At 35.6% G+C, this 144179-nt stretch overlaps 3 protein-coding genes and 2 long non-coding RNA genes across 11 annotated transcripts; 3 read left to right on the top strand and 2 right to left on the bottom strand.

Annotated features, from left to right (window-relative positions):
- The first annotated feature begins 1202 nt into the window (after window positions 1-1202).
- pear1 (platelet endothelial aggregation receptor 1) lies at window positions 1203-56847 on the top strand. Of its 4 annotated transcripts, none has more exons than XM_079625130.1 (24): window positions 1203-1457; window positions 38181-38288; window positions 40434-40535; window positions 41055-41155; window positions 41254-41346; window positions 45300-45424; window positions 45672-45793; window positions 46704-46812; window positions 46899-47035; window positions 48311-48523; window positions 49088-49262; window positions 49363-49483; window positions 49973-50136; window positions 50478-50580; window positions 51430-51576; window positions 51662-51793; window positions 52217-52345; window positions 52953-53078; window positions 53179-53388; window positions 54083-54192; window positions 54725-54851; window positions 54962-55024; window positions 55097-55294; window positions 55991-56847. In XM_079625130.1, exons 2-24 carry the CDS (start codon window positions 38182-38184, stop codon window positions 56131-56133), a joined length of 3057 nt encoding a protein of 1018 aa, XP_079481256.1. In that variant the 5' UTR covers window positions 1203-1457; window position 38181; the 3' UTR covers window positions 56134-56847. The 4 variants fall into 4 exon arrangements, with proteins under 4 accessions (XP_079481256.1, XP_079481254.1, XP_079481255.1 ...); XM_079625128.1 differs by having other exon boundaries at window positions 1323-1450; window positions 38179-38288; window positions 55088-55294; window positions 55991-56845; XM_079625129.1 differs by having other exon boundaries at window positions 1336-1457; window positions 55088-55294; window positions 55991-56845.
- Window positions 22451-23695, bottom strand: LOC307005225. Of its 3 annotated transcripts, none has more exons than XR_013799237.1 (4): window positions 23562-23695; window positions 23347-23358; window positions 22925-23033; window positions 22451-22585 (listed from the first exon to the last, which is right to left on the bottom strand). It is a non-coding gene; the product is annotated as an uncharacterized lncRNA (long non-coding RNA). The 3 variants fall into 3 exon arrangements; XR_013799238.1 differs by having other exon boundaries at window positions 23294-23358; XR_013799239.1 differs by lacking the exon at window positions 23347-23358 and having other exon boundaries at window positions 23562-23669.
- Window positions 56848-64855: 8008 nt separating the features above from the next.
- Window positions 64856-89676, bottom strand: lmna (lamin A). Of its 2 annotated transcripts, XM_079625132.1 has the most exons (14): window positions 89534-89676; window positions 87191-87297; window positions 86156-86528; window positions 72431-72587; window positions 71271-71396; window positions 70929-71099; window positions 70589-70714; window positions 69671-69891; window positions 68507-68786; window positions 68317-68424; window positions 68115-68234; window positions 67966-68025; window positions 67272-67487; window positions 64856-66808 (listed from the first exon to the last, which is right to left on the bottom strand). In XM_079625132.1, exons 3-14 carry the CDS (start codon window positions 86500-86502, stop codon window positions 66773-66775), a joined length of 1968 nt encoding a protein of 655 aa, XP_079481258.1. In that variant the 5' UTR covers window positions 86503-86528; window positions 87191-87297; window positions 89534-89676; the 3' UTR covers window positions 64856-66772. The 2 variants fall into 2 exon arrangements, with proteins under 2 accessions (XP_079481258.1, XP_079481259.1); XM_079625133.1 differs by lacking the exon at window positions 87191-87297 and having other exon boundaries at window positions 89534-89637.
- Window positions 89677-133290: 43614 nt separating this feature from the next.
- LOC307005226 lies at window positions 133291-135532 on the top strand. Its single transcript, XR_013799240.1, has 4 exons — window positions 133291-133404; window positions 133927-133992; window positions 134184-134272; window positions 135413-135532. It is a non-coding gene; the product is annotated as an uncharacterized lncRNA (long non-coding RNA).
- Window positions 135533-139445: 3913 nt separating this feature from the next.
- mc2r (melanocortin 2 receptor) lies at window positions 139446-140493 on the top strand. The gene has a single exon (XM_079625139.1). The coding sequence runs from the start codon at window positions 139475-139477 to the stop codon at window positions 140387-140389; it is 915 nt and encodes a 304-aa protein (XP_079481265.1). The 5' UTR covers window positions 139446-139474; the 3' UTR covers window positions 140390-140493.
- Window positions 140494-144179: the final 3686 nt, after the last annotated feature.

Here is a 144179-nt window from a genome sequence, read left to right on the forward strand (position 1 = left end):
AACTGGCCTATCATCACTGTCAAGAACTGTGATTAACTGCTGTAAAATATAGTAGTATAATATATTTGGGATGCATTAGACCTTTTTAAAAATGCAATAAATCTTACATATGAAAAAAATTTTTATATAGCCTACTTATTCAAATATTTTCAACAATAGAAACAGATCACCTGGGGAATTTCAAGAAGACCCACAATGTGCAAGTGAAGTTCCTGTCTTCAGATGATATGCTGATGCCAAAACTGACTCAGCCTATCTTTTGCTGATGTCTTAATAAAACGGAAACTCTGTTTTCCTTCATTCTCTATTATTTCCTAAATTACAGAGTGTTATCTGTTCATACAATGCCAGATGGGGAAATACATCCCGGAGCATCACTTATCATTAAGGCAGCAGGAAGTGATTCTCACGGACCCCTCATAAAGCCAGCAGGAAGTGATTCTCACGGACTCTTCAGTGCAGTAGCTTACCAATCATTTTTGTTAGCCTTCTTTTGGCCAGCTATTTTTGAACAGACATTCTGAATAGTAATTTAGAAAGATGGCTGCTTTGTTGATGTTCCAGATCCTACATTTTCCATTTTACACCCCCATTTATATCCCTAATTGAACTTTCCAGACCATGCTAAAACAATCATGCCATGACATTGAGTCAACTATAACTATAATACACTCCTGCCAGTTTCTTCTTTTGATTTCTTTTATTGTAAAGTTCAACATTGTTTGACCCCAAGCAACTAGAATGGATACTAGTCACATTTCTGAAAAGTGCATGAATACTGTGTGGTAAAAAAAGAGGGGGAATTTGATATTTGCCTGCTGCTTTTTATTATAGGTCAAAGTAAAGTACTGTATTCAAATAATTTGAAAGAAAAATATGAATTTAGTCAAACTAGGCTACTCCCATCATTTTAACACGACATTGGGGTCTCTGGGATCCCAAACATAAAAACCGTGAGTACATCTCAGCAAAACATGAGGGTTAACACATTAGTGTTAAATACCATGTGTAGTGCATGGAATGACATACAAAACATGAAATATGTTCATCCATTTATTTCATTAATTGTATAATGTTTTGTAGCTAATGGCTTTTAATGGAAATTCTTCACCATTCTAAATAGACATTAAAATACTTAGAATCGATAACTAAACAGTGGGAGGGAGGGACAGAATACAGTAGGCGTAAGCGCGTGCACTCCTCGCGCACTAGCGACTCAATTGTCTTGCAGTTGTCCCTGTCGCGCGCTCTCCAGCGCATAGGATAGAGATATAGCGAATGGTTACGCGAACACCGGTTTAGCGATCATTTTGGGAGCAAGACTCAGCTCCAAAACTTATTTACAGGTTTATAAAGTATACAAAAGGACGTTCGTTTCTAAGAGAGTCTTCGTTGTCCTCGGAACGCTGAACCTCTTCCATTAATAAAGTCCAATGCCACTTCTCCAGTAGCCTAAGGTAAGAAAGTTTACTACGCTACTCAAAATACAACTGCAATGCAATTTAATACCTTTCATCAATTTTGTAAAGCCTACTTTTATTCGTATCTTTGTGTATACGTTTCCATCTTCTGTCCTGACCTAGCCTACTTCTTGAAGTAGGCTAGATGCTTTTGATGTGATTGCTTTTTCTTAGGGTTCACTTTTAAATTGATTACAGTTCAAACAATCCGTATAATTCATACAAACTAAAGTTGTATAATCAGTGTGTATTGTAAATGCACACTTCAAAACAGGATAAACATATATTGGTAGTTTTCGTTAGCTCACACATTGTTTTTATTGTTAAAAACATCTGAAAAATAGTGGCTTTCTTGTAATTAGGCTGTTGAAACAAAAATGTCCATTGACTTCTTTCAGAACAAATCTGAGACAGATGTCATTTGGAGCAGGTGGAGAAAGACTGATTGTGTTTATCCATCATGTGTTTTTGTCCTAAAAAAAATATTTAAAAAAATAAACGATTTGCTTAGGCTAATACAATAGCATACATTTGTTAAACATTGCACTCAATTTGTATTTAGAGAGTGAATTGAGCTTGTCATAATACAAATATCTGAATCATGGCTGTGTAATGTGAAGGACAGTATGGATTGACACCCTATCCTAAACACATTTTATCTTTTTTGTCTCTGAGTCATATCAGAGTTTTTTTGTCTTTGCCAACAGCATTGCATTATTTGAGTGTTGATTTCCCACCTGAAATTGTGGAGTGTTAATAGCTTGCAGATACAAGCAACAAGCAAACCCCAGCATCGCCAAACCGTAACTGGTCAAAAAAAATCACATTAACCCAAGAGATGTTGACCTTGACCTTAGTTCTAGAGGATTCCAGACAATTAAAATGAGTCCACTACTTGTTTCGCCATCTTTTTGTTCCAGACCACAATCCCCTATAAACGGGTCAAACTTATGAATAGGAGCACAGGAAGAATTACTAGTACCTGCCAATGGTTCCACATCTGGAGAGCATGAGACTCTAATTGATTTCCACAGGAGAAACTTTTCACCTTGACAGCAGCATACTGAGGTGCTCATAAAAACACATCTGCTGTTGATATGATTTCTCTGTTGGGCCATGTGCACTGGGTTGGCACTGACATTTTAACTGAAATTCTTCGGATTAGCCTCTTGGTTCAGTAGCTGCTTGTGTTATTAGGTAATTTATGTCATGAAATTAATTATAAATTAGCAGCTAATAAACTAAAATGTTTTCTGTAAAGCAATTAAAAAAAGATAATTTAATATTTGGGTTGAAGTTTTGTAAATCTCTAAAGTGTCTTTAAAGTGACTTTATATGTTCAGTTCAGGGCAAAATAAAAAAGCATGGAGAAAAGAACATACGGAGGTCAGTGGTGATGAGATGGGGGTGTTGTGTTAACGGATGAAGACGGTGGGTAATATTTCCACCACATGCTTACATAAGCCTCTCTAACTCATGCTTTTTGCAGACAGAGGCCAGAGGAGGGCTTTGGATCTGCAGGGTTCTGCTTAAAGCTGTTGCCATCCCTTTATACAGTACACTTTTAAAAATAAAGGTTCTTTATTGGCATCGATGGTTCCATGAAGAACCTTCAATATCCATGGAACCTTTTCATTAAACAATAGGTTCTTTAAATATTTAAAAGGTTCTTCATACTAAGAAATTGGTTTGTTTAAGAACTGTTTACTGCATCACTGCAAAAACCTTCATTTGGAACCTTTATTTTTAAGAGTGCTATTTAAAGTGTTGTTATTTTTCTAATGGATAGAGACGTTTTTGTTAACTCATTTCATTTATTTTCACTGCAGAACCACCACAGAGTTGTAGAGTCAGTGAGAAGATCTCTGATGTGAAAGTCTGTCGATCTTGGAGAGGCTTGAAGCAGAGCCGCAGTGCTGGCTGCTGGTAGTCATTAGGAGAGGGGAAAGTGATGTTGTTTTGCAGGGCCCGTTTGCACGGAAGAAAAGACAAACAATCTAGGGTGAAATATAAAAACATAGCTGTGTTTGTAAATCTTATACAAGTGTATAAGTGGAGAACTCTTGAAAAATGATAATGACACAACCAGCTGTAAAGCTTGTCTTGTGTTTGTTGTGATTCAGAACAAGGTTATGAAGTTAAATCATTATATAAGTCGTTCCGAAGTCATAGTTTCTCATTATATCAGTCGGAGCAAAGTCATTGTTACCTAAAAATCCACTCATTCATATTTGCGACTGACATTTGAACCGATCAATTATACCGCTGTCCTCCTGGCGTACCAGAGTTGTATTTTAAATCAGGTAGACGACAGGGGGAAAATAATAACCCTCCTCATCTTTTCCTTCAGCATTATGGAAAAGGCATATTGGCACTGTGCTGAAGTTTGTCCCATGAGATCCAATCGGAAAATTCATTGTGGTAAAATATGAGGTCAGGACACACTGTCTTTTATATGTGTGTAAGAGACAGAAAGAGATAGATTTGACAATACATGTGTATTGTGAGAGAGAGAGAGAGAGAGAGTGTGTGTGTGTGTGTGTGTAGTGTCTACCGAATGGAAATGGTCACGGGGTGACAGACCTGTATTTTCTCTCAAGATGTTTCCTTTTGTTTGTTTCTGGTAAACTCCCTGGAGTTCTGCTAAATGAGAGGAGTAGAGACCTGAGGACTCGGATATTGTTATTTATCTTACAGACAATGAATTGTAAACACAATGCACATTAAATCATGGATCCACAAGCACATCCGATCCAAATGGAAGAAATATTTAGATGGAAAAAAGCTTTAATTTAGTTTTGACGCAGATTTTGTTGGCAGCACAGGAAATTACCCCTCTGTTTCCTCTTTTCTTCTCTTGTGCCCAGGACATCCTGAGTCCAGCATTTGGCAAATACCTGCCCTCTTTCTCTGTCTCTCCTTCTAACTCTCATCCTGTTATTTCTGCCTTGTTGTCAAATACACACACAACCTACACATATCAATAAGCTCATAGTCTTCAGATGCGTTTAAATGCATTATTACTTTTATTCAGCAAGGACGCGTTGAACTTATCAAAAGTGACATCAAAGACGTTTATGATGTTACTAAATATTTCTGTTTCAAATAAATCAAAGAATCCTTTAAATGTGCATCACTGTTTTCAACATTGACAATAATAATGTGTCTTTTTGAGCACCAAATCACAATGATTTCTGAAGGATCATGTGACTGGAGTAATGTGACAATGATGCTGAAAATTCAGCTTTGCCATCAGAGGAACAAATTAGATTTTAAAATATATTAAAATAATAATAAAAAGCAGATATTTGAATATTTAATAATATTTCACAATATTTTATTTTTTACTGTTTGATGGCCTGCATTTCTAAGCGCACCTTTAAAGTTGACATCCTATTCAGAGTTTTGAAAATGCATTTGGCCAATATGGCAAGGGACTATTTAACATTTGAGAAACCCAGATTGGGGTTAAAATATTGTCTTCATTGTGATGGGAATGAGAGGAGGAGAATCTAGAAGCATTTCCATGGAGTCATTTTAGGGGCAGACAGAGACGGATGCGTTTCTTTTCCTCTGGTGAAAACCTTTTTTACTCTCAAATGCTCAGATTCAGAAACATCTGGTTATTTTTTTCAGCTGTAAAAAAGGCGATAAAAAGGGAGCAGGCTTCCTCCTCACTCTGCAGAAGGGCTCTGCAGCGATGGCCAGTTGAGTAAATCAGAAAGCTTTAGGAGGAATGTACTGGCAGCGAGTGGACTTCCTCTAGGGAGATGAGTGATGGCAAATGGGTGATGCAGTGATATTGCGTGGTACCAAATCCCTGAATTCCCTCATTCAAACATTATCCCAGCATTATCCCCATACATTCTGTCAAAAGCTGAGAGAGAAACAGCAGATCTTTAAGCTGGCAAACAGAAAAATATTTTAGCATTGCTTTGCAAAGATACTTTGTTGGAAAAATGCGAGGGCTTTGGTTTCATCACACACCTGGATTCTGTCCTAATGCTTTTTGCTGTACTCCTCTTTGCACTTAGGGGAGGCTTGGCGTTGTGTGTCACACTCGATTGAATGGACCCGGGCCTGGTCCAAATCTCTGAAAATGCAATAAATGAAATTGGGAAAAAATATTAATAAATATAAATGTAAAAATAAGGACATGCATCCATTCATCACAGCATCATGATAGCTTTATCATCAGTACAACCTGCTGCAGTTTGTCCATCTGTCTGCTCAGGCATATAGCGGCCACCTCATTCTGATCCAAATGTTTGCTATTCTGTCTCATAAATAAATGGGCCTCTTAAGGTAAATTCCTGTGTGGGACAGCTTTACTATACCCAGGACATGCAGTACTGCCCAGACCCGTACAATAAAACAACACGGAGAAGGGGAAAAAGCACACATATGAAAAGTTTCTTAACCGCGCAGAATGAGCTTGAGTCCATATTAGTGTTTGCAAATAAATTTGCCAGCCAACAGCGTGTTGATTTAGACCAGATGCAGGGGAGGTTGGAGTCTGTTATCTCACTTCACTCTTGTGGCAGTTCATTAACCAAACCAAGGCAAACGAAATGGTGATCCTCGAAACATAGTGAGAGGACTTTAGTGATACTGCTGTTACATGATGCCTCCTCTCTCACGGAGATGACAAAGACGGTCTGAGCAGCTGTTAACAGAGCAGCGGACAGCTAATTGTAATTAAATAAATGAAACGAACTGCACTTAAATAAGCTACTTTTTTCTGAATAGTGAAGCTGTGTTCTGTCTGTTCTGACCTGTTCTGTCTAAAGACTAATTATGTTCACAGTAAAAAAAAAAGTGTAATCAATAAGTCATGGCAACATATGTTTTTGCATTAACTCATCAAAATAATTAAAGCAATTTCAACTTTTTTATAAGTTATACAAAATTCAGTTAAACTAAAAAGTCAGTTTAATATAATTTAAGTTGAAATTACTTGTACAGCTAATTTGATTATACTTAATTTAAGGCAGCAACTCATCTGGTAACACTTTACACTAAAATGAGTAATGCTAACACTCAAGTAACTACTAACAAAAGGGTCCTATTATGCCCTTTTACGAAGTCTTGATTTTGTTTTTATGGTGTACTAGAATATGCTTTTATGCTTGATTTAAAAAATAAAAAATAACATTATTTTTCAAATATTTTACATTTGAGCACCTCTCTGCGCGCCGAACAGTTCCTGTTTCGATGAAGCCCTTCCTTCTAAAATACGAGATGTGCTGTGATTGGTTAGCTGATTCAGTGTGTTGTGATTGGCACCTCTTAGCGAAGAAGCGCATTTGGGAAATGTCACGCGACTCACTCCCCTTACCATAACCGCGAGTTTCATCTGCTCAGGTGTAAATATTAAGGATGGCATCAATTTCAAACCAATTCAAGCTCGATTGAGACTTAAAAATGTTAACAAACAATATGATCACACAGAAGATTATTCATGCACGGACTGTGCAAGCACGAATTTCACAGGATGTTTCAGAGTGGTATGTTTTTTTCTTATTTTTTTCTTATACATTTTAGATACGATGTTGTCGGAAAACTATACAAACAGTAATCGATCACAAAACCAAGGTTAATTTTCCTGAGGGGCGGTGAACAGTCTTACAAAAGCAAGAGCTTACAAACGATACAGTAAACACTATTTAACACCAATGTTGGCTAGAAGGCGAGCAGAGGCAAAGCTTTGCCCTTTGTTTACATTGATCAACAGCGTAAAATAAATTTGAATTATAATAAATTATAATTGGATCTTTTAATAGAAAGTGCAACCATAAATAATAAGACATGCTTACAAGTTGTGATCCACAAACCACAGTGCAGAACAGCTCCGTTTCAGGAGAAGCTTTTGTGTTTGTGCAGCACGTTGGGGTTATAATGTTCAGGAGCAGTTTAAAATATATTTAACCGCTCTTAAGTTTGTCAGCCAAAACAAATGAGTTTTGGAAACAGAGTCTTTTTGCCATAGCAGCAGCTTACCCAGTCCTCATCCCCTTTTTTGCATATTCTATGGGCGGAGACTATTTAAATTAGTAACATTGTGACTTCATAAAGCCCGGGAAAAAATCATTGTAATCCAAACGAGTCGTTTGTTGTAGTTCTTGTAAAGTGAATTCCGTTAAATAAAATATCACCCTTTGGAGTGGACTTTGTTTGAGCTTTGTTTGTGAAAAGTGAAAAAGCATAATAGGATCCCTTTAACTAACAAGAAACTCTGATTAACGATTAATAAGTAATAGTGCTTAGTCGAATGTGGTAGTTCACTATTAGCTAATCAATAACTAAAAAAATGTTGGACTACTAAAGCCCAAAGTATAGGCTACTTTAGTCATCTGCATCCGCACACTGTCTGCATTCGTGCACCGTCCGTGTGATGTCAGGAGGGTCCTTGGGTGTACACACACCTTGTCCGCGTGCAGTCCAATTTTTGTGACTGCGAGGACAGTGCGCGTACAACAGTGGTGTGCGAGTAACAGTTTTCTAAAGTGTTTCCTCTGAAGTAGAGTTTTAAAATTGAAATAGGAGGATTTTTTTACAGTGTAGTAGTTAGATGGACCATACTGCTTTTTTATTGTAAACAAATAATATAATTTATTTCTTCAGTTTAAACAACCAGATTTTGAAAAAAAAAAAAAAAAATTAAAGCTGCAAGCAGCATTTATCGGTGTTCAAGCCTTTAAGGCCTTTGAGCACATTAAAGCATTTAAGACATTAAGTTGTATTTAGCAAGCTTTTACCACTGACATAATAGATAGAAAAGTCCATTTACCATGATTTACAATTTACCATACATTTAGCATGATTTACCATAGTTTACCATGATTTATCAAAGTTATGATTTACCATGTTCTAGGATGATTCATAATGATTTACTATGTTCTAGTATGATTCACCATGATTTACCATGTTCTAGGATGATTCACCATGATTTACTATGTTCTAGTATGATTCACCATGATTTACCATGTTCTAGGATGATTTATAATGATTTACTATGTTCCAGTATGATTCACCATGATTTACCATGACTTACCATGTTCCAGTATGATTTACCATAGTTTTCCATGATATACCAAGTTCTAGTATGATTCACCATGATTTACCTTGTCCTAGCATGATTTACAACAATTGAATACATTCTAGTTTGATTTAATTCTAGCATGATTTACCATAGTTTACCATGATTTATCTTTGTTTACCATGATTTATCTTTGTTTACCTTGATTTACCATGTTACAGGATGATTAACCATGATACACCACATTCTAGCATGATTTACCCTATTTACTGTGATTTGCCATGTTTCTAGCGTTATTTACCATGATTTACCATGTTGCTAGCAATAATGTGAAGCATCAGAACAAATGAAGTGATAAACTCTGACAAAATATGATTGTGTTATAATAGTAGGCTAATCGTTATGTAAGGGATTTTTTAGTGTCTAAATATATACATGTAAAATGAAAGTGAGCCAATAAGTGGTCTTCTACTGCCCTCTGCTGGACATTCTACTTATTAATAGTCTTTTAACATTTACTTTTACAAGTCTTGATTTTTACCAGTATTTTGCACTAAACCAAGTGCCTGAGCTCCGCGACAATAGATTTCAATTAAGAGCCTGGAGAGGACCTTACCATCCAAATTTGAGCGCGCAACGACTTTCCGTTTTCGAGTTATGAGTGAATTTGTACTGCGGGGGGCGTGGCCTAAATGGCGGCCTCCGTTTCACTTTCACTTCCACAATTCCCATTTCTCAATGTGACACAGTTGTCAATAGTAATACTCCAATAGATGAATTTTGTCAAAATGTGATTGTAAATGTTAAAATAGTGATTTTATAAAGTCTAAATATGAATTATAGAACAATATTAGTGAGTAGTATGACCAAGTGACCAGAAGGGGGCAGTATTAAACCACTTATGTCAATATGACTAGTTTGCAAAAGTAGCTTTTTAACATAATAGCAAATATTTAATGAAAAATTTTATTGACAGTAGTGGTTCTTGAGGCAAAGTTGTTCAGTATGAGGACATCTATCAAAATATATGCATATTATGTGGATGTTTTTAACACCACGTGATTACAGAGATGGAAAATACCATTTACAGCCAATACCGGCAAGTCACCATAGGGAATACATGGTTTTCAAAGCTTTTTAACAGTTGTAGCGCCACATATGGTCCGATCTCCATAAAACTCGGCGTGCTTCTTCAGCATGTTATGACACATATGCCTACCAATTTCTGTGAAGTTTCGAGTTTTTGTTTAGGATTTATAGGCTTTTGAGTGTAATTTGCCACGCCCATTTTTTAAAATGACCCTGTTACAGCCACCCAAAGGAAAAAGTTCAACTTTTTTTCAATAACTATTGATCTAGAGAGTCCAGAGAATTGTCTTAGACTTGTTTGGTTCTGATTGGGCGAAAAACCAGGGACTAGTTCGCAAAAGTAGGTTTTTAACATATTCGTGAATATTTAATAAACGGTTTGATTGACAGCAGTGGTTCTTGAGGCAAATATGTTCACCATGAGGAGATCTATCAAATGATATGCATATTGTGACGATATTTGTAACACCACGTGATTACAGAGCCTTAAAACTCGTTAGCGCCAACTAGTGTCCGATTTCTTTCAAAACTCTTACAGACCTCTGGGGCCATGAGTTGAACACGCCCACCGAGTTTCGTTCTGATTGGCCTCCGTTAACCTTGTCTAATAGGTGATTCAACTTAATTGGCCAATGGCGGCCATGTTTTTTGAGATACGCCAATATCCTTTTACACATACATGGGGCCTTGGGCCAAGACACTGCATACCAAATTTTAAGTCAATCGGACAAACGGTCAGGTGTTTATATGTTTTTTCTGTGTTATAGCGCCACCATGTGGCCAATCGACGCGTTTTTTTTATCGTGACCTCAGATTGACCTCCTACACATGTGTACCAAGTTTGGTGAAGCTATCTCATTTACTTCTTGAGTTATAGGCATTTTAGTCAAATAGCCTCCTCCCACAACGTTCATTTTGCGCCCCCTAGCGAGCCCGATTTGAAAATTCAACTTTTTTTCGATCATTATTGATCTTCAGACTCCAGAGAACATTTCTGCACTGGTTTGGTTCCGATCGGGCAAAAAAACAGGGACTAGTTTGCAAAAGTAGATTTTTGACAAAATTCAAAATGGCGGAAAAATTTGCATACCGGAAATGAAATCGGAGATATACATTTTTTACGTCAGGTGGTCAGCTTTCCAATGATATAAGACACTTGAGTCTACGACATACGGTCTAGGAGTTATGAGCAGTTTCGCGCAATTGATTGCTATAGCGCCACCTACAGGCCAATCGGGCTCATAATTTGATAACCTCTCCTCGATTTTTGTACTACCTTGTGGCAAAGTTTCAAGTCTCTAGCACTTACGGTTTGGGCTGCACGATGCGTTTTACAGGAGAATAATAATAATTAAAGCTGCAAGCAGCATTTATCGGTGTTCAAGCCTTTAAGGCCTTTGAGCACATTAAAGCATTTAAGACATTAAGTTGTATTTAGCAAGCTTTTAACCACTGACATAATAGATAGAAAAGTCCATTTACCATGATTTACAATTGACCATACATTTAGCATGATTTACCATAGTTTACCATGATTTATCAAAGTTTACCACAATTTACCATGTTCTAGGATGATTTATAATGATTTACTATGTTCTAGTATGATTCACCATGATTTACCATGACTTACCATGTTCCAGTATGATTTACCATAGTTTTCCATGATATACCAAGTTCTAGTATGATTCACCATGATTTACCCTGTTCTAGCATGATTTACAACAATTGAATACATTCTAGTTTGATTTAATATGATTCTAGCGTGATTTACCATAGTTTACCATGATTTATCTTTGTTTACCTTGATTTACCATGTTACAGGATGATTTACCATGTTACAGGATGATTAACCATGATACACCACATTCTAGCATGATTTACCCTATTTACTATGATTTACCATGTTTCTAGCGTTATTTACCACGATTTACCACGTTGCTAGCAATAATGTGAAGCATCAGAACAAATGAAGTGATAAACTCTGACAAAATATGATTGTGTTATAATAGTAGGCTAATCGTTATGTAAGGGATTTTTTAGTGTCTAAATATATACATGTAAAATGAAAGTGAGCCAATAAGTGGTCTTCTACTGCCCTCTGCTGGACATTCTACTTATTAATAGTCTTTTAACATGTACTTTTACAAGTCTTGATTTTTACCAGTATTTTGCACTAAACCAAACCAGTTTATCCATGTTAACTCCATTATGCATGCTTACACACATTACACGTCCATCAAAATAACAAAGATATAGCTTTAAGCATTTGTTTGTTAGTCAATGCTGAAAGCTGATAAAAAGATTACAAATATAATCCTGCTGCTCTCTCTAGTGGACAACACTGGTATTGCAGCCTCTATCTTACAGTTGAAGTGAATGAATGAATGGAAATTTGGTTTTTCACTTATATTTCGGGAACGAGAAGGCGAAAAAATCTGAAAATCGGAGCTTAGATAGTGCTCGAGGTGCCCTGTGTAATGAGACCATCCTGGTGTTGGTGGGCGATTGGGGCCGGGAGTTATTCCCGTTCAAATGCAATCCTTTTTTGGCTTATATCTCGGGAATGCCCGGGCCAAATCGCACGAAAATCGAATCGAAGCTAGGCGGGGACGGGCCCTTTCCAACAAGCTATTCCACAAGGATCGGGGTGGTCTGGTTCGGGAGTTACAGCCGTTCAAATTTGGAGGTCTCGCGAATTCGACATTCGCGGGGGGGGGGGGGGGGGGGGGGCGTTCCTGAGCTCCGCGACAATAGATTTCGATTAAGAGCCTGGAGAGGACCTTACCATCAAAATTTGAGCGCGCAACGACTTTCCGTTTTCGAGTTATGAGTGAATTTGTACTGCGGGGGGCGTGGCCTAAATGGCGGCCTCCGTTTCACTTTCACTTCCACAATTCCCATTTCTCAGTGTGATACAATTGTCAATAGTAATACTCCAATAGATGAATTTTGTCAAAATGTGATTGTAAATGTTAAAATAGTGATTTTATAAAGTCTAAATATGAATTATAGAACAATATTAGTGAGTAGTATGACCAAGTGACCAGAAGGGGGCAGTATTAAACCACTTATGTCAATATAGTTTGCAAAAGTAGCTTTTTAACATAATAGCAAATATTTAATGAACAATTTTATTGACAGTAGTGGTTCTTGAGGCAAAGTTGTTCAGTATGAGGAGATCTATCAAAATATATGCATATTATGTGGATGTTTTTAACACCACGTGATTACAGAGATGGAAAATACCATTTACAGCCAATACAGGCAAGTCACCATAGGGAATACATGGTTTTCAAAGCTTTTTAACAGTTATAGCGCCACATATGGTCCGATCTCCATGAAACTCGTTGTGCTTCTTCAGCATGTTATGACACATATGCCTACCAATTTCTGTGAAGTTTTGAGTTTTTGTTTAGGATTTATAGGCTTTTGAGTGTAATTTGCCACGCCCATTTTTTTAAATGACCCTGTTACAGCCACCCAAAGGAAAAAGTTCAACTTTTTTTCAATAACTATTGATCTAGAGAGTCCAGAGAATTGTCTTAGACTTGTTTGGTTCTGATTGGGAGAAAAACCAGGGACTAGTTCGCAAAAGTAGGTTTTTAACATATTCGTGAATATTTAATAAACGGTTTGATTGACAGCAGTGGTTCTTGAGGCAAATATGTTCACCATGAGGAGATCTATCAAATGATATGCATATTGTGACGATATTTGTAACACCACGTGATTACAGAGCCTTAAAACTCGTTAGCGCCAACTAGTGTCCGATTTCTTTCAAAACTCTTACAGACCTTTGGGGCCATGAGTTGAACACGCCCACCGAGTTTCGTTCTGATTGGCCTCCGTTAACCTTGTCTAATAGGTGATTCAACTTAATTGGCCAATGGCGGCCATGTTTTTTGAGATACGCCAATATCCTTTTACACATACATGGGGCCTTGGGCCAAGACACTGCATACCAAATTTCAAGTCAATCGGACAAACGGTCAGGTGTTTATATGTTTTTTTCTTGGTTACAGCGCCACCATGTGGCCAATCGACGCGGTTTTTTTTATCGTGACCTCAGATTGACCTCCTTCACATGTGTACCAAGTTTGGTGAAGCTACCTCGTTTACTTCTCGAGTTATAGGCATTTTAGTAAAATAGGCTCCTCCCACAACGTTTATTTTGCGCCCCCTAGCGAGCCCGATTTGAAAATTCAACTTTTTTTCGATCATTATTTATCTGCAGACTCCAGAGAACATTTCTGCACTGGTTTGGTTCCGATTGGGCAAAAAACCAGGGACTAGTACACAAAAGTATGTTTACAACAAAATTCAAAATGGCGGAAAATTTTCCCTACCGGAAATAAAATCGGAGATATACGTTTTTTTCTTCAGGAGTCCAGCTTTCCAATGATATAAGACACTTGAGGCTGGGACATACGGTCTAGGAGATATGACCAGTTTCGCGTATTTGCTGCTATAGCGCCACCTATGGGCCAATCGGGCTCATATTTTGATAACCTCTCCTCGATTTTTGTACTACCATTGGCAAAGTTTCAAGTCTCTAGGACTTACGGTTTGGGCTGCACGATGCGTTTTACAGGAGAATAATAATAATAAAAATCGGTACAATTACAATAGGTTTTCAGCACTTCGTGCTTGAACACCTAATAATAAAAATCGGTACAATTACAATAGGTTTTCAGCACTTCGTGCTTGAACACCTAAAAAAAAAAAAAAAAAAAGATTTTACATCAAAATAAATGTTTCACTCATAGGGTTCCCACAGTCATGAAAAACGTGGAAATATCATTTAATTTTAAAGGGTTCAAGATGAAATTCAAATAAAATTATAGAGATGACTAAAATAGTGTCATCTTTAAATCTTAAAATAATAATTAGGCTATAACAAAATCTACAAAATAATTATCAAGAATGAGTCATTTCTGGGAACTCTTTCTGAATCACCTGTATTCATGTTTTCTATTGTAAATTTCACGTTTTAATGTTTGATGTCACTTTAAAGTCTAGATTTGAGCTCATATTTCTTATGGTCTTTATATTTCACTGCACAATTCCACAGTTGTTACGTTGATGGTGCTGACAGAAGTTGTTTCAGGAAAATGTCCCTCACTGAGAGGTTGCTCAGCTGACTCCACAGCTGTGATTCTGGGTCTCCAGCCTGGAGTGATGTTCCTTTGGGTCCTATTGGGACCGCGGCACTCTTTTTCTCCTCCTTTCTCTCTCTCACATGTGTTCTGACAGTACGCCCAGACTCCTGAGGGCCTCACACACATACACAAGCCAGCTCTGCACTCATGGAAATCTGTAATCAATTTAGCCAGCAGAGGAGGGGGCGTCACAGTAAAGACCCCCCATTTTAAGAGAGCTGTGTATATAGGCGTACGTGCACGTGGAGATCGAGTATGCTCGACGATTGCCGTGGCTGTTTCTTTACACACATACACATTTGTTCAGCATTTCCTCTCTGTGGATGACATACTGCATGCTTTGTTGTACTGACAGGAGAAACGCAGCTCATCTCTGTCCTGCAGTCTACTGGCCAATCATTCACGAAGATGTGATTGACATGTCTGCAGCACGGCTGGAGCTAAAATTAAATTCAATCTTCTTCCTATCAGTCTTTCGGCCTAACAATCTTTGTGACAGAAATTTCAGAGAGCAATTAACTAAACTGGGCCACAGTCCCAAGTGCAATAAGCAAAAGATTATGAGATTTTAGAGTATCCAGTTTTCCTTTTATCTCTGTAATGGAAGAATATTGTCCATGCTTGTTTATGCTGTGTGTTTTTGGAGAAACAAGGAAGATAAATCCTGTTGAAGCAATGGTCATGATGTCATGTTTGGTTATGTGGGCTGAAATTAAGAGGGTAACCTCATCTGTCCCTTAGGAGAAACAAAAACTGAAAAACATGCTTGCAATTTATCTCAAAGCCTCTACAGAACTTACATCCTCTGTAATCTCATTTAATATATGAGTTTCTCATGCCCTGAGTTTGTTTAGATTGAGAATTGCTCACATATCTACTAATACCTTTGAGTTCATGGTGGTTTGATGGAGAACTAATAAGCCCTTGTATATTTTACAGTACATTTTGCATTGATTTTAGTTGAGGGATTATATGTGAACGGAGAATATTTACATTTATGCATTTCAGAAACTGTTATCCAATTCGACTTACAATAGGGTAAAATAAAATAAAAATCACAGTGTCAACAATATCCATAGTGTACCATGTCAGGTTTAAAGCTAGACTAGGAAGCAAATAAAATGAAAATAATTATCTTTTTCTAAAGTTCAAATCATACTGTCTAAACCTACTCTTGGTTTTAAAGGTTGAACATTTCCTCTAGTTTCAAAACCATCTTTTGAAACTAATGTCAAGTAATTATGAGCTCCTGAAGTGGCTCTGGAACAATGATTCTGCAGTTATGAACAGGTTAAATGACTCACTCATAGTGGGGCAGATTTTGATATTTGTGGGTAGACATCTCTGACCACATGGAGGCAGAGGGGAAGAGGAGGAGTAGAGGAAGAAGTGAGTAGGAGGAAGAGGTAAGCTAGGAAACATTTCCGGCGAGATAAGGATGTAAAGAGTCATGCTGCAGTGAAAATGTAACATGCCAATGAAATGATTGTCAAATTCCTGTTCAGATGAAGCATTCATAACAGGAGTAAATAGTCTAGATGTCATAGTTTTGAGTCATGGAGGTGGATGTTTCACTTTACACCTTTCTTTTTTTCTCTTTTTTTATAAGATATCTACAGGCAATAATAACAGTTATAGTTAATTAAATTACTTTCAAATACGAAATTAAAATAAAATTTAAAACAAAAAGAGTTTTTTTTTCTGCTTTGGTTTTTGCCTCTACATGTTCTGGGCCATATAAATTGTGGCCCATATAATTATGGTGGTGCTTGGTCATGTCTTTTTAAAGAGTGCAAACCTCAGAAGTGCCTATCTCTGCTTCTGAGGGTTTGGTTTAGCATTGCGACACTCACCATGGTTTGTGAACGCGAGTGTGTGCTTTTATGTGAATATAATTTGATTTTGTGTGGTTGGGTTGTGTGCACCTACACGTGAAAAAAAAATATGTGCATATATATAAAAACCCTTTATTTTTATTCAAATGTGTTTTGTTTGTTTGGCCAACACGTGTCTTAGGCCCCAGCTGAGCCACAGTCATGTATTCTGTGGTTATATGGTCTACAATGTCTAGAAGGAACCAGCTGTCAAACTGTGAGGTCCCCCACAAGGCCTCAGGAGCTCTCAGCTCCATGCCTTTAAATGGCAGAAAACTTAACACCACTTAAAACACTCAGGCTGATATATCACAACAGACAAAGCCAAAAATAAAGCTTCATCTGTCCATTTTTGGTTGTACTGACCGGGCTCGGCTTTTATCACAAAACACACCCTGATGAGAAACTTTTTTCTGTTTATAGAGGACTGTCGTCTTTTTTCCTGACTCTTAAAAACATACATCAGCATGAACACAACACAACTGTTGGGATGACAGCAGGCGTATCGTAGTGTCTGTGGGACTAGTCCAGGCGTGCGTGAGGTCATACAGATATAGCGGGTATGACATAAGCCAGCTGGGCATTACCCTCAGGACTAGAATCAGTTACCACTCACCAACACAAACGCACAAGGTCAAGTTTGCCCCGGAGCTGCATGAAGCGGATGTAGGGGTGTTGTCTCCGATGGATATCTGGAATTAGGATCTTTGATGTGTGCCAGGCGGTCAGGTCGGTCTTTGCGATTGTGGAAGAGTGGTGTCTGACCCCAGAGAGATGGCAAGTGTTAAGAGAGAGTGCGATAAAGAAGGAAGGGCCCCCACATATCCTGTTTTTCCCTTTTTAGAGAAGCTACAGACCGGCCACAGAGCAGAGCATGACATAAGCTTCTGTTTCATAGCCAAACCCAACGAGTGCAGACACTGTCAGTCTCGCTAAATCCTAAAGCTAGAGCTGAAGCAGAGTATTAACTGAACGGGTGCTCATTTACTCACTCCATTCCATTTAAACCTGTTTGACTTTCTTCTGTGAAGCAGAAAAGGAGGAAATTTGCGCTTTTCCAATTACATTGGGACTGGAGCTTTCTAAAAGAACATAAAAACACCATAAAAGCGTATCCAACGTATCCAAAGTGTAATTTATTAACAAATCATTCAGATTGATTGACCAGTATTCATTTCATTTGAAATAGAAATACACAAATATACCCAACTTAGAATAGTCTTACAAAGAGACTTGCTGGTTATTTTAGGAGGCATGATTGTCTTTCTCATGCAGTTCTCTCCATGAGTGTTTATATGGTTTCCATCACAATTACTTGTGCAACAGCATGTGAGAGCTGGGTATAGGGGTGTTTTAGCTTAAGGGTTGGCAGACAGCAGCCAACATGTCACTTCATCTGCTAAGAGTGTTTGGGTTTGAGACCTCTGTTACTCATACTGTAAAGAACAGTATTACAAATCCATCTGTGCTGTGAACGGCCATTCCCCTCAAAGCTCTGTGTTTTGTCTTTCTGTTAAATGTAAAAACAGAAAGGTGTTGCTGTTTGCAGAATTTTATATTATTATTATTATTATTTAACAGCTTCTAATAAGGCCTCAAAGGTTGAGAGTAGAGTTCAACATTTCAGATATTACTGTACATCATATGTGGAGATTCTTCTGTTGTTCCCTTTCTATGGATGTTAGGGGGTATTTACTGCTAAATTGTAACATTTAAAACACATTTTTGTTTTAAAGGACATACGTAATGTTAAATTAAATAATTATTAAATAATTTATTTCATAATGTAAATCAAATTTTAAATTTACATGTATGTGCTTTGAGAATTTATAAACAGACAAATACAACAACAGAATCCCAGGCAAAGAGATACATTTGAATTACTCTATGTAATTCTATGAATTATACACAGGCTTACGTATATATAAAATAAATAAAAGGATGTCATTATAACACTGACCTATGAATTCAAATTTAATAGTTTAACTCAACTGGTCTGTAGGTTATGGTGAATAATGAAGATACTAGAAATTTACATAATTCAGAAATAATTATAATAGTTCATAAAAAACACTTTTCAATTTTTTTAACCTACAAATTGCTGTCTTCACAAAGTCACATTCCAACTGAAACTTATCCATTGTCACTTGAGATGCATCAGAACAGCCTCTAGCTGCCAGTTTATGTATTTTTCCAGTGTAATTATGGCTTGAATGGCTCGTAAGTGGATATTCTGGCGGTTCAGCCCCAGACCCTATATGACGCCTTCCCACAATCCCAGCAAACCCCTCTGCTCCTGTGTGGCTGCAATGATTTTTATGAGGTAGGTAATGTACGTAAACAAAATTGCACCAAGCTGCATAAAACCAGCCAGCAAAAATCGTGAAGCGTTTGGCATGATAATTATTTTTCTAGTAGAGACATAAACAATTATTTTACAGTAAGAATCAACAATACAAAAAAGACAGTGGGTTTGCCAAACCCAAGCCTTTACCGTAGAAATACACATCTCCACAGTCTTTGAGATTGCTGAAGCATTAAACATGGAAAAATGGGTGGGGTGCAGTATTGCACTGACTCACTAACCTCTGGTTTATTGATGAGGGGTTCACTACCCCCCACCCCCACACTTAAAGACACACACTATGTGGTGCCACACTGAACCCATCAGACCACAGCCAGCTAAACACTCTGTGGTGCGGAGGCTGAGAGAGTGTTTTGAAATTCAGCCCCAGATGTTTTATATTATGGGGCTTTTACGCCAGTTTACCGTAACTGAGATTTACCAGTTTAACTGGAGTTAGTGCGTCTGAGCCAGGACTGGGGTTTTGGTCAAATGACAGTCAGCTCTGCATTATTCCTTGACCTCATCTCTCTGTCTGTTTCTGGCAAGGTAAACAACAGTGTGGCAAATAACTTACAAGCTTATTGCCAGAACAGGAGCTGGTCAGCGGCAGACCATCATTATAATAGTCTGTTGTAATCCTTCGCTCACTCACTCTCAGTCTGTTGAGATGTTCTGATGAGGTTGTTTTTGCTGAGGTTGAATGTGGACGAAACTGAGTTTGACTTTGGTTTGAGTGGTTACTCATGATCTCTGTCTCTTTCTGGCTTTGAATATTAATGCAATGTTTAGCTCGTACAGTCTGGCGATTATGTAAAGGATAATTCACAGCTAACAATTTTAATGCACACATGGAGGCAAAGAACCACCTGACGCGAAGTTAGGTGTGTATTAAAGTTGATTATCATGCCTATATGGTCACTTGCCAGCATAGACAAGTTTAATTGATGTTTGCAGCACAAAATAAGACCGATTAGAATAACAGTTTATTTTCAACATTTATTTTATTTACAGGTTGTTAGATTTTGGATTATGCAGTAAAACACAGTTGGTTTACTTCAAAAACACTTTGTGCTCAGAAATATAAGCTTATTGGTGGAGAAGCAATTTTATTTATTTTAACATGTTTATGTGCCCCTGTATGTTTCTTCTCATTCATAATTGTCCATGTGTGTGCATGAGATTGTGATTTGTAACACATTCATTTAGAACAGTGATTTAGCTGACTGGAAATCCGTCTGCATTAAATTATGTTAAGGCGCACCTTCCAGCCAATCAGAATCGAGTATTCAGACAGATCATGGTATTATGCAAAATAAACTCACACTGTAAAAAATAATTCCGTAAAAAAACGGATAATGTACTGGCAGAAAATTACCAGGACATTTTCCGTTAAATTACGGACAGTTCCTTCACCTCTAAAACGGAAAATTCTGTATATTAACAGTACATTTTCTGTACTATTAACGGATAATCCTTATACAGAAATTTCTATATTTATAGAAATTTTATACCATATATTTTGGTGGCAAATAATTCAAGAACCATATATACAAATTTAACATGGTTTATTTTTGTACAAATATTCATGCAAACATTCTTAAATGCATTTAATGAGTAAAGATATATACATATAAATATATATGACAAATTAAACAATGTACAAAGACCCATTAAAAAGTGCTTGTATTGTGGAATAAGTTTAGACATTAAACAAACAAGAGACAGAATTAAAAAAAGAAAACATGAGCAGGTACTTGCACAATATTGGTGTTGCACCAAATAGCTCACAAAATTCTTTGAAAAAAAACTTAACTGTGAAAGTCAAGATTCAAAACATTTTCAAATGCAATACAATACAAATACAATACAGAAAGAAACAAAAACAAATGCAATACGAATACAGGTCTGCTGCTTTTATCATTAAAAATAGCTTTAGACTTAGTCAATAGTAGAGTGAAATGTTAGTGTTAATGCCATTTTTCTGTAAGAGAACACCATATTCCTTAAAGTGTTAGTTCACCAAAAAATTTAAATTGCCATTAATTACTCACGCTCATGTTGTTCCACACCCCACAAGACTTCCATTCGTCTCCATAACAAAAATTAAGATATTTTTGAGGAAATCGGAGAGATTTCTGTCCCTCCATTGACATCTTACGCAACTACCAATTTCAAGGTTCAGAAAGGTATACAGACATAAATGTAATCCATGTGACTCCAGTGGTTTAACCTCAAATTTATGAAATAAATGTGCACAAATGTTTTGTGTGAAGAAAAAAAACATCTTTTCTCACAAAATATAGATCGCTAAAAAACAGCTTGTTGCTAGAATCTTATCGCATCTGGTTAGGACACCATGTTACTTTAATGATGTCTTTACTACCTTTCTGGAGCTTGAAAGTGGTAGTTGCGTAAGCTGTCAACAGAGGAAGAGAAAGCTCTCAGATTTCATTAAAAAAAATCGTCATTTTTGTTCTGAAGATGAACTAAAGTCTTGCAGGGTTGGAACATCAGGAGGGCGAGTAATAAATTACATTATTTTAATTTTGGAGTGAACAACTTCCGTGAAAAAATTTCCTTCTTCGGTATGTTCAGTTAAAGGTCCATTTTGAGATTTGACAAAAGCTTAAAGTGATAGTTCACTTTGAAATTAAATTTTGGTATGTTTTATCTTACCTCAAGGGCATCCAAGATGTAGGTGTCTTTGTCTCCGCAGTAGTTTCAATTTTGATATTTTTAGGTCAAACCGTTCTTGTCAGTCATATAATGCAGGTATATAGGCACTGTCTCCAAAAGCATGCAGAGAAAAGTCCAAATTAAAAAATGCCCCATCGTAAGTGCACATTGATGGCCTAAGACACGAAACAAGCGGTTTGTGTGATAAAACGAACAGTATTTATATCGTTTTTATCTCCTTTACACAACGACGTCCAAGTGATCTGTTTACTTAGTCTGCGTAAGCGCCGGAAGGCGAAGTGATCTCTTGCGTGTGGACGTCACTCATTGTTTACACCAGAACCTATGCACAGAACAGAGATTGTAGGTAGGATGGCTAATATAAATGGTACTAGTTTGCACTTATCCGGGATGTTTAAACCGATGTAAAAAAATACATTTACGCAAGCTCGCGCGAACTCATCCGGGAGACCACTTCCGGAGCTTTACGGCGCTTACGCAGACTACGTAAACAGATCAGATGGACGTGGTTGTGTAAAAGAGATAAAAACGATATAAATACTGTTCGTTTTCTCACACAAACCGCTTGTTTCGTGTCTTAGGCCATCAATGTGCACTTACGATGGGGCATTTTTTAATTTGGACTTTTCTCTGCATGGTTTTGGAGACAGTACCTATATACCTGCATTATATGACTGACAGACAAGAATGGTTTGACCTAAAAATATCAAAATTGAAACTACTGCGGAGACAAAGACACCTACATCTTGGATGCACTTCAGGTAAGCTAAAACACACCAAAATGTAATTTCAAAGTGAACTATCCCTTTAAACTTTACATGGATTTTCAGTTGTTCATACAGGAACTTCAGCAGTCTTGGAGGAATGTGTAGACGTTTGGTTTCCTTCATCTCAGCCTTTTCGACCTTCATTCAGGATTTCTGCACAGGAAAGTTGCATAAGAAAAAAAATATATGTTTTTAGCTACACACGAAATTAAATGAAGGAAATTGAACTACAAAGTATCATGCAGACCAGGTTGAGGTTGAAAAATAATCGTACAGTATTTTACGTTCGTTAAATTATCAACTGCCATCCCTAATTCTTTCAAATTCAAACACTGTATTAAATGCTAAGACTTCTGTTTCCAGTGGACTCCAATTGCATGTTATGTTAGCTTGTCTGCTCAACTATACCTTATACGTTTCATTATTTTCAATTATAAACAGTAACACAACAACATGCTCTATAAATAAATTCATTAAAAATGTGTTGCTTACCTTTATGAACTCCAGGATAAGTGCCATTTTGTAGCTCACTGCCTCAATAGGGTAGGAGATGTGGTCAATAATAACTTATTGAATGACAGCAATCCTGAAAGCCCATCACCTTAAACAAATAAGATATTACAAAATGAAAAACATTACACGACCACTTCAGAAAACCGCTCCAAAAACAGTTGTTTAAATCTTCCTTATAAAATGCTTTTCTACTGACCTATAAGCGTAAAAATCTTTGAAGGGGCTATTCAGCAACCAACTTTTTCTATAAACATTTTTCCTCAGACTTTAAATTTAAATGTGTTTTGCCAATATTGAGAACTCATAATGATTAATAATAATAAAATACTAATAAAACAAAATACAAACCCATAAGGAGCATGCAGGGTAGTGCTTGGGATGCACAGTAACTTAACTGTTACATAAGGAAAGTCCTGTCAATAGATAAGAAAACAACAGAAACTATGAAACAAACTATAATAAAGTATAATAGCAGTCATGTTAAATTATTCTTTCAAGGTCATTATTAAGGGTTTAAAGTCATATGTGTCGTGTGTGTATAATGTCTGTGTGTCGTCTAAAACAAAAACAAGACAATAAAAAGTCTAACGTAAACATAACATTAACGTAACGTTACCTCATTTGGAAGAAAACGTGGTGTTTTCCTTTATCCAGCTGTACTGCATCTTCACACACAGTCTTCACGTTGTATCTTCATGCCTTTTAAATCAAGTCTTAAATGGCCTTTACTTTTCTCGACGATTTTATCTGGTGGCTTTTGTTTGAAGCCATTAAACTGCTCCAAAAACACGAGTAGCGCTAACGTTACTGCACTTCATCCTGGTTAACGGGTGCGCTCGGCACGAAATAAACCGCATCACCGACCAAATAAAAGCCAATAAACCAGTTACAACGAGGACACTATAACACATACAACCAGGGGAACTTCCACGAGTGTGAAATAAATATTTCAATGTGTGACGATAAGCATAAAATGATAAACGCGACGGCTCCGACATTCATTTGCCTAACAAGCCGGGTGGCAACCAAATAACATTACGTAAACAGCTTATTTGACTCTTAGCTAAATATAATTTTCGGTTTTTACCACAGAAGTGTCAGAATAACTTCCACACATCCGAAATCCGACTTTATAAAGCAACTTTGGCCGCGGTCATCTGCGTGTGTAATGGCGGTTGCGTCTCAAACTTTTCGCGCCGATCAGGTTCTAGTTCCCACAATGCAACGCGTAATTCAAAATACGGGTAAAAGTCCTGTAAAAGACAAATATGGAAAATTCCTTCAAATTAATATGGTACATTGTACCGTATTTTTACGGAATTTTTTTACAGTGCAGGGTTAATCAGGCTTTATGTTTAATGACAGACTGACTAAACATTATTCTTTATTAAATAACTTATTAAAATGATTAAAAATTATTTTGCCATGGACAATGAAGAAGTTTCATTATTATACAAAAATTAGTTGACTACTCAATGCTGCAATTGACCAATCATAATCAAGCACAGAGGGCAGTAAACTGTTCTCTTGTGTGTGCAACAAACTATTAAGATCGAACGAAATCTAAAAAAAATTCATATGAACTGCAACAACAAATTGTGTGTTTTAACAGACAATTTGAGGAGCAGACGCATGACCTCACTCAGAGATAAGCACCCTTGGCCGAAGATCTGGTTACTGTTGTGTTCCCACCACTATATTTCTTAAAACAGAAGGGCTGAATACACCAGCTTTCCAGCTTTCCAGTTGTAGTTCGCTCATTTTCCGATGTGAATGGTCATGAATTTGTGTTCAGTCCTCAAGTCCTGATGTCAGCTTTGGATGCTCTCTGGAGGGGCAAAGAGGTTTATGTGTTATTTTAACAAAAATACATAAATCTCATTCTTTGTTGAAGTGGACTTCTACAACAGTCGATTTAGAAAGACAAGTTGAATGTTTAAGAGCTTATTTTTCTCATTTTCCAGTCTTTCCCCAATATTCTTCATTGCAGGTTTGGCAGTTTCAGTATATGTGTTTCTTTGCTTGAATGAGCGCGTGTTCGTTGGATCCTGCCAGGATATCTGCTCTTTGCTACATTTGTCAGTGGTCTGTGGAATTGGAGGAGAACTGGAATGATTATTATGAGTTGTTATATGAAAGACTATTTATGCATTTGGGTCCATAGGGTCCAGAGCTATTATGCAACCTTTCTCTCTCTCTCTCTCTCTCTCTCTCTCTCTCTCTCTCTCTCTCTCTCTCTCTCTCTCTCTCTCTCTCTCTCTCTCTCTCTCTCTCTCTCTCTCTCTCTCTCTCCCTCTCCCTCTTTTTGTTTCCCTCTATTTCTGGCTGTCTTTTATGATGGCTCATTTTTCTTTTTTCATTTTCTTTTTCTTTTTCTTTCCCTGTGTCCCTCCGTTCCAAATAATGACTAATATTTTCTCCTTAAATTAGCATGCGGCCCCAAGCAGTTGTGGAGAAGGACAGGAAAGGAAAGAAGGAAATCTGATCAATGCCATGTGTCCTGTGTGTATGATACCCCTATGTGCCAGCATTAAAACCGAAAGTAGCGATTCTTTTTGGAAAAAGTAGCGATTCTTTTCGAAAATGTGGCGATTCTTTTTCATAAATGTAGCGATTCATTTTGAAATTGTAGCGATTCTTTTCGAGAAATGTTTATATCTTTGTTAGTGTAATTATAATTAATTTACAGTGCAATTATACATTTATTACAGTGTAGTTTTACATTTATTACAATGTAATTATACATTTATTACAATGTAATTATACAATTTTTACAATATAATTTTACATTTATTACAATGTAATTATACATTTATTACAGTGTGAATATGTTTGTTACACTATAATAACAGAAGAAAAGTAGCAATTCGTTTTGAAAAAGTAGCGATTCTTTGCGAAAATATAGCGATTCTTTTCGAAAATGTAGCGATTCTTTTTCATAAATGTAGCGATTCATTTTGAAAATGTAGCGATTATTTTCGAGAAATGTTTAAATTCTTTAATTATATCTTATGTTATTGTAATTATATATTTTTTACAGTGTAGTTCTACATTTATTACAATATAATTATACATTTATTAAAGTGTAAATAAATTTTGTTACAGTATAATAACAGAAGAAATGTAGCGATTCTTTTTGGAAAAAGTAGCGATTCTTTTTGGAAAAAGTAGCGATTCTTTTCAAAAAAGTAGAGATTCTTTTCTGAAAAAGTAGCGATTCTTTTTGGGAAAAGTAGCGATTCTTTTCGAAAAAGTAGCGATTCTTTTCGAAAAAGTAGCGATTCTTTTCGAAAAAGTAGCGATTCTTTTTGGAAAAAAGAGCGATTCTTTTTGGAAAAAAGAGCGATTCTTTTTCATAAATGTAGCGATTCATTTTGAAATTGTAGCGATTTTTTCAGAGAAATGTTTAAATTGTTTAATTATATCTTTGTTAGTGTAATTATAATTTTTTTACAGTGTAGTTCTACATTTATTACAATGTAATTACACATTTATTAAAATGTTATTATACATTTATTACAATGTAATTATACATTTATTAAAATGTTATTATACATTTATTACAATGTAATTATACAGTTATTAAAATATTATTATACATTTATTAAAATGTAATTATACATATTAATAAATGTTATTATACATTTATTACAATGTAATTATACATTTATTAAAATGTTATTATACATTTATTACAATGTAATTTTACAGTTATTAAAATATTATTATACATTTATTACAATGTAATTATACATTTATTAAAATGTTATTATACATTTATTACAGTGTAGTTATACATTTATTACAATGTAATTATACATATATTACAATGTTATTATACATTTATTACAGTGTAAATATGTTTGTTACAGTGTAATAACAGAATGTAGCGATTCTTTTCGAAAAAAGTAGCGATTCTTTTCGGAAAAAGTAGCAATTCTTTTTGGAAAAGTTGCGATTCTTATTGGAAAAAGTAGCGATTCTTTTTGAAAAAGTAGCGATTCTTTTTGGAAAAAGTAGCGATTCTTTTTCGGAAAAGTAGCTATTCTTTTTGGAAAAAGTAGCGATTCTTTTTGAAAAAGTAGCGATTCTTTTTGGAAAAAGTAGCGATTCTTTTTCGGAAAAGTAGCTATTCTTTTTGGAAAAAGTAGCGATTCTTTTTCGTAAAAGTAGCGATTCTTCTTGGAAAAGGTAGCAATTCTTTTTCATAAATATAGCGATTCATTTTGTAATTGTAGCGATTTTTCCGAGAAATGTTTAAATTCTTAAATTATATCTTTGTTAGTGTAATTATAATTTTTTTTTACAGTGTAGTTCTACATTTATTACAATCCAATTATACAATTATTACAATGTATTATACAATTATTACAATGTAATATTACAATTTAATTAAACATTTATTACAATGCAATTATACAATTATTACAATGTTATTATACATTTATTACAGTGTAGTTATACATTTATTACAATGTTATTATACATTTATTACAGTGTTAATATCTTTTTTACAGTGTATGTAGCGATTCTTTTCGGAAAAGTAGCGATTCTTTTTGGAAAAAGTAGCGATTCTTTTTCGTAAAAGTAGCGATTCTTTTTGGGAAAAGTAGCGATTCTTTTTGGAAAAAGTAGCGATTCTTTTTGGAAAAAGTAGCGATTCTTTTTGGGAAAAAGTAGCGATTCTTTTTGGGAAAAGTAGCGATTCTTTTTGGAAAAAGTAGCGATTCTTTTTGGAAAAAGTAGCGATTCTTTTTGGGAAAAGTAGCGATTCTTTTTGGGAAAAGTAGCGATTCTTTTTGGGAAAAGTAGCGATTTTTTCGAGAAATATTTAAATTCTTAAATTATATTTTTGTTAGTGTAATTATAATTTTTTTTGGATTGTAGTTTACATTTATTACAATACAATTATACATTCTTTACAATGTATCATACATTTATTACAATGTAATTATACATTTATTACAATGTTATTTTACATTTATTACAGTATAGTTATACATTTATAACAATGTAATTATATATTTTTTACATTGTTATTATTTATTTATTACAATGTTATTATACATTTATTACAGTGTAAATATCTTTGTTACACTGTAATAACAGAACGTAGCGATTCTTTTTTGAAAAAGTAGCGATTCTTTTCGACAAATTAGCGATTATTTTTGGAAAAAGTAGCGATTCTTTTCGAAAAAGTAGCGATTCTTTTCGACAAAGTAGCGATTCTTTTTGGAAAAAGTAGCGATTCTTTTTGGAAAAAGTAGCGATTCTTTTTCGGAAAAGTAGCGATTCTTTTTGGAAAAGTAGCAATTCTTTTTCATAAATGTAGAGATTCATTTTGAAATTGTAGCGATTTTTCCGAGAAATGTTTAAATTCTTAAATTATATATATCTTTGTTAGTGTAATTGTACATTTTTTTACAGTGTAGTTCTACATTTATTACAATCCAATTATACAATTATTACACTGTATTATACAATTATTACAATGTAATACAATTTAATTTTACATTTATTACAATGCAATTATACAATTATTACAATGTTATTATACATTTATTACAATGTTATTATAAATTTATTACAATGTAATTATACATATATTAAAATATTATTATACATTTATTACAATATAATTATACATTTATTACAATGTTGTTATTATACATTTATTACAATGTTGTTATACATTTATTACAGTGTAGTTATAAATTTTTTACAATGTAATTATACATTTATTACATTGTTATTATACATGTATTACAATGTTATTATACATTTATTACAGTGTTAATATCTTTTTTACAGTGTATGTAGCGATTCTTTTTCGGAGAAGTAGCGATTCTTTTTGGAAAAAGTAGCGATTCTTTTTGGAAAAAGTAGCGATTCTTTTTGGAAAAAGTAGCGATTCTTTTTCGGAAATGTAGCGATTCTTTTTGGAAAAAGTAGCGTTTCTTTTTGGAAAAAGTAGCGATTCTTTTTGGAAAAAGTAGCGATTCTTTTTGGAAAAAGTAGCAATTCTTTTTCGGAAATGTAGCGATTCTTTTTGGAATAAGTAGCGATTCTTTTTGGAAAATGTAGCGATTCATTTTGAAACTGTAGCGATTTTTTCGAGAAATATTTAAATTCTTAAATTATATTTTTGTTAGTGTAATTATATTTTTTTTACATTGTAGTTTACATTGTTATTATCCATTCATTACAATGTTATTATACATTTATTACAGTGTAAATATCTTTGTTACACTGTAATAACAGAATGTAGCGATTCTTTTTGGAAAAAGTAGCGATTCTTTTCGACAAAGTAGCGATTCTTTTTGGAAAAAGTAGCAATTCTTTTTCATAAATGTAGAGATTCATTTTGAAATTGTAGCGATTTTTCCGAGAAATGTTTAAATTCTTAAATTATATCTTTGTTAGTGTAATTGTACATTTTTTTACAGTGTAGTTCTACATTTATTACAATCCAATTATACAATTATTACAATGTAATATTACAATTTACTTATACATTTATTACAATGCAATTATACAATTATTACAATGTTATTATACATTTATTACAATGTAATTATAAATTTATTACAATGTAATTACACATTTATTAAAATATTATTATACATTTATTACAATATAATAATACATTTATTACAATGTTATTATACATTTATTATAATGTTGTTATACATTTATTACAGTGTAGTTATACATTTAGTACAATGTAATTATACATTTATTACATTGTTATTATACATTTATTACAATGTTATTATACATTTATTACAATGTAATTACACATTTATTAAAATATTATTATACATTTATTACAATATAATAATACATTTATTACAATGTTATTATACATTTATTATAATGTTGTTATACATTTATTACAGTGTAGTTATACATTTAGTACAATGTAATTATACATTTATTACATTGTTATTATACATTTATTACAATGTTATTATACATTTATTACAGTGTTAATATCTTTTTTACAGTGTATGGAAAAAGTAGCGATTCTTTTTCGGAAATGTAGCGATTCTTTTTGGAATAAGTAGCGATTCTTTTTGGAAAAAGTAGCGATTCTTTTTGGAAAAAGTAGCGATTCTTTTTGGAAAAAGTAGCGATTCTTTTTCGGAAATGTAGTGATTCTTTTTGGAATAAGTAGCGATTCTTTTTCGGAAAAGTAGCGATTCTTTTTGGAAAAAGTAGCGATTCTTTTTGGAAAAAGTAGTGATTCTTTTTCGGAAAAGTAGCGATTCTTTTTGGAATAAGTAGCGATTCTTTTTCGGAAAAGTAGCGATTCTTTTTGGAAAAAGTAGCGATTCTTTTTGGAAAAAGTAGTGATTCTTTTTCGGAAATGTAGCGATTCTTTTTGGAAAAAGTAGCGATTCTTTTTGGAATAAGTAGCGATTCTTTTTCGGAAAAGTAGCGATTCTTTTTGGAAAAAGTAGCGATTCTTTTTGGAAAAAGTAGCGATTCTTTTTGGAAAAAGTAGCGATTCTTTTTGGAAAATGTAGCGATTTTTTCGAGAAATATTTAAATTCTTAAATTATATTTTTGTTAGTGTAATTATAAATTTTTTTACATTGTAGTTTACATTGTTATTATGCATTTATTACAATGTTATTATACATTTATTACATTGTTATTATACATTTATTACATTGGTATTATACATTTATTACAATGTTATTATACATTTATTACAGTGTAAATATCTTTGTTACATTGTAATAACAGAATGTAGCGATTCTTTTCGGAAAAAGTAGCGATTCTTTTTGGGAAAAGTAGCGCTTCTTTTTGGAAAAAGAAGCGATTCTTTTCGAAAAAGTAGAGATTCTTTTCTAAAAAAGTAGCGATTATTTTCGAAAAAGTAGCGATTCTTCGAGAAATGTTTAAATTCTTTAATTATATCTTTGTCAGTGTAATTATACATTTTTTACAGTGTAGTTCTACATTTATTACAATGCAATTATACAATTATCACAATTTATTATACAATTATTACAATGTAATTTTTACAATGTAATAAAACATTTATTACAATGTAATTAAACATTTATTACAATGTAATTATCATTTATTAAAATGTAGTTATACATTTATTACAATGTTATTATACATTTATTACAATGTAATTATACATTTATTACAATGTTATTATACTTTTATTACAATGTTGTTATACATTTACTAGTGTAGTTATACATTTATTACAATGTAATTATACATTTATTACAATATAATTATAATTTTTTTACATTGTTATTATACATTTATTATAATGTTATTATACATTTATTACAGTGTAAATATCTTTCTTACATTGTAATAACAGAATGTAGCGATTCTTTTTGGAAAAAGTAGCGATTCTTTTTGGGTAAAGTAGCGATTCTTTTTGGAAAAAGTAGCGATTCTTTTCTAAAAAGTAGCGATTCTTTTTCATAAGTGTAGCGATTCTTTTTGGGTAAAGTAGCGATTCTTTTTGTAAAGAGTAGCGATTCTTTTCGAAAAAGTAGCGATTCTTTTTCATAAATGTAGCGATTCTTTTCGGAAAAAGTAGCTATTCTTTTTGGGAAAAGTAGCGATTCATTTTGAAATTGAAGCGATTTTTTTCGAGAAATGTTTAAATTCTTAAATTATTTGTTAGTGTAATTATAATTTTTTTACATTGTAGTTCTACATTTATTACAATGCAATTATACATTTATTACAATGTATTATACAATTATTACATTGTATTATACATTTATTACAATGTAATTATACATTTATTACAATGTAATTATACAATTTTTACAATGTAGTAATACATTTATTACAATGTAATTATACATTTATTAAAATGTAATTATACATTTGTTACAATGTAATTATACATTTATTACAATATACATATACATTTTTTACAATATAAATATACATTTTTTACAATGTAATTATACATTTATTACAACGTAATTATTCATTTATTAAAATGTAGTTATACATTTATTACAATGTAATTATACATTTATTACAATGCAATTATACATTTATTACAATGTTATTATACTTTTATTACAATGTTGTTATACATTTACTAGTGTAGTTATACATTTATTACAATGTAATTATACATTTATTACAATATAATTATAATTTTTTTTACATAGTTATTATACATTTATTACAATGTTATTATACATTTATTACAGTGTAAATATCTTTGTTACATTGTAATAACAGAATGTAGCGATTCTTTTTGGAAAAAGTAGCGATTCTTTTTGGGTAAAGTAGCGATTCTTTTTGGAAAAAGTAGCGATTCTTTTTGGAAAAAGTAGCGATTCTTTTCGAAAAAGTAGCGATTCTTTTTCATAAATACATTATACATTTATTACAATGTAATTATTCATTTAATTATACACTTATTACAATGTAATTATACATTTATTACAATGTAGTTATACATTTATTACAATGTTATTATACATTTATTACAAAGTTATTATACAATTTATAAAAATTTTATTAAACCATTATTACAATGTTATTATACATTTATTACAGTGTAAATATGTTTGTCACAGTCTAATAGAAGAAAAATAGCGATTCTTTTTGGAAAAAGTAACGATTCTTTTTCGTAAATGTAGCGATTCTTTTGAAGAAATGTTTAAAATCTTTAATTATAAATTTGTTACAGTGTAATTATACATATTTTACAGTGTAGTTTTACATTTATTATAATGTAATTATAAATTTATTACAGTGTAAATATGTTTGTTATAGTATAATAACAGAATGTAGAGATTCTTTTCGAAAAAGTAGAGATTATTTTTGACAATGTAGCGATTCTTTTTTTAAGTAGCGATTCTTTTTGGAAAAAGTAGCGATTCTTTTCGAAAAAGTAGCCATTCTTTTTGGAAAAAGTAGCGATTCTTTTTGGAAAAAGTAGCAGTTTCTTTTTGAAAAAGTAGCGATTCTTTTCGAGGAAAGTAGCTATTCTTTTTCAGAAATGTAGCGATTCTTTTCGAGGAAAGTAGCTATTCTTTTTCAGAAATGTAGCGATTCTTTTCGAGAAAAGTAGCTATTCTTTTTCAGAAATGTAGCGATTCTTTTCGAGAAAAGTAGCTATTCTTTTTCAGAAATGTAGCGATTCTTTTCGAGAAAAGTAGCTATTCTTTTTCAGAAATGTAGCGATTCTTTTTGAAAATGTAGCGATTCTTTTAGAGAAAAGTAGCCAGTAGGGCAGAGAGCTCTTTTCCCTCATTTTAAACATGAAGTTTTCATAAGGTGGAGGGACAAAATTGGCTTTTGCAAAAGACTGCAATGGTTCCTGGCGTCTCTGAAACGGTCTCAATGCCGATATAGCAAAAATAAATGAAGGTAAAAAGTTAGAAAATGAAAAATGCCCAAGGCACTCAATATCCTGTTGTAAAAAACAGTATGGTTTCTATGTATGTGTGTTTCTTTTACTGAGGAGGTGTGAAAAATAGATATTTTGAATCTATCTACTGAATTATAGCAATTATATGGCATGATTTCTAAATGTCTAAGTTATACAGGATTTTTTTTTTTTTAATTATACAGGAAAAGCCTGAGGTGAACAATACATACTATAGAAAGCATGCCAACGGGAAAGATACAGGGCCAGGGAGAAAAGCAGCAAGATGCATTCGATATGAAGGAATTGTGAACTGGCAGAACAGCAGGCTCTCGAACAAACCTTTTGCTCTGCCTCAGACTGTCGCGACAGCCAGATGGTGACTGTACATACAATTATATATCTGCCTATCAGCAAGAGCATATATGCACAGAGACCATCTCTCCGCTCCCTAAGTTTGTCAGCATACATGGATTTCAACGTCAGCTTCACTCGAGCTGCGCAAATTTAAACAATGTGGATGAGGGAAATAGACTGGGAGATATAATGTGTTATTTCCTTTGTTGTCACAAGCAGATCTTTATTCCTTGGTTCTAATGGGCTGGGAAAATCATGTTGAATTTTAGCAGGCAAAACGAGAAAGGTCATAGAAGGCACACCTATAAATAGAAACGACTGTCGGCTTCTATCCTTCATTAAACAAACATTAAAGGGATAGTTCAACCAAAAATGAAAATTCTGTCATTAATTACTCACTCTCATGTCGTTCCAAACCTGTAAGACTTTGATGTGAATAAAAGACTAAATGAAATATGTTCATAAAGTGATCGAGTCTCTTCAGAAAATTTGGACTAAACCGCTCAACTCATATGGATTATTTTCACAATCTCTTTATGAACTTTTTGAAGCGTCAAAGTGTCAGTTTTTGGGTGAACTATTCCTTTAATAATCCAGATGAACAATGAAACAATCATAAATCATTACAATATTTTGTAAATGATGTATCACAATTTAGCATGTAATTTCCATCGTAATTTTTGTCTCAATCAGTTTCGAGAAACTGTGCTGCATGTTCGTTTCTTTTTATTTTTTTTACATTTCTTTGTGTTCCAAATGTAGTATGAAAAAAATGTGCAATGTAATGTAGTTTAAGGTTCATCTGACCTCAATCGGCCACGTTTCAGGGGGCTGATTACATAAGATGCTAAATAAAACAGAGCAAATGACTATTTTTAACTTGACACAGTGTCTTAAACCACAATGCACATGGTGAGATGTTTAAAAAACAACATGAGATGCAACACTACCGCCAAAGCAGGGCTCCAGACAAAAAAAAAATTACTGGAGCCATAAGCTTCTAAAATTAAACATAGGAGACTTTACTTTTTAGTTGAGAAATAACAGAATCCCTCGATAAAGATGGTTGTTCATTCAGAAGTGCTTCAGTTCATTGAATGCATAGATTTTTATTAAAAAAATTACAACGAACACTGCTATATGCTATATTGAAGGATGTTTTATATAAACTGTTGTTCTTGTATTTGTTCTAATTTGATACTATAGCCTACTTTGTTTTGTAAGAATATTTGTCTGTGTGGACAAAAAAACAAACAGCCTAGATAGAAAATATAGAAAATGTAGTATATAAATTAAGTATAAATCATATGCTATTCACAAATTCAGCCAATCAGAAATAGACTGATGTAATTCTGACAAACCTAAAATATAGATCCAGAAAGTTCCCGTTTATTCCAAATCAGACGTAACAAACAAAGGACTCACGGTTCATTGAGGGAGTCAGTTGTGAAATCTGTATGATTCACTAACTGAGTGAGTCTAATTCAAACCATTAATTATTAATTATTATGTCAAACCATTAAGTATCTATTAATCGTATTGATTCAAGGCTGTTTTGTGAATCTTATTGACTAACACATTAAAAAAGAACCGGTTCAACTGAGTCATTTTTCACTGGTTTTTAATTAGTAAACACTGGCGTGAACTCACACAAAGTTTCCCAATTGTCGTGAACACACATAAAGTTTTCCCAATTGTATAAGTTTTAAATTATTGTTGTACAGAATCAAACCATGGAATTACAATATACAGTTGAATGAAAAGCTCATATCTGCGTGAATTATTTGCTTTCATATTCACTTAAGCACTCTTCCCTATTCACTTAAGCACTCTTCCCAAACACGAGGACAGCGTGTTTTACCCAGCCAGAGGCAGATGACTACATGCGTTTTCTTTCATTTTCCATTATGCTCTTATCTTCGCCCAGGAACAGCGTTGTGGGGCTTTTACATGACAGAACATCTTTGATTTGGGCTTTCAGAGCACCCTCTCACTCATGCTACTACTCAGATGTGGAGCGTTTGACATTTGTGAGCTCCATTAGTGAGCGTGTCCCCTAAAAATATCCTGCCGTATGGTACTCATTTTTAATGTGGCACCAATCCTCGGTGTCAGATGCAAACAAAATGATGATGAAAGAATTCCCTCACTCTCTCTCCCTTCTTGTTTGTGTCGTGTATGCGTCCTCCCCATAATTTGTCCACATGAAAGCAGTCGAGTATGGGCACAGCATCTGCTCGGCTCATTAAAATCAGCTCATGGTTTAATACTGCACCTTTTAAAGCACTGCAACAGTTTAGCAAGAACGATCAAACTTATGGGTTTTAGTCTTATGGGTCATCAGGGCTCCAGGCTGCCTCTGAAATGCTACAAAAAAATAAACATTCACAACAGTAATTTAAAATCTACTTGGCATTGGTGACAGTCGGTAAAACTTATGCAACTTAAATCAACGAACGAACACAATACAAGTCGTAAAGTCCAATTTGTGCACACATGACTCTTATGAACCAGTTCTTTTTAATGAATCGCTCAAAAAAAGATTGACAAAACACACTTAAGTTAGTGGCTTGAATCAGTCAGTGAATCGTTCAAAAACAATAATGAGGTCACAACTCTCCTACTTACTGAATCAAGAGTCATTTTTTGTTTATGTCAGGAACCGTGTGGTAGTATTCTAAATATTAAAATACAAATGTTTATTGTTTACTGCAATGAAGTTTAATTGTAATGTTGAATCAAATAAAACTTATTCTGGGAGTAAGACCATGTAAGGATGGTCCACTGGAGGCAAGTTAGAGAACCCAAGTGCAATTAATTTACAAAACATAAAATAAAGGCTGGACATGGACATGGACATGGACATGGACATGGACATGGACATGGACATGGACATGGACATGGACATGCATGAAGCAAGGCAAACATGAGGGTTTAAATACACAAGGACTAATGACTAGACAAGGGACACCTGTGAACAATGAAACAATGACAACACAGAACACATGGCTGGATCACATGACTAGAACAGGGATAAAACAGGAACATGAAACAAAACCAAATCGTGACAGACCAATTCCAGTTGTTTTTGAGTTCGCTTTTTGTTGATGTAGCACCTGCTTTCTGAGCAAAGAAGAATATTTTTATATTAACGTTGCTTGTGTCATGAACTTATGTGATGGATTTTGTATTGATGTAGCATTTGAGCAGTCAGCATCCTTACACAATACAAATACCCTGCTGGAGACAAGTATGCATTTTCCAAAACATTCATCTGCTCCAGCATAAAACTGTTGTTTACTTAGACGTAAATGTAATTAACGCAGCCTCAGGTTCAGAGTAGATTTAAACCACTTGTTTGTCACAGACGCTCTGTCGCAGTGCACTGCTCATTAAACATGCTCCTAGTTTCTCAGCTCACAGGAATCCTAATGTGGCCTCAAACTCTTTTTCTAATGAAGCCCTTAAAGGGAAAAAAAGAATGAAAAAAACAGAAAGAATAGGGATAATATACTCCACCCCAGTAAGGGAACCTATAAAATCCGATAGCTCTTTAATGAAAACCTGTCATCTACCCAGAATGTTCTGGTCTCTTTCTTTCTGTTTGTGTCTAGTTTTATAGGAGTTGTGCATGGATGAACTGAGACTTAATTTTACTTTTTTGTTTTATTTAACTGTTTATTTGTTCTCAAAACAAAATTGACAGTGCTGATTTATGATTCAATATAATTTTAAAGAGTTTCCTCCACTCATAAGGTCTACTAGACCTGGGGTTGTAAAAAAATAAATAAAAAATTGATGCCATGGACCCCCAAATATGATGGTCCCCTTGGAAGACACCCCTCTCTTAAAATATAAAGGCAGCTATATATTTTAATTTAAATTTCATTTGTGATTAAAAACATTATCTGGGAAATATTTATATCTGTTAAACAAAAAAAAGAATCTCATGATATCCAAAAATCGTTCATTTAGAACTATATATAACTATATAACTATACATATATAACTATATACAGTATAACTATATATAACTATATATAACTATATATATATATATATATATATATATAGTGTGTGTGTTTTATTTATTCTTACTTTTTTTCTCTCTGAACATTTCCGCAGACCCTATTAATAGACACAATTCTAAAAGTGTCTGGACAATGAAAGGTTCTGCATGTGACACTCCAGGCTTCACAGTTTTCCTATACTAGAGGAAGAGAATAGTATACCGAAGACTGTATGTGTGTTTTGTGTATGTGTGTGTGAGAGCATATGCTCATAAAGCTGGTGTTAGTCTCAGAAATCTTCACCATGGGAGACTTGTCTGTCCCTTTCCTACAGCGTGCCTAAAGCATCCTCATAAATAAAACCAGATGGCTTCAATATGTCTTGAAATGGAAGGAGAGCTTTGCACTGGTCTTGCAGTGTCACATCAACAGTTCTGAGGGGCAGAGTGTTAATGTTTTATAAGGCAGTTGACTGTTTTTCTCCTTACTGCAGGATGAAGACGGCGGAGATCTGTGTGGTCCTGTTTGTCTTGGGCTGTGTGTGTGAACTGTCATTGTCTTTGGACCCCCGGGATCCAAATGTCTGCAGCTTATGGGAAAGGTAAGCATCATGTCCAATATAGAGCTCAGAACGTCAGTGCCAATACAGCTGATCTGCTCCACTGCATGCTGGCAGCAAAAACTGCTGTTGTAGATCATTTTTTGCAAGTCAAACAACAACACTGCAAAAATCCAGTTCCCAGTCAATATATGTCTTGTTTCCTAGTTTAACTCAAACTAAATCATCTAAATATTGTTAAAATGGGATAAAGTTACCCATGTAGCAAAAATGCATCAGACAATATACTTTAAAGGTTATGAGAATATCTTCAATACAGTAAGTGTAAGAATATTAGTCTGTCAATGTCTTGTTCTATTGTATTTCTGTGACATTTTAGTTTATTTAAATAGATGTCACCACTCACCCTTTATTGGTAATAATTTCTACTACAATAATATTATTTGGAAAGATTCAGTTTCATTTTAAGGTGGTCGGACATTTTTGGACATCACAAGTTCAAGAAAGTAGAAAGTAGAAACTTAGCGATCGCACTAGACTTAGGCTCCACTTCCTTCCATTTATACGCATGCAAATGGCGGAGACATGGGAGGAAGTCGCGGGAAAGTCGAGTATGTGGTATTTCTTCATATTTCGAATGCATTATTATTTATTATTTATAAAAAAAACACTAGAGCATGACATAATATCCTGTTCATTGCGGTGCGGAAATTTTGACTGTGACTTTATACTGATGCTTAGTGGTTTTTCGATTTCCAATGCGTCAAGCACATAAACTTTCATGTAGTCCTTAACGGTCGTAAAGGTCAGTGTCTCTTTCAATTAGAATTACAACTTCAATTTGTACTATAAAGCGGCTCTCGTCCGTGTTCACCGATGTCTGACCTCGACGTGAACAGAAGATGATGTCCATGTCAAAGAAGGCACACTTACCTGTTGCGTAATCGCCATGGAACAATGGAAGTTCGAAGGTGTTTACCAGCCAGAGTAAACTTTTCCGGAAATTTAATTTGGCAAGCTGTTTCGAACTCCTAAAATGAACTTCAACTAAACTTAATTTTGGCCCGATTTTGTTTGAAATGACGTCACACCCGTTCCTTCATTGTTTTCGATTTAAGTATATCATTTGGAAGCTTGTTTCTGACACTGAATAAAAAAATAATAATTTGCGACTAATTGCGACTTTTTATCTCATAATTCTGACTTGCAAAATGTAAATTCGCAATTGTGTGTTTATTTTTATTATGCATTTTTTTTATTCCGTATTCCGTAAAAATATAGGGACTTAAAGGACTTAGCAACTTAAAATAAATAAATAAATAAATAAATCCAATAAAAAAATGTCAATCATTTTTAAAATGCCTGCGCCCCATACAGTAAAAAATAAACACACAATTGCGAATTTACATTTTGCAAATCAGAATTATGAGATAAAAAGTCACAATTAGTCGCAAATTATTATTTTTTAATCAATTGTGTGGAGAATGGATGAATGGGAATTTTCAAAGGAATTTTTAATGGGAAAAAACAGAACCGTACTTAAACCTTAAACATTTAAGTCAGAAAGTCAACATTTTTAAGAAACACCGGTCACACTTTAGATTATGGTCCAGTTCTCACTATTAATTAACTATTAACTACGACTATCTAACTACATGGCCTCAATAAACTCTGAATTACTGCTTATTAATGGTTAGTATGGTAGTTGTTAAGTTTATGTATTGGGTAGGATTGAGGGATGTAGAATATGGTCAAGCAGAATAAGGCATTAATATGTGTTAAGTACTAATAAACAACCAATATCCTAGTAATAATAAGCTAACAAGCAAAGCAACTAGTTAATAGTGAGAATTGGAGAACTAAAGTGTTATCGAAAGATCCATTTATGGTGTAGGGACAAAATGTGAGAGCCTTTTCAAGTAATCCTAACCACAGACCTTTTTTTAGTCATAAATCTAAAACTGTCATTCTAAAAATACAATATAAATTCCTGGGGATCCCATGGCTCGAAAAGAAGCTAATTCTCTTCTGTGTTTTATCACTACAAACTGAACAGCTCTATAATCCCCTTAAGCAAGACACTCTACTAAAGTGACAGTTCCTGCAGTTTGTGTGTTGTACATCGAGTTGAATGATGCAAAATGACAAGTGACTGGTGAGAGTGACAAAATCTTTGTTCCTTTTTAGCTTCACCACTTCAGTGAAGGAATCATATGCTCAGCCTTTCGACCAAGTAAATGAAGAGACCTGCTCTGAACCCTGGACCGCTAACAAATGCACCCGGCACAGGTGACATACACTGACAAACACACATGCCCTCAAGCATTTACTCACAGTTACACTGGGCTGACTTAGACTAAACGCAGCATGATTTCAGGTTTTCAGTCTTCAGCTTAGGTCATTGGAGGGATTGTTTGGTTTGGCAGTGGAGGCTTAAAATGGCTTAGAATCCAAGTAATTGTGATGCTGGCGTGCACGCACGCTCCCTCTATTATAATGCTGGCATGGAACTCACTCTCCCTGCCGTGGTTCTCTTTGGTTCCCAAAGGCCTTTTTAAGTTAAATCTGAACTAAGGCGAATGGGAAGGGCACTGAATGTTTAATACATTTCTAAAAATTGTACGTTTATGTATAAAAGGTGCCAAAATTTGATCCAAGACAACTACTGAATAAGAAGTCTTACTGAGGGACTTTATATTCCAACTACAGCTGATCTGTGATAATGAAATAATGAATATTGTGTGGTCTTGCATTTAGCCTGTGCATTTTCCTGTGGTTATTAAACTGTTTCTCTTATTCACTCTCCAGGATCACCTATAAAACACTTTATAGGCAGGTGGTGAAAATGGACTATCGTAGGAGGTATCAGTGCTGTCGTGGCTTCTATGAGAGCAGAAATAAATGTGTCCGTGAGTATTAAATTGACGTTTTACCTTTTGAACGGTTTGTTTTTGTATTTTTCATCCCTCTGTGTGTTTATTTTTCCCTTCCTACCCTGTGTGTGTAGCACGTTGTACTAAGGAGTGTGTCCATGGCCGCTGTGTAGCACCTGATCGTTGCCAGTGTGAGAGCGGCTGGCGTGGAGACGACTGTTCCAGCTGTGAGTTATGCGTCACACTTTCTCTCCTCATTTCTGACACAAAAACAACCAAAAAGTGCAGCATTTAAAGGCATTCTCAGTGTGAAAGTGGTTTAAAAAAATAGGGAACTTTGTTTATGCACAATTCTAAGGTAACACTCCCTTAATGCTTTGCAACAAGCTATATATAAAATAAAATCCAAGATGGTGAACAGAGGAAGAGCAATCTTGATTATAAATAAACTTTTAATTCATCCAATACTGAAAACTTCTCTGGTTACTCACGTAACCTTGGTTCCCTGAGAGGAAGGATGGGGTTTATCCCCTTTCTTTCACAAATACTGAAGCCTGATTGCAGCGTACTGGTAAAATAAACCAATGACGTGCGAGCGCACGAGTTAGGGGCGGAGCCTTCCACTATACAGCTCGGAGCTCACAGTCATTGAGTCAGAATCTTTGACTGAACGAACAGGTGTGCTACGGAGACTGAGACGGAGAGTTATAACACAGCAGCGTGCGCAGTGTCTTGTTCCCATCTCTCAGGGAACCAAGGTTACGTGAGTAACCGGAGATGTTCCCTTTCGAATCAGTCTCTGGACATTATGTTACCACGCTATGTGGATCGCATAAAATCCTGCTGCGTTATAAGCAATCATAACAAGAGAAGTATATGAGCCAAACGAGTCGAGCCCATTGACCATGCACATCCACTAGACTATAGCACCTAGGGGATGATATATCAAGGACAATTAAGAGCCCTCCAGCTTATAGTGAAGCGGGAGTAAGCAACAGCATATATATATAGGCTACTTTAGCTTGGAGCTTGATCGGTCCTTCGCATGTGCTACACTCCTTAATCGACATCCTCTTGCCGGATTGCAGAAGGGAACGGGTTGAGAGTATCGTTCTCTTAAAGGTGTCCTCAACGGCAAGAAGTAATTTGATGCTTCTATGCTTTGATCCTTGCTTCGTGAAGGAGAAGTTTCTGACTCAATGACTGAGAGCTTCGAGCTATATAGTGTAAGGCTCCGCCCCTAGCTTGTGCGCTCACGCGTCATTGGCCGGTTTATTTCACCGGCGCGATGCAATCAGGTTTCAGTATTTGTGAAAGGAAGGGGATAACCCCCATAGCGTGGTAACGCAATGTCGAGAGACCGACTCGAAAGGGATCGCAATGTATCGAATGACCGACTCGAAGGGACACTCTTTTCCTTCTTTCTGTATCACACATGGTCATGCACAGGGTTTAATAAGGAGAGACTTTTCACTAGTGAGTGTTCTGGCTTCGTTTTTAAACATGTTGTCATCTGTTAGTGTTGCTGTGCATATTTTTATTGGGCCCCATTTTCTCTCCCTTTTCTCTCCCTCTCCCTCTCTCTGCATCTGTTCTCTCCTTAACTCTACTCCTTTATTTTCTTTTAGTATGTGTGTGCATCATCAAAATGAAAATAAAATAAGAGTTTGCACAGCTAAATTTTGTTGTGCATCTACAGTTTTTCTCATCTGATTTGGCACATTTTTCCAAAGTAATGTAATACAACTTAATACACAGAATGCAGCCCTGTGTTATTTTATTTATAACATTTATTTATTTTGAAATAGATTTTATTTGTTTGTATCATTTTTTTGTAGTGTCGCACTGACTGTTAAGTACATGACCGTCCTTGTATACGTCCGTGATGCCATTGGGTGTTGTAATATCTTAGTCTGTAATGCTGATTTGATTTGAAAAACTGTGGTTTCAGTGGAGTACAATGCTGTATAGGATCCTGAGTGGAGTTTACATAAATGAAATGGAAACTCAAGACTCTGGCTCTAGACAGAAGACCTTTCTCTCTAATTTTGTCCTGCTCTTTGTTTGGTTGGACTGTGAAACCCCATTATTAGCTCACATTGGCAGGAGTAGGCTTGACACTTCCTGAATGCCTGTGTGTTGGGAGCATTGTGGGAAATTAGAGAGGTTTGAGGTTTTAAATACACATTTCTTTCACTCTGTCCTGAGAGACCAAAGGCCAAACTCTATCAAACTGCTATACGACTTCTTGGCTATTTAAAATCATGCAAAAGAGATCATTAATAATATACATAACAGCCTATAGTAGATACACTAAAAGGCAAAAAGAGTGGAATATTCATAATGTTCAGCATTTTCGCATTAGAAAGAAATTCACGCTAAATATTTAAGTAGAGGCTTCTGGGAAAGTGCCCTTCAAGAGAAGACCTTTAACCCTACAACAACTTTTCCCTCGTGGACTAGAGAGGAATTTTCCCACATCTCAAAAAGTCATTCCATATCTACTGGAAACATGCTGTTTGATAAAACTATTCTTATTTGAGTTTTCATCTTTTCATCAACAATATAAACATGTGACTCACATGATAATAATCTCAAAGCGCTGTACACAAAATAAGCAATACATAGATCAAGAAATAAAAGCAACATCAACAAACAAATGCTAGTTTCAACATGGACAAAGAGAGTGAAAATGATCAGCTTCATATTCATTGTTTATAATATTCCATCACAAGTTTGTCATTTCAGATGATGCCGATTTATCCTGAGAGACTTTAGGGCATGGGGGCTTGGGAACAAAAAAAAAAATTGGACTTGTAGTGTAGCTCAATTAAGTGTCATGGTCAAGGAAACTGCTTTGAGCTGAAAATCAATCAAGTTCTGAGGCTTCCTCTTGTCTTTTTAAAGTGGTATGCATTTGCTTTGAGAACTGGCTGGACGTCAGCTCAGTTGAATTGAGACAGCTGGTGATCTCCAGTTCCTAAAGCCTGAAATGTGAACGTGGGGTGTTGGAATCATTCACGTCCCCTGTTGTTAGAGTGTCAGTCAGACCCCGGGACTCTAAATCTCTGCCTCGAAGTGGAAAGACAGAATAAACCTTTCTCAAACAGCCTGCAGAATATATAAAAAGTATAGTAACAAAGTATAAAGTTTGAGGTCAGTAAGATTTATATATATATATATATATATTCAGCAAGGAAGGACGCATTAAATCGATCAAAAGTTAAAGACTACAAGATTTCTATTTCAAATTAATGTTCTTGAACTTTATATTCATCAAAAAATCCTGAAAAAAATGTATCATGGTTTTCACAAAAAAGCAGCCCAACTGTTTTAACTGTAGTAATAAATATTTCTTGACCATGATAATAAATGTGATAATAAATGTTTCTTGATTGAAGACTAAGCTGAAAATCCAGCTTTGCCATCACAGGCATAAATTATATTTTAAAATATATTAAAATAGAAAACAGTTATTTTACATTGTAATAATATTTAGCAGTATTTTTTGTATATTTATATATACAATTTTGTATATTATATATATTGTATATAACCTTAGTTTGAAACATTTAAAAATCTTACTGACCCCAACTTTCAAAATAGAAAGAAACCTTTTCAATTGATTGAAATGCAGAAGTTAAGAAGTATTGTTGAAGACAAATGAACTAATCTTTGCTGATTAATAATCTCTTTAAATTCAAGAGAATATTTATTGGTACTGAGCTCTTCGTCCTGTCTGTCTGTGTGTGTGTGTGTGCGTGCGTGCGTACGTGTGTGCCTGTGATGGATTCCTCTTCTTGACCCGTAAAGGGTACGTGTCATCAGTTTAGGTTGTGTCATGACCGAAATCCAATCCCTGTGTGAGCGCTGGCCTGAGCTCTCTCTGAGGTCCGGCCAAACTCCATCTGTTAAATTTCCCATTTGAAACTCATTCCTTTTGTTGAGCTCCGTGCAAATTCTCCGGTCAATCACGCTATCAATTTGTTATGCTCTAAATGCCAGGGATGCTCAAGAGAACCTCGAAAGTATTTAGGAAGCCTGATTTCCTCAAATGACCAAACAGTCAGACCACCTTAAGACAAAAAGAAAACCACCTTAATCCAAGAAAACCTTTTGAACAGACTGTATGTGTGTTTGCTGATATCTCAGATTTAGCTGAATTTGTGCTTATGTTTAGCATGTGATGCCCAGCATTGGGGTACAGGCTGCAGGCGACTCTGTGAGTGCCAGAACGGGGGAGAGTGTAACGTTCTTACTGGAACCTGTCAGTGCCCAGCCGGATACACTGGTGAACACTGCCAGGTATGGCCACACAAACAGCCTCTTTATTGATCTTGAGATGGTAACATGTTCATAATAAACTGGTTTTATACAAGTCAAATATATTATTGAATACTATATTAATATGAAAATAGTTACAACTGCACATTTTCCATTTTTACTGTGTGATTTGGGATAAGATAAATATGATGCAAAAAGCTAAAGTTTTACATTTTACATTATATTGAAAGTCGAATAATTTTAATTAAACACATTTTCTTCCTGTCAGGACCCCTGTCCTGCAAAGTCGTTCGGTCAAGGCTGTCTGCAGCAGTGCCAGTGTGGAACAGGAGGATTCTGCAATAAAACCACTGGAGAGTGTGTGTGCAGAGATAAATTTACTGGAACTCTGTAAGTACAGGACGTACTTTAGAATAATAATGTGCTTTCTTTCTGCTCTCTGTATATTATGGAGAGATTTCAAATGCTATATTTAGTCACAGAAGTCTATGCATATTTCTATTCACATTGTTTTTATATTAAACCATTTTGCAGACTTTATATGTGTGTTTGTGGGCACATACAGTATCAGAGCATTGTATAAGATTCTGTCCATTTGTATTCCTGGGGCCAGATTTACGCCAGCGCAAACCAGTGCAAAAAATTGCACTGAAAAGGAATGGACACAGTTATTTTTGCAGCTGACCTCATTGGATATGCATTTGTTGGAGTTTACCTTTCAGATGCAACATTTATGGGAGGAGAGTATTTAAATGAATAATGCAAGGTGATTTACTAAGGTTTGGCCAAAAAAAATAAGGCTGGTCTGAAATCGCATGGTCCCTTGAGTAGGTACATATTTAAGTGATTACTTCATGCCCGCTAAAAAAGTACGTTCTATATAGTATGAGTGTGTGTGTAGTATGAATGTAATCTGGACATACTACATTCGCCATGTTGTCATTATCATGTGACCTACCAGCGTCAGTTAAGTCGCTTCACTGACATTCATAAATCCTCTCCTGTGGGCTCATAGTAAAGTGTCCATCGTATGCACACCTCAGAATCTCGCGGGAAGAAGTAGGTCATCCCAATACTTTTTGCCTACTATTTTTTAAAGTACTGTAAATTCAGACATACTTCTTTTTTCGCATACTGTTATATGTCACCTAGTATATTGTAGGGAAGTTTGCGATTTCGGATGCAGCCAATGTCTTAAACCAGAAGCAAATTTGCGCTGCTCTTTGTAGATTGAATTGAATTCTTTCTTTCTTGTTTTACAATCCTAAAACCATTTTTGAACGGTGTCTCTGCCTATCAGGTGCGAGGAGTCGTGTAAGAGGCTGACCCGCTGTTCTGCACGCTGCTCATGTCAGAATGGAGGCATCTGCCAGGGGAGAGGGGTGTGTTTGTGTCCACCTGGCTGGATGGTGAGAAATCTGTCTTGTTTTTGTTTTGTTTTGTTTTATTCTTTGGTGGTCATGCATTTTCAGCCTCTCTCCTCTCTCTGTTTCAGGGTGCAGTGTGTACTGAGCGGTGTCCGCCGGGCCGTTTTGGTTCAAACTGTGCTAAAGAATGTTTGTGCCATAATGGAGGTCACTGTGATCCAGAAAAAGGCCAATGTCAGTGTGATGCAGGCTATACTGGAGAAAGGTCTGTATAATGTACTCTCAGATTATACTAAGAGGATGTATTATTCCAGCACAGGTGATAGCTTTTATAGCTTGTATAAATTAAAAAAATATATAGTTTACAGATCCCTTGAGGCTCTTGAGGCTCTAAAGTATCAAGCCATACTGTACAGCCACTTTTCCACTGTCGGGACAAACCGTTCTGATTGCTTAACCGTTCCAATCTGTGCCGATCCAGCTCAGCCGGTACAGATATGGTTTCATTTTCCCCTGTGGAGCTGATAACAACTCAATGGAATGTAATACAAATGGGTCAGTCGTTGCCTTGGTAAGGCAACAGTTTACAGATGATATGAGGTAAAAAGAAACCGCGTTATACAGGATGATCAGATATTTATTTTAATTTTATTATTATCTTCCATTAACTTGGAAGAGCACGCTTGGCCAGCTACAGAGAAACTCCTAGCCAGGCAAAAGACAAGCAACCAATCCTGAGTGGCGACATCACTACATGCATCTAGCCACACACCTTATTTAGCCAACTGTGCTGAGAATTCTGGTCAGAGAACGGTTTGTAATCAAGCTCAAGTGGAAATATAACCGGAACCGCTCCTTTTCATTCTTAGAACTGTTCGGACCGATGGTGGAAAAGTTTCTTAAAGGAAAAGTTCACTTAAAAATGAAAATTCTGTCATAATTTACTCACCCTCTAGTTGTTCTCAAAAGAAGATTTTTTGAAGAATGACGGTAACCAAACAGTTGATGGACCCCATTGACTTCCATAGTATTTTTTTTTTCCTATGCAAGTCAATGGAGCACATCAACTGTCTGGTTATCGACATCTTCTTTTGTGTTCAGCTGAAGAAAGAAATACACACAGGTTTGAAACAACTTCAGGGTGAGTAAATGATTGCAAAAATTAATTTTTAAGTGAACTATTCATTTAAGTGTCCTTGAACACAGTTTCTCCCTGTAATAAGAATTTTTTTTTTTTTTTACGGGGCCCAGATTTGACATAAATAATAATTTGTCAAGATAATGTTAGAATAAAAAAATAATGTCAAAAATAATATTAATATACAAAATAAAAAATATAATCAATAAAATTGTATTATCAAATAAATAATATAAATCTCTGTATTCTACATTTAACAATGCAGTTTATTGTATAAATGTATTGATTGTATATGGCCATTTAAAATATTTAGTAATCTAGAAAAGCTGTAAAAGTCTGATATCCACTGCTAGTTATTTGAGCATGGTTCTATGATTTGTTCACTGAGTGTCTCCTGTGAAGGTGTAACGAGGAGTGTGCAGTGGGTACGTACGGCGAGGACTGTAAGGGTGTGTGTGACTGTGCTAACGGAGCCCGCTGCTATAACATCCACGGTGGGTGTCTGTGTGAGCCGGGGTTTAAGGGTCCGCGCTGTGATCACAGGATGTGTCCTGATGGTGCCTACGGCATTCACTGCGAACACCGCTGCTTCTGCAACTCACAAAACACTCTCAGGTGTGCTTTATGCTTCCATGTCTCTTACTGACGATCACTAGCTTTGATTTGCCAGTGTGAACACAACTACTACTAGAAAACTACATCCATCTTTGTTCTCAGAGCCAATTTTATTTTAGAATAATTAGATAATTGTATTAATATGTTGTTGTATGAGCTTTTATTTTTTATATTTTCAGTTTACCGGTAGTTTAGTTTTTTGTAATCGTGTTATGTGCTTTTATATTTGATTCATTTTTAAATTGTTTTAGTTTTATTTCAGTTAGTAATTTTTGTACTTCAACAAACTTATTTCAGCTGGTCACCAAAGCGACGCTTCTTATTTTCTTTGAGTTTTAATATTTTTATTTTATTTCAGATTTATTTCAATTAACAAATTTAATACTTAGTTTAGTTAACAATAACAAAACTGCTGAGAACAAAGACTCACTATTTGACCAATCAGTTCTTTCAATCAACTGACCATTCTATTAACCAAAAGCTGTTTTGATAACAAAAAATGACTAGCTTCAGCAATTTTCCCATATGTCATGATATGTTTTGATTGTGTCGTGGATGTTACAGCTGTCACCCTCTGAAGGGGGAGTGTACCTGTCAGCCTGGGTGGGCGGGGCTGTACTGTAATGAAACCTGTGCAAATGGTTACTACGGTAACGGTTGCCTGGAGCCCTGCCTCTGTGTGAATGGAGGGGTGTGTGACACGGTGACCGGCCAGTGCCACTGTGCGCCCGGATATACGGTGAGTAGGACAGACACGGTCACAAACAAAACTTCTCACAATACAGGTAACTAATGCCATCTCAGGTGTTTAATATTCCTAAGTGTTTGTGTGTGGGTAGGGATTGCACTGCGAGAAGCTCTGTGAGGATGGTTTCTATGGGAAGGGCTGCTTGTCTCCTTGTATCTGTGTAAACTCTATAGCCTGCTCTCCCATCGATGGAACATGTTTCTGTAAGGAAGGTGAGTTTTGCTACACTACACATTAAAAGAAAGAATTAACTAATTCAATTGTAAACAAAACACTTGGTCAATGAATTTAGAGCATTAGAGAGTCAGTAAATGAGTCAATAATTAATGAACAGACCAAATGAAGGGAACAATGCTGTGAAATACTGTTTACAAATGCACTCTTGATCTTTATCATATTATTTATGGTTTTATATATATATTCTCAGTTTTCACAAATATAATAAGCTTTGATAATAATAAGAAATGTTTCTTAAGTACCAAATCAGTGTATTAGAATGATTTCTGAAGGATCATGTGACAATGACGCTTGGAGTAATGGCTGATGAAAACTCAGCTTTGCCATCGATTACATTTTCAAATATATGACAATAAAAAACGTATTAAAAATATTGTTTTCCTTCTGTAGCCTCTCCTCTTAAGTAATATTCACTGTCTGATGGGAGAAGTGAGAACAATGTCACCCTAACTGTGTGTGTTAAGGGTGGAGAGGACGTGACTGTTCCATCGCATGTTCAGAGGGCACATGGGGTCCCGGCTGCAACTTCACCTGCCAGTGTGCAAATGGAGCATCCTGCCACCCTGCCGATGGTTCTTGCAGGTGCACCGCAGGCTGGAGAGGAGCTTCCTGTGACGAGACCTGTCCGGTAACTCAAATATCTGCTTTAGCATACAGTGCACATGTATTTCATTTACAATAACCAGTTCAGCTTAAGTCACACTTTTTCCTCCCATGAACTGAATTTGACATCTGTGTTGTTGTCGGTTCAGCATATCTGTCTCCTAAATCAGCTGCAGTCATTTTTACACCATCAGCATATATTATTAACCGGATGACAAATGCATAACACTCTTATGAATATATATGTTGTTGCATGGCCATCATTTAAATTAAAGTAGTAATTTTGTTAGAGCCGAGTAATCTCACTGGGCAGAGCCAGAGTTACTTGATCGTTCTGAATCAGTATTTCCATTCTGGTTTGAACAGAGCGGGATGTTCGGCCCAGGCTGTCGTCACCAATGTGACTGTCTGCATGATGAAGGATGTGAGAGTGTTACTGGCCAGTGTCTGTGTTTACCTGGTTGGACAGGTGGGACTTCATTCACATTTATAATTACGGCCTAATAAATAGTACACAAAACAGTATACAGTAAGCAGTGATAAAGGTTTAAGTCAATAGCAGCTTTTGGTTGATCAAATAACAAGTCAAGCAGAATATAACAATCACAATTGATAATCCGTCACTCTGGAAATGAAAGGACAAGCCAAGCGCATTGCATTAATTGAATGGTGTATCGGGTGCAGTATGAACTATTCAATATTTACGGAGCCAGGCAAGACATGCGGGGAAAAATGTATATCGTGCCATGAATTAACTATTTGTTTCCATGACATGACTTACTAATACATCAGCACTTTCGTTCCCTTGTTTTACGTAAATCATGCGCACTGTATACTGATTTGTTCCCTTTTTTTAGCTAAAACGAGGGACGAGTTCAATGTGGCTATGATTTACTAAAATGAGAGAACAAATTAAGTCATGTGAAGAAACTCTTCATTCTTGGCCACGATTTAAATAAAACGATAGAATGAATACTTTATTTGTGGCCACAATACAGTAGATTTTTGTCTGCATGTCGTGCAGGGTTTTGTATTTATCAGCAAATCTGGTATGTTATTCAAGTTTGCATGCGTACATAAAATCTCCAAAAATCTCTAAACTAGTCAGAGATTCATGAAAATATATCTGAGACCCCAAACATAAGTAATAAGTGACCGTTTTTATAGAAAATGGTTGAAGTATGTTATCAGACTTTTGTATATAATCAGTTCTCAGAATATTAGGATCAAGTGTGAAACTTATTAAACTTTTTTCCAAGCTTTTAAAATAGAGCATTACACCTTAAACAGCACAATAGAGTTTGTTATTTTTCTGCAGGTCTGCGCTGTACACAGCAGTGTCCAGAGGGAACGTGGGGCCTTCAGTGCAACCTGACCTGCTCCTGCCTCAACAGCGCCACCTGTCAGGCACATACCGGAATCTGCCTCTGCAAACCCGGATTCTGGGGAGCTCAGTGTCAACACAGTAAGTACACAGTCATCCTTGAGTCTCTGAGAGCTCAGGTCACATTAGAGCGTGTTTAGAGAGTGCTCCCTTCTTTTCTCTGTAGTGTGCAGTGCTGGTCTATTCGGAGAGAGGTGCAGTCGTCAATGCCCAACATGTGTGCATGCCTTGTCCTGCCATCACATTACAGGCGATTGTCTGTGTCTGCCTGGATATATCGGACAACTGTGTGATCAAGGTTAGATATACAGATGCACACTCAAAGGGATGTCGTGTAAAAATCGAAATTTTGTCTTTATTTGCTCAACAACCCTATGTAATTTCGAACAAAAATTGTTTTACTGAAATTGTAACGCAGTCATTTTTCATACAATTACAGTTCATAGTGACCTTATCTGTCAAGCTCCAAAAACGGCCAAAAAAACAATAACCATAAAAGTTGTCAATGTAAGTCATTATTCACCAAAATTAATATTAATAAAATAACAGCATAAAGGTTTGAAATGACATGAGGGTGAGTGAATAATTTCAGAATTTTCATTTGTGAGTGAACTATCCCTTTAAACCTGCTATATCTCCTATAGCAGCAGACTGTCTTCAGTACAATCTTATTTAAGGCTTGTATACATCATTTTCATTTCTGTTTTTGTCTTATTTCTAGCCTGCCCCATTGGTCGGTATGGAAGCCATTGTAGCAATGTGTGCAGGTGCACCAACAATGCAACATGTCACCGCCAGGATGGTGTGTGCCTCTGTCCCACTGGATGGACTGGACCGGACTGCTCTTTATGTGAGTTTCTGGACAACAGACCTTCTTTATGATAAACTGTTTGATTTCACTGGATTTTTGATGTCCAGATCTGATGCAAAATAACATTAAAAATTATTTGTTTATCAAAATTACAGAATTTATAAGAGAACAAAATTTACAAAATTATTAGAGAAACCTTTAAGTTTATCAAAATTAAAGAAACCTTTTCTCTGTTTTCTCTTTGAATTAAGTTGATTGTTCTTACCCCATTGGCAGCATTTTTCTTGTTTTAAGCATAAATCTTACTTATGTTTAAAACTGTTCTCAGAAAGTACAACTTTTTTGCACCTCAAGTATATCTTGATTTAAGAATGTTTAGATATTTTTTTTGCTGGAAACAAAACAAAAATACTGAATAAGAAAATGACTATAGGCAGCGTATTACTATGATTACGTTGAAGTTCTTATATTGGAGTCGATTTTCCTCGAAACGACTATTTGCCAGATTTCCTGGATGTGCTTTCGGAAGAAATTACTAATTTTGTGATTCTCAGCTGAAAATACATTTTTATTCCTGGACCAGGCTCTATATGTCTCTCACACTCTACAAGTTCATGAAACATTTGCCAAATGTTTGTCTTTGTAGTGTGTCAGACTGGGAAGTTCGGCACTAACTGTGCTCAGACCTGCTCGTGTCCCCCAAACCATTCCTGCGATCCTCACACTGGAGACTGTATATGTGTACCTGGACCAGGCGAGGACTGCAAACCAGGTATTAAAAGCAGCCTAGAAACCATTTGTGTTTAGTAACACACATCGATTTGTTTTGGTTATGTTGACATTGTCAATGGGAACGGTTGTGTGTTTTTCAGAGAAGAAGCTGAGTATGATGGTGCCTGTTTCTCCGGTGGAAAGGGACTCGTGGGGTGCGATCGCAGGCATTGTGGTGCTGGTGATTCTGGTTGTGCTCCTGTTGGCTGTTCTGCTATTATATCGGCGCAGACAGCAGGACAAACAGAGCAACACACCCGTCGTGTCTTTCTCCTCAACCCGCACAGTCAGTTCAGAGTACGTTGTGCCAGGTGAGCCACAGGAGTTTCTGATACTATCAGTAGTGCCATCAAATTGATTTTGACTCCAGGGCTACAAGGAATTGTTATACTGAATAACTAATATATTTATACACTACTGTTGAAATGTTTATGAAAGAAGTCTGTTATGCTCACCAAGGCTGCATTTAATCAAAATGGCAGTGAAAAATTATTACAATTTAAAATAAATGTTTTTAATATATTTAAAAATATATATATTCATCAGAAGCCATTACTCCAGTCTTCAGTGTCACATGATCCTTCAGAAATCATTCTTATGCTGATTTGCTGACTCGAGAAACATTATGATCAATGTTGAAATCAGTTGTGCTTATCAGTATTTTTGTGACAACAGGATTTATTTGAAATACAAATCTTACTGTCACTTTTGATCAATTGAATGCATCCTTGCTGAATAAAAGTATTCATTTATTTCCAGAAAAAAATAGTGGAAGTGCATATGTTGAGGTTCTTGTTGCCTTTTTCTAAATAGAAAAGCAATATGCCAATACTTGCTAACTGACATGGATTCTTTAAAAGAGTAAAGCCTTTCCTATTCTATTTTCTTCCTCGTAGCCTTGTTTTCATTTACATCAGATTAAATATGCTTTATATGTTACAGGTTAGAAACAGCATAATCAAATATTACATTATATTGTATGTGAGATTTGCAATTTTCTTGTAGATGTTCCACACAGCTACCATCACCATTACTCAAACCCGAGTTACCACACACTGTCTCAGAACAGACCTCCACTGCCACACCTGCCCAACAACCAGGACAGAGCCATCAAGGTAATACTATGGCTATGTTCTGAATATACTATCTAATATTGCTGGCTCTGTGACAAATTGCATGTTATGTTTTTCATTTGTAAGTCTGCTAAAATAATACATAAGCGTAACACTAAAATATTCAGTATAAAACGCTGTATCTCAGAATGCAGTCCACTTGATTTGCAATGTAATGAATGAACCAGAACTGGTATACATTTGTTAACATTCTTTAAACAAAATTCATGGAAGAAAAAAAAACATGCTTTGGTAAATGATAATAATGGGATAAACTGTCATCATCATGAGATAAAAATAAATGATGAGATAAAAAGTCAGTTATGACAGTCATAATGAGATTAAAAGTAATAATTATGCCATAATTAACGCAGTATGTATATTAATTGACTACATGTTTAACAGTTTTAGCAATCATTGTTTGTTTTTGGAGCAAAGCTAAAAAAAAAAAATCTTATATGAAGTACAGTATGTGAAAGCTTGATTTTGCACATATAACAGAAATGACCTTAATTTGTGTTTCACGCTTTGACAGAACACCAACAACCAGCTGTTCTGCAGTCTGAAGAACATGGAGAGGGAGAGGAGAGGTCTGTTTGCGGCTGAGACTAATGCTACTCTTCCTCCAGGCTGGAAACACCAGGAGCCACCTAAAGATCCAGGTAATGGATACCGGGAAACTATTTCCCTGTATTCTTGCACTATAGTTTGATTTTGTTTTGTGTTGTGCAGTTGTCTGAGTAAATTGGATGTGGTCTTATTCTGTTTGCAGGGGCTTTTGGGATTGATCGAAGTTACAGCTATAGTGCTACACTTGGGAAGCACTACAACAAAGGTAAAAGTCACTCAGATATTCTTCTTCTATATATCTTGTTTAATAGTGTCTAACACCCTGTAGTGGTTGCAGAGTTGAAAGATTCCTGTGTGGCAGTGAGCAGCAGTTCCCTGAACAGTGAGAACCCGTATGCCACCATCAAAGATCTGCCCGGCCTGCCACCATGTCCTCCAGAGAGCAGCTACATGGAGATGAAGTCTGCAGTGCCTCGTGAAAGATCCTACACTGAAATAAGTCCACCCGTCATGATTCCCGCCACTCCCTCCACAGGTATTTATTTTTATTAAAAGAAATTGGATATTACTCTATCTGTTCTGAAGGATTTGAGAGTGTTGACAGTACCCATACAGGGGAAAAAATATATTCATAATCATATATATATATATAGTTATTCAGGATCCATGATTAAGACAATAATATAATTATTTCAATGTTATGGCTGATAAACGATAAATGGCTTATACTAAAACCTTATACTATTTTGTTTAAATAAAAAATAAAAAAACTCATAAAATCAATAATTTTAATGCTACAAGTGAATTTAGGCAGCGTAACATTATAATGTATTTATGATGTTGAGATATTCCAATTTGATATTCCAATATGTGCTGACAGCACAGCTGGGAAATTTATTTTTCAAATTGAAGATACATTTTGTTTAAACTTTGCCAAAATGTACTTTAATTAAGGGGCAAGAAAATACATTCCCAGTCTTAAAATATATTTTGGCTAAATGCGACTGTAAATTGGACTGTCTAAATTGAACATTTATAGCAGATGGTCAAAATATGTGAGGAAATACAGGTAACTAAAATGTCTCAAATTACATGCAAATATATTTTTTAACAGTATTATTTCTACATTTTTACATATTTTGCCATATGGGTACACAAGAACGTGCTTTTTTTTTCTTGATGTGTCATGTATCACATCTGGTGTGAAATGTGTTTGTTCATTGTATTACAGAACATTTTTCCCTTGGCAACGTTGTGGAACAGGAACCTCAGAATCATTATGATCTGCCCATCAACAGCCACATTCCCGGGCATTATGACCTGCCACCAGTGCGAAGACCACCCTCCCCATCGCCACGGAGACTGCCCCGTTGATCGCCTTGAAAATAACTTGAAGACTTTGTTTCTCTAAAATCACTGCCAAAGACAGATTCAGCTTAATGTCTGCTTTACAAGCTGGATAATGAAATACAAAAACTGCCCACCACAGATGAATGGATGGATGGATGTGACCAAAACTGTGCAACACTGCCATCTACTGGACATCTACTGGATACAACACTAACAACCACTGAATGTTCATGGAGAAAACTGAGCACTTAACCCATTCAAGCCTGTAGAAAACAATGTTGCCAAAGACTGTATCACTCTTTTTCCATCTGACAATATTTCCGGTGGCTAAACTACTGGCATATACAAATAGACAACCTTAGAAAGAGATTTTGACAACTTGCTGGATGCCATGGTGACTCCATGGTGGTAGGAATTTCTATATAAAGATTTGTTCCCGTCTTATGTGAAAAAACTGAAAAAGAACTACACATATGCTCATATAAAAAGATGTGCACATTAAGACTTTCTATGAAATATCTGGACATTAATAGGTTAAATGCTCAATATCAATATCTGTTTTAAATGCTATTCATGTGTCTTATCTAATCTGGAAATCAGGGTGTAAATGACTATATAATTTTGAACAGCTACAGAACAAGCTTTACATACAGTGTTGGGAACATTTGCTATGAATGTCAGTTGAATCCAACCTCAAGAACTGTAAATAGTGTAAATAAAATCAAAGTTTCCTTGCACAACTTGTCATGTAATTTATTAGGCCTATCTGTGATACTCCACCAAAAACTGCAAACTCATTTACTCACCCTCATGCTGTCCCAGATGTATGTTTATAACTTTCTTTCTTCTGTGGAACACAAAATAATCCATCTCTGTGAGTCTGTTGTGCGTAGGTCCTTCAAAGTTGCTTCAAAAACCACGCAAAAAGGATACGACGATAATCCATACGACCTGAATATATATCTTCTGAAGTCTGAAGCTAAATGATAGGTGTGTGAGAGAAAAAATACGAATATTTCAAACATTTCAATTACTAAACCATCACTTCCGACCAACTGGCTATTCAGCAGACTCAGCACGTCATGAAGCGTGATCGTTGTGAAACTCCAGAGAAAAGTGACTGTGCTGGTTGCATAAACATAGCCATGTTAAGACAGTCTTAAGTTCTCTTACGTAGAGTTCTCTCGTACTGCGTCGAAGAACGCTACGGGAAAGATATTTCTTTGTCGAGATTGAAGCCAAAAATTAATCCTTAATTTTGTAATATTGTAAAACGCTTTTCTGAAGCATACAACCTAGGCGGAGCAATACAGCTCACCCATTGGCTGCTCTGCCAGAAAAGCACAGCCTATGCGAGGCCAGGACGCTGACCAATGAGGACGCTTCGCGCCCTTCTGCGTCACCTCCCGCCCAAACAGGCGTGGCCTAGGCCTATAAATACGAGCATAGCTGTCTAACACGCCGATTTTCTTAAATTCACGAAGCTGCACGCATCGTTGGATTGGATTCGAGCCACCACAGCCGTTTGGATACAAGCACCTCAGCAGGACGCGCCTCTTACCTGAAGCCGCTGGTCATCGCCGCCTTCAGCCGCCGTTCCCTGCTGCGCTTCTCCGGCGTGGAATATCCTTTACATTATGTGTGTGTGTTTTGTGTGTGTGTTCGCCGTCGCGTCACACAGTTTTTCCACACTAAAAGAGCCGAGCGTCTTTTTCAAGATGTCTCGCACCTCCTGTGGCTCGTGTAGAGCCCCGCTCAGCGACAGGGACCACGTGCTGTGTTTCCTGCCTGTGAGTATCACGCAGCTTCAGCTCTCGTCGATGGCGGCTGCCATCGCTGTAATTTGATGCCTACGGTGACTCTGCGGACTCGCCTGGCGTTCATTTACTGAAGCTGCACCCTTTTCCGCCCGCTGTAGTGCCGCGCCGTGAAAAGCGCCGTGCTCAGCGGAGCCCGGAACCTCCCTTCACCACGAGGTGCTCGCCGCTGCTGCCGCTAGCTCCTCCGCCCGCTTCGCTGGACTCTCTGACCGACGGACAAGGGCCGCTGTGTGCCGCCGCGTCCGTCATGGATGAGGAAGATGAAGCCGTGTCTGTGAAGGACGACTGCTGTTCTCTCCTCGCTTCGGGTAGCGAGGGATGGGCGAGCTCCGAGGATCTCCCCTCCCCCGCCGCTCGTGAGCGTCGACGGAGAAAGACCAGCATCGATGCGCTTACCGGCTGGATGGCTGCTTTTCTGCAGAGGAACGTACGTTACCGTCCTCACGACCCGCGCCTTTTTCTTCCTGAATTCACGAAGAAATCGCGGAGTCCCGGAAAGCCCCGTTTTCAGCCAGGATGCGCATTTCTGCTTCGAGGAAAGCTACAGTGTTAAAATCCCGCCGCGGCCGGATTTCACTAAAATGTCTCGCTCGCACAGTCCCAACATTCGCGACCGTGCCAGTGTATTTTGCAGTCACCAAATCGGCATCAATGCCCGTTTGCCTGCACACAGACGCCGTTTTCACGACGCCCCAGGTAAATCTGAAAATGTATTTACTGGTGTCCCGGCCACGGCCGATGGTGTAATGTGTGTATCCGTAATGCCCACGACCTAGTGCCCATTCGTACACACAAGCACAGCCCTACACAATACAGGGCTTGCACACATAAAATCGACTCGTGTCGGTTGTGCTTCACATGTAAGCTAGTGAACGTGCCCGCTTTTCAGTGCCCACAATCACTACACACTGCATGTCCCGTGGTTTCTGTAAAAACGAAACGAATGTACGGTCAGTCGGTTCTGATAGACAGTACTCTCTGTGCTACACGGTGTCCCGGCCATGGCCGATGATGTAATGTGTGTAACTGTATGCCCACGACCCAGTGCCCATCTGTACACACAAGCACAGCCCCGCACAATACAGGGCTTGCACACATAAATCGACTCATTTCGATTGTGCATTATATGTAGTGAGCGTGCCCGTTTTCAAGCGCCCACAATCACTACAAGCTACATGTCACACGGTTTCTATGAAACGAAACCTATGCACGGTCAGTCAGTTCTAATAGACAGTACTTCCCAGTGCTATAAATGTACCCGCGTTCACGCACCCACATTTATTCTCAAACATGCCGAGCCGTACGGGGCTCGCACCGCGCGCTCCCTCTTTCAGCTGAGAGAGCTGAGAGCGCGCGCGGGCTGCCCGCTCGATTAAGCGCGCCCCCGCATCACGCTGCAATGGCGCCCATGTTACAGCACACGACTGCTCTCGTGTCGCCGCCATTTCGCGACCAGAGCCCGGTTTTTCAACCCGTGCAAGCACAGCCCTGAACAACACAGGGTCTGCACACATAAAATCGGCTCATGCCGATTGTGTTTTACATGTAGTGAGCGTGACCCACTGCCAAGTGCCCACAACCACTACACACTGCACGTTCCGCGGGTTTCTGTAAAAACGAAACTAACGAACGGTCAGTCAGTACACAAAAACAGTGTTCCCGGTGTTATAAATGTGCCCGCCACCAAGCGCCCACGTTTATTCACAAACATCACGAGCCCTACGGGACTCGTCCCGCGCGCTCTCTCTCGACACAGAGAGCTGAGCGCGCGCGGGATGCATACTGTGTTAAACATGCCCCCCGCCTCACACGCCACGGCGTCCATGTCACAGCACACGGTTGCTCTCGTTTCGCCGCCATTTCGCGACCAGGGCCCAGATTACATTCAACCCCTAGTCACACGTGCAGATGCATGGGAATGACTTCCCGGGGTCTCAGAATGGGTGCTAGAGACTATAAAAAGAGGCTATTCGCTACAGTTTCATCGACGCCCTCCCCGTTTCACGGAGAAAGTCGAAACTACGGTGAAAACAGAAGTAGCACATCTACTTCGAGCCGAAATAGCGAAGCTATTGAGCAAAGGGGCCATAGAGCCTTTATCTCAAGCTCAGAGCGAAGGGGGTCTGTACAGCAGATATTTTCTGGAACCGAAAAAAGACGGGGGTCTCAGACCCATTTTAGATCTCAGGCATCTGAACAAAGCGCTGACAAAGCGAAAGTTCAGAATGCTCACGACCAGAGCTATCCTCGCGCAGATTCGCCGAGGAGACTGGTTTATGGCAATAGATCTGAAAGACGCGTATTTTCATACAAATTGCGTCACGTCACAGGCGATTTTTAAAATTCGCCTTCGGGGCCAGGCATATCAGTACACAGTCCTGCCATTCGGCCTGTCTCTAGCACCTCGTACATTTACAGTGTGCATGGACGCGGCGCTGGCACCCCTGAGACTCCGCGGCATTCGAATTCTGAATTATTTGGACGATTGGCTGATTCTAGCTCAATCACCTTCAGAACGCATCCGCCACAAGACCCTAATTCTCGATCACCTCGAGTGCTTAGGTCTGAGAGTCAATTGGGAGAAAAGTTCACTGTTTCCCAGTCAAAGGATCTCCTTTTTAGGACTGGATCTGAACTCACTGTCTATGACAGCACAGCTGTCATCACAGCGCAGGCAAAATACCCTGCAATGGCGAAATCCTTCCTCAGCGGCCACATAGTGCCACTCAGGAGATTTCAGAAAATGCTGGGCCTCATGGCCTCAGCCTCAACAGTGCTGCAGTTGGGCCTGCTGCGCATGCGCCCACTACAGTTCTGGTTGAGAGCGCGCGTACCGCGCCGAGCATGGTTACACGGTCGTTATCGCCTCAAGGTCACTCAGGAATGCATTTCAGCCCTGACACCATGGAGAGCGTCAGACTGGTACCGGTCAGGTGTAAGCCTGGGGACTTCCTCGAGCCTGAAGGTGGTGTCCACGGACGCGTCCACCTCAGGCTGGGGAGCACTGCTCGACGGCAGTCCGCTCTTTGGCCAGTGGTCAGAGCGAGCCGAACTACCGCACATAAACTGCCTGGAAATGATGGCAGTGGACTTTGCGCTGAGGCGCTTCTGTCCCCGGATAAAAGGACACCACGTCCTGGTCCGCTCGGACAACATGTCGGTAGTAGCCTACATAAACCGCCAGGGTGGCGTGAGATCCCGGAACCTATTCAGGTTAGCGGAACGCATACTGGTGTGGGCCCAGCACAACCTGCGCTCGTTAAGAGCAATGCACGTGCCAGGTCACTTGAACGTAGGCCCGGACAGACTCTCACGGAACAACGTTCCTACGGGAGAGTGGTCCCTACACACACAGACAGTGCGTCTGCTGTGGAAAACGTTCGGCAGAGCGGAAATAGACCTGTTTGCAAACCAGGAAAACGCTCATTGCCCAGAATTCTTTTCGAAGAGCGCGAACGCGCTGGCCAGAGTCTGGCCCCGCCGCCCGCTCTATGCTTTTCCTCCTGTCTCACTCCTGCCTCAAGTGCTGGAGCGTATCAAGGAGAGCGGATGCTCAGTACTGCTAGTTGCTCCATTCTGGACGAATCAGACCTGGTTCCCAGCTTTGATGCGACTGAAAAGTACTGCCCCGTGGCCGATTCCAGTGAGGAGAGACCTCCTCTCACAGGCCAAGGGCTCGATTCTGCATCCTCACCCCGAGCTTTGGTCCCTACACGTATGGGCCATAAACGGGTACCCGCTAACCTCCCAAGAGGAGTGTTAGACACGATCGAACAAGCTAGGGCTCCGTCTACTAGACGGCTCTACGCTTCCAAATGGTCGGTGTTCTCTGGATGGTGTTCAGATCAAGGTCTGTCACCACTTCAGTGTGGAGAACCGGAGATTCTCTCCTTCTTGCAAGAGCTATTGGATAAGGGAAGAACCCCATCCACGCTCAAAGTCTATGTGGCTGCCATATCAGCGTTCGTTAATCCAACGCTTGGCCGTTCACTAGGCAGGAACGACCTGGTGGTCCGCTTCCTGAGAGGCGCCAGGAGGTTAAACCCTCCAAGGCCTCCTTCAGTCCCCGTTTGGGACCTTTCTACAGTGTTGAACGCTATGAAAGGGGCCCCTTTCGAGCCTATTCACTCAGTTGACATGAAACACCTGTCTCTCAAGACCGTGTTTCTTTTGGCTCTCGCTTCAGTGAAGCGTGTGGGAGACTTGCAAGCGCTCTCAGTGAGAGCTTCTTGTATGGAGTTCGGGCCAAACGACTCTATAGTCGTATTGAAACCGAAGCATGGGTACGTGCCTAAGTCCCTCAACACACCGTTCAGGGCTCAGGTCATCTCCCTGTCGGCCATGCCGGCCTCAGAGGACGGAAATAGCTCCCTTTGCCCGGTCAGGGCATTAAGAGCTTACGTGTCCCGCTCCGCTGTTTTTCGACAGACGGAGCAGCTCTTTGTTTCGTTCAGCGGGCGCTCCAAGGGACGAGCCGCAACGAAACAGAGTCTATCTCGATGGGTAGTGGACGCCATTGCGCTAGCCTACGCATCTAGAGGCTTGGAATGCCCTTTGGGCATCAGAGCACATTCCACGAGAGGCATGGCCTCTTCATGGGCTTGGTATAGCGGAATCTCGTTACATGATATCTGTATGGCGGCAGGCTGGGCCTCCCCGTCTACATTTATTAGGTTCTGTAACCTAGAGGTTCCTGCGTTGCAGGCTAAACTGCTCTCGGTCTAGAAGACTATGTATAAGTGTTCCTGCCCCGCGCTGCGGCCCAGGTCACTTCAATGGTAATATGTACAAGTGCTCCTGCCCCGCGCTGCGGCCCAGGTCACTTCAATGCCTAATATGTATAAGTGTTCCTGCCCCGCGCTGCGGCCCAGGTCACTTCAATGTTTAAGCATCACTCACTGACAATGTGTCCCATGAGCATGCGTTTACCCTTCATATATATCTATATTACATATATATGCTATTATGCCTTAAGAGGCACTACTATAAGGGATGATGCTATTTAGCCGCTCTCCCTATACTTCTTGGGGTAGGCGCTTGTATACCAGGGCGCGCGCGCCCTTAGGTGTCTGTGTCGATCCAAGAACACGCACGGCGGTTTGCATAGGGTTCCCGTAGCGTTCTTCGACGCAGTACGAGAGAACTCTACGTAAGAGAACGTACTCGGTTACTAACGTAACCTCGGTTCTCTCTAGGAGAGGGAACGAGTACTGCGTCTCATGCCGTGCGTGTCCACGCTGCGTCGCTTCATTGACGAAAATCGGCGTGTTAGACAGCTATGCTCGTATTTATAGGCCTAGGCCACGCCTGTTTGGGCGGGAGGTGACGCAGAAGGGCGCGAAGCGTCCTCATTGGTCAGCGTCCTGGCCTCGCATAGGCTGTGCTTTTCTGGCAGAGCAGCCAATGGGTGAGCTGTATTGCTCCGCCTAGGTTGTATGCTTCAGAAAAGCGTTTTACAATATTACAAAATTAAGGATTAATTTTTGGCTTCAATCTCGACAAAGAAATATCTTTCCCGTAGCGTTCTTCGACGCAGTACTCGTTCCCTCTCCTAGAGAGAACCGAGGTTACGTTAGTAACCGAGTACGTTCTAGTATGACCCTAGCAGTTAGTCAGGGGCAGTCAGTCTTAGTTTTCGGCATCAAATTAGGCTAATCCACGTTTTTATGTAACTGATTAAAATAGCTAATTTTTTTAATGTGTATTTCTAACTTATAAGACTAGTCTTAGGTTTATGCAACCGACAGTTCAGCGGAAACCCTGCCCTGCAGCAAATTCTTATGATTTTATTGGTCATCATCTATAGGCCTACCAAACGTACCCCTAAATGATGTTTTATTAACAAGGTTCGGGAGGAACACGTTCTAATGATCAAGCAATCAAGTAACTCCAACCAGCTGTCATCAATCAGTAATCAACAGATCCACTCAATCAGCATGAGTAAAACCCATAAATATTCACAGTCAACTCACCCTTATTCCTCGACAGTTTTCAGCATCCCTCCACCACCCCATCTCCTTGCATGGCTATCTTCCTAACCAGAGACGGGGGGGGGAGTACTCTGGGTTCGGGCCCAATTTCCGAGCTCGGAGCCCTCCCCCCGGACAGCACGCCAAATACGCATAAACCTTTACTCTCTGATCATTCGTAAGTGTGAACTCGTGAAACCCACGTTTCTCAAAGGAAAGGCTGCGTCCTGCGAAGGTTGCAAATCTCGGCTGCCACGTCATGTCGCTGAAGGCCATCTCAATTTGAAGGATCCTTTGAAGGCAGCCTTCGTTTCTTCGCCCTTCATTCGGCATGTTTTGAAGGATGCATCGGATGTATCTTTCACAGCCTTAAATCACCCACAATCCTTTGCACACATTCCAATTCACAAAAATAAACTTATGGAAAATGAGCTGGTTCTGAGCTTGTGTGAGTTTATTATGAAATGTAAGACAAAAATTGTGTTTTCTGACATGAAAGCAAAGCATATATGTTATCTTTTGTTTTGCTGTAAAATTTAGTGTAAATGTATCACTAACACTAAACTGCCAATAATGCAAACCACTGGGAGATCACAGACGGTTGTCATTCAGTGCATTACAAAAGGCAGTTAATATTATAATACATAGTATTTTCGTGTGGGGACGGGAACATGCGCACTTACTAGACTTTAGCGTTTAATTGCTGAGGACATACAAGTCTCAGAAGGACTGGACTAGGAAGGATGAGTAGAATTTTAATTTCTGGGTATCATCCAACAAAGTCTTTGGTGAGTAGTATCCCATCAACTTATTAAAATTCTATCCATGTTTAATTTTTATGGTAATAAAAAAAGTCAGAAAATGGCTTTAGAATGGTTTTATTTGTTTTAACTGAAACATTTCAAGGCACCAATTATAACAAGGCTCTCAGGTATTACAACAATTAGGAAATTCCTCACAAAACAGTAAATTATATTTATAAAGACCAACAACAAAAATTCAACAAAACATTCCCTGCATTGCCCTGCAGTCTGTTTATTTTTTTTATTTTTTTTTACAAAACCTTCATGAAATTAGCCAAGGGGAAAAAAATCAAAATAAAGAAAATAAAGATTTTTAAATAATCTTTTTGTCTGATGATACAAATGTATACTAACAGAAAACTCTAGAATTGGATATCAATAAGTGTTTTTCTTTGCATAAGGAAAAACCTCCATTATCAGTTTAAAAAAAAAAATCTAAAGATATGGCCTATTACAATAACGCTAATGGCTGTTTAAGCAATAGAAAACCACAATTTGTAAGTATATGTATATATATATAGAAAAAAATAGATATACTATCCCAAAATGTTCTTTTAGAAACCCAAAGCTTTGCTAAGCAAAAAGTTTAATGTCAGAGTTTAATGTCAGCAATATCCAGTCCTCTTTCTGGAGAGCAGTACGTTGGCTCGGTTATGTTTCTAATTTCCTATGATGAAAGCTATTCCAGCTTTCTGAAACCAATTTTTGTTTCAGGTCTTTTGTTCTCAGATTGCCCTAAACGGACTGGACATCTGTGCAGTGAAAGAAAAGACTGCTCAGATTACTGGAGCCTTACAGCTGTCCAGGTGAGGAACTGGATCACCTACTGTCAGAGAGCAGTGACAAGAGCAAATCAACACTCAGTTCCATAGAGAGATACAAATGTTTTAGTGTACATGATAAAACTCAAACTTTTCAAGTACCACCGTAAAAAAAGGACATTAAAGCTGGGAATGACGGCGGTCATTGTGCATATTTTAAATATTCTGCCTCTAAGACTGAAAACAAAAATACATCTCTTTAAATGCTGCAGTTATTTAGTACTCAGTACTTTAAACACAACATGATTCTCTGGTAACATGATACATCAGATATGTCTTTCTCCGCAAGTAAACTTCAAACGTTTTCCTTCTAAAACAACGAATCAGCTTTTGTTTAAAATGTTGACAACGTCTTGGCAAATGCAAACTGCTAAGGTGATTTTCTTTGGATTCGTTTTACAGTTGCTTCAAGTCTTTCAGAAACATCCCATTAACACTTAGAACACAAGACACAACATACTGCAGTCTAGTCCATGCTAGTAAGTGCACTGCCAAAAGACACAGAGTACCTATTCAATTGTGCAAGCAATTGTATCAAGGTACAAAGCAGTTTTTACACCCAGAGCGTCTGTACTTTATATCCTGGAGTCTCACTGTAACAAAACTGCATCGAATTTCTGACTGTCTTTTCCCTTTTGTAGGTGCACATCATTTTGACCATCTGACTGCGAGAGGTAGCATGAAAAATACCATAACACCTACTGACAAATAACTTTTGGGACAATGTAAAAATGAAATCTCTCATTTCCTGATCTTACAGTACACTGTAGGTTTACTCGTCCTTGAATGTGAGCTAAAGAACCAGCCTGCAGTACAGCTATAGTCCCGTACACTACATGAGAGTTTGCCACATGATCGAGAGGGTTTATTGACTGTGCGTGTTGCGTTCTGACAGCATTCTCGTGGAGCGAGTGTGAAGTGCTCTGTTCGCCTCTCTCCCTGAGTACAGTACGATTGTTCTGAATCTGAAGCTACTGCCGGGCCACCATGCAAATATATTAGAGTAACACACTGTACATAATCATAATAATAGCAAACTAAAGCATACAAGCTGCCAGCATATAAAGCCTTATGCCATACAAAAGCCAAAAATCTATCCTGCAGATTATGAAATACAAAACAAGAAGGACTGAAGTACAAAATATATAATGTAATAAGACAAGTAATCCAGAAAAAAGAAAAAAAAACTAGTTGTGGGATGAATTCCTCCTGGTTTGTGTTAAAGGACAGGTGGCTACAGCTCAACTCTTCTACATAATGGAGCAGTTGTCAAGTTTGGGTCCAACCTGAGAGTGAGAAAGTGAAAGAGTGTGAGAGTGTGCGAGAGTGAGTGAGAGAGAGAGAGAGAGAGAGAGAGAGAGAGAGAGAGAGAGAGAAGAGAGTGTGAGAGAGAGAGAGAGAGAGAGAGAGAGAGAGAGTGTGAGAGAGAGAGAGAGAGAGAGAGAGAGAGAGATTATATGTAAATATAATAAGACTGCTGTAAACAATTTATTATGCTTTTGTTCTACATTAATATTAAATAAATTACAGCATTATATTAATAATGAAATTCATCACAAAACATTATATTATAATTTGATGACTGTAAGACTAAAAGCATTAACAAAAACATAAGAATCTACAAATGATATCTATTTTAATAAATCAATTTTAACTTTTTTTTTTAAATACAAAATCTTTCAAAAATAAAGACAGAGAAATCAAAATAAAATAAAATACTGTTGCAACTGAAGAAGAAAAAACACAAACCTGTCTGGGTTTGTCATTGCTCACGATGAAGTGTGAGGGTGACACAAAAGCTTCGGGCAGCCCCCCTCCACTGGTGAACGAGCGGGACACACTGGACACTCCCGAGCTGGCCGACACACAGGTGTTGTTTCTATCTGACGGCTGCCCGCACGAGCCGCAGAGCACCGTACGGCTGCGGAGGTTGTACTCACTATCCCCGCATGTGCTATGGGCGGCCTGCAGGTGGAGACAGTGAGTGGAGAATATCAGAGGACACTGAGACGGGTACTGGACCTTAATATAGATGAAGTATGGCTGCTCTCTCAGTTCATTTTAGTGCTATGATTCACTGCAAGAAGGCTACACCCAAACAACCCATTAACAAAAGTGTATACAATATACACCACATATTGTGAGAAAGATGCGTTTACATGCACTTTTAAAAGTTTGATTTCAGTCAGGCTAAGGCAAAGTGTCATGATAAAGCTTTAGTCTGACTTTGTGAACTTTAGTCTGACTTGTAGACTTTGATTATATGACTGTAGCTCAACTTCGTCCAATATGCGTACGTGTCAATAGAGACAAATGGTCTCTGTTGCGCACTTACATTGTCCTAAGAACTCATGTTTTCATTTAAACCTGGTAAAACTAAATGTATGCAAAAAAGATAATGAGATTTACTATATCAACTGAGATGTGCTAGTGACTAATGTACCATTTCTTCATCTTCCTCATCCTGGAATAGAGTGCGTGTGACCTTCCTCATGGCCATTTCCTGGAAAAACGAGAAAAAAGCAAATTAGTCACTTAGCGACCTCGAATTAAATACAAAAAGCTGGTTGGATTTTTTTAACATGATCCCACCTCCCCACTGGCGCTGACGAGGGTCGTCTGGAACAGATCTCCACTGCCCCATGAGTTCTGGGTCTTCCACACCAGGTCAGAAGGAGGGTTGTGGGTTCCTCCAGCTCCTGAGGCCCAAATCTGACAACAGAGAGACACTGAAGTGAGTCAGGAATTTAAATACAAGCTAAAGGTGACTATTACGTTGAAAATCGATACGTACTGTGACGGTCTGTCCCGCCTTCAGGTTAAATTTTGGTGGGAACTTGTAGATGATGGGAGTGCCGGAACCAATCTGCCTCTTTACCTGCCAGTGACCCAGAGTTTGATCCTGGGAGGAGGAAGAAGATTCATTTAATAAAAAGTAAATCATACTTAATTCCTCCTAATTGAGCACCAAAGTTCCTTCTCACCTGGTCGGACTTGTTACTGAGCCTTACGTATTTGCCCTCCATGTCAACTTCGTCCACGGTCACGCGGCCACTAGCAGAGGCCTGCTGGGAAACGCGTGTGCGAGTGACACCGACCACGCTGGAGGCATCGCTGTCATTATCATTCATGCGCCGTTTTTTAGCGCTGCCAGAAGAGGTGCGACTGGTGCTGCTTTGGACCACACGTGCGTGAGAGCCAGAACCAGAAGAGCGGGTCACAGTCACCCCACGGGCAGGAGGGGGACTCGGGGAGAGACGCAATCTAAACAGAGAGCGGGATGGTTTTAGAGTTACTCCATAAGGCGGTCAGTCACAACAAGTCCAATATTATAATTATTATAATATCTTAATTTGAGGGCTTTACTCGTTACTCTTTGAGGGCTTTGCAAATATTGATTTATGCAAATACTTTAATCAGAATATTATTAATGCTTAATTAATGTTATTATAATGAATATTATTAATGTCTTAAATATAAAAAATATTACAATTAAAAATAGTATTTATTAATATAGTAGTATATATTAATATAATCTAAGTTAGATCAAAGGAATGTATTAAAATAGATAAATAAATGTTGTGTTAATATTTTCAAATAAACCTTTTCTTATATCTAACTTTATTAAATATTAAGCTGAAAATAGCTGAAAAATCAATCCAGCATAAACAAGACAGCTGAAATATCAATCCAGCAAAAAGTAATTATTTAATAAATGATAAAATAAATATGAAATATGTTATTTAATTAACTTAACTTAACTAATTTACAATATTTATAATATTTACTCAGCAAATACTGTTGTACGCAATCAATTAGATTAATTAATCAGTATACTATTTTATTAGTATTGATCATTTCAGACAAAAAATATTTAAATGGTTTTATTAATGTAATATAAAAAAACATTATACAAAAAAATCTGAAAAATCTATCTATTTGAATAAATGATCAAATAAATATGAAAAATATTTTAATCAACTTTTCAATAATTATTCACTTATCATAGTATAATGAAATGTAAAATTGTATTACAATTTAAAGTGATTGACAGCTCTATTATTTACTAGTAGCACCTGTTAAAAAAAAATAAAAACATAAAAAAAGGCTTTCTGCATGTGTGCAGTAAGCAATATCCCATCTCTCACCTCTCCTCCTCGCCCTCCAGAAGCTTCCGGTAGGCGCTGATCTCCATGTCGAGTGCGAGCTTAATGTCCAGCAGCTCCTGGTACTCGTCCAACTGTTGCTGCATGCGCTGCCTCATTTCAGCCATCTCTTTATCCTTCTCCTCCAGACGCCGGCGCATGATGTCCCTCTCTCTGGATAGGGACTCCTCCAACTCACGGATCTTCGCCTCACGAGCAGCCAACTAATGAACCGGGCAATTAAAATAATGTCAATTTAGAATGTACACATTTGAGGTTATTTAGGTTTGATCTGTAAAGTTGTCCTTTTGCAGTGGGACTACATGCATGCTAGGTGGAAGAATGTCAAATTACTGTGTGTAAGCAATCTCATTTCAGAGGGTGGAGTTATTCTCCATTAAAAAGTGATTATCAGGTAGTTCTATTGTTAGAGCGTTACTGTCCATATGTACAGGTGTGAGGAATTGCCAGTACTTTAATAAATACTTGAAGTCACCATGAAATCAAAATTGACAATACTTATTTTTAATGGAATATTGCAGTAGTTATTATAAATAATTTATCCATGCACGTAATTTTTTTTTTAATTCATGTATGCTCGTAATCTTTAATTAAACTAGTTCCCTCCTGCAACATCTCTTCTCCGATGATGCGCTTATGGGCGGGACAACCTGTTACTCACATGAGATCACAGCAATAGGAAACCACAACAATCTAATTATCCAATCAATTTTAGATGGACAAAATAAAGTCCCTACTTTTATCTTTTTCGAGAAGTCATTTTACTCACAATAAGGAAGAAAAGACTATTGGAACTTCTGTTTCATGCCGACTTTAAAATGTGTGTGTGTGTGTGCGTGTGCGTGTGTGTGTGTGTGTGTGTGCGTGTGTGTGTGTGCGTGTGTGTGTGTGCGTGTGTACCTGTTTCTGCAGTTGAGTGAGCTGAGAGGTCACACCCTCAATCCTCAAACGTGTCTGCTGCAGTTCCTCATGGGCAGCTCCCACCAAACTGCTGTTCCTATCAGCCGAGTGACGAGCATTCTCCAGCTACACATATATAACACAGGATGACATTTAACTGACAGATATGCTGCATGTCTTTATACATAAAAATGTCTCAACAAATACAACTGGCAACGCATTAGTCAGCAAATATGTATGCAAGGCGGGCCAGTTCAATGGTTTAACAAAGTGCCCCTGGGTAAATACAGATCCTCATACTATAGTTATTTGGTGGTTCTCTCTTTGATTTTTATATTACCTTGGAGTTGTAGGTCTTCTCAATGTCGTCCTTGTAGATGCGAAGCTGCTCTTCGTGTTGTCGACGAAGTTCAGTCAAAGCTTCAGACAGTTTACTCTCAAAGTCCTGCTGCCGGCCACTGTCGATTTCCACCACACGCGACTCATACCTGCGCTTAGACTCACGAAGCTCCTGTAGAAAGACATCAGGTTAGAGTACAGAAAGTCCAGAAGGTCTTTGATAGTTTTAGAACTAGTAGATATGTTAGCAGTGAATTCTAAGACGTTGTGAGTAAAAATGTGCATGAGACAGTGTAATTATTTTCATTGGAGAGCTCAGCATAAGTAGATTTGTTCGCGAGACCTCAGAGTAGATGTTCTTCTGGAATTCCAGCTCCTCTTTCAGGGTCTGGATTCGGTTCTCAGCATCCACACGTCGTAGCATTTCATCCTGTAGCTGCTTCTTAGCATCGCTATGACTGCCCTCCAACTGCAATACACATATTCACTTTACTAACTTCTATATAAAAAGCAATGCACTGTGTAAAATACTAACTGAAAACCTGTTACCATGTTTGTCTCGTCATATAAAAATATCTAAACATTTAACCAACATCTAATGCAAGAGGTCTTTTGACTCTTTTTGTCTAAAATAATTTTCGAAGACCCTCCTAATCTAAGCTGATACATACTTCTAATGTAATAAAACCATAAATAAAATATAATTAAAAAATATAGTGTCAGTTTAATGATGTATATCTTTTTTATTATTATGTATTATTATAAATTTTTATGTTAATTTAGCTCAATTTTAAGACTTACTGGGGCCCACAAGAAGTTTGACGAGGCCCCCTATTGGCCCCAGTCCCTTGATCTAAAAAAAAAATATTTACTTCAGACAAAACAAAAATTGTTTTGAGAAAATGCAAATTAATTTAATTTTGACAAAGTATTTTCTCCTTTTCAAAGCACAAATCTAGCATGATTTAGTGATGTTTATGCTTAAAACTAAATACAATAAGGTGTGAATAATACGAAATAATAATAAGAAATAATAAGGTATGAAATATACACTTAAATCAAGATATTTTCTCAGAGAACAATTCTTAATATATTACACAATACAATTTGCTTCTCATGTAACTTGTCTTGTTCTAAGAAATACTCATTTATATTTATTTATTTTAAACTTTTTTTAAGCCAATATGTATTAAATGAATATGCCTCTTTTTAATGTGATTTTCCCGCTAAATATAAATATATATGTGAAATAGAACTTTAAATAATATTCCCTTAAGCAAGCATTCCTTTAGATGATTTAAAAACATATTTTAGTGTATATATTACCGGTACATAGATAATCCCTCTGTAGCAACCTGGGCTAAAAGTAAACTGCTTAAGCGCCTAATATTGAATTGATCTTTGTGGTTTAAACTTGCAACCTTTTGGTCAATAACCCAGATCTTTGACCACAGCACCACACCATCCAAACCCTTAGATATAAAGCTTTGATGTAGTCATCACCTTGGCCAGCTGGGCTTTCAGGTCTCTGACTTCAACCTCCAGTGATCTCTTCTCCCCCAGTGCTGTGGAGAGAGACGCATCCTTGGAGTTAAGCAGAGCCTCCAGATCCTTCAGCCTGGCCAGAGCCGATTCCAGATCTGCCTCTTTCTTACTGTTTCTACAGTCATAAAAATACAAAGACAACATTAAAGCATGTAGACACAGAGGAATACAATTACCTCAATTAGATTCAGTATAGTTGGATTATTATATGCATTCATGCATGTTGCGGGTTGAGTGGAAAGTCTCTTATTTTTCAGAAAATTGGAAGCAATCTTGTCGGCTGTCAGAACTGATCTAAGACTAAAATATGAATCTGATTTATATCCAAAACTTGACTGAATATGCTTGCAACGTAGGAAGGCAAGAATAATCAGTTCAAGGCAAATGAACATCAGCCTACAACTTTTGCCTGGGATTTTGTACCTAAAGCAAGGAAAATCTGTAAACAATAACCTTAAAAACCCTCTCTGAATCAGAGCAGGAGTTGGGACTCCAACAGTGAATTTAAACCATGTGTGCACGATTGTAGGGTTGTTCATTTCGAAGTTTCAGAAAGGAACCACACAAACCTTAATAGAATCAGAATGGTAAACACTTCAATAAATAAAAGATGACTGGTCATTTTATTATGGTATGAACTGAATTAAGGCAAAGTGAGGTTTAGGTTTGCAGTTTTAAAACACAGAAGTATAATAAGGCCAGAAAATGGTCTCTCTCAAAACAAGTGTTTAAGTTTAGAGTTCTTCTCTGCGCATTCCCAGATCAGATTTCACAAGGTCTTTAAAATAGCTGCTCCAAATTTAGTCATGTGATTGATGACCAAACGGGGCTTGGAACAATTAAAACTCAACCACACTTCAGTCCCTAAAGGACCTTTCCCAAACACACAACTTCTTCCAAACTCCACTTTGTACACTCAGACTACAACTACAACTAGACTAAAACTCAACCTACTAAAGCTACTAACTACTAGAGCTTGTATTCTGTTCTCTTCGACTCTATGGGGCATTCCATCGCACCTCCTTCCTGAGAGACGTTATTCAAAACACTTCCCATTCATGACAACAGAGGTTTTGTTAGGTCACATTCTCCACTTTACAGCCACATATTTCAATAAATGGTTCATGAGCCTAGGAACATGAAAAAGCGTTAAATGTATTTGAGTTAACTGCCCTGACTGAGATAAAAGCCTCTTGAGGCCTAATCTGCATTACTACTTAATGATTATTAGGCTAAAGAAAATGTGTACGAGTATGTGAAAGCAACGTACTTGTAAAATAATAGTTCAATAAAAAATATTTTTGCAAAACTAGTTAATGAAATTCTAGTTACACCACTGATATTTTATGCAAAAATATATGGAAGGGAAGATTTATGCGAGATGTTTGTCAGAGAGGCTTTTGAGGCCACATTCATCACTATTTTTGAGGAATTGTCACTGAAACTGAAAAAAAAGCTCACAACTCTGTATTTTAGCTGTTCACTCTACAGAAATTAAAACAATCAATGTTCCTCAGCAGGATATGGTGTTTATGTGGAAAAAAACAGCCTAAAATGGCTCATTAAAATGTTTAATAGACACAGAGAGAGGGGTGACGGTGAATGTCTGACTCTGTGGGTTACAGTAAAGGTGTGCAAGCAGTGGGTGGGCACATCAAGAGACATAACCTCTACGGTTTAGGATATTTGGCTATTAAAAACCAGCCCGTTCCTGTCAGCACGCTAAATGTCCTGTTTTGTTCACATTCACAGTGGAGCAGGCCACATTTGGAGGAAACAAGCTTTAAGAGCCTCCTGTGGTGTAATATTTTAAAGAATAGGTCTGTTATTTATTCTGTTGTCTTTTATGTCATTTTTTTTCTGCCACTGTATTTGTTTTCTGTTTTTGTTCCAAACATCTCCAGGATCTGTCCACAGGAAGCCCAAACCACCCAGACGCTTTTAAAGTAGACAATAGAAGAACACGTGTTAATGTCACACTCTGTGCCGGGCCACACTGTCCTTGTTGACTGGACCAACCTGGTCAAAGGTTTACACTGCAAATGGTCAAATCTGAATGAATTCAGTTTTGTGTGATGGCAGCTAAAGAAAAACAACTGCAAAATAAAGTGTATTACAGCTAATATGTTGAGAAAAAATTATATAAAGCTATGGCAGTTGGAAAACGGGAGAACAGAGAACTTCAATAAAAGCATTCATTCCAGTAAGTTTTCATTAAAAAGTGTGTATTTTGTGTGCTGGGTTGTCCCATGTGTGTGTGAGGAAAAAAGGGAATAGGGTTTGGCTTGGCATCTTGGAAACAGTGGAAACATTTCAGGCACAACAAGAGCCAGTTGAGGGAGAGAGAGAGGGGAGGAGAGGAATGTACCAGCTCCTCTATGAATCACAGCTATCTTTGTCCTCTTTTGTGACGAAAAAGAAAACCACAAAAAAGCCCTCTAAATGTTTTCTGTAGTGTTACCATGGCAAAGTGGTGTGGAAATATGGCACATGTGGCCATCTCTGAGAAAATGTTGACCATGAACAGGGTATACCCAAAAAACTAGAGTCAAAACCCTCAATTTGAAAGCTTACAGTCAAACGCAGATTCAAATTTTCCACAGAATAAGAGTAAATCAAACTGGTAGAAATTCCTTATAGTGCACTTATGAGTCCAAAACCACACAACTTAGCTGTGGACTTGCACGCACACAACACAAACACACTCAGGGCAAAGTAAATGCCCTGACAAAATCATCTGACTAAAAGTAAATCACCTGACTGAAAGTCTACAAGGACATTCTCTGAATTTTGGTCATTGAAGTGTCTCTTTAAACCTATATTTACTTTAAAAACTACAGCTTGACACATCTCACAAAAAGCACCATATAACAGACAGCCTTCCCTTCACCTGCAACAGCTGGAGGCTTTGAGGGGAAAAATGACCATAGGCGTTCATCAAAGCACTTGTAAAACCATAAAAAGAGTACATAGTAAAACTGCAGTCTGACACAACACTTCATCAATGTGATAAAAGGCTGGAGAGCTTGTCAAATCAAATGTTTTTTTGTTTGTTTTTTTGTAGCTCAAACAAAAACATTTACTACAATCTATATTAGTTCAATATATTTTCACAGAATACCAGCAATGTTTAGGTATGCAAATACATAGTAGGCCTAGGTATCTTCAGCCAGGCGTTTTTTTAATTACCATTTTATGGTTTTATAACTGGACAAAGTTTAAGCCTGTATGTCTATGCAAGTGTAACATCAAGGAATTTGTTAGGGAATCTGTTTAACGTCTCAATATTAAAAGTAATATTCTTCCTAACTTGACAACAACAACTTTATTTCAGCATGTTGAAAAGCAGATAAGCTGAATGAACAATAAAGTTTACTAGGTTGAAATACAGAGTAAAAACAAACTGCTGCCATTCAACTCCTTATCACTAAAGCCCAAGCTCTGCCTCCTCATCCTCCATTCAGCTCCACAATACACCGATTCACTGCTTTTGACGTCAGTTTGACTTCAACTTTCCATTTAAAGCACACACGTGAGTCAATCTTAAAACAGAAATGTTTCAAACAGGGGTTCCCCATTTCCCCACTGTACTATGAATAAACGTTTCCTTTTTAATTGTTGAGGCGATTCTGACTCACTCTCGTCGGCTGCAGGTCCACCATGAAGTCTCCATGGAGACAGAATAAAACACACAGAAGGAAAAACGTATGGTCAGAAGGAAAAAGATGGTGATAGGGTTGTAAAATATGCTCTTAATATAAACATAGACCTCCAAATAGACCATTCCAGAACCAGAATTGGCCCATTGTAATTGTTTGAAATTTGAGAATAACATTAAAATCTTCTAAAGACATAAATCTTTACACACAAACTTACAGCAGCTAGGAAAGACTCGACTAAGCATGACCTATAGATATTAATCTTTACAACATTTATTTTTTTCTCATTTTTTTTCGAACTGAGGGATGAGTCTAAGTCTAAGTTTTCCTCTAACACTACCTGTTATTGTATACAAGAAACAGATCTCTTAAAGGACTTTCTGTTCCAGATGGTTGAGCAATTTTAAATTCAAATCATATCTAAAACATCAAGGGGTTAGCAGGTTGATGCAGATACCCAGAGGCTTGTTAGTTTTAAAGAATGATCATGGCTTGTCTAGGCTATATGTGCTTATCTAATATGTCTTTAATAATCTAAATGTATGCTCATTTCATTAACATTACAACAAAAAGTTAAATCTAGATAAATAAATATGTCCACATTTTCAGCATTTGCTTGTACAGCTCACTACACTGACATTGCAAACAATAATTTTTCAATCAGTATTTTGTCTAGATTTTCTGTTAAAATATTTCACAGAAATGTTTTTGAAGCAAGATACATTTATCATTTATCTACATATATCCAATGACATGATTATCAGTTATATTAATCCTTTCATTAAAATGTAATTGTATATATATACAATAATTTGTTTGTATATGCATCTTTTATCTATATTACCCCTTTTTATGTTTTACGAATAAATCATATTAAAAAACAACTTATAATAAAAATTTTTGAAGCATATATCTTGAATTAAAGAAAATAATTAAACTAAAACAGACAAAAACATTGATTATGAAAATTACATCTGAATTGTATCGAAGGCATTTTTGTTCGAAGTCAACATGTTATAGTCTCTTATTAGACTCTTATTATCATTATGAAAATGTATGATCCTGATGGTGGTTGTGAAGGGTGTGGTCCTACAATCAGACGAGCTCCTGTAACTGACTGAAGCTGAGGACTCAACACAAAGAAAACATTATTCCTGCTCGGATTCATGAGCACATGACAGATGCTAAAAGCAGTTCCCTCAGAGTAAAATACTGTTCCGTGATTTATCTGATCCCTCTGTCTAGTCTGGCACAAATTATCACAATATTTAATGTAAATTCAAATATAAACAGCCTTTTTGTTAGCCTGGGTTTCCCCATACTGCCTTTGCGCAGCGCGATTTTATTCACGCTGAAAGGCACAGAACGGGGAGGGAGCAGCAAGACGATGACGACATCTATGCGACACAACTAAGCAGTTTGTTTATATCTATGGATTCAACATGGCAGCAGACGCGAATCTACCTTTTGATGCAGCCTTAGATATTACACAAAAATATCTTACCCATCGTCTTCTTCCTTGTCTAATTTCTGTCGCTCTACATACGTCATCTGGTATAATGGAAACGATTGGCTATGAGCTACGTACAGGCGCATTTGATAGACATTCTTAGCACCCAATAAACGGCGCCGGGCATTCGTAAACCACGCCTCAAATACGAGAAAATGTACATGTGGTTCCCAGATCCAAGTCTCAATGAGAATTGGGTCTGGCGTTAGCCAGGCTACCTTTTTGTAGGGATTCTTCGGGAATTCTGGGAAGGGACAATCATGGAGGCCTGAATTGCAGCACAGCTAGGCCTCCTCTTTCATTTTTGCATGGGCAAATGTGTGTACACTCTTATATTGGAGTTAAGATCATATATAAATGCCTGCTAATGTCCATAAATATAAGTTTTGTTTCATACTTCGCAAAAGGGAAAATAGGCTGAGGTTCTGCCAGCGTGGCAGCTCTGCATTTAGGAGCCGATGATGACTCACTCTCTCCCTTACGCCCGTGGCTCACACACGCCACCAGAACACCAATTACAGTAACCCTCTCTCCTCCGTCTTTATACAAGCCCATTCTAACATAATCTGCATCGCAGGGTCTCCAGCCTTACAATCTAAACAGTTTCCACTGATTTTTCCATGGAATAAACAACGAGATTCCACTGTCATCTTCAGTACTCCTAATATAACGTTTGCCTGTTTGCAGCTGCCTCTGGTTAAGAATGGGATGGAGATGTTGTGTATTCTTGTGTGCGTTTGTTGTACTACTCTGCCAGTGTTCCCCTTTATTAATTATTTAGCAAAAGGCAAACATTACCTCAGGCTAAACATCACATGACAGTGCCACGTGACAATTCCTACTCTTTCACAACCACATTGAATTTTTGAACAGTTTTATGCAGAAAATACTACTGGCCATTTTCCTGCCCCCAAAAAAAAAAAGTCAGGTAATTTCAGTAACACTGAATATGTAAGGTATGTCATAACCATATTCCTTAAAGGTTAAAGTAAATTAGTCTTTTCAGTAACACTTTGTTGTCTGAACAGAGCTGCGCTGTGTTGCTTTACAAGGAAGCATCTCAGCACACAAGCTCACTCTGAATTCTCAACAAATCACTTGCAAATGAAAACCATGTTTGCATGTTTGAGGATGGGGATTACATAACTAACCGAATGAGTCAGTCAGTCCAAAGCCTTTCCAGATCCAACCACAACCAAATGAAGCACCAATGCATGCGAGTTTGGGATGAAGTGTAGCGTGTGAGCGCATTTAACATTTGACATTTTAAGAACAAAAGGACTGTAATATAGAGCTGAAAATTACATCAAAAGTGGGTAAGTGTCTACCCAAATATGTATGTGTATCTAGGCGATGTAAAAAAAAAAAAAAAAAAAAAAAAAAAAAAAAAAAAAAATTGATATGGCCATTATTTAAAAATTATTTATAATTTATGACTCAAAGCTCTTCAAACACGCTTGCACGCACACACACACTCCAGTATAGCATGGAGCAGCTCTTTAGTTTAAAAACTTTTTTTCATGACCATCATCACAACTAAATCTATTCAGATCAATGTAGAAGCTTCAACATCCCCCCATTCAAATCTCCTCTTTAAAAGTATTTAAATACGCAGTAACAAGACTGGACACATATACTACTCAATGCCTGAGAAAGCAATAGCTGAAATAATTTTTAAAAATCATGAATCGTTCCTCACACCATTATGTTATTTATTATTGGCATGACATCAAACAAGATAAAATATATTTTCCAGAATGTGCATATGTCTATATTAAAGGGAAAAAAATCTAGGCCAGAGATCCGGATCCGGACTATGAATCATTTCTCATAAATTAATGTAATTATAAACAAACACACAGCAGGAGGAAAACAAGAGGTGCTAATTGTCATGACAATGGAAAGCCACTTCACTGGAAGCAAAACTAGAAGTCACAAAACTAGATCGCTTTCCAGCTTAACCAACAAAGCTGTGTACAATGCAAGCAAGAATGCTTCAGAATCCCAACTGACATTTAACACATTTGGCAAGCACTTTAATTCAAAGCAACTTATCGTGTATTTGAGAAGTATGTGTTCCCTGGGAATCAAACCCACAACCATCTACCAGCTTTTTTCATTTATTTTTAGTCCTTGCAAATAAATTCTGCATTATTTAGTGCATTAGAAAGCTTCTTAAGAGAAAAACTGCAACTTTTATTTTTAGAGAAACTACTTTAACTATTACATTTATTGCGTATTATTATTTACAACAAAAGATTGCTGGACTGGACTAGCTTAAAGGAATATCCCTAATCTAAAACATTTGTGGACCCTTGCTAGCATTACACTCAAACTAAAAAATATTTTTTTACCAAAAAATAGTGAATGTTTGAAAGCTTTGATACAAGCCAGAGAAATGAAAATGTATGTCCCTAGATATTTAAAAAAAAAACATGAAACAAATGTGATGTTAAAATATCCTCACTGCATTCCCCTATTTACTGTAACATGAGGCAGTAAGGAGAGTTGAGGTCAGGATAGCAGGGGAAACAGAACTGTCCTACGGCAGTGATCACATCACAAAAAAAAGAAAAGAACAGAGAGGGAAAGAGAGAAAATGAGCCTGCTCCTCTCAGAATGAAAGAGATACTCGAGTCAATGGGAAAGGAGAGATGGCTCTATTCTGATGCATTTAGTGTGCTGAACACAGCTATTCGATCTCTCCGGAGCCGTTTGAACACACAGGTGCCCGCTGAAGATGATATACTATAGAGATCTTAGAAAGTTAAAATGAAGGAAGGAGAAGAATAGCCAAATATAGGGAAATCCCATTTTATTCCTTTTTAGGCAGGACAGCGCTGAACTAAACAACAAAACACTCAAGATCAAGCTTTTTCCTCATTGTCAACTGTCGCCTGAAGAATAACACTCAAAAATACACTTATTATGTGTAATTTTATTGGTAGATAGACACTCAGAATGACATAGGGGGATTGTTAATTTTAAACATGATGAGTGACTTGTGCAGGAAACTTATTAGAAGCATATGATAACTGTTTATTGCCATGTGTTTTACTCTGATAATGGAAAAGCCAGAGGGGGAAATATTTCACATTAGTAACTGAAACACTTGACAGACAACAGTAAAGTAACCTTAAATAAGGTTGTAATTACCACATTCATGAACCATGGTATTTGCGTGATAGTACATGTGTACTATGTGTGTAGTACTTTTTAGTTAGTGCATTAAATAATTTAAATGATCATGAGTTATAATTAAGCTTTCTAAGGCAGAATGTTTGTAAAACCCCACAGCACAAACAACCATGTTTGAAAGCTGTTAGCATGGTGGAGTATCTTTGTTGGATATTTGTAACCATAATGATAATATATGCACCAGGTAAGCCAGTCAATGAAAAACCTCTTGGTAACCTTCGTTCCTTGAAGTAGGGAACGTAGATGTACGTACCGACATGATTGGGAACATACAGAGGGAGGGAGTGAGTGGCAGGAAATGTCTCACTGAAGATTTTTTTTCCTGTTTGAAAGCTGCCAAATGTCTTTTCGTTTGCCCTTGAGCTATAACTTAAAAGAATGCAGACCATAAAAACCATTGAGCATTGAACTACTACTTAACAATAATATGAATATGATTTAATAAAAAAAAGAGCATTTACAGAAGGTGTATGAGGGCCTGGGGTCAAAGATAATAGTCTAAAATGACAGTGGTTTATTTTATTTTTTAAACATTAAAAATATATATATATTGTTTTCAAATATGAAAACATGTTAAATATGTTAAAACTTTTGGTAACACTTTAGTATAGGGTCCAAAACTAGTTTCTCATTAGCTGAATGACACTCAGGGCGGGGTCTATGCTAATAGAGCAGTGTCGTCAGCAGTTGTGGGCGGGGCTTAAACATATGTGACATCACAAAAGGTACAATCTGCAAGCAGCTTGTTCTGAAACATTGCTTATGATTTATGGTGATAAAAAAAGAGAGAGAGTGGGTGGATTTTTACCATTATATGGTGGTTTTGTGCACACACTGCTGACACACATTTATTTTCACACTTTTATCATGTAAAAGTTAATTTTGTCCCCTTTAAATAAACTTTCCCCTTTAAATAAACCCCTTTAAATAAACCCCTTTAAATAAACTATAGTGAGAAAGTGGACAGTGTTTTAAGAGACCACATGGCCAGAAATGCCCACAACTTAAGAAACACCCATATATAAACGGAAAAGGTGTCCCTCACCTGAAGACTTAACACTATGGAAGTAAGAGTGAAAAGGAGAGAATATATCAGTCATCTCAGAGAAAGAGCACATGAGTTAAAGACTAGTTAATGTTTTACAGTGATACAACTGATAAAGACTCTCTAGATCAATGCTCTGATCTTTTAAAGGATGCACTTTCTTTTCCCCAGAATCTGGGATAATGGAATGACTATGAAGATAAATGTCCAGATTACTGTCCCGACTCAAGCCTGAAAAATCATTGTATGAATGGGGGCTCAGGACACACCCGAAAATGCATGCAGAGTCAGAAGATGTGTAACTAAAAAGTAGATTAGAGTTAGTATTTTATATCATTTAGAGTTTAGACAAATACTGACTCATCTCAGAGCTCCTACTCTGGACCGTTTCATTGTATTGCCTAAACAAACACTGAGGGGATTACAGCATTTTAAATTAAAGGTAAGTGATTCTTCTCTTTTAGTATGAGTTGAAAGATGCATTTCATCTACATGTTTCCAGCTGTAGTCTTTCCACATTACAGTCATTCACTCCTACACTGCAGCTGTCAACAGAGTTCAAACAGCGACACAGACACAGAATACAGTCTTCTGTCTGATAATGCCCACAGAAGCCAAATGCTGCAACCGCAACAGCAGATACAGGCACATGTACTCTCACAGCATGTGCGCACACACAGCTGTACCTGCTGCATGACCCGGCATGACTCCCCATTCAAGAACTTGACTGACCATTCATTTTTTATAAACAATAATGTCATAAAACAATATTATATGTCAATGTACATGAGTGATTCCTTTAAAACAAGCCCTTTTAAACAACTCTGGGAGGATATATATATATATATACACATTAGTGCTGTTAAATAGATTAATTGCGTTTTATGGCGTAATAATATGCATTATATATATATATATATATATATATAGGCTGTGCAACGATTAATCGTGATTAATTGAATCCAAAATAAAACTTTGTGTTTACATAATATATGTGTGTACTGTGTAATATATATATATATATATATATATATATATATATATATATATATATATATATATATATATAGTAGAGAAATAAAGTAAAGAACTCTTCATCAACAACCAGTTTTAGTTGTATTGCATTTTACAGTTACGCTAAAAGGTTCTTTTGAGATGTTACGTTTTAGGTTCTTCACATAGCCATATTAGTTTATGGGTATTTTAAAGCACCAGTGTTTTATGAACTATAAAATAAAAAGTTATTTGTGGAACTTCTCCTGTGGCAAGAGCTACAGTACATAACCCCATTCGTTTTCTAACTAGAACATTACTGGAGAGTTCTAAGTCTAAGTTCTAAGAAAACATCTGCTAAGCACATAAGTGTAATGCAAATCTCTATCAAACTCACTGGAATAAAATAAGGCTACTGTTCCAGCATAGCTTTCTTTCTGAGGTGAGGGGTTAAAGTGAGAGTAAACAGTGCTTCCCCCACAGTTACTTAAAGCTCATGAGTCACCACTCAGTCCAGTCAGCACCTCTCACACACCCTGGCAAGGCCGCATGGTTGCTGTGGAAACCAAACACTTCCAAACAGCTCAGCTCCAATGAGTGTACGCATCCATCTGCATTCACCCATTGATGGACGCTAACAGGAACTCATGAGGGCTACTGAAACCCTGGGACTCTCCTTCTGACGACTTCCCCCATGAGTACAGTATAACCACAAGCCTTGTGAAATGAATGAATATGACTCACTACGCCTTTCCCTAACTTTTCAACTTGTTTCACATCATTCAGTGAAGGCACATCTTTGGCACTGATGTCTATTTGTCTTTGAACCACACCCTTGATGGGTCTGAACACACCTCTCCCCTAAACCAGGGCATTGAATAAGTCTACTACCATAGAGACAGCAAGATAAACAATCGATTATAATAACAATCACTGTGACTGGATGACAAATACTACATTGGTTCTAAATAAATAGGGATCATAAACTTTAATCAGTGGTATTGAATATCAGTGGAGTTTGGAATATCAGTCATATCAGACAGATCAAGTTCAAAGGACTAATGCAAGGATGCATGATGATTTTATGATGGGCAGTTAGCTCTTAAGTTTTATTCAGATGATCTCCTCTCTTACATAATGCGATTAGTTATTGCCGAACTATGTTTAAAAATGAATAAAACTCACAAAAACTTACAACATCTTACATTTAATATTGAAGATTTATAGATTTCATGTTGAAAAACATAATTGTCAGTAGAGATGCACAATATATAGATACCATATTGGTTATCATCTAAAATTCAAGATTTTTTATTCGACTAATACTATGTTTACTTGTTCATGCTCATTTGTCCTGCTTTTACATTTAGATTAGCGGTACTTTTGCCGTCATCTAACACTCAAGTTAATCTTCAAAAACACTAATAATTTAATAACACTTTAAATGTAATGTTTAAATATCCAAACATTAATTTTAATCTAAATGTAATAATAAACAAACTTTTATCGTTTTCATAATGTACATGATAATGTTACGATGCCTAAATTCACTTGTATAGCATTAAAATTATTGATTTTATGAATTTTTGTTGTCTTATTTAAAAATTTTTTTTAACAAAATAGTATAGAATTTTAGTATAAGCCATTTATTGGTTATCAGCCATAACATAAAGATAATTATTGTCTTATCATCCATCCCTAATTCTGACCATTATTCTAGATACAACGGCTCTAATATATATAGCCGTTCAAAAGTTTGGGATCATAAGATTTTTTTATAAAAAATATTCTCTTATGCTCACCAAGGCGCCATTTATTTGATCTAAAACACAGTAAAAAAAGTAATATTGTGAAATATGATTACATTTTTAAATAACTGTTTTCTATTTGAATATATTTTTAAAAAGTGATGGCAAAGCTGAATTTTATTAACTTTTTTACTCCAGACTTCAGTGTCATGATCCTTCAGAAATCATTCTAATATGCTGACTACCGATCCAAAACTTTTGAACGGCAGTGTATCTTTCACATACTTATTGGTTAAACATATACATTGCAAATATGTTATCTATCTTCTTTAATTACTGTGAAACTTAAAAGCATTTCCACGGAAGACACAGAAATGCTAAAAATGTGAAATCACTAATCAACCATCACACTAAACTTGTTGAAAAGGGAGTGGTGGCCAATCCAAACACAACAAAACACACCCACATTTACACCTCACATACCTGAGCTGCAGCACACTTTGTACTACACACTGAGCCAGAGATGGCGTGTGGTTGTGTCCACCCAAAGTTAGTAATTCGTTTTCCAAGGAAATTAATACTTTTCTCAGGCAAGGATATATAACATTTTCTAAAAAAAAGTGACAGCTAAGACAATGTTACAAAAGATAATGTTACAAAAAAGGCTGTTCTTTCGATCTTCCTGTTCTCTAAAGAATCCAAAAAACTTGCATCACGGTTCCCACAAAAATATTAGGCAGCACAACTGGTTTCAACATTAAAAATAATAAGAAATGTTGCTTGAGCACCAAATCAGCATATTGGAAGAATTTCTAAAGGATCATGTGACACGGAAGAAGACTGCATACTCAAAATTCAGCTTTGCCATAACATAAATAAATTACATTTTAAAGTATATTAAAATAGAAAACAGCTATTTTAAATAGTAAAAATATTGCAGCGCATTTCTTTCCATTTTTTGCAGTAGTTTTGATTAAAGAAACAGCTTATACTGTTGATTTGTTTTCTGTTCAATTCCATTATCATAATTTAATTCATTTTTAATTGAATTGAAAAATACATCAAACACAGCCTTAGTGACAGGAGCAATAAGCAGATGTTCAGTGGAGAAAATTGCCGTCATGGTTCAGCTAAATTTAGAGGAGGACTAGGCTGAGAGCCCAGGGGTCGCCCCGTTCTGCTCTTCAGGGTTAAACTTATCTCCTGGATGTGTGAAAGATTTCAGAGAGGAAAACATGGCAAGCCCTCAGTGTCTGCAGCTTGTCACAGTTTTGGACTGTAAGCCTCACTGTTCAAAAACTAAATCAGGTGGAATTACTGCAAGTTTCTGGATGGAATGAGTCATAGCAACTGCTACTGCTATAACACCAAACTCAAGAGTTACTCACTGGAATAGCACTGGTTTCCAGGATTAAAGGACTTGCTCACTCAAAAAAGAAGGGTGCTTTTAAACTTGAAAAAGTGCAGATGAACTCTGGATTTGGTACGACATGCATGACGTATGAACCATAATCTGCACACATCACATACCTGGCCTTCAGCTCCTTGTAGTCCTCGCGCACCTTGCTGAGCTCCAGTTGCAGTCTGGCTCGTTCTTTGGCCACCGAGTCCAGAGTCTTCCTGGCATCCGCCAGCTCGGCCTCGTACGCCGCTTTCATGCCGCCCAGCTCCCGACTGATCTCCGTCTCAGACTCGGTGATGCGCATACGCAGACCTGCGTTCTCCGTCTCCAGAGAGCGCACCTTATCGATGTAGATTGCCAGACGGTCGTTCAGGTTGCACAGATCATCTTTCTCCTGTAGCCGAGAGATGCGGGTGGGGGACAGGACGTTGGTCACCCCTCCACGGCTGCTTCTTTTCTGACTTGGAGTCTCCATAGCTGATTGAAACTACTGCTGCTATCCTGAAACGGTACAGGAAGTAGAATAGGATAGAATGAGGAGAGACATAATTCAGAGGTGATACGTTCAGCTATCTCTTATATTCACAGTATGACAGTTTGAAACTGATACTGCAATGTATTTATATATTTTTTTTTTTCAATTATTAACTCCATCCCTATCATGTTCCCTCCTCCCTACCCATCATCCTTCTCCCTCACTTTGTGTCTTATAGTTTCCGCCACACCCAACCTCTGATCACATCCAGATATGTTCAGCACAAACTTCCCAGAATAAACATTTAGTTCAAATCTCAACCACAGACTAATCTGGTTTAGATCTAAACCTCAGACTGCATTCACTGTAACTTATCTTGGACAAATTATCCAGCAGACACTCTTTGACACACTTTAAAGACGACTTGCCCAGATACACATGTCAAAGTCCCATTCACAGGAGGTCTGAGCACATGTTTGTTTTGGACGGAGGAAGTAATTCCAAACATTACAATGTGCTTAGACGGCACATGTGACACTCCCCCTCAACACACTTACAGCGGTAACAGGTCTTTTGCTGTACAATGATATTAAAAAAGCTATGAGAAAACACAAATGATATATACAAAATATGTTTGGGTCCATTCACATTCAGCAGAACTGCAAGTCAAAATGCCTGAATCACTGACCTTGTAAAGCAGAGAGAGTTTGGGTTAGCAAAGGCTCCTACAGCTGCTGTGTCCCGTTGAAACTGCAGAGAGAGAGTCTGTTCTGACTCTGGCAGAAACTCACGCCTCTTAGGGACGAGAGAGGAGGAGGAGAGCAAGTGAGGGCGGAGCTAGTGAAGTCTGACTCAGTGAGAACACACAAGGGAATAGAGCTTTTACTGCATCTCACGTGGTTACAAAATTGTCTCGGCTTATCATTTTTATTATACAATCTGCTACTTGTGAGGTAAGCAGTTTGAACAACAGACAATAAAATCCCTTTCTTGATAATGACTAATCCACAGCAATAAATAAAAAAAATGAATAGAATAAAACAATGCTTAAACAAATCTAATAAAAGTATAAATTTATTTAAGATAAATGTAGAAATTAATTTAAATTTAAAATACATTAAAAATGTTTTAAATAAGTTTTTTTTTTTTAAATCAATATTTCCACATAATGAATGCTAGTCCGAAGCGTTCTCCCGAAGAGCTACTCATCCAAACGCATGAGCCTGAGAAGAATATTCCTCATTCTTTCTTCCTAGAAATCCAGAATACATCCATTTGTTGCTGTAAGAGCTTTAAAGAGGAAGGTCACAGAAAACAGCCCTGTATTAAAAACTGGTAACTGCCTGGTATTTATTTCGGAGGGGTGGACATACGAAAAATAAATGATCCAATCAGGTGTCTTAGTAAAAGGAGAGAGAGAGAGTGGATGAGATGAATCCTTTTTGGAAAAGAAGGTTGTGCTTTAAATCACTCAAAACTTCTAACTAGTCACCTCCCATCAACTCCCTGTGGTGCATATTAGAGTTCAGGATCAAAACTGCACATCAGTGTTGTTATTGTACACTAAAATTAAAACAAAAAACAATCTTATTTTTTTATAATTAAAATAAATCTGAAATATAAATATTATATAAAAAACTTGAACTAAAAAGACTTGTTGAAGTATTGCCTTGCAACTAACTGAAATATGTTTTTAAGTTAGGCTAAACTTAAAAACAAAAACAAAACAAATGTTTCAGGGCTGGTTTCACAGATGGGGCTTCGATTAAGCCAGTATTAGGTTTTAGTTTAATCAAGATTAAAAGTTACTTTTATATATGTTCCTTGAGGAAAAAACATTACTGGTGTGCATTTTGAGACAAAACAATGGCGCTGACATATTTTAAGATATGTCAGTGCAAGTTGCTTTTAGTTAAAATAGCTCAAACATGCATTTTATTCCATGACTAGGGTTAAGCCTTGTCTGTGAAACCGGGAGTCAAAGTTTAAGGTGAAGTATTAAAATGACAAAAAGCTAAAGATATATATATATATAAATAAATAAAATACATTTTTATTTTAATCACTATGTGCACATAAACGCTTCAGGAAACAGCGCCATGAGGAAAAAAGCTAGGGGGATAAAAGGAGACACTCGTGGCATAAGCGCATGGGTGGATCAGTGGAAAAGTCCCAGTAGATTCCAGTACCTACAGTCTATGAGAGACGCTTGACAGCTAGAACACAGACAGTTGTGTAATTCTGCAGGATGAGTCTGTTCTGCACTTTCTTTTCTCCTAGACTCTCTTTCTGTCATCTTCATTGCATTATCACACACAACCACCGCATTCCAATATAAAAATGAGATTCCCCAGGGTAAATGTCTCTCCACCCTGATTGCCATCTTAAAAATCAGTGGGAACTGATGAGAGATCATGTCTTGAGTAGGCCCAGGTGAAATCTTTAGAGTTTGACGCATTTTCTGTGATGATTTTGAGGGAAAACCTGCCAATTTTGTCGGATTATGTTGAATTTAGCAGGGGCAGATTAGATGGGGTTTACACTTCTGTAAGAACATGACTCAGGAAGCCAAAGGGTGGAGAATTGGGACACATGTAGCAAATTCCAAGACATGACACAACAAGCAACTCAGACACACTTACTTGGGGCAAATTACACTGCTAATACCTTCTTAAAATGATATAGCATTCATTCATATCATTTTCAGATTACATTTAAAATTCACCAAGGACATTGTGATTAGTAAAACCTGTAACCTTTAATTTATAATATTAACGTTATATAACACACAAAATAATTTCTACTGCAGTCTAAACGGCTAATTCAGGACTAAAGAAGATAATTCCCTGGACTCAAGTAGGATATATTTAAGTAAAATTACAGGTTATTAAAACTGTTGAGTCATGCATTGAGAATGAACATACAAATCGTTCTATTCATAAACACCCCACAAAACCCGTTGCTATGAACTAGTGTAACCAAAAAGATGAAATGTTTAGGCAAAGACTCAGCTAGGGAAACAGTGACTCACAGTTGCCGAATCCTAAGATCAGGAAACGTTTTCAAGCGTTCAATGATCCACCATACCCTCCTCCTACTAGCATGGCGATGCAGATGGAGTGTGCAACGCCCTCTAGTGGCCAGTCAATAGAAACGCTGAGTTCAAACTCTGACAGAAATTCACAGAGGTCACCAAGTACAATTTACAGAAGTTAAAGGGATAGTTCACCCAAAAGTTTAAATTCTGTCATCTCACCCTTTAGTTGTTCCAAACTTGCTAAACACAAAAGAAGATATTTTGAAGAATATGGGTAACCAAACAGTTGATGGGCCCCACTGACATGGAGAAAAAAATACTGAAATGGAAGTCAAGGTGGTTAGTTAAGCTAAAACAACAACAACAACAACAACAACAACAAATCAAGATATTTAATATTTTAATTCACCCCCTCAACGACTTTTATTCTTAAAAAAACACAATTCCTGCAGCCTTGGAAAACCTGGATATATATAGCTTTTAGTTTGATTTCTAGACCTGGAAAAGTGATGTGAATGAATGAATGAATGAAATCTTAAAACTGCATGACTCATATGCATTTTAATAATGAATATGCAATTTTTTCAAGTTTTGCCAAGCTTTAAAATATTTTAATTATAAATTGTGAGAATTAATCCAGTAAAAGACATGAAAAACATGTCAATTTATTGGTTAAAAAGAGAAAAAACATTTATGCTAGTCACACTAACTTTGATTTGGTGGACAATGGTGTGTCGGTTATTACAGTAATAGACTGAATACTTCACAGCAAACCTCACTTTCCCCCTTTGGATTAATAGCTACTCTAGTGACCTCTGCTGACGACGAACGGTCTCATTCGAGAGGTCAGACCAGTGGCCAGTTGCACAAACTGCTTGGACTAGTCTTAAAAGTTAGTCATCTACATTTTTTCTTCAAAACTGGTCATAACTTTTTTAAGTCAGCTACATAAAAAGGTAGATTTGAATGGGAAAAGTAAGATCTATTAACCCTGGGTTAAATACTAACTCTAGTTCTTAAAGTCCACATGAAATCAAACTTTTAGTATTATTATGTTAGCCTTTCTGTTATCTATAAGCTATAGTGTACCCCAGAACATGTCAAAATTCGCATTTAGAAGATATAAGCATTAAAATACTCTCTAATTTCTGCCAATATCCATATTCTTCAATAACTTTGATGACATCACGCTGCACTTCAGCTTCTCATCAGATTTTCTGTCCTATCAAATGCTCTCTAGAATCTGAAGGATCATGCCCCTACATTATAAATGGAATGTGAAACAAATGGAATGTGATTTGAATCGAATGTGAATGGAATGTAATTTGAATCGAATATATATAAACATATGTGTGTGTGTGTGTGTGTGTGTGTGTGTGTGTGTGTGTGTGTGTGTGTGTGCGTGCGTGCGTGCGTGTGTGCGTGTTTAAACACCAGTTTAAATAAATATATTTTGGAGTTATGGACTTTTATTATGATAGGAAAATATAAGATGGAAAAAAAGTCCATGAGCCGGGAGTTGAACTTGTGTCACCTAAATATCATCAGCTGTTAATGTCAGTGCACTGATCACTAGGCTGTGGGGGCCTATTTATTAAAAGCACTTTGATGGATATTAGGAGATCCTCCTTGTGTAAGAAAGACAGGGGGAACAGAATCCGACGGCAAAAAAACAGCTGTCGGAATCCGTTCCCCCATTCTCATTATGAGAGGTGTTGATGTATAAGCTTAAAAAAATGCTTATTCTATTTTTTTGTGTGAATGGAGCTTACCTGGCAACAGTTTAATATAAATAATATTTTGGAGTTTTTGCTTTTTATTATGATAGGAAAATATTGGATAAAAAAAAGCCTAAGAAATACAGGGGGAACAGAATCCGACGGCAAAAAAAAAAAAAAAAAACAGCTGTCGGAATCCGTTCCCCAACTCTAACAATGAGAGGTGTTGGTGTAGTGGCTTAAAAAATGCTGATTCTTTTTTTTTGTGTGGATGGAGCTTATCTGGCACCAGTGTAAAATAATATATTTAGGAGTTTTTGCCTTTTAATATGATAGGAAAATATGGAATTTAAAAAAGTCCACGAACCGGGACTTGAACTTGTTTCATCTAAAAATCTCCAGATCTATATCAGTGAATTGACCACTAGGCTGTGGGGGCCTATTGATTAGCAGCACTTTGATAGATATTAGAAGATCCTCCTTGAGTAAGAAATATAGGGGGAACGGATTCCGACGGCTGTTTTTTTGGCGTGCTCAATCCTTTTTAAGTTTGATTTGGGTGCTCTTTGGTCCAAGGTAGAACATCTTAAGAGGCAGTGTAGAGAATGCCCTGAAGAAGGCCCCATGCCGCTAAGCGTCGGCATTTTAAAGTTGTCCATTTTGGACATGTCATTTTTGCAATAAAGACATTTTAATTAAGGAGTGCCTCGGCTATCAGAGATTTATTTTCTCTACACTGCCTCTTAGGCTGTTTTTTTGCCGTCGGATTCTGTTCCCCCTGTAAAAAAAACAGCTGTTGGAATCCGTTCCCCCACTCCCATTAGAGGTGTTGATGTGGTGGCCTAAAAAATGCATATTTTATTTTGTGTGGGGATGGAGCTTACCTGGCACCAGTCTAAAGTAATATATTTAGGAGTTTTTGCCTTTTTGGCAAAGTGGAAAAAATGTTGCCGTCGGATTCTGTTCCCCCCCTCTCATGTTTCTTAGCAGTGAGGTTCAAATAATACTCAAAAAATATTTGTTTTCCACTTGTCCCCTATAGCCTAGTAGTCTACGCACTGACATTTAACACTTTTGGGATTTTGACGACCTGAGTTCAAGTCCCGGGTCATCGTATTTATTTTTTTTATTTTTTTTTCATACTGTCCTATCATGATTAAAAGGCAAAACATATTCTTTAAACTGATGGTAGTTAAGCTCCATCCACACAAAAATTGAATCAGCCTTTTTTTAAGGCACTTCATCAAAACCTCTCATAATGAGGGTGGGGGAACGGATTCCGACAGCTGTTTTTTTGCCGTCGGATTCTGTTCCCCCAATCTCATGTTTCTTAGCAGTGAGGTTCAGTCTAAGCACTGACATTTTGAGTATTTGAACCTCACTGCTAAGAAAAATGAGAGGGGGGGAACAGAATCCGACGGCAAAAAAAAAGCTGTCGGAATCCGTTCCCCCACCCTCATTATGAGAGGTTTTGATGAAGTGGCTTAAAAAAAGGCTGATTCAATTTTTTTGTGGATGGAGCTTAACTGCCATCAGTTTAAAGAATATCTCTTGCCTTTTAACCATGATAGGAAAGTATGAAAAAAAAAGAAAAAAAAAAGAAAAAAAACGATGACCCGGGACTTGAACTCTGGTCGTCAAAATCCCAAAAGTGTTAAATCTCAGTGCTTAGACCACTAGGCTATAGGGGACAAGTGCAAAACAAAAGTTTGTTGAGTATTTGAACCTCACTGACAAGAAAAATGAGAGGGGGGGGGAAAAAGGCTGATTCAATTTTTTTGTGGATGGAGCTTAACTGCCATCAGTTTAAAGAATATCTTTTGCCTTTTAACCATGATAGGAAAGTATGAAAAAAAAAAAAAAAAAAAAAAAAACGATGACCCCGGACCTGTCGTCAAAATCCCAAAAGTATGAAAAAAAAGAAAGAAAAAAAAACGATGACCCGGGACTTGAACTCTGGTCGTCAAAATCCCAAAAGTGTTAAATGTCAGTGCTTAGACCACTAGGCTATAGGGGACAAGTGCAAAACAAAAGTTTGTTGAGTATTTGAACCTCACTGACAAGAAAAATAAGAGGGGGGGAACAGAATCCCACGGCAAAAAAACAGCTGTCGGAATCCGTTCCCCCACCCTCATTATGAGAGGTTTTGATGAAGTGGCTTAAAAAAAAGGCTGATTCAATTTTTTTTGTGGATGGAGCTTAACTGCCATCAGTTTAAAGAATATCTTTTGCCTTTTAACCATGATAGGAAAGTATGAAAAAAAAAAAAAAAAAAAAAAAAACGACCCCGGACCTGTCGTCAAAATCCCAAAAGTATGAAAAAAAAAAAAACATGACCCGGGACTTGAACTCAATTTCTTTGTGGATGGAGCTTAACTGCCATCAGTTTAAAGAATATCTTTTGCCTTTTAACAATGATAGGAAAGTATGAAAAAAAAAAAAAAAAAAAAAAAAACGATGACCCGGGACCTGTCGTCAAAATCCCAAAAGTATGAAAAAAAAAAAACATGACCCGGGACTTGAACTCAATTTCTTTGTGGATGGAGCTTAACTGCCATCAGTTTAAAGAATATCTTTTGCCTTTTAAAAAATGATAGGAAAGTATGAAAAAAAAAAAAAAACGATGACCCGGGACCTGTCGTCAAAATCCCAAAAGTATGAAAAAAAAAAAAACATGACCCGGGACTTGAACTCAATTTTTTTGTGGATGGAGCTTAACTGCCATCAGTTTAAAGAATATCTTTTGCCTTTTAACAATGATATGAAAAGTATGAAAAAAAAACAAAAAACGATGACCCGGGACCTGTCGTCAAAATCCCAAAAGTATGAAAAAAAAAAAAACATGACCCGGGACTTGAACTCAATTTCTTTGTGGATGGAGCTTAACTGCCATCAGTTTAAAGAATATCTTTTGCCTTTTAACAATGATAGGAAAGTATGAAAAAAAAAAAAAAACGATGACCCGGGACCTGTCGTCAAAATCCCAAAAGTATGAAAAGACAAAAAAACTAAAAAAAACATGACCCGGGACTTGAACTCAATTTCTTTGTGGATGGAGCTTAACTGCCATCAGTTTAAATAATATATTTTGCCTTTTAACAATGATAGGAAAGTATGAAAAAAAAAAAAAAAAAAAAAAAAACGATGACCCGGGACCTGTCGTCAAAATCCCAAAAGTATGAAAAAAAAAAAACATGACCCGGGACTTGAACTCAATTTTTTTGTGGATGTAGCTTAACTGCCATCAGTTTAAAGAATATCTTTTGCCTTTTAACAATGATAGGAAAGTATGAAAAAAAAAAAAAAACGATGACCCGGGACCTGTCGTCAAAATCCCAAAAGTATGAAAAAAAAAAAAACATGACCCGGGACTTGAACTCAATTTTTTTGTGGATGTAGCTTAACTGCCATCAGTTTAAAGAATATCTTTTGCCTTTTAACAATGATAGGAAAGTATGAAAAAAAAAAAAAAAAACGATGACCCGGGACCTGTCGTTTAAATCCCAAAAGTATGAAAAGACAAAAAAACAAAAAAAAACATGACCCGGGACTTGAACTCAATTTCTTTGTGGATGGAGCTTAACTGCCATAAGTTTAAAGAATATCTTTTGCCTTTTAACAATGATATGAAAAGTATGAAAAAAAAAAAAAAACGATGACCCGGGACCTGTCGTCAAAATCCCAAAAGTATGAAAAAAAAAAAACATGACCCGGGACTTGAACTCAATTTCTTTGTGGATGGAGCTTAACTGCCATCAGTTTAAAGAATATCTTTTGCCTTTTAACAATGATAGGAAAGTATGAAAAAAAAAAAAAAACGATTACCCGGGACCTGTCGTCAAAATCCCAAAAGTATGAAAAGACAAAAAAACTAAAAAAAACATGACCCGGGACTTGAACTCAATTTCTTTGTGGATGGAGCTTAACTGCCATCAGTTTAAATAATATATTTTGCCTTTTAACAATGATAGGAAAGTATGAAAAAAAAAAAAAAAAAAAAAAACGATGACCCGGGACTTGAACTCAATTTTTTTGTGGATGTAGCTTAACTGCCATCAGTTTAAAGAATATCTTTTGCCTTTTAACAATGATAGGAAAGTATGAAAAAAAAAAAAAAAAAAAAAAAAACGATGACCCGGGACCTGTCGTCAAAATCCCAAAAGTATGAAAAAAAAAAAAACATGACCCGGGACTTGAACTCAATTTTTTTGTGGATGTAGCTTAACTGCCATCAGTTTAAAGAATATCTTTTGCCTTTTAACAATGATAGGAAAGTATGAAAAAAAAAAAAAAAAACGATGACCCGGGACCTGTCGTCAAAATCCCAAAAGTATGAAAAGACAAAAAAACAAAAAAAAACATGACCCGGGACTTGAACTCAATTTCTTTGTGGATGGAGCTTAACTGCCATAAGTTTAAAGAATATCTTTTGCCTTTTAACAATGATATGAAAAGTATGAAAAAAAAAAAAAAACGATGACCCGGGACCTGTCGTCAAAATCCCAAAAGTATGAAAAAAAAAAAACATGACCCGGGACTTGAACTCAATTTCTTTGTGGATGGAGCTTAACTGCCATCAGTTTAAAGAATATCTTTTGCCTTTTAACAATGATAGGAAAGTATGAAAAAAAAAAAAAAAAACGATGACCCGGGACCTGTCGTCAAAATCCCAAAAGTATGAAAAGACAAAAAAACAAAAAAAAACATGACCCGGGACTTGAACTCAATTTCTTTGTGGATGGAGCTTAACTGCCATAAGTTAAAATAATATCTTTTGCCTTTTAACAATGATAGGAAAGTATGAAAAAAAAAAAAACGATGACCCGGGACCTGTCGTCAAAATCCCAAAAGTATGAAAAAAAAAAAACATGACCCGGGACTTGAACTCAATTTTTTTGTGGATGTAGCTTAACTGCCATCAGTTTAAAGAATATCTTTTGCCTTTTAACAATGATAGGAAAGTATGAAAAAAAAAAAAAAAAAAAAAAAAAACGATGACCCGGGACCTGTCGTCAAAATCCCAAAAGTATGAAAAAAAAAAAAAACATGACCCGGGACTTGAACTCAATTTTTTTGTGGATGTATCTTAACTGCCATCAGTTTAAAGAATATCTTTTGCCTTTTAACAATGATATGAAAAGTATGAAAAAAAAAAAAAAACGATGACCCGGGACCTGTCGTCAAAATCCCAAAAGTATGAAAAAAAAAAAACCATGACCCGGGACTTGAACTCTATTTCTTTGTGGATGGAGCTTAACTGCCATCAGTTTAAAGAATATCTTTTGCCTTTTAACAATGATAGGAAAGTATGAAAAAAAAAAAAAACGATGACCCGGGACCTGTCGTCAAAATCCCAAAAGTATGAAAAGACAAAAAAACTAAAAAAAACATGACCCGGGACTTGAACTCAATTTCTTTGTGGATGGAGCTTAACTGCCATCAGTTTAAATAATATATTTTGCCTTTTAACAATGATAGGAAAGTATGAAAAAAAAAAAAAAAAAAAAAAAAACGATGACCCGGGACCTGTCGTCAAAATCCCAAAAGTATGAAAAAAAAAAAACATGACCCGGGACTTGAACTCAATTTTTTTGTGGATGTAGCTTAACTGCCATCAGTTTAAAGAATATCTTTTGCCTTTTAACAATGATAGGAAAGTATGAAAAAAAAAAAAAAACGATGACCCGGGACCTGTCGTCAAAATCCCAAAAGTATGAAAAAAAAAAAAACATGACCCGGGACTTGAACTCAATTTTTTTGTGGATGTAGCTTAACTGCCATCAGTTTAAAGAATATCTTTTGCCTTTTAACAATGATAGGAAAGTATGAAAAAAAAAAAAAAAAACGATGACCCGGGACCTGTCGTTTAAATCCCAAAAGTATGAAAAGACAAAAAAACAAAAAAAAACATGACCCGGGACTTGAACTCAATTTCTTTGTGGATGGAGCTTAACTGCCATAAGTTTAAAGAATATCTTTTGCCTTTTAACAATGATATGAAAAGTATGAAAAAAAAAAAAAAACGATGACCCGGGACCTGTCGTCAAAATCCCAAAAGTATGAAAAAAAAAAAACATGACCCGGGACTTGAACTCAATTTCTTTGTGGATGGAGCTTAACTGCCATCAGTTTAAAGAATATCTTTTGCCTTTTAACAATGATAGGAAAGTATGAAAAAAAAAAAAAAACGATTACCCGGGACCTGTCGTCAAAATCCCAAAAGTATGAAAAGACAAAAAAACTAAAAAAAACATGACCCGGGACTTGAACTCAATTTCTTTGTGGATGGAGCTTAACTGCCATCAGTTTAAATAATATATTTTGCCTTTTAACAATGATAGGAAAGTATGAAAAAAAAAAAAAAAAAAAAAAACGATGACCCGGGACCTGTCGTCAAAATCCCAAAAGTATGAAAAAAAAAAAAACATGACCCGGGACTTGAACTCAATTTTTTTGTGGATGTAGCTTAACTGCCATCAGTTTAAAGAATATCTTTTGCCTTTTAACAATGATAGGAAAGTATGAAAAAAAAAAAAAAAAAAAAAAAAAACGATGACCCGGGACCTGTCGTCAAAATCCCAAAAGTATGAAAAAAAAAAAAAACATGACCCGGGACTTGAACTCAATTTTTTTGTGGATGTATCTTAACTGCCATCAGTTTAAAGAATATCTTTTGCCTTTTAACAATGATATGAAAAGTATGAAAAAAAAAAAAAAACGATGACCCGGGACCTGTCGTCAAAATCCCAAAAGTATGAAACAAAAAAAACCATGACCCGGGACTTGAACTCTATTTCTTTGTGGATGGAGCTTAACTGCCATCAGTTTAAAGAATATCTTTTGCCTTTTAACAATGATAGGAAAGTATGAAAAAAAAAAAAAAACGATGACCCGGGACCTGTCGTCAAAATCCCAAAAGTATGAAAAGACAAAAAAACTAAAAAAAAACATGACCCGGGACTTGAACTCAATTTCTTTGTGGATGGAGCTTAACTGCCATCAGTTTAAAGAATATATTTTGCCTTTTAACAATGATAGGAAAGTATGAAAAAAAAAAAAAAAAAAAAAAAAACGATGACCCGGGACCTGTCGTCAAAATCCCAAAAGTATGAAAAAACAAAAAAACAAAAAAAAACAATGACCCGGGACCTGTCGTCAAAGTCCCAAAAGTATGAAAAAAAAAAAAAAAAAAAAAAAAAAAACATGACCCGGGACTTGAACTCAATTTCTTTGTGGATGGAGCTTAACTGCCATCAGTTTAAAGAATATCTTTTGCCTTTTAACAATGATAGGAAAGTATGAAAAAAAAAAAAAAAAACCATGACCCGGGACCTGTCGTCAAAATCCCAAAAGTATGAAAAAAAAAAACATGACCCGGGACTTGAACTCAATTTTTTTGTGGATGTAGCTTAACTGCCATCAGTTTAAAGAATATCTTTTGCCTTTTAACAATGATAGGAAAGTATGAAAAAAAAAAAAAAAAAAAAAAAACGATGACCCGGGACCTGTCGTCAAAATCCCAAAAGTATGAAAAAAAAAAAAACATGACCCGGGACTTGAACTCGATTTTTTTGTGGATGTAGCTTAACTGCCATCAGTTTAAAGAATATCTTTTGCCTTTTAACAATGATAGGAAAGTATGAAAAAAAAAAAAAAAAAAAAAAAAACGATGACCCGGGACCTGTCGTCAAAATCCCAAAAGTATGAAAAAAAAAAAAACATGACCCGGGACTTGAACTCAATTTTTTTGTGGATGTAGCTTAACTGCCATCAGTTTAAAGAATATCTTTTGCCTTTTAACAATGATAGGAAAGTATGAAAAAAAAAAAAAAAAACGATGACCCGGGACCTGTCGTCAAAATCCCAAAAGTATGAAAAGACAAAAAAACAAAAAAAAACATGACCCGGGACTTGAACTCAATTTCTTTGTGGATGGAGCTTAACTGCCATAAGTTTAAAGAATATCTTTTGCCTTTTAACAATGATATGAAAAGTATGAAAAAAAAAAAAAAACGATGACCCGGGACCTGTCGTCAAAATCCCAAAAGTATGAAAAAAAAAAAACATGACCCGGGACTTGAACTCAATTTCTTTGTGGATGGAGCTTAACTGCCATCAGTTTAAAGAATATCTTTTGCCTTTTAACAATGATAGGAAAGTATGAAAAAAAAAAAAAAAAACGATGACCCGGGACCTGTCGTCAAAATCCCAAAAGTATGAAAAGACAAAAAAACAAAAAAAAACATGACCCGGGACTTGAACTCAATTTCTTTGTGGATGGAGCTTAACTGCCATAAGTTAAAATAATATCTTTTGCCTTTTAACAATGATAGGAAAGTATGAAAAAAAAAAAAACGATGACCCGGGACCTGTCGTCAAAATCCCAAAAGTATGAAAAAAAAAAAACATGACCCGGGACTTGAACTCAATTTTTTTGTGGATGTAGCTTAACTGCCATCAGTTTAAAGAATATCTTTTGCCTTTTAACAATGATAGGAAAGTATGAAAAAAAAAAAAAAAAAAAAAAAAAACGATGACCCGGGACCTGTCGTCAAAATCCCAAAAGTATGAAAAAAAAAAAAAACATGACCCGGGACTTGAACTCAATTTTTTTGTGGATGTATCTTAACTGCCATCAGTTTAAAGAATATCTTTTGCCTTTTAACAATGATATGAAAAGTATGAAAAAAAAAAAAAAACGATGACCCGGGACCTGTCGTCAAAATCCCAAAAGTATGAAAAAAAAAAAACCATGACCCGGGACTTGAACTCTATTTCTTTGTGGATGGAGCTTAACTGCCATCAGTTTAAAGAATATCTTTTGCCTTTTAACAATGATAGGAAAGTATGAAAAAAAAAAAAAACGATGACCCGGGACCTGTCGTCAAAATCCCAAAAGTATGAAAAGACAAAAAAACTAAAAAAAAACATGACCCGGGACTTGAACTCAATTTCTTTGTGGATGGAGCTTAACTGCCATCAGTTTAAAGAATATCTTTTGCCTTTTAACAATGATAGGAAAGTATGAAAAAAAAAAAAAAAAACCATGACCCGGGACCTGTCGTCAAAATCCCAAAAGTATGAAAAAAAAAAACATGACCCGGGACTTGAACTCAATTTTTTTGTGGATGTAGCTTAACTGCCATCAGTTTAAAGAATATCTTTTGCCTTTTAACAATGATAGGAAAGTATGAAAAAAAAAAAAAAAAAAAAAAAACGATGACCCGGGACCTGTCGTCAAAATCCCAAAAGTATGAAAAAAAAAAAAACATGACCCGGGACTTGAACTCAATTTTTTTGTGGATGTAGCTTAACTGCCATCAGTTTAAAGAATATCTTTTGCCTTTTAACAATGATAGGAAAGTATGAAAAAAAAAAAAAAAAACGATGACCCGGGACCTGTCGTCAAAATCCCAAAAGTATGAAAAGACAAATGAAAAAAAAAAAAACATGACCCGGGACTTGAACTCGATTTTTTTGTGGATGTAGCTTAACTGCCATCAGTTTAAAAAATATCTTTTGCCTTTTAACAATGATAGGAAAGTATGAAAAAAAAAAAAAAAAAAAAAAAAACGATGACCCGGGACCTGTCGTCAAAATCCCAAAAGTATGAAAAAAAAAAAAACATGACCCGGGACTTGAACTAAATTTTTTTGTGGATGTAGCTTAACTGCCATCAGTTTAAAGAATATCTTTTGCCTTTTAACAATGATAGGAAAGTATGAAAAAAAAAAAAAAAAACGATGACCCGGGACCTGTCGTCAAAATCCCAAAAGTATGAAAAGACAAAAAAACAAAAAAAAACATGACCCGGGACTTGAACTCAATTTCTTTGTGGATGGAGCTTAACTGCCATAAGTTTAAAGAATATCTTTTGCCTTTTAACAATGATATGAAAAGTATGAAAAAAAAAAAAAAACGATGACCCGGGACCTGTCGTCAAAATCCCAAAAGTATGAAAAAAAAAAAACATGACCCGGGACTTGAACTCAATTTCTTTGTGGATGGAGCTTAACTGCCATCAGTTTAAAGAATATCTTTTGCCTTTTAACAATGATAGGAAAGTATGAAAAAAAAAAAAAAAAACGATGACCCGGGACCTGTCGTCAAAATCCCAAAAGTATGAAAAGACAAAAAAACAAAAAAAAACATGACCCGGGACTTGAACTCAATTTCTTTGTGGATGGAGCTTAACTGCCATAAGTTAAAATAATATCTTTTGCCTTTTAACAATGATAGGAAAGTATGAAAAAAAAAAAAAACGATGACCCGGGACCTGTCGTCAAAATCCCAAAAGTATGAAAAAAAAAAAACATGACCCGGGACTTGAACTCAATTTTTTTGTGGATGTAGCTTAACTGCCATCAGTTTAAAGAATATCTTTTGCCTTTTAACAATGATAGGAAAGTATGAAAAAAAAAAAAAAAAAAAAAAAAACGATGACCCGGGACCTGTCGTCCAAATCCCAAAAGTATGAAAAAAAAAAAAAACATGACCCGGGACTTGAACTCAATTTTTTTGTGGATGTATCTTAACTGCCATCAGTTTAAAGAATATATTTTGCCTTTTAACAATGATATGAAAAGTATGAAAAAAAAAAAAAAACGATGACCCGGGACCTGTCGTCAAAATCCCAAAAGTATGAAAAAAAAAAAACCATGACCCGGGACTTGAACTCTATTTCTTTGTGGATGGAGCTTAACTGCCATCAGTTTAAAGAATATCTTTTGCCTTTTAACAATGATAGGAAAGTATGAAAAAAAAAAAAAAACGATGACCCGGGACCTGTCGTCAAAATCCCAAAAGTATGAAAAGACAAAAAAACAAAAAAAAACATGACCCGGGACTTGAACTCAATTTCTTTGTGGATGGAGCTTAACTGCCATCAGTTAAAATAATATCTTTTGCCTTTTAACAATGATAGGAAAGTATGAAAAAAAAAAAACATGACCCGGGACTTGAACTCAATTTTTTTGTGGATGTAGCTTAACTGCCATCAGTTTAAAGAATATCTTTTGCCTTTTAACAATGATAGGAAAGTATGAAAAAAAAAAAAAAACGATGACCCGGGACCTGTCGTCAAAATCCCAAAAGTATGAAAAAAAAAAAAACATGACCCGGGACTTGAACTCAATTTTTTTGTGGATGTAGCTTAACTGCCATCAGTTTAAAGAATATCTTTTGCCTTTTAACAATGATAGGAAAGTATGAAAAAAAAAAAAAAAAACGATGACCCGGGACCTGTCGTCAAAATCCCAAAAGTATGAAAAGACAAAAAAACAAAAAAAAACATGACCCGGGACTTGAACTCAATTTCTTTGTGGATGGAGCTTAACTGCCATAAGTTTAAAGAATATCTTTTGCCTTTTAACAATGATATGAAAAGTATGAAAAAAAAAAAAAAACGATGACCCGGGACCTGTCGTCAAAATCCCAAAAGTATGAAAAAAAAAAAACATGACCCGGGACTTGAACTCAATTTCTTTGTGGATGGAGCTTAACTGCCATCAGTTTAAAGAATATCTTTTGCCTTTTAACAATGATAGGAAAGTATGAAAAAAAAAAAAAAAACGATTACCCGGGACCTGTCGTCAAAATCCCAAAAGTATGAAAAGACAAAAAAACTAAAAAAAACATGACCCGGGACTTGAACTCAATTTCTTTGTGGATGGAGCTTAACTGCCATCAGTTTAAATAATATATTTTGCCTTTTAACAATGATAGGAAAGTATGAAAAAAAAAAAAAAAAAAAAAAACGATGACCCGGGACCTGTCGTCAAAATCCCAAAAGTATGAAAAAAAAAAAACATGACCCGGGACTTGAACTCAATTTTTTTGTGGATGTAGCTTAACTGCCATCAGTTTAAAGAATATCTTTTGCCTTTTAACAATGATAGGAAAGTATGAAAAAAAAAAAAAAAAAAAAAAAAACGATGACCCGGGACCTGTCGTCAAAATCCCAAAAGTATGAAAAAAAAAAAAAACATGACCCGGGACTTGAACTCAATTTTTTTGTGGATGTATCTTAACTGCCATCAGTTTAAAGAATATCTTTTGCCTTTTAACAATGATATGAAAAGTATGAAAAAAAAAAAAAAACGATGACCCGGGACCTGTCGTCAAAATCCCAAAAGTATGAAAAAAAAAAAACCATGACCCGGGACTTGAACTCTATTTCTTTGTGGATGGAGCTTAACTGCCATCAGTTTAAAGAATATCTTTTGCCTTTTAACAATGATAGGAAAGTATGAAAAAAAAAAAAAACGATGACCCGGGACCTGTCGTCAAAATCCCAAAAGTATGAAAAGACAAAAAAACTAAAAAAAACATGACCCGGGACTTGAACTCAATTTCTTTGTGGATGGAGCTTAACTGCCATCAGTTTAAAGAATATATTTTGCCTTTTAACAATGATAGGAAAGTATGAAAAAAAAAAAAAAAAAAAAAAAAACGATGACCCGGGACCTGTCGTCAAAATCCCAAAAGTATGAAAAAACAAAAAAACAAAAAAAAAACAATGACCCGGGACCTGTCGTCAAAGTCCCAAAAGTATGAAAAAACAAAAAAAAAAACAAAAAAAAACATGACCCGGGACTTGAACTCAATTTCTTTGTGGATGGAGCTTAACTGCCATCAGTTTAAAGAATATCTTTTGCCTTTTAACAATGATAGGAAAGTATGAAAAAAAAAAAAAAAAACCATGACCCGGGACCTGTCGTCAAAATCCCAAAAGTATGAAAAAAAAAAACATGACCCGGGACTTGAACTCAATTTTTTTGTGGATGTAGCTTAACTGCCATCAGTTTAAAGAATATCTTTTGCCTTTTAACAATGATAGGAAAGTATGAAAAAAAAAAACAAAAAAAAAAAACGATGACCCGGGACCTGTCGTCAAAATCCCAAAAGTATGAAAAAAAAAAAAACATGACCCGGGACTTGAACTCAATTTTTTTGTGGATGTAGCTTAACTGCCATCAGTTTAAAGAATATCTTTTGCCTTTTAACAATGATAGGAAAGTATGAAAAAAAAAAAAAAAAACGATGACCCGGGACCTGTCGTCAAAATCCCAAAAGTATGAAAAAAAAAAAACATGACCCGGGACTTGAACTCAATTTTTTTGTGGATGGAGCTTAACTGCCATCAGTTTAAAGAATATCTTTTGCCTTTTAACAATGATAGGAAAGTATGAAAAAAAACAAACAAAAAAAAAAAAACGATGATCCGGGACCTGTCGTCAAAATCCCAAAAGTATGAAAAAAAAAAAAAACATGACCCGGGACTTGAACTCAATTTTTTTGTGGATGTATCTTAACTGCCATCAGTTTAAAGAATATATTTTGCCTTTTAACAATGATATGAAAAGTATGAAAAAAAAAAAAAAACGATGACCCGGGACCTGTCGTCAAAATCCCAAAAGTATGAAAAAAAAAAAACCATGACCCGGGACTTGAACTCTATTTCTTTGTGGATGGAGCTTAACTGCCATCAGTTTAAAGAATATCTTTTGCCTTTTAACCATGATAGGAAAGTATGAAAAAAAAAAAAAAAAACGATGACCCGGGACCTGTCGTCAAAATCCCAAAAGTATGAAAAGACAAAAAAACAAAAAAAAACATGACCCGGGACTTGAACTCAATTTCTTTGTGGATGGAGCTTAACTGCCATCAGTTAAAATAATATCTTTTGCCTTTTAACAATGATAGGAAAGTATGAAAAAAAAAAAACATGACCAGGGACTTGAACTCAATTTTTTTGTGGATGTAGCTTAACTGCCATCAGTTTAAAGAATATCTTTTGCCTTTTAACAATGATAGGAAAGTATGAAAAAAAAAAAAAAACGATGACCCGGGACCTGTCGTCAAAATCCCAAAAGTATGAAAAAAAAAAAAACATGACCCGGGACTTGAACTCAATTTTTTTGTGGATGTAGCTTAACTGCCATCAGTTTAAAGAATATCTTTTGCCTTTTAACAATGATAGGAAAGTATGAAAAAAAAAAAAAAAAACGATGACCCGGGACCTGTCGTCAAAATCCCAAAAGTATGAAAAGACAAAAAAACAAAAAAAAACATGACCCGGGACTTGAACTCAATTTCTTTGTGGATGGAGCTTAACTGCCATAAGTTTAAAGAATATCTTTTGCCTTTTAACAATGATATGAAAAGTATGAAAAAAAAAAAAAAACGATGACCCGGGACCTGTCGTCAAAATCCCAAAAGTATGAAAAAAAAAAAACATGACCCGGGACTTGAACTCAATTTCTTTGTGGATGGAGCTTAACTGCCATCAGTTTAAAGAATATCTTTTGCCTTTTAACAATGATAGGAAAGTATGAAAAAAAAAAAAAAAACGATTACCCGGGACCTGTCGTCAAAATCCCAAAAGTATGAAAAGACAAAAAAACTAAAAAAAACATGACCCGGGACTTGAACTCAATTTCTTTGTGGATGGAGCTTAACTGCCATCAGTTTAAATAATATATTTTGCCTTTTAACAATGATAGGAAAGTATGAAAAAAAAAAAAAAAAAAAAAAACGATGACCCGGGACCTGTCGTCAAAATCCCAAAAGTATGAAAAAAAAAAAACATGACCCGGGACTTGAACTCAATTTTTTTGTGGATGTAGCTTAACTGCCATCAGTTTAAAGAATATCTTTTGCCTTTTAACAATGATAGGAAAGTATGAAAAAAAAAAAAAAAAAAAAAAAAACGATGACCCGGGACCTGTCGTCAAAATCCCAAAAGTATGAAAAAAAAAAAAAACATGACCCGGGACTTGAACTCAATTTTTTTGTGGATGTATCTTAACTGCCATCAGTTTAAAGAATATCTTTTGCCTTTTAACAATGATATGAAAAGTATGAAAAAAAAAAAAAAACGATGACCCGGGACCTGTCGTCAAAATCCCAAAAGTATGAAAAAAAAAAAACCATGACCCGGGACTTGAACTCTATTTCTTTGTGGATGGAGCTTAACTGCCATCAGTTTAAAGAATATCTTTTGCCTTTTAACAATGATAGGAAAGTATGAAAAAAAAAAAAACGATGACCCGGGACCTGTCGTCAAAATCCCAAAAGTATGAAAAGACAAAAAAACTAAAAAAAACATGACCCGGGACTTGAACTCAATTTCTTTGTGGATGGAGCTTAACTGCCATCAGTTTAAAGAATATATTTTGCCTTTTAACAATGATAGGAAAGTATGAAAAAAAAAAAAAAAAAAAAAAAAACGATGACCCGGGACCTGTCGTCAAAATCCCAAAAGTATGAAAAAACAAAAAAACAAAAAAAAAACAATGACCCGGGACCTGTCGTCAAAGTCCCAAAAGTATGAAAAAACAAAAAAAAAAACAAAAAAAAACATGACCCGGGACTTGAACTCAATTTCTTTGTGGATGGAGCTTAACTGCCATCAGTTTAAAGAATATCTTTTGCCTTTTAACAATGATAGGAAAGTATGAAAAAAAAAAAAAAAAACCATGACCCGGGACCTGTCGTCAAAATCCCAAAAGTATGAAAAAAAAAAACATGACCCGGGACTTGAACTCAATTTTTTTGTGGATGTAGCTTAACTGCCATCAGTTTAAAGAATATCTTTTGCCTTTTAACAATGATATGAAAGTATGAAAAAAAAAAAAAAAAACGATGACCCGGGACCTGTCGTCAAAATCCCAAAAGTATGAAAAGACAAATGAAAAAAAAAAAAACATGACCCGGGACTTGAACTCGATTTTTTTGTGGATGTAGCTTAACTGCCATCAGTTTAAAGAATATCTTTTGCCTTTTAACAATGATAGGAAAGTATGAAAAAAAAAAAAAAAAAAAAAAAAACGATGACCCGGGACCTGTCATCAAAATCCCAAAAGTATGAAAAAAAAAAAAACATGACCCGGGACTTGAACTCAATTTTTTTGTGGATGTAGCTTAACTGCCATCAGTTTAAAGAATATCTTTTGCCTTTTAACAATGATAGGAAAGTATGAAAAAAAAAAAAAAAAACGATGACCCGGGACCTGTCGTCAAAATCCCAAAAGTATGAAAAGACAAAAAAACAAAAAAAAACATGACCCGGGACTTGAACTCAATTTCTTTGTGGATGGAGCTTAACTGCCATAAGTTTAAAGAATATCTTTTGCCTTTTAACAATGATATGAAAAGTATGAAAAAAAAAAAAAAACGATGACCCGGGACCTGTCGTCAAAATCCCAAAAGTATGAAAAAAAAAAACATGACCCGGGACTTGAACTCAATTTCTTTGTGGATGGAGCTTAACTGCCATCAGTTTAAAGAATATCTTTTGCCTTTTAACAATGATAGGAAAGTATGAAAAAAAAAAAAAAAAACGATGACCCGGGACCTGTCGTCAAAATCCCAAAAGTATGAAAAGACAAAAAAACAAAAAAAAACATGACCCGGGACTTGAACTCAATTTCTTTGTGGATGGAGCTTAACTGCCATAAGTTAAAATAATATCTTTTGCCTTTTAACAATGATAGGAAAGTATGAAAAAAAAAACAAACGATGACCCGGGACCTGTCGTCAAAATCCCAAAAGTATGAAAAAAAAAAAACATGACCCGGGACTTGAACTCAATTTTTTTGTGGATGTAGCTTAACTGCCATCAGTTTAAAGAATATCTTTTGCCTTTTAACAATGATAGGAAAGTATGAAAAAAAAAAAAAAAACGATGACCCGGGACCTGTCGTCAAAATCCCAAAAGTATGAAAAAAAAAAAAAACATGACCCGGGACTTGAACTCAATTTTTTTGTGGATGTATCTTAACTGCCATCAGTTTAAAGAATATATTTTGCCTTTTAACAATGATATGAAAAGTATGAAAAAAAAAAAAAAACGATGACCCGGGACCTGTCGTCAAAATCCCAAAAGTATGAAAAAAAAAAAACCATGACCCGGGACTTGAACTCTATTTCTTTGTGGATGGAGCTTAACTGCCATCAGTTTAAAGAATATCTTTTGCCTTTTAACAATGATAGGAAAGTATGAAAAAAAAAAAAAACGATGACCCGGGACCTGTCGTCAAAATCCCAAAAGTATGAAAAGACAAAAAAACAAAAAAAAAACAATGACCCGGGACCTGTCGTCAAAATCCCAAAAGTATGAAAAAAAAAAAAAAAAAAAAAAAAAAACATGACCCGGGACTTGAACTCAATTTCTTTGTGGATGGAGCTTAACTGCCATCAGTTTAAAGAATATCTTTTGCCTTTTAACAATGATAGGAAAGTATGAAAAAAAAAAAAAAAAAAACATGACCCGGGACCTGTCGTCAAAATCCCAAAAGTATGGAAAAAAAAAACATGACCCGGGACTTGAACTCAATTTTTTTGTGGATGTAGCTTAACTGCCATCAGTTTAAAGAATATCTTTTGCCTTTTAACAATGATAGGAAAGTATGAAAAAAAAAAAAAAAAAAAAAAAACGATGACCCGGGACCTGTCATCAAAATCCCAAAAGTATGAAAAAAAAAAAAACATGACCCGGGACTTGAACTCAATTTTTTTGTGGATGTAGCTTAACTGCCATCAGTTTAAAGAATATCTTTTGCCTTTTAACAATGATAGGAAAGTATGAAAAAAAAACAAACAAACGATGACCCGGGACCTGTCGTCAAAATCCCAAAAGTATGAAAAGACAAAAAAACAAAAAAAAACATGACCCGGGACTTGAACTCAATTTCTTTGTGGATGGAGCTTAACTGCCATCAGTTAAAATAATATCTTTTGCCTTTTAACAATGATAGGAAAGTATGAAAAAAAAAAAACATGACCCGGGACTTGAACTCAATTTTTTTGTGGATGTAGCTTAACTGCCATCAGTTTAAAGAATATCTTTTGCCTTTTAACAATGATAGGAAAGTATGAAAAAAAAAAAAAAACGATGACCCGGGACCTGTCGTCAAAATCCCAAAAGTATGAAAAAAAAAAAACATGACCCGGGACTTGAACTCAATTTCTTTGTGGATGGAGCTTAACTGCCATCAGTTTAAAGAATATCTTTTGCCTTTTAACAATGATAGGAAAGTATGAAAAAAAAAAAAAAAAAAAAAAACGATGACCCGGGACCTGTCGTCAAAATCCCAAAAGTATGAAAAGACAAAAAAACTAAAAAAAACATGACCCGGGACTTGAACTCAATTTCTTTGTGGATGGAGCTTAACTGCCATCAGTTTAAATAATATATTTTGCCTTTTAACAATGATAGGAAAGTATGAAAAAAAAAAAAAAAAAAAAAAACGATGACCCGGGACCTGTCGTCAAAATCCCAAAAGTATGAAAGAAAAAAAAAACATGACCCGGGACTTGAACTCAATTTTTTTGTGGATGTAGCTTAACTGCCATCAGTTTAAAGAATATCTTTTGCCTTTTAACAATGATAGGAAAGTATGAAAAAAAAAAAAAAACGATGACCCGGGACCTGTCGTCAAAATCCCAAAAGTATGAAAAAAAAAAAACATGACTCGGGACTTGAACTAAATTTTTTTGTGGATGGAGCTTAACTGCCATCAGTTTAAAGAATATATTTTGCCTTTTAACAATGATAGGAAAGTATGAAAAAAAAAAAAAAAACGATGACCCGGGACCTGTCGTCAAAATCCCAAAAGTATGGAAAGACAAAAAACTAAAAAAAACATGACCCGGGACTTGAACTCAATTTCTTTGTGGATGGAGCTTAACTGCCATCAGTTTAAATAATATATTTTGCCTTTTAACAATGATAGGAAAGTATGAAAAAAAAAAAAAAAAAAAAAAAAACGATGACCCGGGACCTGTCGTCAAAATCCCAAAAGTATGAAAGAAAAAAAAAACATGACCCGGGACCTGTCGTCAAAATCCCAAAAGTATGAAAAAAAAAAAACATGACCCGGGACTTGAACTCAATTTCTTTGTGGATGGAGCTTAACTGCCATCAGTTTAAAGAATATCTTTTGCCTTTTAAAAAATGATAGGAAAGTATGAAAAAAAAAAAAAAACGATGACCCGGGACCTGTCGTCAAAATCCCAAAAGTATGAAAAAAAAAAAAACATGACCCGGGACTTGAACTCAATTTTTTTGTGGATGGAGCTTAACTGCCATCAGTTTAAAGAATATCTTTTGCCTTTTAACAATGATATGAAAAGTATGAAAAAAAAACAAAAAACGATGACCCGGGACCTGTCGTCAAAATCCCAAAAGTATGAAAAAAAAAAAAACATGACCCGGGACTTGAACTCAATTTCTTTGTGGATGGAGCTTAACTGCCATCAGTTTAAAGAATATCTTTTGCCTTTTAACAATGATAGGAAAGTATGAAAAAAAAAAAAAAACGATGACCCGGGACCTGTCGTCAAAATCCCAAAAGTATGAAAAGACAAAAAAACTAAAAAAAACATGACCCGGGACTTGAACTCAATTTCTTTGTGGATGGAGCTTAACTGCCATCAGTTTAAATAATATATTTTGCCTTTTAACAATGATAGGAAAGTATGAAAAAAAAAAAAAAAAAAAAAAAAACGATGACCCGGGACCTGTCGTCAAAATCCCAAAAGTATGAAAAAAAAAAAACATGACCCGGGACTTGAACTCAATTTTTTTGTGGATGTAGCTTAACTGCCATCAGTTTAAAGAATATCTTTTGCCTTTTAACAATGATAGGAAAGTATGAAAAAAAAAAAAAAACGATGACCCGGGACCTGTCGTCAAAATCCCAAAAGTATGAAAAAAAAAAAAACATGACCCGGGACTTGAACTCAATTTTTTTGTGGATGTAGCTTAACTGCCATCAGTTTAAAGAATATCTTTTGCCTTTTAACAATGATAGGAAAGTATGAAAAAAAAAAAAAAAAACGATGACCCGGGACCTGTCGTTTAAATCCCAAAAGTATGAAAAGACAAAAAAACAAAAAAAAACATGACCCGGGACTTGAACTCAATTTCTTTGTGGATGGAGCTTAACTGCCATAAGTTTAAAGAATATCTTTTGCCTTTTAACAATGATATGAAAAGTATGAAAAAAAAAAAAAAACGATGACCCGGGACCTGTCGTCAAAATCCCAAAAGTATGAAAAAAAAAAAACATGACCCGGGACTTGAACTCAATTTCTTTGTGGATGGAGCTTAACTGCCATCAGTTTAAAGAATATCTTTTGCCTTTTAACAATGATAGGAAAGTATGAAAAAAAAAAAAAAACGATTACCCGGGACCTGTCGTCAAAATCCCAAAAGTATGAAAAGACAAAAAAACTAAAAAAAACATGACCCGGGACTTGAACTCAATTTCTTTGTGGATGGAGCTTAACTGCCATCAGTTTAAATAATATATTTTGCCTTTTAACAATGATAGGAAAGTATGAAAAAAAAAAAAAAAAAAAAAAACGATGACCCGGGACTTGAACTCAATTTTTTTGTGGATGTAGCTTAACTGCCATCAGTTTAAAGAATATCTTTTGCCTTTTAACAATGATAGGAAAGTATGAAAAAAAAAAAAAAAAAAAAAAAAACGATGACCCGGGACCTGTCGTCAAAATCCCAAAAGTATGAAAAAAAAAAAAACATGACCCGGGACTTGAACTCAATTTTTTTGTGGATGTAGCTTAACTGCCATCAGTTTAAAGAATATCTTTTGCCTTTTAACAATGATAGGAAAGTATGAAAAAAAAAAAAAAAAACGATGACCCGGGACCTGTCGTCAAAATCCCAAAAGTATGAAAAGACAAAAAAACAAAAAAAAACATGACCCGGGACTTGAACTCAATTTCTTTGTGGATGGAGCTTAACTGCCATAAGTTTAAAGAATATCTTTTGCCTTTTAACAATGATATGAAAAGTATGAAAAAAAAAAAAAAACGATGACCCGGGACCTGTCGTCAAAATCCCAAAAGTATGAAAAAAAAAAAACATGACCCGGGACTTGAACTCAATTTCTTTGTGGATGGAGCTTAACTGCCATCAGTTTAAAGAATATCTTTTGCCTTTTAACAATGATAGGAAAGTATGAAAAAAAAAAAAAAAAACGATGACCCGGGACCTGTCGTCAAAATCCCAAAAGTATGAAAAGACAAAAAAACAAAAAAAAACATGACCCGGGACTTGAACTCAATTTCTTTGTGGATGGAGCTTAACTGCCATAAGTTAAAATAATATCTTTTGCCTTTTAACAATGATAGGAAAGTATGAAAAAAAAAAAAACGATGACCCGGGACCTGTCGTCAAAATCCCAAAAGTATGAAAAAAAAAAAACATGACCCGGGACTTGAACTCAATTTTTTTGTGGATGTAGCTTAACTGCCATCAGTTTAAAGAATATCTTTTGCCTTTTAACAATGATAGGAAAGTATGAAAAAAAAAAAAAAAAAAAAAAAAAACGATGACCCGGGACCTGTCGTCAAAATCCCAAAAGTATGAAAAAAAAAAAAAACATGACCCGGGACTTGAACTCAATTTTTTTGTGGATGTATCTTAACTGCCATCAGTTTAAAGAATATCTTTTGCCTTTTAACAATGATATGAAAAGTATGAAAAAAAAAAAAAAACGATGACCCGGGACCTGTCGTCAAAATCCCAAAAGTATGAAAAAAAAAAAACCATGACCCGGGACTTGAACTCTATTTCTTTGTGGATGGAGCTTAACTGCCATCAGTTTAAAGAATATCTTTTGCCTTTTAACAATGATAGGAAAGTATGAAAAAAAAAAAAAACGATGACCCGGGACCTGTCGTCAAAATCCCAAAAGTATGAAAAGACAAAAAAACTAAAAAAAACATGACCCGGGACTTGAACTCAATTTCTTTGTGGATGGAGCTTAACTGCCATCAGTTTAAATAATATATTTTGCCTTTTAACAATGATAGGAAAGTATGAAAAAAAAAAAAAAAAAAAAAAAAACGATGACCCGGGACCTGTCGTCAAAATCCCAAAAGTATGAAAAAAAAAAAACATGACCCGGGACTTGAACTCAATTTTTTTGTGGATGTAGCTTAACTGCCATCAGTTTAAAGAATATCTTTTGCCTTTTAACAATGATAGGAAAGTATGAAAAAAAAAAAAAAACGATGACCCGGGACCTGTCGTCAAAATCCCAAAAGTATGAAAAAAAAAAAAACATGACCCGGGACTTGAACTCAATTTTTTTGTGGATGTAGCTTAACTGCCATCAGTTTAAAGAATATCTTTTGCCTTTTAACAATGATAGGAAAGTATGAAAAAAAAAAAAAAAAACGATGACCCGGGACCTGTCGTTTAAATCCCAAAAGTATGAAAAGACAAAAAAACAAAAAAAAACATGACCCGGGACTTGAACTCAATTTCTTTGTGGATGGAGCTTAACTGCCATAAGTTTAAAGAATATCTTTTGCCTTTTAACAATGATATGAAAAGTATGAAAAAAAAAAAAAAACGATGACCCGGGACCTGTCGTCAAAATCCCAAAAGTATGAAAAAAAAAAAACATGACCCGGGACTTGAACTCAATTTCTTTGTGGATGGAGCTTAACTGCCATCAGTTTAAAGAATATCTTTTGCCTTTTAACAATGATAGGAAAGTATGAAAAAAAAAAAAAAACGATTACCCGGGACCTGTCGTCAAAATCCCAAAAGTATGAAAAGACAAAAAAACTAAAAAAAACATGACCCGGGACTTGAACTCAATTTCTTTGTGGATGGAGCTTAACTGCCATCAGTTTAAATAATATATTTTGCCTTTTAACAATGATAGGAAAGTATGAAAAAAAAAAAAAAAAAAAAAAACGATGACCCGGGACCTGTCGTCAAAATCCCAAAAGTATGAAAAAAAAAAAAACATGACCCGGGACTTGAACTCAATTTTTTTGTGGATGTAGCTTAACTGCCATCAGTTTAAAGAATATCTTTTGCCTTTTAACAATGATAGGAAAGTATGAAAAAAAAAAAAAAAAAAAAAAAAAACGATGACCCGGGACCTGTCGTCAAAATCCCAAAAGTATGAAAAAAAAAAAAAACATGACCCGGGACTTGAACTCAATTTTTTTGTGGATGTATCTTAACTGCCATCAGTTTAAAGAATATCTTTTGCCTTTTAACAATGATATGAAAAGTATGAAAAAAAAAAAAAAACGATGACCCGGGACCTGTCGTCAAAATCCCAAAAGTATGAAACAAAAAAAACCATGACCCGGGACTTGAACTCTATTTCTTTGTGGATGGAGCTTAACTGCCATCAGTTTAAAGAATATCTTTTGCCTTTTAACAATGATAGGAAAGTATGAAAAAAAAAAAAAAACGATGACCCGGGACCTGTCGTCAAAATCCCAAAAGTATGAAAAGACAAAAAAACTAAAAAAAAACATGACCCGGGACTTGAACTCAATTTCTTTGTGGATGGAGCTTAACTGCCATCAGTTTAAAGAATATATTTTGCCTTTTAACAATGATAGGAAAGTATGAAAAAAAAAAAAAAAAAAAAAAAAACGATGACCCGGGACCTGTCGTCAAAATCCCAAAAGTATGAAAAAACAAAAAAACAAAAAAAAACAATGACCCGGGACCTGTCGTCAAAGTCCCAAAAGTATGAAAAAAAAAAAAAAAAAAAAAAAAAAAACATGACCCGGGACTTGAACTCAATTTCTTTGTGGATGGAGCTTAACTGCCATCAGTTTAAAGAATATCTTTTGCCTTTTAACAATGATAGGAAAGTATGAAAAAAAAAAAAAAAAACCATGACCCGGGACCTGTCGTCAAAATCCCAAAAGTATGAAAAAAAAAAACATGACCCGGGACTTGAACTCAATTTTTTTGTGGATGTAGCTTAACTGCCATCAGTTTAAAGAATATCTTTTGCCTTTTAACAATGATAGGAAAGTATGAAAAAAAAAAAAAAAAAAAAAAAACGATGACCCGGGACCTGTCGTCAAAATCCCAAAAGTATGAAAAAAAAAAAAACATGACCCGGGACTTGAACTCGATTTTTTTGTGGATGTAGCTTAACTGCCATCAGTTTAAAGAATATCTTTTGCCTTTTAACAATGATAGGAAAGTATGAAAAAAAAAAAAAAAAAAAAAAAAACGATGACCCGGGACCTGTCGTCAAAATCCCAAAAGTATGAAAAAAAAAAAAACATGACCCGGGACTTGAACTCAATTTTTTTGTGGATGTAGCTTAACTGCCATCAGTTTAAAGAATATCTTTTGCCTTTTAACAATGATAGGAAAGTATGAAAAAAAAAAAAAAAAACGATGACCCGGGACCTGTCGTCAAAATCCCAAAAGTATGAAAAGACAAAAAAACAAAAAAAAACATGACCCGGGACTTGAACTCAATTTCTTTGTGGATGGAGCTTAACTGCCATAAGTTTAAAGAATATCTTTTGCCTTTTAACAATGATATGAAAAGTATGAAAAAAAAAAAAAAACGATGACCCGGGACCTGTCGTCAAAATCCCAAAAGTATGAAAAAAAAAAAACATGACCCGGGACTTGAACTCAATTTCTTTGTGGATGGAGCTTAACTGCCATCAGTTTAAAGAATATCTTTTGCCTTTTAACAATGATAGGAAAGTATGAAAAAAAAAAAAAAAAACGATGACCCGGGACCTGTCGTCAAAATCCCAAAAGTATGAAAAGACAAAAAAACAAAAAAAAACATGACCCGGGACTTGAACTCAATTTCTTTGTGGATGGAGCTTAACTGCCATAAGTTAAAATAATATCTTTTGCCTTTTAACAATGATAGGAAAGTATGAAAAAAAAAAAAACGATGACCCGGGACCTGTCGTCAAAATCCCAAAAGTATGAAAAAAAAAAAACATGACCCGGGACTTGAACTCAATTTTTTTGTGGATGTAGCTTAACTGCCATCAGTTTAAAGAATATCTTTTGCCTTTTAACAATGATAGGAAAGTATGAAAAAAAAAAAAAAAAAAAAAAAAAACGATGACCCGGGACCTGTCGTCAAAATCCCAAAAGTATGAAAAAAAAAAAAAACATGACCCGGGACTTGAACTCAATTTTTTTGTGGATGTATCTTAACTGCCATCAGTTTAAAGAATATCTTTTGCCTTTTAACAATGATATGAAAAGTATGAAAAAAAAAAAAAAACGATGACCCGGGACCTGTCGTCAAAATCCCAAAAGTATGAAAAAAAAAAAACCATGACCCGGGACTTGAACTCTATTTCTTTGTGGATGGAGCTTAACTGCCATCAGTTTAAAGAATATCTTTTGCCTTTTAACAATGATAGGAAAGTATGAAAAAAAAAAAAAACGATGACCCGGGACCTGTCGTCAAAATCCCAAAAGTATGAAAAGACAAAAAAACTAAAAAAAAACATGACCCGGGACTTGAACTCAATTTCTTTGTGGATGGAGCTTAACTGCCATCAGTTTAAAGAATATCTTTTGCCTTTTAACAATGATAGGAAAGTATGAAAAAAAAAAAAAAAAACCATGACCCGGGACCTGTCGTCAAAATCCCAAAAGTATGAAAAAAAAAAACATGACCCGGGACTTGAACTCAATTTTTTTGTGGATGTAGCTTAACTGCCATCAGTTTAAAGAATATCTTTTGCCTTTTAACAATGATAGGAAAGTATGAAAAAAAAAAAAAAAAAAAAAAAACGATGACCCGGGACCTGTCGTCAAAATCCCAAAAGTATGAAAAAAAAAAAAACATGACCCGGGACTTGAACTCAATTTTTTTGTGGATGTAGCTTAACTGCCATCAGTTTAAAGAATATCTTTTGCCTTTTAACAATGATAGGAAAGTATGAAAAAAAAAAAAAAAAACGATGACCCGGGACCTGTCGTCAAAATCCCAAAAGTATGAAAAGACAAATGAAAAAAAAAAAAACATGACCCGGGACTTGAACTCGATTTTTTTGTGGATGTAGCTTAACTGCCATCAGTTTAAAAAATATCTTTTGCCTTTTAACAATGATAGGAAAGTATGAAAAAAAAAAAAAAAAAAAAAAAAACGATGACCCGGGACCTGTCGTCAAAATCCCAAAAGTATGAAAAAAAAAAAAACATGACCCGGGACTTGAACTAAATTTTTTTGTGGATGTAGCTTAACTGCCATCAGTTTAAAGAATATCTTTTGCCTTTTAACAATGATAGGAAAGTATGAAAAAAAAAAAAAAAAACGATGACCCGGGACCTGTCGTCAAAATCCCAAAAGTATGAAAAGACAAAAAAACAAAAAAAAACATGACCCGGGACTTGAACTCAATTTCTTTGTGGATGGAGCTTAACTGCCATAAGTTTAAAGAATATCTTTTGCCTTTTAACAATGATATGAAAAGTATGAAAAAAAAAAAAAAACGATGACCCGGGACCTGTCGTCAAAATCCCAAAAGTATGAAAAAAAAAAAACATGACCCGGGACTTGAACTCAATTTCTTTGTGGATGGAGCTTAACTGCCATCAGTTTAAAGAATATCTTTTGCCTTTTAACAATGATAGGAAAGTATGAAAAAAAAAAAAAAAAACGATGACCCGGGACCTGTCGTCAAAATCCCAAAAGTATGAAAAGACAAAAAAACAAAAAAAAACATGACCCGGGACTTGAACTCAATTTCTTTGTGGATGGAGCTTAACTGCCATAAGTTAAAATAATATCTTTTGCCTTTTAACAATGATAGGAAAGTATGAAAAAAAAAAAAAACGATGACCCGGGACCTGTCGTCAAAATCCCAAAAGTATGAAAAAAAAAAAACATGACCCGGGACTTGAACTCAATTTTTTTGTGGATGTAGCTTAACTGCCATCAGTTTAAAGAATATCTTTTGCCTTTTAACAATGATAGGAAAGTATGAAAAAAAAAAAAAAAAAAAAAAAAACGATGACCCGGGACCTGTCGTCCAAATCCCAAAAGTATGAAAAAAAAAAAAAACATGACCCGGGACTTGAACTCAATTTTTTTGTGGATGTATCTTAACTGCCATCAGTTTAAAGAATATATTTTGCCTTTTAACAATGATATGAAAAGTATGAAAAAAAAAAAAAAACGATGACCCGGGACCTGTCGTCAAAATCCCAAAAGTATGAAAAAAAAAAAACCATGACCCGGGACTTGAACTCTATTTCTTTGTGGATGGAGCTTAACTGCCATCAGTTTAAAGAATATCTTTTGCCTTTTAACAATGATAGGAAAGTATGAAAAAAAAAAAAAAACGATGACCCGGGACCTGTCGTCAAAATCCCAAAAGTATGAAAAGACAAAAAAACAAAAAAAAACATGACCCGGGACTTGAACTCAATTTCTTTGTGGATGGAGCTTAACTGCCATCAGTTAAAATAATATCTTTTGCCTTTTAACAATGATAGGAAAGTATGAAAAAAAAAAAACATGACCCGGGACTTGAACTCAATTTTTTTGTGGATGTAGCTTAACTGCCATCAGTTTAAAGAATATCTTTTGCCTTTTAACAATGATAGGAAAGTATGAAAAAAAAAAAAAAACGATGACCCGGGACCTGTCGTCAAAATCCCAAAAGTATGAAAAAAAAAAAAACATGACCCGGGACTTGAACTCAATTTTTTTGTGGATGTAGCTTAACTGCCATCAGTTTAAAGAATATCTTTTGCCTTTTAACAATGATAGGAAAGTATGAAAAAAAAAAAAAAAAACGATGACCCGGGACCTGTCGTCAAAATCCCAAAAGTATGAAAAGACAAAAAAACAAAAAAAAACATGACCCGGGACTTGAACTCAATTTCTTTGTGGATGGAGCTTAACTGCCATAAGTTTAAAGAATATCTTTTGCCTTTTAACAATGATATGAAAAGTATGAAAAAAAAAAAAAAACGATGACCCGGGACCTGTCGTCAAAATCCCAAAAGTATGAAAAAAAAAAAACATGACCCGGGACTTGAACTCAATTTCTTTGTGGATGGAGCTTAACTGCCATCAGTTTAAAGAATATCTTTTGCCTTTTAACAATGATAGGAAAGTATGAAAAAAAAAAAAAAAACGATTACCCGGGACCTGTCGTCAAAATCCCAAAAGTATGAAAAGACAAAAAAACTAAAAAAAACATGACCCGGGACTTGAACTCAATTTCTTTGTGGATGGAGCTTAACTGCCATCAGTTTAAATAATATATTTTGCCTTTTAACAATGATAGGAAAGTATGAAAAAAAAAAAAAAAAAAAAAAACGATGACCCGGGACCTGTCGTCAAAATCCCAAAAGTATGAAAAAAAAAAAACATGACCCGGGACTTGAACTCAATTTTTTTGTGGATGTAGCTTAACTGCCATCAGTTTAAAGAATATCTTTTGCCTTTTAACAATGATAGGAAAGTATGAAAAAAAAAAAAAAAAAAAAAAAAACGATGACCCGGGACCTGTCGTCAAAATCCCAAAAGTATGAAAAAAAAAAAAAACATGACCCGGGACTTGAACTCAATTTTTTTGTGGATGTATCTTAACTGCCATCAGTTTAAAGAATATCTTTTGCCTTTTAACAATGATATGAAAAGTATGAAAAAAAAAAAAAAACGATGACCCGGGACCTGTCGTCAAAATCCCAAAAGTATGAAAAAAAAAAAACCATGACCCGGGACTTGAACTCTATTTCTTTGTGGATGGAGCTTAACTGCCATCAGTTTAAAGAATATCTTTTGCCTTTTAACAATGATAGGAAAGTATGAAAAAAAAAAAAAACGATGACCCGGGACCTGTCGTCAAAATCCCAAAAGTATGAAAAGACAAAAAAACTAAAAAAAACATGACCCGGGACTTGAACTCAATTTCTTTGTGGATGGAGCTTAACTGCCATCAGTTTAAAGAATATATTTTGCCTTTTAACAATGATAGGAAAGTATGAAAAAAAAAAAAAAAAAAAAAAAAACGATGACCCGGGACCTGTCGTCAAAATCCCAAAAGTATGAAAAAACAAAAAAACAAAAAAAAAACAATGACCCGGGACCTGTCGTCAAAGTCCCAAAAGTATGAAAAAACAAAAAAAAAAACAAAAAAAAACATGACCCGGGACTTGAACTCAATTTCTTTGTGGATGGAGCTTAACTGCCATCAGTTTAAAGAATATCTTTTGCCTTTTAACAATGATAGGAAAGTATGAAAAAAAAAAAAAAAAACCATGACCCGGGACCTGTCGTCAAAATCCCAAAAGTATGAAAAAAAAAAACATGACCCGGGACTTGAACTCAATTTTTTTGTGGATGTAGCTTAACTGCCATCAGTTTAAAGAATATCTTTTGCCTTTTAACAATGATAGGAAAGTATGAAAAAAAAAAACAAAAAAAAAAAACGATGACCCGGGACCTGTCGTCAAAATCCCAAAAGTATGAAAAAAAAAAAAACATGACCCGGGACTTGAACTCAATTTTTTTGTGGATGTAGCTTAACTGCCATCAGTTTAAAGAATATCTTTTGCCTTTTAACAATGATAGGAAAGTATGAAAAAAAAAAAAAAAAACGATGACCCGGGACCTGTCGTCAAAATCCCAAAAGTATGAAAAAAAAAAAACATGACCCGGGACTTGAACTCAATTTTTTTGTGGATGGAGCTTAACTGCCATCAGTTTAAAGAATATCTTTTGCCTTTTAACAATGATAGGAAAGTATGAAAAAAAACAAACAAAAAAAAAAAAACGATGATCCGGGACCTGTCGTCAAAATCCCAAAAGTATGAAAAAAAAAAAAAACATGACCCGGGACTTGAACTCAATTTTTTTGTGGATGTATCTTAACTGCCATCAGTTTAAAGAATATATTTTGCCTTTTAACAATGATATGAAAAGTATGAAAAAAAAAAAAAAACGATGACCCGGGACCTGTCGTCAAAATCCCAAAAGTATGAAAAAAAAAAAACCATGACCCGGGACTTGAACTCTATTTCTTTGTGGATGGAGCTTAACTGCCATCAGTTTAAAGAATATCTTTTGCCTTTTAACCATGATAGGAAAGTATGAAAAAAAAAAAAAAAAACGATGACCCGGGACCTGTCGTCAAAATCCCAAAAGTATGAAAAGACAAAAAAACAAAAAAAAACATGACCCGGGACTTGAACTCAATTTCTTTGTGGATGGAGCTTAACTGCCATCAGTTAAAATAATATCTTTTGCCTTTTAACAATGATAGGAAAGTATGAAAAAAAAAAAACATGACCAGGGACTTGAACTCAATTTTTTTGTGGATGTAGCTTAACTGCCATCAGTTTAAAGAATATCTTTTGCCTTTTAACAATGATAGGAAAGTATGAAAAAAAAAAAAAAACGATGACCCGGGACCTGTCGTCAAAATCCCAAAAGTATGAAAAAAAAAAAAACATGACCCGGGACTTGAACTCAATTTTTTTGTGGATGTAGCTTAACTGCCATCAGTTTAAAGAATATCTTTTGCCTTTTAACAATGATAGGAAAGTATGAAAAAAAAAAAAAAAAACGATGACCCGGGACCTGTCGTCAAAATCCCAAAAGTATGAAAAGACAAAAAAACAAAAAAAAACATGACCCGGGACTTGAACTCAATTTCTTTGTGGATGGAGCTTAACTGCCATAAGTTTAAAGAATATCTTTTGCCTTTTAACAATGATATGAAAAGTATGAAAAAAAAAAAAAAACGATGACCCGGGACCTGTCGTCAAAATCCCAAAAGTATGAAAAAAAAAAAACATGACCCGGGACTTGAACTCAATTTCTTTGTGGATGGAGCTTAACTGCCATCAGTTTAAAGAATATCTTTTGCCTTTTAACAATGATAGGAAAGTATGAAAAAAAAAAAAAAAACGATTACCCGGGACCTGTCGTCAAAATCCCAAAAGTATGAAAAGACAAAAAAACTAAAAAAAACATGACCCGGGACTTGAACTCAATTTCTTTGTGGATGGAGCTTAACTGCCATCAGTTTAAATAATATATTTTGCCTTTTAACAATGATAGGAAAGTATGAAAAAAAAAAAAAAAAAAAAAAACGATGACCCGGGACCTGTCGTCAAAATCCCAAAAGTATGAAAAAAAAAAAACATGACCCGGGACTTGAACTCAATTTTTTTGTGGATGTAGCTTAACTGCCATCAGTTTAAAGAATATCTTTTGCCTTTTAACAATGATAGGAAAGTATGAAAAAAAAAAAAAAAAAAAAAAAAACGATGACCCGGGACCTGTCGTCAAAATCCCAAAAGTATGAAAAAAAAAAAAAACATGACCCGGGACTTGAACTCAATTTTTTTGTGGATGTATCTTAACTGCCATCAGTTTAAAGAATATCTTTTGCCTTTTAACAATGATATGAAAAGTATGAAAAAAAAAAAAAAACGATGACCCGGGACCTGTCGTCAAAATCCCAAAAGTATGAAAAAAAAAAAACCATGACCCGGGACTTGAACTCTATTTCTTTGTGGATGGAGCTTAACTGCCATCAGTTTAAAGAATATCTTTTGCCTTTTAACAATGATAGGAAAGTATGAAAAAAAAAAAAACGATGACCCGGGACCTGTCGTCAAAATCCCAAAAGTATGAAAAGACAAAAAAACTAAAAAAAACATGACCCGGGACTTGAACTCAATTTCTTTGTGGATGGAGCTTAACTGCCATCAGTTTAAAGAATATATTTTGCCTTTTAACAATGATAGGAAAGTATGAAAAAAAAAAAAAAAAAAAAAAAAACGATGACCCGGGACCTGTCGTCAAAATCCCAAAAGTATGAAAAAACAAAAAAACAAAAAAAAAACAATGACCCGGGACCTGTCGTCAAAGTCCCAAAAGTATGAAAAAACAAAAAAAAAAACAAAAAAAAACATGACCCGGGACTTGAACTCAATTTCTTTGTGGATGGAGCTTAACTGCCATCAGTTTAAAGAATATCTTTTGCCTTTTAACAATGATAGGAAAGTATGAAAAAAAAAAAAAAAAACCATGACCCGGGACCTGTCGTCAAAATCCCAAAAGTATGAAAAAAAAAAACATGACCCGGGACTTGAACTCAATTTTTTTGTGGATGTAGCTTAACTGCCATCAGTTTAAAGAATATCTTTTGCCTTTTAACAATGATATGAAAGTATGAAAAAAAAAAAAAAAAACGATGACCCGGGACCTGTCGTCAAAATCCCAAAAGTATGAAAAGACAAATGAAAAAAAAAAAAACATGACCCGGGACTTGAACTCGATTTTTTTGTGGATGTAGCTTAACTGCCATCAGTTTAAAGAATATCTTTTGCCTTTTAACAATGATAGGAAAGTATGAAAAAAAAAAAAAAAAAAAAAAAAACGATGACCCGGGACCTGTCATCAAAATCCCAAAAGTATGAAAAAAAAAAAAACATGACCCGGGACTTGAACTCAATTTTTTTGTGGATGTAGCTTAACTGCCATCAGTTTAAAGAATATCTTTTGCCTTTTAACAATGATAGGAAAGTATGAAAAAAAAAAAAAAAAACGATGACCCGGGACCTGTCGTCAAAATCCCAAAAGTATGAAAAGACAAAAAAACAAAAAAAAACATGACCCGGGACTTGAACTCAATTTCTTTGTGGATGGAGCTTAACTGCCATAAGTTTAAAGAATATCTTTTGCCTTTTAACAATGATATGAAAAGTATGAAAAAAAAAAAAAAACGATGACCCGGGACCTGTCGTCAAAATCCCAAAAGTATGAAAAAAAAAAACATGACCCGGGACTTGAACTCAATTTCTTTGTGGATGGAGCTTAACTGCCATCAGTTTAAAGAATATCTTTTGCCTTTTAACAATGATAGGAAAGTATGAAAAAAAAAAAAAAAAACGATGACCCGGGACCTGTCGTCAAAATCCCAAAAGTATGAAAAGACAAAAAAACAAAAAAAAACATGACCCGGGACTTGAACTCAATTTCTTTGTGGATGGAGCTTAACTGCCATAAGTTAAAATAATATCTTTTGCCTTTTAACAATGATAGGAAAGTATGAAAAAAAAAACAAACGATGACCCGGGACCTGTCGTCAAAATCCCAAAAGTATGAAAAAAAAAAAACATGACCCGGGACTTGAACTCAATTTTTTTGTGGATGTAGCTTAACTGCCATCAGTTTAAAGAATATCTTTTGCCTTTTAACAATGATAGGAAAGTATGAAAAAAAAAAAAAAAACGATGACCCGGGACCTGTCGTCAAAATCCCAAAAGTATGAAAAAAAAAAAAAACATGACCCGGGACTTGAACTCAATTTTTTTGTGGATGTATCTTAACTGCCATCAGTTTAAAGAATATATTTTGCCTTTTAACAATGATATGAAAAGTATGAAAAAAAAAAAAAAACGATGACCCGGGACCTGTCGTCAAAATCCCAAAAGTATGAAAAAAAAAAAACCATGACCCGGGACTTGAACTCTATTTCTTTGTGGATGGAGCTTAACTGCCATCAGTTTAAAGAATATCTTTTGCCTTTTAACAATGATAGGAAAGTATGAAAAAAAAAAAAAACGATGACCCGGGACCTGTCGTCAAAATCCCAAAAGTATGAAAAGACAAAAAAACAAAAAAAAAACAATGACCCGGGACCTGTCGTCAAAATCCCAAAAGTATGAAAAAAAAAAAAAAAAAAAAAAAAAAACATGACCCGGGACTTGAACTCAATTTCTTTGTGGATGGAGCTTAACTGCCATCAGTTTAAAGAATATCTTTTGCCTTTTAACAATGATAGGAAAGTATGAAAAAAAAAAAAAAAAAAACATGACCCGGGACCTGTCGTCAAAATCCCAAAAGTATGGAAAAAAAAAACATGACCCGGGACTTGAACTCAATTTTTTTGTGGATGTAGCTTAACTGCCATCAGTTTAAAGAATATCTTTTGCCTTTTAACAATGATAGGAAAGTATGAAAAAAAAAAAAAAAAAAAAAAAACGATGACCCGGGACCTGTCATCAAAATCCCAAAAGTATGAAAAAAAAAAAAACATGACCCGGGACTTGAACTCAATTTTTTTGTGGATGTAGCTTAACTGCCATCAGTTTAAAGAATATCTTTTGCCTTTTAACAATGATAGGAAAGTATGAAAAAAAAACAAACAAACGATGACCCGGGACCTGTCGTCAAAATCCCAAAAGTATGAAAAGACAAAAAAACAAAAAAAAACATGACCCGGGACTTGAACTCAATTTCTTTGTGGATGGAGCTTAACTGCCATCAGTTAAAATAATATCTTTTGCCTTTTAACAATGATAGGAAAGTATGAAAAAAAAAAAACATGACCCGGGACTTGAACTCAATTTTTTTGTGGATGTAGCTTAACTGCCATCAGTTTAAAGAATATCTTTTGCCTTTTAACAATGATAGGAAAGTATGAAAAAAAAAAAAAAACGATGACCCGGGACCTGTCGTCAAAATCCCAAAAGTATGAAAAAAAAAAAACATGACCCGGGACTTGAACTCAATTTCTTTGTGGATGGAGCTTAACTGCCATCAGTTTAAAGAATATCTTTTGCCTTTTAACAATGATAGGAAAGTATGAAAAAAAAAAAAAAAAAAAAAAACGATGACCCGGGACCTGTCGTCAAAATCCCAAAAGTATGAAAAGACAAAAAAACTAAAAAAAACATGACCCGGGACTTGAACTCAATTTCTTTGTGGATGGAGCTTAACTGCCATCAGTTTAAATAATATATTTTGCCTTTTAACAATGATAGGAAAGTATGAAAAAAAAAAAAAAAAAAAAAAACGATGACCCGGGACCTGTCGTCAAAATCCCAAAAGTATGAAAGAAAAAAAAAACATGACCCGGGACTTGAACTCAATTTTTTTGTGGATGTAGCTTAACTGCCATCAGTTTAAAGAATATCTTTTGCCTTTTAACAATGATAGGAAAGTATGAAAAAAAAAAAAAAACGATGACCCGGGACCTGTCGTCAAAATCCCAAAAGTATGAAAAAAAAAAAACATGACTCGGGACTTGAACTAAATTTTTTTGTGGATGGAGCTTAACTGCCATCAGTTTAAAGAATATATTTTGCCTTTTAACAATGATAGGAAAGTATGAAAAAAAAAAAAAAAACGATGACCCGGGACCTGTCGTCAAAATCCCAAAAGTATGGAAAGACAAAAAACTAAAAAAAACATGACCCGGGACTTGAACTCAATTTCTTTGTGGATGGAGCTTAACTGCCATCAGTTTAAATAATATATTTTGCCTTTTAACAATGATAGGAAAGTATGAAAAAAAAAAAAAAAAAAAAAAAAACGATGACCCGGGACCTGTCGTCAAAATCCCAAAAGTATGAAAGAAAAAAAAAACATGACCCGGGACTTGAACTCAATTTTTTTGTGGATGTAGCTTAACTGCAATCAGTTTAAAGAATATCTTTTGCCTTTTAACAATGATAGGAAAAAAAAAAAAAAAAAAAAAAACGATGACCCGGGACCTGTCGTCAAAATCCCAAAAGTATGAAAAAAAAAAAAAAAAAACGATGAACCGGGACCTGTCGTCAAAATCCCAAAAGTATGAAAAAAAAAATCCATGACCCGGGACTTGAACTCTATTTTTTTGTGGATGGAGCTTAACTGCCATCAGTTTAAAGAATATATTTTGCCTTTTAACAATGATAGGAAAGTATGAAAAAAAACCCAAAAAAAAAAAACGATGACCCGGGACCTGTCGTCAAAATCCCAAAAGTATGAAAAAACAAAAAAAACAAAAAAAAACATGACCCGGGACTTGAACTCAATTTCTTTGTGGATGGAGCTTAACTGCCATCAGTTAAAAGAATATCTTTTGCCTTTTAACAATGATAGGAAAGTATGAAAAAAAAAAAAAAAACGATGACCCGGGACCTGTCGTCAAAATCCCAAAAGTATGAAAAAAAAAAAACATGACCCGGGACTTGAACTCAATTTTTTTGTGGATGGAGCTTAACTGCGATCAGTTTAAAGAATATATTTTGCCTTTTAACAATGATAGGAAAGTATGAAAAAAAACAAAAAACAAAAAAAACGATGACCCGGGACCTGTCGTCAAAATCCCAAAAGTATGAAAAAACAAAAAAAACAAAAAAAAACATGACCCGGGACTTGAACTCAATTTCTTTGTGGATGGAGCTTAACTGCCATCAGTTAAAAGAATATCTTTTGCCTTTTAACAATGATAGGAAAGTATGAAAAAAAAAAAAAAAAACGATGACCCGGGACCTGTCGTCAAAATTCCAAAAGTATGAAAAAAAAAAAACCATGACCCGGGACTTGAACTCTATTTTTTTGTGGATGGAGCTTAACTGCCATCAGTTTAAAGAATATCTTTTGCCTTTTAACAATGATAGGAAAGTATGAAAAAACCCCCCCCAAAAAAAAACGATGACCCGGGACCTGTCGTCAAAATCCCAAAAGTATGAAAAAACAAAAAAACTAAAAAAAACATGACCCGGGACTTGAACTCAATTTCTTTGTGGATGGAGCTTAACTGCCATCAGTTAAAATAATATCTTTTGCCTTTTAACAATGATAGGAAAGTATGAAAAAAAAAAAAAAACGATGACCCGGGACCTGTCGTCAAAATCCCAAAAGTATGAAAAAAAAAAAAACATGACCCGGGACTTGAACTCAATTTCTTTGTGGATGGAGCTTAACTGCCATCAGTTTAAAGAATATCTTTTGCCTTTTAACAATGATAGGAAAGTATGAAAAAAAAAAAAAAACGATGACCCGGGACCTGTCGTCAAAATCCCAAAAGTATGAAAAAAAAAAAACATGACCCGGGACTTGAACTCAATTTTTTTGTGGATGGAGCTTAACTGCCATCAGTTTAAAGAATATATTTTGCCTTTTAACAATGATAGGAAAGTATGAAAAAAAAAAAAAAAAAAAAAAAAAAACGATGACCCGGGACCTGTCGTCAAAATCCCAAAAGTATGAAAAAAAAAAAAAAAAAACGATGAACCGGGACCTGTCGTCAAAATCCCAAAAGTATGAAAAAAAAAAAACCATGACCCGGGACTTGAACTCTATTTTTTTGTGGATGGAGCTTAACTGCCATCAGTTTAAAGAATATCTTTTGCCTTTTAACAATGATAGGAAAGTATGAAAAAAAAAAAAAAAAAAAAAAACGATGACCCGGGACCTGTCGTCAAAATCCCAAAAGTATGAAAAAACAAAAAAACAAAAAAAAACATGACCCGGGACTTGAACTCAATTTCTTTGTGGATGGAGCTTAACTGCCATCAGTTAAAAGAATATCTTTTGCCTTTTAACAATGATAGGAAAGTATGAAAAAAAAAAAAAAACGATGACCCGGGACCTGTCGTCAAAATCCCAAAAGTATGAAAAAAAAAAAAACATGACCCGGGACTTGAACTCAATTTCTTTGTGGATGGAGCTTAACTGCCATCAGTTTAAAGAATATCTTTTGCCTTTTAACAATGATAGGAAAGTATGAAAAAAAAAAAAAAACGATGACCCGGGACCTGTCGTCAAAATCCCAAAAGTATGAAAAAAAAAAAACATGACCCGGGACTTGAACTCTGGTCGTCAAAATCCCAAAAGTGTTAAATGTCAGTGCTTAGACCACTAGGCTATAGGGGACAAGTTTGTTGAGTATTTGAACCTCACTGAAAAGAAAAATAAGAGGGGGGGAACAGAATCCGACGGCAAAAAAACAGCTGTCGGAATCCGTTCCCCCACCCTCATTATGAGAGGTTTTGATGAAGTGGCTTAAAAAAAGGCTGATTCAATTTTTTTGTGGATGGAGCTTAACTGCCATCAGTTTAAAGAATATCTTTTGCCTTTTAACCATGATAGGAAAGTATGAAAAAAAAAAAAAAAAAAAAAAAAAACCGATGACCCCGGACCTGTCGTCAAAATCCCAAAAGTATGAAAAAAAAGAAAGAAAAAAAACGATGACCCGGGAATTGAACTCTGGTCGTCAAAATCCCAAAAGTGTTAAATGTCAGTGCTTAGACCACTAGGCTATAGGGGACAAGTGCAAAACAAAAGTTTGTTGAGTATTTGAACCTCACTGACAAGAAAAATAAGAGGGGGGGAACAGAATCCGACGGCAAAAAAACAGCTGTCGGAATCCGTTCCCCCACCCTCATTATGAGAGGTTTTGATGAAGTGGCTTAAAAAAAGGCTGATTCAATTTTTTTGTGGATGGAGCTTAACTGCCATCAGTTTAAAGAATATATTTTGCCTTTTAACCATGATAGGAAAGTATGAAAAAAAAAAAAAAAAAAAAAAAATGATGACCCCGGACCTGTTTTAACACTTTTAACACTTTTGGGATTTTGACGACAGGTCCGGGGTCATCGGTTTTTTTTTTGGTTTTTTTCTCATACTTTCCTATCATGGTTAAAAGGCAAAAGATATTCTTTAAACTGATGGCAGTTAAGCTCAATCCACAAAAAAATGGAATCAGCCTTTTTTTAAGCCACTTCATCAAAACCTCTCATAATGAGGGTGGGGGAACGGATTCCGACAGCTGTTTTTTTGCCGTCGGATTCTGTTCCCCCCCTCTCATTTTTCTTAGCAGTGAGGTTCAAATACTCAACAATCTTTTGTTTTGCACTTGTCCCCTATAGCCTAGTGGTCTAAGCACTGACATTTAACACTTTTGGGATTTTGACGACCAGAGTTCAAGTCCCGGGTCATCGTTTTTTTTTCTTTCTTTTTTTTCATACTTTTGGGATTTTGACGACAGGTCCCGGGTCATCGGGGTTTTTTTTATATTTTTTTTTTTTATACTTTCCTATCATGGTTAAAAGGCAAAAGATATTCTTTAAACTGATGGCAGTTAAGCTCCATCCACACAAAAATTGAATCAGCCTTTTTTTAAGCCACTTCATCAAAACCTCTCATAATGAGGGTGGGGGAACGGATTCCGACAGCTGTTTTTTTGCCGTCGGATTCTGTTCCCCCCCTCTCATTTTTCTTGTCAGTGAGGTTCAAATACTCAACAAACTTTTGTTTTGCACTAAGTCCCCTATAGCCTAGTGGTCTAAGCACTGACATTAAACACTTTTGGGATTTTGACGACCAGAGTTCAAGTCCCGGGTCATCGGGGTTTTTTTTGGTTTTTTTTCATACTTTTGGGATTTTGATGACAGGTCCCGGGTCATCGTTTTTTTTTTTTTTTTTTTTCATATTTTCCTATCATGGTTAAAAGGCAAAAGATATTATTTAAACTGATGGCAGTTAAGCTCCATCCACAAAAAAATTGAATCAGCCTTTTTTTAAGCCACTTCATCAAAACCTCTCATAATGAGGGTGGGGGAACGGATTCCGACAGCTGTTTTTTTGCCGTCAGATTCTGTTCCCCCCCTCTCATGTTTCTTAGCAGTGAGGTTCAAATACTCAACAAACTTTTGCTTTTCACTTGTCCCCTATAGTCTAGTGTTCTAATCACTGACATTTAACACTTTTGGGATTTTGACGACCAGAGTTCATGTCCCGGGTCATCGGGGGGTTTTTTTCATTTTTTTTTTCATACTTTCCTATCATGATCAAAAGGCAAAAAGTATTCTTTAAACTGATGGCAGATAAGCTCCATCCACACAAAAATTATGTTCCCCCTGTAAAAAAAAAACAGCTGTCGGAATCCGTTCCCCCACTCCCATTATGAGAGGTGTTGATGTAGTGCCCTAAAAAATGCTGATTCTTTTTTTTGTGTGGATGGAGCTTACCTGGTACCAGTTACAGTAAATAAATATATTTTGGAGTTTGAGTGTGTGTGTGTGTGTGTGTGTGTGTGTGTGTGTGTGTGTGTGTGTGTGTGTGTGTGTGTGTGTGTGTGTGTGTGTGTGTGTGTGTGTGTGTGTGTGTGTGTGTGTGTGTGTGTGTGTAATATGAATCAAATGTGAATTGAATTGAATGTGAATTGAAATTAGTTTCTAAAGTGGGACACTGCCTAATGTAGGACACCTAAGGTGTAGTGTTTGTAGGTCCCCCATAAATACATGAATTCAAGTGAAACAAAAGGCTTGTTCGACTTGAACCGGCGCTGCACAGACCGGTCTGTGCAGCGCCAGTTCAAGTCGAACGAGCCTTATGGGTTCACACGATCTCTCAAATGTCCAGTCATATATGAGGGTGGAGCAATCATCAAACAGGAAGCACCTTGTAAGATGACCACCCAAAGGTTGGTGACATAGAGTTTGGACAAACTGGATATTAAGGAGTATACATTTATTTTAAACAAAACAATCCTGCTACTCTTCACCTAATGTGTTTATGAAATGCTTGTCCATCAAAAAATATTATAACTTTGTATGAACTCAATATTTCACATTTTATCAAATTTCCTAGGGTTCCACTTTAGGAAATGTGGTTTCGAAAAGTGGGACAGTATGATCATTTATTACCCTAATGTGTACTTCAGTCGGTGAAAAATGTCTGGTGGGGGATAGTTTGTGCAACACCACACTACTCATTTCAATGAAGACACTTCAGTGGGCCTTTAAGACACCGCCTGGTGGCTAGGTTTGTGCAACTGGCCCCAGCTTTGCATGTTTGTCTTATCACTCAACTACCTGTATCAAGTGTCTCCAAGTGGTGGCAGCATTAACACAGAGTTTATTATCTTTGGACAATGACTTTAATTGTTTTGAATGAAACTCTCGTTGTTTAACTTAACCCTTGTGAAAAAGAAGTGTGCTTAATTGTATTGAAAGCGTACTTTTTTTGTGCTTAATATCACAAAAGTATACTTTTTGAAAAGTGCACTTGCAGATAATATAATATAGTTCAAATTAAATACCACTTAAGTGTACTTAAAGGGAATGCACTTTAATGACAATATTTCTTAACACACTTAAGTGCACTTTTTACAAATGCACTTTGTAATAATGTCTAATTAAGTTTAACTTAAAGTAAGTACACTTTCATCACAATATTTCTTAACACACTTAAGTGCACTTTTTACAAATGCACTTTGTAATAATGTCTAATTAAGTTTAACTTAAAGTAAGTACACTTTCATCACAATATTTCTTAACACACTTAAGTGCACTTTTTACAAATGCACTTTGTAATAATGTCTAATTAAGTTTAACTTAAAGTAAGTACACTTTAATGACAATATTTCTTAACACACTTAAGTGCACATTTTACAAATGCACTTTGTAATAATGTCTAATTAAGTTTAACTTAAAGTAAGTACACTTTCATCACAATATTTCTTAACACACTTAAGTGCACTTTTTACAAATGCACTTTGTTATAATGTCTAATTAAGTTTAACTTAAAGTAAGTACACTTTCATCATAATATTTATAAACACACTTAAGTGCACTTTTTACAAATGCACTTTGTTATAATGTCTAATTAAGTTTAACTTAAAGTAAGTACACTTTCATGACAATATTTCTAAACACACGTAAGTGCATGTTTTAAAAAGGCACATTGTAATGTCTACTTAAGTTTTACTTAAACAGTTATTTTGATGTATTGACTAATATACTAAATAAAATAATAATTTTAATGGAAAATATGGAAAATATATATTTTTTTTAATTTTAACTCAAGTGTGTTCTCCAAAATTATTTTGTTGATGTATTTTAAATGTGTTTAGTCTATAATATATTGTGTGCATTAATGCACTTGAAATGTATTTTTCCTCTAAACTGCAATACATTTGTTTATACAGTATACTCCAGTAGAACTTATTGTTGACATTTTTATCACCAGCTTCTGCTCTATGAACTCAATTAAAAGTGTCAGTTTTCTACATAATATTTGACAATAAAATGTAATTTATGAGAGGAGTTCTTAATGTAATATTAATGTATTGTACTTTACATCTGTGTAGAGAATACTTTTAATATCATTATGTTGATCTAAGTAAATTAAACACATTTAATTGTGAGCAAAGTTAAACAAAATCTAAACAAAATTAAATTGCATTTAAATTCAGTTAAAATACATTTCATTTAAATTAGACTACACTACACTATAAAAATGATTGACTTTTAGTTAGGTGAATGAATCAAGTTTTGTGAAATTACAGAGTCTAACAACAACACAATGAGTTTGAACAGAAATTAAAAAGCTGAAATATAACCATGCATGAAATATATTAACTTTATTTAATGCGCATGCGCCAGAAATACTACGTCACGATGACGCACTACTTCACTAGAGTTTGAAAAATGCACTGTTATGTTTCTGTAATCGCGATTCGTGAGGAAAGGAAACTGAAGCTGCGCAATCAGGAAGAGAACGCCACGTTTGATTACAGATGAGACGTTATACTGCAATAATGAGTCAAGTAAGTATATCTTGATGCTTTCTTTATTTTAAAATTTTCACCGTAACATGGCAGTTGTTATTGCGATTAAGAGTGTAACACATTACATTATTTTCATCGCAAACAGACGCAATAGACTCGGGAGGTGAACTAATCAGGTTTTCAATAATTTATCTATGATTGCATTCTAATAATTTCTTACATCATAATATGTTCGCGTGTGGGTGTGTTCGACGAATTTGGCTGCTGAAAATATATATAATTTAATTAAACCGACTTTTTAAATAATTTAAAAATTACTAAATGACAAATTTGCTAAATACAGATCCAATATTGTAACACTCAAAGACATTTATATACATTTAATACATATAATCAATGTTATAACCACCATACATATTTAATATATCACTCTAGAAATAATGCTTGCAATGTATCATTATTTTTTTATTTTTGCATTTGAAGAGTGAGTTGTTCATTACTATTTGTTTTGGAATATGTTATTTTTTTGTGCTTATCTGTAGTTACACGTTCATTTTGCAGGATCAGTTAATTTGTGATTGGAGATACAGTGCAAGCGGTGTGGAACCACAGGCCTTTATTGATGAGGTGATGTTAACGTTACATAATTTTTCATGAATTGTTGCACAGACAGCACACCCTGATCAAGCTGAAACACTGCTATCAAGTCACTTACTATCCCTATAGCTTTTAAATACTTTGAATCTTCTCCATTTGCAAGTAATAAATTCCCACCTGTGCATTTACAGATGCCCCTATAATCTTCATATATGTTACAGGTATCAAACCAAAGGAAGAGGGCCGCAAAATTGCTGTGTCAACCGTGGTACCAGTAAATACAGGAACATCCTTCATGAAGATTTGCGCGGTAAGCTGAAACTTACAAGCCAAGATGAGGAAACATTTGCATGGGTCTTGGGTATGGAAGTAAAATAATGGCAAATGTTTTTGAAACAAAAAAGCCTGTTGAATTGCACTACTTGAAAAAAAATAAAAATGCATTGCATTAACTATGCTTGCATTTTAATGCATTGTATTTTTAGGGCTTGCATTTTGGGTTGAAATTTAAGCTGTGAATATTTCGATTAAAAACATTTCAAACCCATTTTCATTATTAAAAATCCAATAATCCATATTCACCTTTAATATTTTACTTCAAAAATATTCAAATGGTTTAAAAATACAACCTATAATATTTAACAGGTGATTTTCGGTCAAAAAAAAATTTCCGCTTCGCAAATTCAGTGGTTCGAATTGGACAGTAAATTCAACTTTAACATCCAGGAACTGCTAGCCTGGAAATCCAGACCCAAATCCGAAAGATTAAGGGTCTGGCATTGAGTAATATAAATCACCCAACTCGAGGGGCGGCACCAAGCATGTATTTGAAAATCTCACTGCACGCAATTGGATAATACTAGTACGACCAATCACAACTAAGCCCCATACGCCTGGCTACCAGCGGAGCTAACTGGTAGATTAGACTCTTGCCGGCAAAACAGTAAAAACATCCTTCTTACAAAGGAACGTTTCGAGCACCGTCTTCGGTTCCTCTTTTAGATAAAAGTCTAACTCGTTCATTGTAGCGGCCAAAGCTGTTTCAAACAACTGGTGTTCATCCACAGCCATCTTGCAATGTTACTAATGACGAATAATTTGTATCATTATTTTCGTCACCGACATTTTTTCACAGACGAAAACGAGACGATAACTAAATAAAAACCAGTTTTAAATGACGACAACTATGACGAAAATTTATTGACATTTGATTGGGGAATGAATAAACTGCTTCATCAGGGCAGTACTAAATAAAAAGAGAACACAATTTTTTATTATCCCTCTTATTACTATAATTATTAACATTTTGCAGATACTGCAAGTTGTATATAAACTTTAAAGCGCAACTGTATATCGATCACTTTCATTCAATTGAGCCAAATATAATAATGGACTGGATCTGTTTTTATAAACAATTGTTTTCCTTCTGTTTTTGTTTTCTTTCTTCAAGGTATTTTTTCTGACTTTCCTGCTTCTCTGGAACATTTCCATTCACATATACTCTGGAGAGCTTCTGGGACATTGACATAAACAGCACTTTCCAACAACTTCAAAACATTTGGTGACAAACGATTTTGGTTTTCTTGTTTTTATGCCGTTGGAGTTCTTCAGATTTTGTTTTGTTTTTTGTTTTTAGACAAACTTACATTCACTGTAATTGAGGAAGATTTTAGAAGAAACCATTTGGTCCTGTTGGTGCTAGTAAAGGTTTAAGAGCTTTAATATTTTTACTTTAATATTAAGTCTCATTTGCTAACATTAGTTTATGCATTAGCCAAAATGAACTAACAATGAACAATTTATTTACTGTATTTATTCATCTTTATTAATATTAGGTGTGTGTGCGTACGTGCGTGCGTGTGTGTGTGTGTGTGTGTGTGTGTGTATGTGTATGTGTATGTGTTTTTTCTATGGGGACCAAATTCCAAATTACCCCAAAAGTAGTAATACCAGTAAATTACATGGAAACAAAAACAATTTTATATATCATACAGAATGTTTTCTGAAAATGTAAAAATGCATAATGTTTTCTGTTATGTTTAGGTACCTTTGTATTTGAGGAAGAAAATGATTGTGCATATAAGCTTCATTGTCCTCCAGACTCTTTCTAAATGAGTTAAAGTGTTGTAACTGTTTGTGTTTATGTATAGTGTTTCTTTTGATTGTAACTAGGTTATTAAGATATTTTTTTAAATTCAAATTTGAAATGTACTAAATTACAACTTTATTATAAAAAAATGTAATTATAAATGTATTTAATTATATAACGAACGATGTACATGTATATTACATTAAAGTATATTTTAGTTCACATTAATTTCGTGTCAGTATATTGTGTAGTGCACTTAAAGTATATTTTAAAGACACTAGAAGCTGTAATGAAAGTGGATATAAAGTTGTATTAAAGTCCCACTTAAGTTGTTCCAAAAAATCACTCTTAATGGCAACTTATTGCATTTTATTTCAACTTAATATGTGATACATTTGAAATTAATTACACTTAATGTGCATTGAGTGCGCCCAAAACAATACATTTAATTCACACTTAAGTGTATTTTTAACTGACATTAAAGTATACTTTAGTTCACATTAATTGCATGTCAGTATATTGTGTAGTGCACTTAAAGTATATTTTAAAGACACTAGAAGCAGTAATGAAAGTAGATATAAAGTTGTATTAAAGTCCCACTTAAGTTGTTCCAAAAAATCACTCTTAATGGCAACTTATTGCATTTTATTTCAACTTAATATGTGATACATTTTAAATTAATTACACTTAATGTGCATTGAGTGCGCCTAAAACAATACATTTAATTCACACTTAAGTGTATTTTTAACTGACATTAAAGTATACTTTAGTTCACATTAATTGCATGTCAGTATATTGTGTAGTGCACTTAAAGTATATTTTAAAGACACTAGAAGCAGTAATGAAAGTAGATATAAAGTTGTATTAAAGTCCCACTTAAGTTGTTCCAAAAAATCACTCTTAATGGCAACTTATTGCATTTTATTTCAACTTAATATGTAATAAATTTGAAATTAATTATACTTAATGTGCATTAAGTGCGCCCAAAAGATTGCATTTAATTCACACTTAAGTGTATACTTTTAAAGTATATTATTTGTGTAATAAGTACACTTTATAAAAGTACACTAAAGTGCACTTTTTTTCACAAGGGAAATGCAACCACAAAAAGGAAATGTTTAGAAAGACATGTAACATTGCAAAAGAACAACGTAATAAAATTACATCAGGACATACGCCTCTGTCACGATGATATATGCTAATGAACATCTGTCAAGTACAAATCGTGCCTTATAATTACAAGTGAAGTGCATAGCCTGACAGAGGCAGTCTACCTGCTCATGTAGAGTTCATTGCTCTTTAATGATTACTCTCATTCAACACATCCACTACTGTTTAGTGTTTCCAACTTGTTTTAGAATGGTTTTAATTATGATTGTGAGGTAGAATCAAGTTTGAAAAGTTTTTGAAACTCAATATTATTATTTTTTTTCTTCTTCTTCCAGTAGTGATGGTAATGATGGGTGTTCAAGCTGAAAAGCTGGGGACCCGTCACTGTGTGTTTAACCTTGTTTTTTTTTTAGACTTAGGCTATGTTAAAATAGAAACAGAAAATTCCTTTATTGCTCTTTAAAAAGGCAAAGGTTGAACAATGAACTAACTACTTCACTTATCATTGATGAGAGCAGCAAGTTGTTTCCATAAATGCAACATGCGAGTAACAAGGTTTGATAAATAAAGGGTGTTAGGGGGGAAATGCATCGTGCTTTACTTGGAACACAAATGGTTCACACTGCCTTGAGCATTCAAGGATACACAAATACAAGGCATGACCACACACACACACACACACTGTCTATTAACAGCCAGAACCGTTTTCCGGTGCCACCAGACTGATGTCTCTGCGACATGTGAAGCTGAGGAAAAATCCCTGTGGGTGTGTTTGATTAGAAAAACGGTACGTGAATTTGACAAATATTGTATAATTTAGTTTAGTTCATCCACTGGGATCAGTATCAGCTCAGAGGGTCTTAAACGGTCTAAAAGTGGGCATGGGCTTGATATGGATGAACAGAAGTTTAATGGTCAGGAATGTTGGATTTTTGTAAATGTGAGGTTTTAATCACTGGCTCTGTTCTTGTCTGGACCGGCCTTTCAAGTTATAATTATGGTTGCTTTTAAGCTCACATAACTGGAACATGTACAGGAGATTCAGGGGGAGAAATATTAACAAACAATGGATCAAACAAAACAAATTAGCTTTTGTGTTTGGCGTTTTTATTTGATCCTCAGTATGAAATGTTGTTCAGTCATGTTCTAAGAGGTAGAGGCTTAAATAATATTTTTTTTCTTCTTCTTTCAACCTTTACTTGGAACAGCTTACAAATCCATTTTTCCCCTAACTGATGTAGACAGCATTAAAATAAAATACTAACAGTTTTGTTTCTTCCTACTGACTCTATGATCCAGTGGCTCTCCACTCTCCCATACCATGAAGATCTTTTTACATGTTCTGTAAGTAGAAGATGCAAAACCTCCGGTTCTTTTTGCCTGATTACATCACCACTGGGATAGAACGGGGTAAAAACATGACCTGGGTTACATTCAAATCCAGGTATCCCATGAGCATCAATATGTTGACATAGCCTATATGACCACATATATGAACAGCTCAATGGTAAATTTTTAAGCATTTTGAATCCACTGTCATAGATTATATTAGCTGCATAGGATTTGTTTGGGTTTTTTTTGTAGATTTTCAGGAAATCTGGTATTTATTAGGGATGCACCAACATAAAATTCAGTCCAGAATTAAGCTTCATGTTATGGCTGATAACAGCTGATATAGTAAGATTTTTTATTTTTTTTTAATTATGTTAAAATAAACAAATACAATTTACGTTTTTGTATTTCTTTATCTACACCAAGGAAGCATTTATTTGATCAAAAATACAGTAAAAGTCATAGTTAAAAAATTTTTTTAATAGAGTTTAAAATAACTGTTTTCTATTTTAAAATATAATTTATTCCTGAGATAGCAAAGCTGAATTTTCAGCATCATACTCTCAAGTCTTCAGTGTCACACGATCCTTCAGAAATCATTCTAATATGCTAATTTAGTGCTCAAGAAACATTTCTTATTATTATCAATGCTGAAAACAATTATGCTGTATAACATTTTTGTAGAAACTGAGATATTTTTTTTAGGATTCTTTGATGAATAGAAAGTTCAAAAGAAATCTTTTGAAAAACATTATAAATGTCTTTATTGTCACCTTTGATCAATTGAATGCACCGTTGCTTAATCAAAGTAGACCAAAAAAAAAAGGATCTATTGATGGGATTAATGTACAACTACAAATTATACCCTTTGTATATTAATACAATTTTTTTTTTTTTTTCTCCAGGTCAATTCACATCAAATCTTCAGCTGATTGAGAAACCAAGTGTGATCCCCATGTGGTCTGCATCCAGACAGTGGTCATGAACTCTAGCAGTGAAGCTCCATTCACCAACCTCACAGACTGCGCTGAGGTACAGGTCCCCAGTCAGGTGTTCCTGGCCATCGCCGTTGCCAGTCTGAGCGAGAACCTCTTGGTGATTTTGGCTGTGATCAAAAACAAGAACCTTCACTCTCCCATGTACTGCTTCATCTGCAACCTGGCAGTGTTTAACACCATCTCCAGCTTCTCTAAAGCATTGGAAGACATCCTGCTGTTGTTTACAGACGCCGGACATCTGAACTCCCGTGGCCCTTTCGAGCTGAAGATAGATGACATCATGGACTCTCTAATCTGCATGAGCTTCCTGGGCTCCATCTTCAGCATACTCGCCATAGCCGTGGATCGATACATCAGCATATTCCACGCTCTACGCTATCACATGCTTATGACCATGCGTCGTGTGATGGTTATTTTGTCGGCTATCTGGGTGTTGTGTGGGACCAGCGGAGCGCTCATGATCAGTTTCTTCGTGGCCACCACGGTGAAAATCTTCTTCGTTGTGCTCTTCTTCACAGCTCTGTTCCTGATCCTCTTGCTATACGTGCATATGTTTCTGTTAGCGCGCCACCACGCCAACAGGATCGCGTCTATGCCGGGCGCCCAGGCACGTCACAGGCAAAGTGGCTTGAGGGGGGCGCTGACGCTCACCATCTTGATTGGAGTGTTTGTGGCCTGCTGGGCTCCTTTCTTATTTCATCTGCTGATCATGATGATTTGCCCAGAGAACCCCTACTGTGAGTGCTACCGCTCGCTCTTCCAGCTACACGTAGTGCTCCTGGTGAGTCACGCGGTCATTGATCCAGCCATTTACGCTTTCCGTAGCACAGAGCTGCGCAATACCTACAAGAAAATGTTCCTGTGCTCAGCTTCAAGGATCTGTAAACAGTGTGTCTGAGTGAAGGCATTTATGTGAATATGTAAATGTGTGCTGCACTTTGCTCTCAATAACAACCAAAAATGACAGCGCTGAGAAAACAGCAGTTAAGAAAGCATCTGATCACATCACAAGCTCTGCAGTTCGGCACTAAAGTCACATCACATTTATTATAGCACTTTGTACAATATAGAGGCTTTTATTAAGATTAATTAATTATTAATACATTTTTCTCCTGACCATATGACACAAAATCTAATTTCTGCACTTTTGATGAATAGCTACAGTATTTTTAATTTTGAAATCTGAATTTCAACATTTGTGAGATTAAGTCAGCCGAAAGAGTTTTTAGGTTCATTGATCTAACTTTGTGTCTCTGGATAATAGTGATCTATGGTATGTATTATGTTGAATATCAAAAAAAATGTGTGCCCACAGGGATTTCTGGACACATCAATGTTTTTAGATTTGTGGAGCAAAAGTTTAAGAGTAATAGTTTTTATTTTTGAAGTAAAAAGATTCAATTAAACCCTTGGGTATAAGATGACAACAGGAGGCCCCGAGTGGCATTTTGTCACTAGTGTTATTTTAAAATGTAATAATTGTTGTAATTAATGGGGTTATTATTCAGTTTTTCATGAATTAGATGTGCATTTCAGACATCTTCGCTTTCTTACCACTGACATGTAGGGGGCCAACATACCCAGTAGTAAGTTAAAATGGCCTCTTTGAATAATTTTTAATTTTTGTTCTATAACAACTAAATTAGCAAATGTTTCTATTTATTTCAAATAACAACAAATTGTCTGATGCATCATTATCCTGCACATGCTAAACTTATATCTAAATATGTTACAATTGAAACATCAATTGCATCTTCCCCCATCCATTAAACAGCTCTCCAGTGTGTTTATTTTTTTACCCATGTCTGACCTTGATAGACTGAACAGAAGAAATGAACCAGAGAAGATTTCCACCTCAAAGAAGGCGGAGCCCAAGAGAACACCTAGCCTACTATGGCATTGGCACAGACCAATGGTAGTTCGAGGGTTTACCTTTTCCAGAACGTTCGCTTTGGCAAGCTGTTTCAAACTCCTTAAACAAACTCCAAACGAACTTTGTTTAGGCCTGATTTTGTTCGTAATTATGTCACACCAGTTCGTTTTTTTTATAACGGAGCCTTTAGTGTTTCACATATACTGAAGGAAACAGTAGAAGAAATTTAATTCAGAGGTATTAAAAGATCACAACAACATTTATTTAAAACAAACTACAAACAAGGTTTATTCAATTAACATGAGTTAATGCATTAGGTATCATGAACTATATCATTAATTGGTCAGATATTAGTTTACTTAGACTTAGTCCAATTTACTATTAACTATGACTTTTTCCTCAATAAACTCCTAATTAATACTGCTTATTAATAGTCAGTAATAGTTGTTAACTTGCTAAGGGACGTACCGACGTAGAATATGGTCATGCAGAATAGCCAAAGGCATTAATATGTTTTTAGGCCTAAGCTATGAACAGTCAATATCCTAATATAAGGTAATTATGCTAATAAACAACTAGTTCATATAGTGAGAATCGGAAGCTAAACTAAAGTGTAACCACAATTTTTATTCGTAATCAACAAATCAATTCACAATTAACTATTTTAATTTGAAAATTGTTTATTAAATTGTACATAATTTATGTTTGTTCCCATTAACCTGTGTAAATGTGTAATTTAACTTACAATGTATTATTATAGAATTCTGTTTTTTTTTTATTAATGTTTAGTCCATTATTATACCAATACATTAACTAATGTGAATGAATTGAACAGTATTGTAAAGTGTAACTAAGTCTTTAAGTGTTTAATACAGGAAATTCACAAACACAGTGGCTCATTAAACATGTCATTTATCAGACATCATTGCTTAGAAATCACAATACTTATCACATACTGTAAATTCAAATCTACAGAGATTGTAAATACGAATACCAGCATTTTTTACTTCTGCAGTAAATTAACAAAAATCAAAAGACTAGAAAAAATATGTCCACCATTTACATGCATAAATTACATACACCATGCATTAGCACACACTATTTTAAATGGAGTTTCCATGCTTTTTTTAACTTAAGAAATGTGTCTATTTCTGAAACAATTCAAAGGTAATAAAATGCTGTATTTTTATTTGTGATTTTTAACTCAATGAGACATAATACTTTTCAGCTTACATGACAACAAACATTATCTTTTTAGTTAATTTACTTTTATAAAGAACGTTTTACTCTCTGCTCTAAATAAGAAATGAAGGGTAGCACAAATATTTTGAACATGTACAGTATTGATTTAATTTATAATATTGAGGTGCATTCATTTATTGAGAGATGTTTATGGTTTCCCCATATACTACAAAAATATTCTCAACACTTTATAATTAAGTACTTCTAAACTGCATACATGTATTATATTTGCATTATTGGCCTGGTTTCACAGGCAGGTCTTAGATTAAGCCAGGATTCATCTGTGTTCTGAAGAAGAACGAAAGTCTTACGGCTTTGGAATGACATGAGGGTGAGTAATTAAGAACAGAATTTTCATTTTTGGGTGTACTAACCCTTTAACTTCCTAAGGATTAAGCCAATTAAAACATTTAAGTAGCTTTTATAAATAAATAAAAAACATTACTGGTGTGCATTTTGAGACAAAACAATGGCGCTGACATTTTAAGATAAGTCAGTGCAAGTAGCTTTCAGTTAAAACAGCTCAGTAATGCATTTTAGTCTGGGACTTAAACCTTAAAACTGGGGGATTATGTTTCCGTTTGCTATATGCCTGATTATTGTTGTGTTTCTGTCCTATTTTCTATTAATAAAAGAAAGCACATTTCTACTCTGCATATTAATATTCTAGCCTTTTTTTTTTTTTTGCACAAAACATCACTGCATTGACCTGACAACATTCCCCTGCTGGGGACAATGTAACTCCTATTATGAATACAGTACACTACATAACAGAATGACACATTTTGAACTTCTTAATTCAATATTTTACAACAACAAGTCAAGTCATTTTCATTTATATAGCGCTTTTAACAATGTAGATTGTTTCAAAGCGGCTTTACAGTGATAAACGGATAATTTAAGGAACCAGAGATTGGTTTGGCTTTATAGCGGTTCTTGAATAAAGATATTTTCCAGCTAAAGTTAGTTTTGATTGATTCACTTCCGTCGCAATTATCATTAGTTATTACATATCACTAAACAACAACACAACATGAAACTTCCACTGCAACATCAAAACATTTCACATGATGTAAGATGACCATGAAAAAATGTTTACAAATTATACTGTCCCTAATGAGGATATTTAGGCTTCACTTCCTCTCCCCCACTGCAATTTTGCACCAATCCATATGTATTCATCCATCAGTCCATCCCTTCAGGTTCTTGCAGGAACCTTCTGAAGGGGGGGTCAAAATCCCTTGTCTCTTCAGTCAGTTATATATATATTTCATTCCATATCCTTTTGAATGCTTACATTACTTTTATACAATTCTATAATCAAATATATATATGCATTATCACATAATCATTTCTATATTCTTTTGTGCTTGTGAAATTATATATTTTCTCTAGAGAGCAATGCCATTTCTCTGCCTTTCTTCCTGATGAGCTATGTTTTGGCTAACTGATAATACGAAGCTCAAGCACTCTTCGGCCTTGGCGATGTTATTTGGTGGTGTTATGTGTGTGTGTGTTTGACTTTCTACGTAGGCATTTGGGACCCAACGCTCAGCCTCATCGACGCTCTCCT

The sequence above is a fragment of the Phoxinus phoxinus genome (genome assembly GCF_949152265.1).
Source record: "Phoxinus phoxinus genome assembly, chromosome: 10".
Taxonomy (NCBI): Eukaryota; Metazoa; Chordata; class Actinopteri; order Cypriniformes; family Leuciscidae; genus Phoxinus; species Phoxinus phoxinus.

Bases quoted from the DNA above. Each gene is read 5' to 3' on its own strand.
- pear1 (XM_079625128.1), top strand. From the start codon at position 38,182: ATGAAGACGGCGGAGATCTGTGTGGTCCTGTTTGTCTTGGGCTGTGTG. The intron at 46,813-46,898 runs GTGAGAAATCTG...TCTCTGTTTCAG, and splicing joins TGTGTCCACCTGGCTGGATG to GGTGCAGTGTGTACTGAGCG. The intron at 51,794-52,216 runs GTTAGATATACA...TCTTATTTCTAG, and splicing joins CGGACAACTGTGTGATCAAG to CCTGCCCCATTGGTCGGTAT.
- mc2r (XM_079625139.1), top strand. From the start codon at position 139,475: ATGAACTCTAGCAGTGAAGCTCCATTCACCAACCTCACAGACTGCGCT.
- lmna (XM_079625132.1), bottom strand. From the start codon at position 86,502: ATGGAGACTCCAAGTCAGAAAAGAAGCAGCCGTGGAGGGGTGACCAAC. The intron at 68,787-69,670 runs GTGAGAGATGGG...CTCTCTGTTTAG, and splicing joins CTGGAGGGCGAGGAGGAGAG to ATTGCGTCTCTCCCCGAGTC. The intron at 67,488-67,965 runs GTACATTAGTCA...CTCCACCTGCAG, and splicing joins ATGAGGAAGATGAAGAAATG to GCCGCCCATAGCACATGCGG.